The sequence below is a fragment of the Squalius cephalus genome (genome assembly GCF_949319135.1).
Source record: "Squalius cephalus genome assembly, chromosome: 15".
NCBI lineage: Eukaryota > Metazoa > Chordata > Actinopteri > Cypriniformes > Leuciscidae > Squalius > Squalius cephalus.
In genome coordinates, this window is record NC_137136.1 from 5,551,451 (window position 1) to 5,695,629 (window position 144,179).

General features: G+C 36.8%; 7 protein-coding genes and 1 long non-coding RNA gene across 14 annotated transcripts in view; 1 reads left to right on the forward strand and 7 right to left on the reverse strand.

Moving 5' to 3' along the window:
* Positions 1–2,007: 2,007 nt before the first annotated feature.
* LOC307171828 (protein rapunzel-like) lies at positions 2,008–22,446 on the reverse strand. Of its 2 annotated transcripts, none has more exons than XM_079893700.1 (2): positions 22,380–22,446; positions 2,008–3,270 (listed from the first exon to the last, which is right to left on the reverse strand). In XM_079893700.1, exon 2 carries the CDS (start codon positions 3,266–3,268, stop codon positions 2,087–2,089), a length of 1,182 nt encoding a protein of 393 aa, XP_079749826.1. In that variant the 5' UTR covers positions 3,269–3,270; positions 22,380–22,446; the 3' UTR covers positions 2,008–2,086. The 2 variants fall into 2 exon arrangements, with proteins under 2 accessions (XP_079749826.1, XP_079749827.1); XM_079893701.1 differs by lacking the exon at positions 22,380–22,446 and adding an exon at positions 4,233–4,339.
* On the reverse strand, positions 8,272–11,072 carry LOC307171830 (protein rapunzel). 2 transcript variants are annotated; one of them, XM_079893708.1, is made up of 3 exons: positions 10,953–11,072; positions 10,047–10,101; positions 8,272–9,044 (listed from the first exon to the last, which is right to left on the reverse strand). In XM_079893708.1, exon 3 carries the CDS (start codon positions 8,993–8,995, stop codon positions 8,315–8,317), a length of 681 nt encoding a protein of 226 aa, XP_079749834.1. In that variant the 5' UTR covers positions 8,996–9,044; positions 10,047–10,101; positions 10,953–11,072; the 3' UTR covers positions 8,272–8,314. The 2 variants fall into 2 exon arrangements, with proteins under 2 accessions (XP_079749834.1, XP_079749833.1); XM_079893707.1 differs by lacking the exon at positions 10,047–10,101.
* rpz6 (rapunzel 6) lies at positions 19,005–22,491 on the reverse strand. The gene is made up of 2 exons (XM_079893699.1): positions 22,380–22,491; positions 19,005–21,539 (listed from the first exon to the last, which is right to left on the reverse strand). Exon 2 carries the CDS (start codon positions 21,535–21,537, stop codon positions 20,350–20,352), a length of 1,188 nt encoding a protein of 395 aa, XP_079749825.1. The 5' UTR covers positions 21,538–21,539; positions 22,380–22,491; the 3' UTR covers positions 19,005–20,349.
* Positions 22,492–22,717: 226 nt separating this feature from the next.
* On the forward strand, positions 22,718–34,815 carry LOC307171831. Its single transcript, XR_013823605.1, has 5 exons — positions 22,718–22,798; positions 23,686–23,766; positions 34,176–34,307; positions 34,422–34,552; positions 34,694–34,815. It is a non-coding gene; the product is annotated as an uncharacterized lncRNA (long non-coding RNA).
* On the reverse strand, positions 25,014–34,871 carry rpz (rapunzel). Of its 5 annotated transcripts, XM_079893702.1 has the most exons (4): positions 34,812–34,871; positions 31,338–31,402; positions 30,441–30,591; positions 28,119–29,248 (listed from the first exon to the last, which is right to left on the reverse strand). In XM_079893702.1, the coding sequence occupies exon 4, from the start codon at positions 29,191–29,193 to the stop codon at positions 28,513–28,515; it is 681 nt and encodes a 226-aa protein (XP_079749828.1). In that variant the 5' UTR covers positions 29,194–29,248; positions 30,441–30,591; positions 31,338–31,402; positions 34,812–34,871; the 3' UTR covers positions 28,119–28,512. The 5 variants fall into 5 exon arrangements, with proteins under 5 accessions (XP_079749832.1, XP_079749831.1, XP_079749828.1 ...); XM_079893706.1 differs by lacking the exons at positions 28,119–29,248; positions 30,441–30,591; positions 34,812–34,871 and adding exons at positions 25,014–26,751; positions 32,858–32,937; XM_079893705.1 differs by lacking the exons at positions 28,119–29,248; positions 30,441–30,591 and adding an exon at positions 25,020–26,751.
* Positions 34,872–62,338: 27,467 nt separating this feature from the next.
* On the reverse strand, positions 62,339–74,937 carry nr2f5 (nuclear receptor subfamily 2, group F, member 5). The gene is made up of 4 exons (XM_079895547.1): positions 73,920–74,937; positions 65,856–66,136; positions 65,420–65,666; positions 62,339–63,921 (listed from the first exon to the last, which is right to left on the reverse strand). Exons 1-4 carry the CDS (start codon positions 74,284–74,286, stop codon positions 63,605–63,607), a joined length of 1,212 nt encoding a protein of 403 aa, XP_079751673.1. The 5' UTR covers positions 74,287–74,937; the 3' UTR covers positions 62,339–63,604.
* Positions 74,938–106,959: 32,022 nt separating this feature from the next.
* Positions 106,960–110,100, reverse strand: bola1 (bolA family member 1). Its single transcript, XM_079894874.1, has 2 exons — positions 109,296–110,100; positions 106,960–108,108 (listed from the first exon to the last, which is right to left on the reverse strand). Exons 1-2 carry the CDS (start codon positions 109,327–109,329, stop codon positions 107,639–107,641), a joined length of 504 nt encoding a protein of 167 aa, XP_079751000.1. The 5' UTR covers positions 109,330–110,100; the 3' UTR covers positions 106,960–107,638.
* Positions 110,101–114,977: 4,877 nt separating this feature from the next.
* sv2a (synaptic vesicle glycoprotein 2A) overlaps positions 114,978–144,179 on the reverse strand; it is a 35,433-nt gene continuing 6,231 nt past the window's right edge. The window contains exons 2-13 of the mRNA XM_079894866.1: positions 134,435–135,175; positions 129,639–129,819; positions 127,432–127,583; positions 124,117–124,250; positions 123,922–124,011; positions 122,499–122,609; positions 121,379–121,467; positions 121,132–121,296; positions 119,261–119,394; positions 117,282–117,485; positions 117,000–117,159; positions 114,978–115,426 (exon numbers count right to left, since the gene is read on the reverse strand). Of these exons, the coding sequence (XP_079750992.1) occupies positions 115,243–115,426; positions 117,000–117,159; positions 117,282–117,485; positions 119,261–119,394; positions 121,132–121,296; positions 121,379–121,467; positions 122,499–122,609; positions 123,922–124,011; positions 124,117–124,250; positions 127,432–127,583; positions 129,639–129,819; positions 134,435–135,032 (2,202 nt within the window). The 5' untranslated portion in view covers positions 135,033–135,175 and the 3' untranslated portion in view covers positions 114,978–115,242. The remainder of the gene's footprint in view (positions 115,427–116,999; positions 117,160–117,281; positions 117,486–119,260; positions 119,395–121,131; positions 121,297–121,378; positions 121,468–122,498; positions 122,610–123,921; positions 124,012–124,116; positions 124,251–127,431; positions 127,584–129,638; positions 129,820–134,434; positions 135,176–144,179) is intronic.

Sequence of the window (144,179 nt, forward strand, 5' to 3'; positions counted from 1 at the left end):
AGTGGTTTAACCTCAATTTTATGAAGCGACGCAAGTGCTTTGTTTGCGCAAAAAAACAATTTACCACTTTATTTGCAAAATATTAATCTCCAGCGCGCATTCAGCACCACGACACATGTGTGTGAACTAACCTTTAATGCTTAAACCTTTTTTTTTTTTTGGCCCAGACAACAAGTCAGCAGTCTTTATGTAAAAACACAAACAGCAGATCCGTATGTTTTAAGAGCATCATTTCATGTAGCAGTAGAGTAACTGTAGCTTAAGGCCCTCCTGAGTGTAAAATGATGGATTGCTCCCTCACTCCGCACTTCAGTGATCTTAATGAGTGGATCTGGAGAGCTGAACACAGCACTCTGAGCTCGTTGTCCTTATATTACCAGTGAAAGGTTACTCACCCTCTGTGTCTGCAGCCCATGGCCAGAATCTGCTGACTTATGTACAAAAGCAGTTATTTAATTAGAAGTGGCTTTGAGTGCTATATGTGTCCACTTCAGAGAGTTAATAGCAATGAATGTCAACAATCGCTTATAAGTCATGTTAATGTGAAACAGGCCATACAAAACAGGACACTGAAATTAGATTTATTATTGGCCATCACAAAAATATATAGGCCTAAAGTTAAAATGTATGTGTTTGAATTGCATATCAAATTTCCATTCATGTGGATTACAGTTTTAACACAAACTTAACATGATGCATATTTGTCAGTCATGTCTGTAATAGTACTAATAAACTAAATGTGTTTTAAATGCACAATAACTACGTTTAGATATTTATCATCAATAAATCCAATCTGTTTCAATCTCATATTTTAACTGTTGAATATTACTTGTTCCACAGCTGGCCATATATTAACCATGTTCGTACTTTTTAACTGAATTTAATTGTTTATACTGATTCAAGCAATTTGAATAAGTGTATTTTTAAAATATGATTATTTAAATAAAATAAAATGGATGCAAGTAGTTAATAGTAAAATGTGCCAGGAAACATACCTGGTTCATAACAGTTTCATTTATTATGACTGACATATGCATCACGTATAGTTTGTTTATGTTGTTTATAGCGATGGATGAAAATTGTATATGCAATTCAAAAACATAAATCTTACTTTTATGTCTAAATATTTTTTGGAGTGTATAATCTTGAAAAAAGCTAAACCAGCAAACATTCAAACCCAAGTTGTTTCTTGGATATGTATAAATTCAACTTTGAACTGACATGAATTTTTAAAGGGCATATTTTAGTCTAAAATCCTGATGAGCTCAGCTGTGCATGTGCATTAGTTTCCCGAGACGTCCTGCCATGGGCTGTTTTATGGCTGATGAGGAACAGATACTGTCAGTTCAGGTTATTATCTTGCAGGCTAAATGGGGAAGCACTTTTCTTAGCCAGTACCGTCCAGTCTCGTTGCTTAAGTCTTTATTACCACAAAGCATTTGTTTACATATAACATCACAATATTTAACATGTTTGCTGCCTATTGCGTTTAAAGGGAATGTTTTCAGATAGACATTCAGTTATATTATGACATTATGATGTGTAAATATGCCAAGTAATACAGCACAAATAGCCAACCTATTTTGTTTGAAAATATGGCAGTTATTCAGTAAATCAGATAAGTCCTATTTGTGTACATATTACATAAATTTTATATATAACTATATATAATATACTGTATATATATATATTTATATATAACTCTTGAACTGTCAATAAAATATCTTGACCAGAAATTGACACATCTCTTGATGGAAATAACATCACAACATCATTTTTTTCCATCAAGAGGTGCATCAGCTTTTGGCCAAGAATCTTGTATTGACAATGCAAGAGTCCAGCACTCTGTAAAGTCTCCTCCAGCACATCCCAAAGACTCTCAATGAATTTAAGCTCTGGACTCAGAGATGATTCTTCATGCTCCATCCCAACCATTCTTTCACAATTTGAGCCTGATGAATCTTGACATTGTCATCTAGAATATGCATGATTTGTTACATGTTTTTTTAAGAAATGAAATCTACACACTCAATCAGGGCTAGAAGAACTCTTGCCAAACATATAACATGCTAGTTAATGTCTATATCTACTCTGCATGCACACAGACATTCACGTTCTTGTGTTTGTCCCAGTAGTGACATTCTTCAGGAAAACTCGACACAGCGAAGCTCTCCTTGTGACGACTGACGGCATGAACCAGAAAGCCTGCTAACTGCTTCTCCAGAAGCTCCACGACAGCTTTAGCATCTCCCTTCCTCGCAGGACCTTCCATCATCTGTTTGATGCTCTCATTGGGCACAGGCTGAGGGGCGCTGCAGAACGAGACCACCAGGTTTATGTCATTTCCTTCAGATACTTCAAAATAACTCTGTCCGGCCACACTCTGAAAGTTTTGTCCAGCTCGAAAGTTCCTAATTTTGCCCAAGTCACTAACGCCTCTGATGGACCAGCTCACCCAGTCGTACTTCTTCACCAGGAAGTCCAGCAGTTCCTTGGCCGTTTCCTGGAGGTTCCCATCCTCTCTTTCCTTCACGAGCCTCTTGATGTCCAGTTCAGCTTGCTCTGGAAACGAATGCACACACTTCTCAATCGCTTCCTTCATTTTCATCTCAATTTCTTGGATCTTTGCGCTCCACTCTTGAATCTTCTCCTGCTCTGCTTCTTCTCCCTGAGTAAGGAAACAATATCCCAGCAGAGCGATTATTCCCAGGCAGAGCAGCTCCTTCAGCCTGACGCAGAAATCTTCCAGGACCCTTCTGTTTCTGGCCTCGTATTGTTCCACAACATCCAGGATTGGCTCCCCAAATGTGCTGTTCCCCAACACAGCATCATAAAGCACACAGAGGTTTTTTTCCCCACCTGTTATGAAAAAATGCTCCAAGAACAAGCGTTTTTTTACCTCCTTATACTCAGGTTTGGCCTCCAGAATGTCAATGTATTTTCTAAACTGGTTCCGCAAATTTTCCTCCACAGAGAAGAACTGGGTATCCAAACGTCTCCTCCTAATCTCAGAGTCAATGTCTTGTAGCTGAGATGAGAGGACATCTAACTTGCTCCTCACAACTAGAAACTGATCTTTGACATATGTGATCTCCTTGCTTTCCACATTGTTGAGGACGAGCTTGAGGACTGGAGCTGCAGCCTCGAAGAGCGGCGACATCTCTCCAACAGCGCTGGCCAGCACCTCGGCTCCTCTCTCAAACATCTCCATCACTGCTTCAATGGCCTCCTTCTTCTGGGCTACAACCCTCTCCAGTGGACTGGACATTTCTTTAAAAGCAAAACCACAACACACACAAAGAAACACCACAGGTATTAAGGTACATATGTAAATTATTTAAGCAAACTGCTATTTGCATAATTAACTCTTTCCCATCCATTGCCGGAATTTTCCGGCAATCCATGGGTGCGTCTCATTCAGCTCCATTCAGTAGTCAGGGCACTGATCAGGGAGTCTGCCATTTTAAGGGCTGTCTCAATCGCAAAATCCTTTCAGTGCAAATATTTACATTACAAATAGAGATACTATGATTTATATTGGTTTATGTTCACATATGTGAAGAAAAAAAAAATCATGTGTTTAATTGAAGTGTATAGCCATGTAGTTCTGCAAAGTAAAGAGTGCATTGTTAATTGCCAAGATAAATTACTGTTTTGTTCAGCTTTCTATAAGGTACAGTAAATGAGGCATCATAAGACATGGATCCTTTGCTGTATTAATTGTTATATATATATATATATATATATAAATTATTATTCTTTTTTTTTAGTTAAATAATGCATCTGCCCACTGCAACAGTAGGCTATAATAGGTATTTAAAATGTGCAATCACCACTTTTATCAGATATTTGTAATATATCATATATCATAAATTAAAACCACAGTGACATACAGAGGAGAGTCATATAGAATTATGAGAAAAGGTTCATGGTTTGAATCTGACATAACCCCTGAATAGTTAAAGTGGCTTTAAAAATCAACCATGCATCAGAGATAAATAACTGTTCAACTAAAAAAAAAAATTATAGATTACTTTAAAATAATGTTGTTCAATAAAATACACAATGGATCATTTAGGTTACATTTGTGAATCCAGAGTTCAAGACACACCTTTCTAATCTCTCTAAAGCTCTAATGCAGTCTGCCTCGTGGATGTGTCTTAATTATGCGCATCCTTGAGATAACATCATCATCATCATCATAGCAAAAAATATTTAAACAGGTTTCTCACGCCTCTCAGGATGAAGAGCTGATGGAAAGACCTCCAAGTTTCCAAATTATTCCCACAGTTTCAGGTTCGATTTCAAAGCAAAATGTCGTGATCAAATGCTCACTGTGGAAAAGATGTGCGTGCGTGTGCGTGTGTGTGAGTGTGTGTGTGTGAGAGAGAGAGAGAGACAGAGAGAGACAGAGAGAGAGAGTTGTGCGCGCACTGATAGGTTTGGGGTCGTTTTGGAAAGCAGTTGGTAACTGTCGGATCAATGGCTCATATTTGACAGCAGTGTATTTTTATAGTTTGTTTGCAGATGGATCTCTGATGTCCTATTCAGACATCAATTTTACACGATCTGTTTAATTGCAGATTATTTGTGCGTCGTGCACAACATCTCACGCGCTGCTGGACATGAACGTGCGCAGATTTGGGATTTTGGCATCTCAATATCCAAAACAAGGTATTTTACAGACTATTTAATAGCATATAATGTAAAGTATTTATATAGGTATACTATTGTACTGTGTTACATTTTCTTATAGCCATACTCGAGTGTTTAATAAATTGTGCCTCAGTCAGTGATAATGGACTGCTCACGGACTATATAGGCTATGCATGCTCTTTTCGAAGCTAATTTTTAATGAAATGTTTTAAATATATACTTAAATTATTTATTACGTTAATAGGCAATCATATAATTTACGTACGGTATTAGCTGTCACACTTTCCTTTAGGGAATATTTTTTAGGGTAAATAGTTGTTTTTGAAAATAATGTTTTTAGAGAAATACTTTGACGTTTCCACTAGGCTATATAAAATTACAATGTATAAAGCAGCAACATATAAGTTTGTGAGTGAGTGAGTATAAGCAATTGTGAGTGAGTATAAGCAAGAGAGAATTAGAGCATCGGTGTGACAACTTGCCCCAACAGTGGGCCTATGCATTTAAAATGTGACCTTGAGAAGAGCTATTTGAAGTCTACCTTGGATCTTTTTCCGAATGTATTTCAGTGTGGTTTTTATGTTTGGCAGCTTGTTTATCCAACAGCTATAATAAAATAGAATATGTTGATACTGTAATTTTTGGTTTAACAACAGAATTAATTACAATTAGAATTAATTAATTACAAAAATGTCTTAATTTCAGACCGGTTTGTACTTGGTATTTGAAAATGACATAGAAAACCACTGCTAGAGAAAATCATGCAATTGTTTTTTGAAATGTAGAAATTGACAAAGAAATTTAGACTTTTTGACAACTTGCCCTGGTCTCTGAGATTAAGGACAATGACGGTGAATATTATTCTTATATTGCATTTGGCACATTGTCCAAGAATTATTTCCTTTTTCTTATTTCAGCTTGAGGGCTCTGTGGCTATTTATTTATTTATTGTCATTAGTTGTCTAGAACTTTTCCTGGTGAGCTCATCAACAATAATAACATACACTAAGAGACAATACACACATAAATAAAAATGAAAAACAACACGTATACAAAAAAAAAAAGAGTCTCTGATTGGATTTAAATAGACAAATGCTTAAGAGTCTATGACTGGATCATCATTGCAGTGATTATTATGTTTGGCAACAGTTCTTCTAACTCTAATCGATGGAGTGTGTAGCTTTTCATTTCTTAAACAACCATGTAGGAAGACACATCATGGCAATATTCTAGATGACAATGTCAAGATTCATCAGGCTCAAATTGTGAAAGAATGGTTGGGATGGAGCATGAAGAATCATCTCTGAGTCCAGAGCTTAAATTAATTGAGAGTCTTTGGGATGTACTGGAGGAGACTTTACACAGTGCTGGACTCTTGCATTGTCAATACAACATCTTGGACAAAAACTGATGCACCTCTTGATGGAAATAAATGCTGTGATGTTATTTCCATCAAGATATGCACACACTCCATCAATTATAGGGTTAGAAGAACTGTTGCTAAACATTTAACATGCCAGAAACAATAATCACTGCTGATCCAATCTTAAACATTTACATTTAAATCCAAACAGCGATTTATTTATTTATTTATTTTTGGCCGGGCAGTGTATATTCCATCAATTACAAGGAATGAAATACAGATGCATAAATACCAGAAGAATTTGAGCATGAACAATAAGTGCTGTTCAAAAATGTTTAGGTTTTAGTTTTAAGTGCTTTAGTGCTTTAATTGTAGATGATTTGTTAATAGTCTGCCTGAAGAGGGGTTAAGAGCTGTCCAGACGGATATTAAGCGTTGTGTCAGTTTTGGCAGGTCACGTTAGTCAAGCTCGCATCAGCTGATCCACGTCTACCTATAGGAATATGACACCTATCACTGTATTCATATATAAGCTCCTTCAGTATTATCAGCAGCTATCGCGTTTCTCAGGAGCTAATTACCCTCCTCCATCCCCAGCTCCTCCTCTTGTCCAGTCAGTTTGGCATTCTGATTTCCCTTGAATCAGAATAAATTCTCGAATCATGTTGTACTTTAAAATCTTGAATTAATGATATCTGCAATACATTCATGTTGGTTCTGTTCTGTTTAGCCTAAGGGGGGTTATTGCTGCTCTTATTCATGCTAGGCTGCATGGATGCGCAGGGAGTTTTTGCCCAGAACAGAACTACCGCCAATCCTAACAGTATGCTAATTGTCAATCGTATTTGACGATATAGTGGTCCTGACAGAAACTGTAGGATATTTCAGAATTGTTAGACCTTTTCTAAAATGATAAATGTCTTCAAAAGATCACAACCTACCAATTCTGAGGCAGACCGCACTATATTACGGATCTGACTTCTCTGCTTCTCTTATTAATCAGGATTTGGCTGAAGAGTTGTCTGAAGGAAAGTCACACTGGGTGAAGTGAATCTTGAAATTTCTTAGCGATAGGACTATAGGACTTGCATGCATATTTAAAACAATTTTTTTGTTTTGTTTTAGTGAACATTTTATCATGTTTGACTTTCAATAATCTAGCTATAATTCATAGTCTTGTTCTTTAGCATGAAGCTGCTATTATTATTATTATTATCTCAATCATAATGTGTAATGACTGTGTTTACAGTGAAGAATAACTAGATTAGCTAAATCGTATATGTAATTTGGGTCATCTAGTGCATGTCAGGATAAGTTACATATACATATAAAATATATATGTATATAGTATAACTTTTTTCAAGACAATTTATTTTTATAGAAGGATATATTTATATAATTGCATTTCATTGTTTATGTAATAAAGTAAATTTACCTAAATAATGTACACAACCTGCTTAATTTAAATTTCCCTGCTGTCACATATATTGGACAAAAACCTCAAAATACTATTTAAAGCACGATCACAGTGCCCTTCACTTTGACACTATTGCTCATTGTGGCTGACTGAAATGAAAGGAAGAGTGTGTGTATTTCTCACATCTTTATTCACAATTCTGCATAGTACTTGAGACAATGCCAGAAGAATATAGCAATATAATGTAATTCTAGAGAGATAGAGATCTACAGAATTTTTTTTAAAGGCTATACAAGTTATTAGGATTACAGATTTGTTAATTGGCATTAAAGAAAAAAAATATTTTGACTTTGGCTTGGGCAGATTCAGTTTGAGTGCGTGTAGTAAACTGTACAGAAAGATGAAAACATCATTGGCAGAAAATAATATTGCTGTATGACAGTATCATAACTTTTGTTTCACAAGTGCAAATATTTGCAGGAACACGTTAGAAATGGGGTGACAGGTTGATAGGTGGTTGCTAGGGAGTTACTAGGTGTTCTGTGTGGATGCTAGGGTGTTGCTAGGTGCCTAAATAGATAGATAGATAGATAGATAGATAGATAGATAGATAGATAGATAGATAGATAGATAGATAGATAGATAGATAGATAGATAGATAGATAGATAGATAGATCTTACTAAGGTTTTCTGAGTTGTTGCTTGGCCATTGCTAGGGGTTTCTGAGTGGTTCCTAGGATGTTGTTAGAGGGTAACTAAGGTTTTGAGAGGTTGTGAGAGCATTAGTTGGGATGTTCCAAGTAGTTGCTAAGACATTGACTGAAAAATAGACAGAGAAGATAGAAAGACAGATGAAAGAAAAGTCACATGGGTTAAAATCACTCATAAGTGTTCAGCACTTCTGACATTTTTTTGGCCACATCTTTCATTTTTTCTTCCCACTCGATGCTCAGAGCTTCTTCATCATCTCCGACGATGGCAGCGTAGCTCATGAGAGCAATGAGGCCGATGCAGAACAGGTATGTGAGTCGCGTGCAGAGGTTTTCCATGACGCGCTGGTCACCATGTGAATGAGTCATGTACACCTCCAGAATGGGCTGGCTGAAGATCTTTGATTCGCCCATCACCGCACCATAAAGTGTGTACAGGTTCTGGTCACACTGATTGATCACAAAGCTCCTTTCAAACTCCTTCTTGCGCTGTTCGTGTGCTGCAGACGCCTCCACAGTGTCCATGAACTTGTAGAACTGATTACGAATGTTTTCTTCTAAACGACAGTACAGACCATCCACCGTCTCCTTTCTGATCTGAAGTAATACATTCTGATTCTGCTGTGAAATTTCATCCAGGGCTCGATTCACGCTGCCAAACTCACGTTTGAGTTTCTGAATGTCTTCATCGTCCACATGGTGCAGCACCACCCGGATGAGAGAGCCGGCCACGCCGAAGATGGGATTGACCACCGCTGCTGCTGACGAGATGGTGGCCACACATTCTAGAACCTTCACAAGGCCCCTCTTCAGCTTCTCTGGGTCCTCGAAGATCTCACTTTCAGCCATTGAGTCTGGAGGAAGAGCCCTTCTCAGTGATGTTTACCTGAAGAAGAAACTGGTGATACAAAGACACACACTATTTAGTTTGAATCTTTACACTGCTCCTTTCTAGAACAAGCTCATGATCACACTTGTATAGAAAGCAGCTGAGTGAAGTTTCTTCTAGCGATGTAACTGACGCTGGTAGATCACATGATAATGACAACATGGTGAATATTAGTACGACCAGACATTCACACTACACCCACTCATACTATATAGAACATACTTTTTTAGCGGTCATTACTTATTCAAAATAAGTGACTACTCAAGAGAGTATGCGATTTTGGATGCAGCCAGTCGCTAGTTTCGTTCCAGAATGAATCAGCTTGTGTTTTCGGCGAAATGACTCAGTGACTCTCCCACAGACAGTAGGGCTGCGTCTGAAAAATTAGGCAGCTGATTTGTTGCCTCGCTGCCCTATCAGGCAATGGCATTGCAGGCAGTGTTCGTACATGAAAGTATCTTACGAAACTGATTTCGGACAGACTTCTGAGGCAGGGTAACGATTTAATGTTCTACAGCAAAAAAAGAGAGAGCTTTGGAGATAACTAATCAAATATTTAATTAGTACAATAGTAATTTCTCAATAGAAAGTGGAAAACACCTAGTCGCTTCTTTCATTGCTAAATAAGCTTATTTTATATGAATTGTTTGAATAAAGGATTCATTGACTCATCATTTGTTGCCACCTACTGGTGTATATAACTTGTAAAATAAGTCAGTGAAATTTTCCATCACTAATGCACAGACTGACAGCCTGTCTGGAACACATAAAACATATAAAACATATGGACTTCTTATGGATTACTTTTATATAGCTTTTTTGGTCACTATGAGCTGTTGTTGTATGGAAAAGAGCTGAAGAGTTCTAAAATTCTTCTTTTGTGTTCCACAGAAAAAAAAACGAAAAACAAAAAACTGCAGAAACCAGATTTGGAATTGATACGAGGGTGAGTAAATAACGACAGGGTATTTTTTTTATTTTTTTTTTATTGAAATATGTGTTTAATATCACCTTATATATGCTACAACGGGCTCTTTGAAGTGTCTTCTGGGATGAAGGTAGTTTGCTGAGATGAAGCACAATAATAAACACTCATTTAAAATAATGATATAGATCATGTGGTGTCCTAATGTACAATTTTGATCTGAATCATTAAAAAACAATTCAAAATGTGAATGATACACATGATTTATAACCATGCTTATGTACATAACATAGAAATTGTTAAAATACTGTAAATGGTTGAAAATAAACCAAAAATTTAAACATTGAACTTGAATAACTAACAGACCTTGCATCACTTTACAGACTGCACTGCAAAAAAATATTTTCTTCTGTTTACCAGTACAAATATCTAAACATTCCTAAATCAAGTACAGTATATATACACTATTTTATATAAACTATAGATATTTATTATATATAAAATATTATATATTCTACTATATATATATATACACACTTTTTTGCAGTGTGTGAACTGTAAACAATTTTAAGTGAGAATTAGGACTGAAATCATTATTTAGTTCGAATATCTCTCCTGTGTTCTGGGTAAATCTTTCTTATACAAAGCTTTTTATTTTATAGGGAGCTGGGTGTTTGTTGCAGCTCTGGGATCATGATAGAACATTTACAACTTTTTCAAGCAAAATCACAACAATTTAACATCCCTCGTCTTTGTAAACAACGTGAGTATTTTAAAGGGGCTTCATCCCATCAACTTCACTCGGCTGCTGTCTGTCCTGTTATAGCTCCCTCTAGCTGCTGCTCCATGTTTCCTTGTGCATGCTGAGGACTGTTTTCTCTTTCTGCCATTTTCAAACTTTAACAAACAATACCTAAAAAAAATCTACACATTTTCATGTATTTTAATAACACTATCTAGTTGCCTGCTGTGACGGATATTGCAATTCTTACCTCTTCAGTTTGCTTTCTCCCTCGTCTGTATGTCTTCCCAGCAGTCACTGCAGGATGGGCAGTTTCATATCAGCTCAGTGTGGAGGGGTGTACAGATGGACTATACCATTATCTTACAGGGTTCTGGTAAATGAAATATGATCATAATTACACAAGCTCCTCTGATGTTATTTGAAACTGTCATTGTTTTGCTCTTTCATTGACCTTTACATTAATGAAATCTATATATCTATCTATCTATCTATCTATCTATCTATCTATCTATCTATCTATCTATCTATCTATCTATCTATCTATCTATCTATCTATCTATCTATCTATCTATCTATCTGTCTGTCTGTCTGTCTGTCTGTCTGTCTGTCTCTATCTGTCTATCTATCTATATCTATCTTTCTGTCTGTCTGTCTGTCTGTCTGTCTGTCTGTCTGTCTGTCTTTCTGTCTATCTATCTATCTATCTATCTATCTATCTATCTATCTATCTATCTATCTATCTATCTATCTATCTATCTATCTGTCTGTCTGTCTGTCTGTCTGTCTGTCTGTCTCTATCTGTCTGTCTGTCTATCTATCTATCTATCTATCTATCTGTCTGTCTGTCTGTCTGTCTGTCTGTCTGTCTGTCTGTCTGTCTATCTATCTATCTATCTATCTATCTATCTATCTATCTATCTGTCTGTCTGTCTGTCTGTCTGTCTGTCTGTCTGTCTGTCTGTCTGTCTGTCTGTCTGTCTGTCTGTCTGTCTGTCTGTCTGTCTGTCTATCTATCTGTCTGTCTGTCTGTCTGTCCATCCTTCAAGTGTTGGTGCTGTCCGTGGTACTGTATGACTCCAGATGTGTCATGTGACCTGTCATGCTTCCTTAAGATCATTCACACTGTGAAAGGGCATAGACCTGCTTTAGTCTTCATGCAGTGACATGGGTGGTATTGTATGTACATGGTTGTTTCTCTAAAATGAAGTGATGTAAATTGTATGTAACTTCATGTAGCTAGTTCCTACCACTCATAGTTCCTGTTTTCCATCTTGTGCACTAAAACTCACACATGAGGAAGTGGTTGGCTACACACACCATTTAGTCACACTGACAGACATATTCTTCTTCCTTTTATTTCGAGGGGCAAAACTGTGTATAAGATGACTTGATTCTCTGCTCTCATTGCTAGAGTGATTATTTTCCCACTGTGTGAGATTACTCCTAAAACTGAGGACATCAAATGTACATGGACATTGGGAAGTGGATGTAGGCCCGACTATCAGAGCGAAGACACAGACAAGGATTAAACAAGTAATTTATTTATTAATTAATCTATCTATCTATCTATCTATCTATCTATCTATCTATCTATGTATCTATCTATCTATCTATCTATCTATCTATCTATCTATCTATCTATCTATCTATCTATCTATCTATCTATCTATCTATCTATCTATCTATCTATCTATCTTTGACAAAGTCATTCTTATAATAAGAAACTTTGTAGAGTATTTTAGTATGATCTGGTGCAGGGATGGGCAACTTCGGTCCTGGAGGGCCACTGTCCTACAGAGTTTAGCTCCAACCCTAATCAAACACACCTGAACAAGCTAATCAAGGTCCTCAGGATTACTAGAAAGTTACAGGCAGGTGATTTTTTCAGGGTTGGAGCTAAACTCTGTAGGACAGTGGCCCTCCAGGACCGAAGTTGCCCATCCCTGATCTGGACTTATGTATCCCTATGACTTATGTATTCTTGTTGCCACAAGATGTCACTTTAGTGCATCATTAATGCTGTGGTGTTAATAAATAAATATACTTACAATGATCAGCATGTTTTGGAATATGTGTGATTAAGCTACATGTTAAGGATGGTGTCAGTAAAAAGCAGACTGGTTTGTCTTGTTAACTGAAACAAAAACACAGATGAGTTTGTTCTGTGTTCATGGCAGATCGGTTGTAGTAGCATCTGGTAGATTTCGGGAGAAGTAGGCTCATCAGAAGGGTATATTCCAGAAACAGGTTACATGACATACCCGGGTAAGTTTACTCAGAGTAAGCGGATAACCTCCACTTTCAGTTCCAAAACCTGAGGTAACTTTCAGGGTATGTAAGTAGCATAGCAACTTACTCTGAGTTTCATACTCAGGGATGACTGAACTTACTCCAGATTGCGGTTTTGGAACCTGCAAAGGTTTGAGTTAGCAAAGGTCTGGATTAAACAACGGTATATGTGATGGTAAGTTAAACTTGCTTTCTGGAATACCCCCAGCTGAAGAGAGAGCTTTCATTTCAATTACTTGAGTGAAAATAAGGACAAATTCCTTGTTTGTTCTGGCTTTTCTAAACCGAACATGTCAAATAAAATGTACTGCAATGGAGCAGCATCCAGTAGTAAAAATGATAATACTAATAATTTCCATTACTTTATATAGCACTTTTAGTGCTCAGTGCATTTTACAAAGCATAAACAAGTACATTTAAAGAGTCCACTCTTACACATTCACTAGCTGATTTTTGTGCCGTGATGCAGTTGTTTCCAGTCCTGATCAGTCTAATCTGAGTACTAAAACCAGTTTACAGGCAACCTGCCCCTCTGCACATTAAGTCCATCATTCAGACTCAAGAGATCGATAGACGTCTAGATCACAGGAAGCTGGAAAATGTTCAGTGGCTTGTTGGAGGCTGTATATGGATTGCAGTCCATTTCACCTAAGCGTGTCTTTTGATGCTCTTAAAAAACGACAGATGAAACCTCAATCCTCAAACCCTGCACCACAAGACTCTGATTAACACAGAACACCAGTGCTTTCCAGTTCTTAATATAAATCTGCTTTATGTGCTGTGAGGGTGCTTGGAGTTTATGTATGATTCATCATGTTTTGTGGATTTTGTCATGTCAGCTCATTTCTTCTCGCCCTCAGAACTATGAACATTCAGCACTACAGTGAGTAGAGAATCTAGACCAGGGATATTATTAACTAAAACGGAATATCAATAACTTGATATCAATAACTAAAACTATTAAAAGCTTTTTAATTGAAATAAAGCTGAAATAAAATATTAGATGAAAAAATGAAAAACAAATAAAAACTAAAACAAAAAATAAATGTATGTATGTATGTGTATATATGTATATATGTATATACAGGTGCTGGTCATAAAATTAGAATATCATCAAAAAGTTGATTTATTTGAATAATTCAACTTAACAGGTGAAACTAATATATTGTATAGACTCATTACGTGCAAAGTGAGATATTTCAAGCCTTTATTTGTTATAATTTTGATGATTATGACTTACAGCTTATGAAACCCACGAAATCAAAATCCCAGAAAATTAGAATATTACATGAAATCACACAGTAATTACACAGTGATACCATGGTCATTGAACCAGGTTTTGGTTCTTTTGGCAGTGTGGGCCGGTGCAAATCCTGCTGGAAAATGAAGTCAGCATCTCCATAAAGCTTGTCTGCTGAAGGAAGCATGAAGTGCTCTGGACATGTCCTGGTAGACGGCAGCGTTGAGTGGACAGCACAGTGGACCAACACCAGCCGATGACATGGCTCCCCAAACCAACACAGACTGTGGAAACTTCACACTGGACTTCAAGCATCTTGGATTGTGTGCCTCTCCATTCTTCCTCCAGACTCTGGGACCTTGGTTTCCAAATGAGATGCAAAATTTGCTCTCATCAGAAAAGAGGACTTTGGTCCACTGTGCTTTATTAAATCCAGAGTCAACGCAGCCGTCTACCAGGACATTTTCAGAGCACTTCATGCTTCCTTCATTTTCCAGCAGGATTTGCACCAGCCCACACTGCCAAAAGAACCAACACCTGGTTCAATAGTATACAAATAATAATCGCCCAATTTTGAAATTGCCATTTATATCTAAAATATTAGAGAAGGTTGTTTTACTTCATATTACTTCAGTTTTATATGAGAATGATACCCTGGATAATTTCCAGTCTGGATTCAGAGCTGGGCACAGTACAGAGACAGCTCTGGTAAAAGTGCTGAATGACCTGTTAATAGCAACTGATTCTGGGCTGGCAGTTGTTTTAATTACATTGGATCTCTTGATCATTTGATTCTTTTAGACCGGTTGGAGTGTGAGGTTGGCATTCGTGGAAGAGGGTTAAAATGGTTTCACTCACATCTACAGGACAGAATATTCTCCGTTAATTTTGCAAATGCTTCATCCTCTGCGGCCACCTTAAAATATGGACTCCCTCAAGGCTCTATTTTAAGTCCTATAGTTTTCTTTGTACATGTGTTCTTTGGGTTGTATTTGTCGTCACTATGACATTTCTTATCATATGTATGCAGACAACACACAGATTTATCTACCTCTCAAAGTCGGGAACGAACAGTCCCACTCTCTTCAACTTAATGCAAAAAAGTCTGAAATTATAATATTTGGTCCACCAAAATTCAAAGAGAAGATAGCCAGTACTCTTGCTCCATTAGAAATGACGGTGAAAGATAGTGTGAGAAATCTTGCTGTAATAATCGACTCATCCCTAAGCTTTGATAAACAGATCAATTATGTTGTAAAAAATAGTTTTTATCAGCTTAGATTGAATTCTAAGATAAAACCCTTTCTTAGTTTTGAAGATTTTGAGGTCGTCGTCCATGCTTTTATTACATCAAGACTGGACTACTGCAACTCTCTCTATGCACTTATTTTTATTTAGTTTTATTTCTCTCTACACTGATCTCATTATACAGTTGTGTGAGGGGTATGTCTAAGAGTGTGTAGCCATGCCTTCATCTGCTAAATGTTTTTATACATGTATGTTTTATTGTTTTTAGTTAACTGTGAAGCACTTTGGGCAAGTTGCTATTAAATGTGCTATATAAATAAATAAAAGTTGAAGTAATACTACACTGTTCTGGACTAGGATTGATATTAAGTAGAAATTTAGAAAATGTAAAAATATAATTTTATATTCTATGTAAAAATATATTTTAAAATAGTCAGTAAGTCTGCATATGAACCTGCATATAAGAAAGACATTTCTTATTCTGCATATAAGGTCTCCGTTTTTTTTTGGGTGACATGTAAAAAAATTAAAAAACACAAAGATTATAAATAGAATAGTAAGCCTTTATTGTCATTATACTCGCATACAATGCAATTGGGAAATGCTTCCCTTGGTGCCAAAGAAATTATACAACAAACACAAACAATATCATACAACACAAAAAACACATATAATACAAAACTGAACAATTATGTAGTCAACTATTATAAATATTGCACTAATAAGAGAGCTATTGATTGAAAACTTGAAAACTGTTCATTGCAAAGTAAAAAAATAAATAAAAATAATTTTTGGACAAGTTTAAACTGTACTTTTGTTGAGGGGCCTGAACTCTGCTTTTTAAAATGTTTGTTTGCCTGTTCCAGTATGGAAACGAAGGTCATGTGAGAATTTAGGGATACGTTCTGTAGTACAGTCCACTCATTTATTGCTGAAACATGCTGTTATTCTGTATTGGTGATATTTGCATATGTGCACAAACAAATGCTGTTGACCTTCAGAAAGGTCAGAAGAGAGAGAACCGCATTACACTCTGAGGCTCCAACACATTGTGTGAAATGAGAGCGAGGCGCAGATGGAGCCAAAACGAGATCAATATACCGATTAGAACTGTAATACGCTAATGGTTTGGCGAACGAGCGGACAGAAATAAACCCATGAGTATAATCAGAGTGTCATTTACCTCCTGCTCCCAAAGACTCCAACCGACACTTTATTTTCTTTTCATCTTCTCTTTATTGAAACGAGGTTTCCATGAATCCCCAACGAATATAAAGAATAATCATTTAAAATTGAACTTCAATTAATAATAATTATAATAATTGCTTTGTGAACATAATCTCAAAATACATGTTGTTTTTTACTGTTTTTGAAAAGAAAAAAGGGCCTTAAGAAAATAAATTCTGTATAATTTTAACGAATTTTAATTATAGTTTCTAATTTTCAAAAATAAATAAATAAACAGCTTTAATGTATGCTCACTGCGATTCGAACAAACCTTTCAATTAATTAAAGGCAATGTGAAAAAAGGAGGTTCTGCCTTTGCATTGTGTTTGAGGGGTGTGGCCATAAGCTCATGAATATTTAATTATGGTGTCCTGGGCAAGATGCTGACTATTAAGAACCTTTAATTGTTGTTGCTGATCATTAATAATGGTTATAGCTTAGTTTACAGATCTGTTTGATGCTCTTCTTAATACAGTTGTGTTATGCTATTTTATTTTAAAGGAATAGTTCACACAAAAATGTAAATTTCCATACACAAAAAATAGCTATACACACAAAACAAGTAATAAAAACTCAGTGAGTGTTTTAGCGCAATTTTCTGACGTCATGGGATCACAACACTAAGAGATAGTAAATCTTTTTATGTTTTTTTTTTATTTTTTTTTATTTTGTGTGCGTTCCCGAGATTAGACCTTCCTTAACATAATGCCGAAAACCCGAAGTCTCTAGGTGGTCTGGTTGAGGAGGAGATAGAAGTGCAAGATTGGTGCGCACAGACAGAACAGAAATCATGAGTTAACAATCGCAATTTTGTCCGTAGGAAAATTGCGCTAAAAAGACATTTTGAAGAATGTGGATAACCAAACAGTTGATGGACCCCACTGACTTCCATCAACTTTCTTCAAAATATATTCTTTTGTGTTCAGCAAAAGAAAGAAATTCATGCAGGTTTGGAACACTTTGAGTGTGAGTAAATAATGACAACATTTTCATTTTTGGGCGAACTATCCCTTTAAGGCAACATGATTGAGAGGATTTTTATTTTTTATTTTTTTTGCACTTAGCTTACTCGAAAAGTTTATTTGGAGCATCATATACTCATTTTGTGAAGAAAACCAATAAGATAAAATATATTTTCGCAAACTACATATTCATAGACTTTATATAGGCACAACCAGACGCATCGGAAGGATAAATCCAGTGCGGAGGCTGAGGGTGAGCTGGTGTGTGTCACAGTACAAATGTTTTAATGCTTTTTATCAGATCTGGCCACTTAAAGGCAGGAAGCGGGTCGATGGTCCACTCTGACAGAAAGGTAATGCTATTAGCTCTGGCTGTGATTGGCAGATGCTCCTGGAATGAGGGATCATGGGATTGATTGACCGCCTCCGCACTACTATTATGTTGAGATTCATAAGATCACTCATTTATTTATTAAATATTGATATTGACTGATGCCCTTTCCTGGAGATGATTGTGGTTTCATATGCCTTTATTTAAAAAGTTTTAGTAAGTGTTCCAGCACAACATCTGGCTGTGTCCTGCTGGAATCTGTCATGTTTGTTTTGGTCTAGTAACAGACGGGTTTAAGGTCTTAAGGTTTAAGGTTTCAGAGATGGACGCCACATGGATCAATTACTCCAACCAGGACAGAAGCCTCAACCGCTAATGAATACAGGCTGAGCCATGCGTTTGCATTCAGACTCGGAAGCAGGAGAAAAAACAACTGCTTTATCTGTATGGATGCACCATGTATGTTTTCAATAAGAAAGCGGAAAGATTTAATGGAAAACAACGAATGAATCAGTATTCACAAATATGGCGGAAATTATGTTTCTTTTTACTTCAAAACAAGAAAAGAATTAGTCTTTCTTTATTCATATATCAAAATGGTGTATTTTGAGAGAGGATCGCATTTAGGGTTGTAATGTCAATCACAATTTGTAAGCAAGAAAATGCCATTTTTTAAACCATTAACTTTCAACAAATGGAATTTTTGTGAACTTATGAAAGAACATACCATATAATGAATTATGGTGTATGTTCACTTATGGAGTTTCAGTTAAGTTAACAACAAATGCATTAGTGTAAATGCGGGTAAAATCTTGGGTAAGAGGAAAAATTTCATTCATGAGTTATTACTGTAAATGAATGTATAATAAATATATAATATATATATCCTTTAAAGTTTAAAATAAGGTTACAATAAAAGGAGGTTTAAGTTGTCATAAATAAAAAAACGTATTGGCATATAAAGAGGACAGTCATATTGGATTATGTGTGTAGGGGTCAAAGGTCATCACCCATGGTGGTTTGGGTGTAAGGTCACAACTTGTATAAATGGTTTTTAAAGATCTGGTTCCAGAGGGTCAAATAACATTGTTTATGTTCTGTATTATTTTGATTCCTTGTGATTTTGAGTACAGAATGCATTTACAATCATAACTTGCAATAGAAACACACAGAATAGAATAGAAGAACAATGGAAATAGATTATCCCTCCGAGTGTTAAATGATGGATTGATCCTTCACTCAGCACCTCAGTGATTTTAATGACTGCATCCGGAGAGCTGATCACAGCACTTTGAGCTCGTCGGCTCTATATTAACAAAGTGAAACGTCACTTGCCATGTTTCTGCAGACGCTGGCCAGAAAATGCTGACTTGGGTACAAAACCAGGCATTTAATTAAATGTGGCGGGTGGTATATCATAGCAATGGATTTTAGAGATTAATTCCAAAATATTTCTTGGAAACGTATTCATTTTGCAAAGGTTCTCATTTTACTTTTGCACAGTGCTGGCTCAGTTTGCTGAGACAAGACAACTGTCTTTACTGCTTGTTTTCATGGTTGATGGGACATTTTTATTCTGCCGGCTCTAAGTAGGTCATTCTCACAAAGACCAAACCGCCAGTCCTGGCACCATTTAAATACCATTTCCCCAACCTTTTCACACAACTGTGCACAACACTGTTTTTATCATGATATTGTTTAAATGCATGATTTCAGACATAGATACATACATATTTAAAGCATCAAATAATACAAACTTGATATAATTGCTTATAAAAGTGCATACACAGATGGGCTGGTTAGTAGTTAGTCTGAAAAATCACTTTGGTTTCTTTTTAGAACCATGAAAATGGAGTGAAGAATTACAATAAATGCAATATTTGTTAGACACAGTGAGCTGAAAATGAACAATGCCAAATAATATTTTTATAGATATATAAAGTGCAGTAGATTTGTATATTTAGTATGATTTTAAATACTGTGAAATACTGTATACCCAGCTAACAAAAATGTGTTCTGAGAAAATTTTGCTAACGTTCCCATTTCTGAATGGTTTTAAAAACGTTTTTTTTCTTGGTTATGCGAACATTATGGGAATGTTACTGAAACAAGCAATATTAGATGAACATCCAGCTAAAACGTTTCAATATAAAATAAACATTCCATGAATGATGAATTTTTTAATTAACATTTTGAGAAAGACCAGTTAACTTTAAACAAATGCTCTATTAGCATTCATGGAAGAACATTTGTTCATAACTTTGAGAGAACATTGCTAGAACGTTAGCTTAAGTTTCGAGAACGTTCCCTGTTAGCTGGGAATGACTAATAATCCTGTCTAACCTTTCTAAACCTCCTCTGCATGCACACAGACATTCACGTTCTTGTGTTTGTCCCAGTAGTGACATTCTTCAGGAAAACTCGACACAGCGAAGCTCTCCTTGTGACGGCTGACGGCATGAACCAGAAAGCCTGCTAACTGCTTCTCCAAAAGCTCCACGACAGCTTTGGCATCTCCCTTCCTCGCAGGACCTTCCATCATCTGTTTGATGCTCTCATTGGGCACAGGCTGAGGGGCGCTGCAGAACGAGACCACCAGGTTTATGTCATTTCCTTCAGATACTTCAAAATAACTCTGTCCGGCCACACTCTGAAAGTTTTGTCCAGCTCGAAAGTTCCTAATTTTGCCCAAGTCACTAACGCCTCTGATGGACCAGCTCACCCAGTCGTACTTCTTCACCAGGAAGTCCAGCAGTTCCTTGGCCATTTCCTGGAGGTTCCCATCCTCTCTTTCCTTCACGAGCCTCTTGATGTCCAGTTCAGCTTGCTCTGGAAACGAATGCACACACTTCTCAATCGCTTCCTTCATTTTCATCTCAATTTCTTGGATCTTTGCGCTCCACTCTTGAATCTTCTCCTGCTCTGCTTCTTCTCCCTGAGTAAGGAAACAATATCCCAGCAGAGCGATTATTCCCAGGCAGAGCAGCTCCTTCAGCCTGACGCAGAAATCTTCCAGGACCCTTCTGTTTCTGGCCTCGTATTGTTCCACAACATCCAGGATTGGCTCCCCAAAAATGCTGTTCCCCATCACAGCATCATAAAGCATGTAGAGGTTCTTCTCTCCTCCTGTTTTGGGAAAATGCTGCAAGAACACGCGTTTTCTGACCTCCTTATACTCAGGTTTGGCCTCCAGAATGTCAATGTATTTTCTAAACTGGTTGCATAGATTTTCCTCCACAGCGAAGAACTCAGAATCCAAGCGTCCCTTTTTAATCTCGCAGTTGATGTCTTCTATTTGAGCTGAGAGGACATCCAATTTGCTCCTCACAACTAGAAACTGATCTTTGACATATGTGATCTCTTTGCTTTCCACATTGTCCAAGACCAGCCTCAAAACTGGTGCAGAAGCTTCAAACAGAGGACACATCTCTCCAACAGCGCTGGCCAGCACCTCGGCTCCTCTCTCAAACATCTCCATCACTGCTTCAATGGCCTCCTTCTTCTGGGCTACAACCCTCTCTAGTGGACTGGACATTTCTAAAAAGAAACAAAAGCTTTCTTTTACTATTCAAATCTCGTTTATTTCATAGCTCAGAACACTTTTTTAATTCTTATTGTTTAAGAAAAATAAAAAATAGACTTAAATGAAGTCTCTCTCATTCTTGTCTGGGAGAAGACGTTGCAAATGAATATTAGAAAAGCTGTCCTACTTTTCTCAGACAGAGAGAAAAGTGCATGAAACCAGTGAAAGTGAAAACCAAGTGCATTGGTTCAGCTATGTCATAATTATATTTTATATAATTATACAGTGTCCTTGTTACACATACATGTACTTACTACAGTAATAACAGTAAATTATGCAATTACATGCAACTAACCCTAAACCAAACCTTAACCCTATAATTAATATTACTTACATATATAATCACACTGTAACAAGGACACATCAAAATAAAGTGTAACCTACTTTTGTTCTCATAAATCATCATTTTAAAATCGAAATGATTACAAGTGTTTTCCATCACTGCAAAAAGCATTAAGTATAGGCATGAAACCCTCATCACGTTACTAATTTTACAAGGATAGCCAATTGTGCCATCAGCATTTTTTTCTGTTTTAAATCTGCTTGCATGTTAATAAGCAAATCGTGTTAAATCAAGTCCAGACACATTTTAAACCTCAAAATGATCATATTCAGAGCAAAATAATACGACTTAGAATCATGTAGCATCTATGGCACTACTGAATGTGCCATCTTCTGTTCCGTAAAGGACACACCTCGAAAAAGCGTTTTAAAGCGCAGTCTGTCTCATAAGTGTCCTGTACGCGCATCGCAGCATTAACACGCGCAGAAAAGATTTCAAACAGGTTTCTCACGTCTGGCAGGTTGAAGAGCTTCTGTCCGAATTACGTGTCCGAAATTCAGGTTTCCCTCAGGTATTGGCTTGAGGAGGATATTTGTGATGATCTGAGTGACTGTGAAATGAACAGAGAGACAGCGCGAGGGCGCGCGCGAGAGAGAGAGAGTTGCGCGCGCTGAGGATGCGTTAGGATGATTTTGGTTTGGAAAGCCCTTGGCAACAGTCGGGTAAATGTCTCATTTTTGACGTGGTTGGCTGTACTTTGCGTTTTATTCATAGTTTGACAAAAGATAGAAGAGTTGTGTGTTGTTTCTAGAGAGAACTAGCGCGTAATGGTTGTTCATCAAGAGGAATATTGCGCGCAATGCGCAACATGGAGCAGCTCAAGTGGACAACAAGAAACATGCGCAGATATTTTCCACACAAGGATGGCAGGTATTTCACACACATTAATAATATATTTGAGCTTAACTAGCTTTATATTGTATGATGTTATAGGCTATATAATATAAAATTATATTATATGGGAAAATCCAGGGGAAAATCTTGATAATAGCTGCTCTGTGCTTAAATGTGCTCTTCTCTGAGCGTGTGCTGATGAAGGAGGGTCCATATGCATATATTATGAATCAAACGAAGATAAAAGGAACGAAAAGACGGAAATCACATTCGTCTGTATAGCCATATATTTAGGTAAATCAAGTGGTGGATGTACATTTATTTTCTAACAATCCACTAATAAACGTTTGGAAATAAGTCAGGTACGTGTGACCTTGTGTCTGAATGCGTCATACATGGATGCATGCTGAACATGATGACATATTCCCATGAGACCCAACAGAGAAGGTGTTATAGGTGTTATGAAGGTGTTATGAATATGGTGATTCTGATTATAGTACAGGGAGACCAGAATGTGTGACATGGGGAAGTTATACAAGGTTTTACATCTAAAGTCTAAGCTTTTTTTCCCCTTTTCTCTCTTTTTTTTTCAAAGCTTTCAACGACACCATTCACATTTATTAGTATCACGATATTTTTTACGTGATTTAAGTACACCAAACAAAAATAGTTGCTAGGTAAACAACACAATAAAACAAAACTGACACATTTATTTGCTCTGAAAGCGTAATGTAAGACTGGCTTAGTTGCACGATTCATCCATTCATTGCAGTTTCCTTTTTCCCCAAGTAAAATGCCAAATCATTGCTGCTTCCTTTTACATTTTGACCGTTTTTTAATTGATTTTTCTTTCTTTCTTTCTTTCTTTCTTTCTTTCTTTCTTTCTTTCTTTCTTTCTTTCTTTCTTTCTTTCTTTCCTTTAGAATCACGAGTCCATATGATTGCCTGTCGACTTGATGATGACGTGAATGACTAAAGAGCTGTCTTCTGTGACGTAACACGGGGTAAAGTTAATCTTATTAACGTTTATGGACTATTAAATGAAATTAAGGACAACGCACTAATTTTTTTTTGGGCTGTGAAACGATTAATCGCAATTAATCGCATCCTTTTTTATATAAATAACATATTTTCTTGATTACGTATGCGTGTGCGTGTGTGTGTATTTATACAAAATAATTATACACAGAACACACATTTATTATGTTAAAAACAAACTTGTATTTGTTTTAATCGCTATTTATATGATTAATCACAATTAATCGTTTCACAGCCCTACTTTATTTCATAACCATTATTACCTGTAGCTACTAGATTAGATTAGTTAATTTTAACATGATTCCACCATTCACTGAGTAGAACAAGGGATCAAGATTTGGCAAGTTAGTTTGCAAAGTCCAGCTGCTGCTGGTACATGTTATTATTAACTACAACATTGTGTGGGCAAAAAGTATTTTTGTTATGATCATTAAAAATGTTAATATTCTTCTGATTAAAAAAAAAAATCCCTTCAATGTAGATACATTTTTTATTTTAGTATAGATAAAAGTCTGAAATGGAAAAATATTTAATGTCTGCTGCATTTGACGTATGTATACGAAAACGTACAGTACATTTATTTATTTATTTATTTATTTATTTATTTAACATTTATACACAAAATGAATGAAATAACAATGCAAATCAAGCTGATTTATTTATAACAACGTAGTGAGAACATGTGAGTGTTCAAACGTGCTACAATTTGAAATGTTTATAACTGCATATCGCATGCTGTTTTTATATACATTAAAAATGTGTAGATTCTAAACACACAGTATGCTAATAGGCTATTCATATTTTGAGGCCTAAAGCTCAGATTGTGCTCTTTTACTGCCATCTAGTGGCGGAAGATCATAGCATACACTTAGTGTTCAACATGGGTTCCCAACTTCCGGAAATTTTAATTGTTTATAAATTGGACTATTTCAGCATTGCTTTATAATGAAATGCAGGAAAAATAAATTAGTAGATGTAACAAGTAAAAACAGTCCACTATAGAAGTCCCCTCATCTACTGTAATTTCCTTTAGTTCAATAACATAAACATTTTATGTGTATTTCTCATGGATATATCTTTAAATTAAATGTATATAGATTAACTAATTAATTCACAGGAATATACCCACTTAAAAAGTTCATACATATATATATATATATATATATATATATATATATATACTGTATGTAATGAATTTGAGTCAAAACAACTTGGAATATTTCCTTGTATCTTTATTGAAAAATGTAACAATATTGTACAGCGTTACAAGTGCAACAGCATTCCAAAGACTGAATTACAAGAAAATGTATTTTAATAATGATTGGGAAGGTAACGCTCCAATCCTTGAGACATTCAAAAAGAACATGAAACAGAATTATAGTGGCATTTATATGCCAGTGCTTTACGGATACATTTAAAAGATACGTGATTATAGATGAACTTCAGTCGTGTCAGACTAAACGTGCAGCACTGTACATCGGGTTGCAGTATAGCAAGCACATCAGGTGCTTTATTTATCCCAAATAAAAGGGTCAAAGGAATGCAAAAAGAGATCTTCAGTTTAGATGTCACTTCTTATATTAAAATATATGCTCTGATAATCTGTTCTAATGACACACGATACAATTAAATGCATACTCGAATCTACTACTAAATAGATTTAAGTATGCCAAAAAATGCATAAACATGAACATTTCAGACAGAAATTTTGATCTTAGTATGCAGACAGAAAATTGTATACTCTTTATTTTGCAACATTTGTATAGATAGACGATAGAAAGACTGACAGATAGATAGTTTCAGATAGAAAGACAGATAGACGATAGATAGACTGACAGAGAGATAGATAGTTTCAGTGTACATACTTTATATTTATTTATATTTATGTAGTGTTGAAGCTTTTTAAAGACAATTTTCAAGGTGACACTGCTTTTGAACTTTAATAATATTTTTAGAAGCACAGTCAGCATTCTGTAGATTAGTGTGAATTATGTTCGTCATGTAGTGTTAAACTGAGGCAAGGCATGAAGAAATGTGATCATGTGATTAAAAAACGAAAACAAGAAGCAGAGATTACAGGAAATGAGATGGCATCACTGTGTGACCGTCAGCATAACCTGTTGACCAGGAGGATAACGATGCATTAGATGCTGCAGGTCGATGAAGTCCATTACAGGACAAAGCACGAGTGCAATAGAGAGCGTTGGTTGTGCAGAAAGGCATCACGATCACTTGCATCTCCTCAGCACCTCCTGCATTTTCACCTGCACGTTCTTCATATTCTCTTCCCACTCCTCGTTCCGAGATTCCAAGTCATCCCCAATGATGCCGTAGTAGCCCATCAGAGCGATGAACCCGATGCAGAACAGGTATGCGAGTCGCGTGCAGAGGTTTTCCATGACGCGCTGGTCACCCTGCGAATGCTTCATGTACACCTCCAGAATGGGCTGGCTGAAGAGTTTGCGCTTCCCCATCACGCCTTCATAAAGCGTGTACATGTTCTGGTCATCTTTGTCGTTGATGAAGCTCTCGACGAAATCTTCCCTCTTGCGTTGCATGTTCTCCGGCTTGGCCTCCACGATCTCCATGAATTTGCGGAACTGATTGCGGATGTTTTCCTCCACCTCGTGGTACTGTCTGTCCAACGTCTCCTTCTTGATTTGCAGCAGGGCTTGACGGTTCTGCTGCGAAATATCATCCAGGGCTCGATTCACGCTGCCGAACTCCCGTCTGAGTTTCTGAATGTCTTCATCGTCCACGTGGTGCAGCACCACCCGGATGAGAGAGCCGGCCACGCCGAAGATGGGATTGACCACCGCTGCTGCTGACGAGATGGTGGCCACACATTCTAGAACCTTCACAAGGCCCCTCTTCAGCTTCTCTGGGTCCTCGAAGATCTCAGCCATTGTGTCTGGAGGAGGACTGTATTAAGCTCTTATCTTAGAGTTGACCTGAAGAAGGAAACAGATCACAATCTAAGAGTTAAACAAATTCTATTCAAAATACTTATCTACAAGGAATCAATGGCTCAATCAGCATTTGTGGCTTAATGTTGATTATTGCAAGAATAAGTTTGTTCCTTATTTTCTTTTAAAAAATTAGCAAAGGAACTTTTAATGGGGGTAAATTTGGAGGATTTACAAGCAGAAATGTAAAGCTTATTTTAAAAGCTCTTACATTAATTCTGTTACAATGTGCACTTTATTTGAGCTGTAAAGCTGTTGAAATCATAATTTGTAGTTTTTTTTAGGGGTTACACTGTCAAATCGATTAATCAAATCAAAGTGCTGTCAAATCAATTAATCACAATTAATCGCACCAAACAAGTTTGTTAATATACATGTGTGTGTATACATATATACACACATATATATTAGTGCTGTCAAATTGATTAATTGCAATTCATCGATTCTAACATAAAACTTTGTTTATATAATATATGCATGTGTATATAATATATATATATATATATATATATATATATATATATATACACACACACACACACACACAAATGTTTATATTAGATGTGATTTATCAATTTGACAGCACTAAACTACACAGAATAAGAGATTTTTCACATTAAATCATGTTAACATGCATACTTTTAAGTCTGGCGAGTATACTTGCAACAGTGAGTGCATAAACGTCTTTACTTCCTTTATGAGTGCCCCTTTATAACCCAGAAAGAAGTGGATGTTGTAAGCAATATTATGCCATAAATGCTGTTGATTAAACTTAACTTGAACTCAGAATCCTCCTTTAAAATGTTTTTTTTTTTTTTAGATTAGACTCAGCAACCACAGCAATCTGCCTTTGAAACTTTGACAACTTTGCATTTAATGCAAATCAAAGCAATTTCCATATTCACCTGCATTCTGCAGTCATTGTCCTTAGTGATCACATCATGAATTGACATGGCAGAAATCACATTTGGTCATATAACATGACAAATACAAAGACTAACTGCCATATGAGAGAGAGAAAAAATATATCCATTTATTGTGCAAAGAATAATCAAACATAAGCAAATAATTATATAATAACTCGTAATGTGTAACTCACATCAAAGACTCACATCATTAGAAATATATATTTTTACAATATATTCAGTCACAATAATGACCAAAACATGCTTAATATTCTTTAAAAACATTTGTAGCTGTGATATACAGTATTAAAGGGATAGTTTTTGAAAATTATCCCATAATTTACTCACCCTCAAGCCATCCTACTGTATGTGTATATGACTTTGTTCTTTCAGCCAAACACAATCTAAGTTATATTACAAAACATCCTGTCTTTGCTTCAGAAGGCCTTTATTAACCCCCTGGAGTGGTATGGATTACTTTTATGATGGATGGATGCACTTTTTTTGGAGCTTCAAAAACTCAGGCTCTATTTCCTCCCATTATAAAGCTTGGAAGAGCCAGGATATTTTGTAATATAACTGTATTTGTAATGTGTTTAGTTGAAAGATGAAAGTCATATACACTTGAGGTTGAGCAGATTATGTGATCATTTTCATTTTTGGGTGAACTATCCCTTCAAGAAGAGATTGCATCATAAAGTCCATTGGCAAGCAGAGAAAGAATGACCTATTTTACACCCCACATGATTTATTGAAACTTCCTTATTCAAGATTGCTTGTGACATTAAAACTTTAAGCGTATTATGAAACGGATTTGTCTCAGCAGTTGTTCAATGTGACTTCAGTTTTCCTCAGTGCATTGGTTCAGAACTTCTAGCATCTTGTCTTGAATCTCAATGACCCTCGGGCCCCATTTGTCTCTCACTTCATCCTCGTCATCCTCACTGACGGCGTAGTAGGCCATCAGCCCCATAAGACCGATGTAAAACAGGTGGGCCAGGTGAGAGCAGCGGGCCTCCATCACCTTTTTGTTCCTTTGACAGTTCTCCAGGTACACTTGTAGGATGGGTCTCCCAAATAGAGCGGATCCCTTCACACCACGATAAAACACATCTAAGCTCATGTCGCTCCCATCCTTCTCGTAGATCTTCACAAACTCCTTCATGTGATGATCTGAGTTCTCAGGGTCCAGTTTTACTCTTTCCAACATGGTGTTGAAAGCACCGTACTGATGCTTGATGACTTCCTCATGTTTACCGAAATTCTCATTGATCTCATCGATGCGGATCTGTCGGAGCACCTTCTTGTTCTTCTCTGAGATGGTTTCCAGCTTTTCGTGGATCTCCCTGAAGTCCTTGCCCATCTCATGGTCTTCCTCTTCCGTGAGGCCTTTCCTGACGACCCCGACCACTGAAGTCACAATCCCAAAGAGAGGATCTATGGAGGAGGCGAAGGAGGAGATTTTCTCCACATAGCACAGCACTTTGACCGCAGTCGCTTTGATCTCCTGTTTGTCTGCCATAGATGGGTCTGAATCTTGGACTTTGGCTCTTCTAGTCTTTCAGTCTTGTCTGATTCTGAAATGAAAGGAAAACATATTCTTATATATTTTACTTTATCTTAAATAAAAACAGAAAAGACCATAATTCCATTTCAACACTTCCTGTTCCTGAACATGCAACAACTGGCATGCTTCCTTGGACATTTTTATTTTATTTTAAATATTTAAATTTTGAACTGAGTATAAATCTATATTTTAAATGTAAACTTTCATTTCATTCAATACTGAAAACTATCAAATAGTTCAATGCAAAATTTCAAAATGGAGAATTTGACTAATTTGTGTGAGTTTTGTATTTTTACGCATATTAGAGTTTTGTATTTTTACGCATATTAGAGTATCAACTGTTAGAATAGCAACATGCTAACATTAATCTCTATTGGAAATAACTTTGAATTGTCTCTTGTGGTTGTTATTTGAGTTGCTGCCTGTGTAGAGTGTCCCAAATTGATCTCTTTTAAGGTTCAATGACCATTAGATTCTACATTAAAAGGCAGCTGTTCATGTAGGCCGTAGGTTTTGGAATAATTTTCTCTTTCTATGACCGTAAAAGGTTGCTGTCCAGTTCTGAATCTGCCGTGTCCAGAATGATAATAAAAATTCCTAATAAGTAACTAAAATTTAACTTTCACACCAGGGACATACCTGTAGAAAATATCTAAACTTAAAAAAAAAAATAAAAAAAAAATTAAAAATTGTATATAACATGACATTTTTATTTACAGGTTTTTGTGCTTTCAGAAAGGAAGTTCACATTAAGTGTTGACTCTTATTCACAAAGTAAGGGGTTATTCAATATACAGTAGTAATCAAAAACCGGTTTGCACAGAAACAAACACACAAACAAACTAGTAATTCAAAACTAAAACAATACAGTTGATAAGCACGTTAGGTTTGACATTCCCATCAAACCACATGGCATAATGAATGATGTCATGCTTATGGCTTTACTCATGTTTTCTTTATTATAAACAAAAAGATTTTAGAAATGGAGTTTTTTGTATAACATGCAGTTTATCTTTGTCAGTCACTAAAATAGGTTTCTAGACTGAATGAATGGCTTGTAAACAGGCTAACACAATTAGCTTAAGAGGGAGGTTAGATGAACAGCTAAACATATTCGGTTAGATGAAGCAGCAATATTATTCCACACTCATGTCACAGGATACACGTTTAAGCAGGAGAATGTTCTAAACTATGAATCTTACCTTTAAATGCGTCTGTAGCTGTCAGTTCCTAATGGTGCTGCTGCTGTTTTTGTACAAGCAGCCACCATTTCACTGTCCGGTCTGAGAAACAGCACCTCCCTCTTTGTCAAAAAAAGGGCAGGGTGTGGGAGTGACTCATACCACAGCAATGCTGATTGGTTTAGAAGGGGGAAAAAAAAAGCATGCAGCTTTTCCGCAATCCCCTTTCTGAAGAACACGCACACACCCTGCATGGAAAATGGCTGCAATGCGCTCTGCCAAGTTCAGTATTGAATCTTGTCACTTACAGACACGAATGAATAACTAGTAGGAGCAGATGAGTAAATTAGAGAACATTTAGATTGCCTATATAAAAAAAAAAGAAAAAGAGGAAATTCTGACGTTGACTAGTCTAATACTAATGCATGAGTCAAAAAGTATGTGGAAAAACAGTTTATGGGCTGTGCAGTAGATCATTAAAAAATTCTTGCATTTATTTAAATGCAACAAATACATAAGAATGTTTTCTTCATTCTGCTCGTGTTTCATGAATGAGGCCGTGTGTAAAAATTCAGGAAGCAGGTACGTCCTGTTGTGGCTAATCTGGTTAAGTGAGAAGAAAACCACTAAAGCATAAACAAAGGATGAATATACGCAGAAAGGAGAGGCGGTCGGGCAACTGTGCGTGTCAGCTGCCATTTGAACAGCTGTAAGAGAGTCAAGTTCATGACAGATGCGTGGTGTGAACTGGGCTTTGTGTGGGCTCATTTTGTAAACAGAGTGCCGGCAGATTACACTGAATAGCTAAGAAAATAATATGCACTGTATGCTTGGAGGAAAAGGTCACATTTTCACTGTGTTTAACTTTGTGAATGAGTGTCACCTGTAACCAGTTAAGACAGGAAAATGAACTCTTACGTTGCAGTGAGAAAGACTGGATGTCCCAAATGGAGATCTTGTTTTTCTTTCTTTCTTCCAAGTACCTGTGACAGAACAGAGGGGGGAAAAAAGCATAGAACTTTTAGCAAAGTATATTCATAGAGTTTCAGGTCAGTTATCTGTTGCAATTGCAATAATGACTAGTGATAATCTTGATAGCATCAATTAGAATGTTATCAGATATTTCACACAGTATGGTATTGGTTTCCAGCAAAGGTGTGTGGCAATTAACAGCAACCGTTGCAAACTAAAAACCTGGTCTTTTTTTGTAAATATACAGTATATTCCATTTGACACTTTTGCAGCTAACAGGAAACATTCTCCGAACTTAAGCTAACGTTCTGGCAAGTTTCACTCAGAGTTATGAATGAACGTTCTTCCAGCAACGTTAATAGAACATTCGTTCAAAGTCATCTGGTCTTTAATGATGTTAATAAATAAAATTAACACAAAAACATCATTCATGGATCTTTTTTCCTGAAACATTTTAGATGGATGGTCATCTTTTTTTAAATGTTACTATTTCTGAGAACATTCAAAAGTAACATTCCAATCATGTTTGCAAAATGTTCAAATGGAATGCTTCCTTAGTATTCGCATAAAGAAAAACATTTGTAAAACATTCTTCGAACACATTTTTGTTAGCTGGGCGCTGCTGAGCCCTGTTATTAATGCAATTAAACAGTGACACATAAACAAGCTATCAGTGTTTTGATGTCAAAGTACATTAGAACTCATTGAACAAAATAACTTCACAGGAATATTATATGGCATACTTTTATGAATGCTAAACTATATGGCCCTAAAAACATAAAAGTTCATTTTTGTTAAAACTCAAATCACTTTTAAAGGCTAACACAGTAATATGGAAGCTCCATTTCTGTCTCTGTAATACCAAAATACCATATTTTGTGTTCAACAGAAGAAACAAACTCATACAGGTTTGGAACAACTTGAGGGTGAGTAAATGATGAAAATTTGGGTGAACTAAACCCTTTAAGCAATTTTACAGTGACATATCCACAATTTACTAATGTTCTTTGATGTCAAATTAAATAATATAACTTTTCAAAAGAATATTGTGGCATAATTGTAAAGTAGTATGGCTGTAGTATAGCGAGCTATAAAATATAAAAGTTATTTTTTGTTAAAAAGCACTTTTAGGAGGGCAACCGACCATCACAATACAGACACTGCATGCTGCTGTCAAATTCAAGTTAAACAACTATCCTCAAACAGGGAACTTTAACATTTACACTTGCAGGATTTAGTGTATGGGACAAAAATTAGTAGTAGTTCAGTAGTCTATGAGAGAAGAGAGCTTATGAAACTTCACAGCAGAATTATAGTATGTGATAGTAGATGATGTGCAGCTGCCTTTAGGGGTTAAAACTCATTTAGTGTCTGATGACTGTAATGGTATTGTACTGAGAGCTTAGGGGACCTATTTATTAAGCAAAAAAGGGGATGCATGCAACTCTAAATGAAAGCATATTTACTGTTCATATTTTCCATTTGAGACACAGACCCTTGTTCCTGATCCATCCAGAGGGGGCAGTAATTTACATTTTGAGATTTCTGATTTAAAAAAAGACACCAGACAATGACAAAGTGAAATTGACTGTGAATGCCCCCAGGAGGACTAAATTTTAACCCTTTAAATGCTGGATGGTTTTAGGATATGAATAACAAAGTTGCACCTACATCCTCCATCCTTTCTATTTTTTCTGTATTTAACCCTTTCAGTTCATCTTTATGCTTGATCTTGTGTAAACAAATATAATTAGGTTCATTTATATGAACTAACTCACTTATTTAAATATAACTCCCCTCCATTTCCAACAGGAAAGACACAAATGATATCAAAAGATAAATTATCATTCATTAATATATCATCACTTTTGAGTATTTAACCCTTTCAGTTTATCTTTATGCCTTATCTTGTGTAAACAAATATTAGGTTCATTTATATGAACTAAATAACTCACTCATTTAAATATAACACAACTTCCCTCTATTGATCAATCATTGATTAATATGACCATCCCTTTTGCGTATTTAACCCTTTCAGTGCGTATTTAACCCTTTCAGTTCATCTTTATGCCATATCTTGTGTAAAAAAATATGATTAGGTTTATTTATATTAACTGAATAACTCACTTATTCAAAAATAAAACAACTTCCCTCCATTTCCATCAGGAAAGACACAAATCAAATCAAAAGATGAATGATTATTGATTAATATTAACCTTTTCAGTTCCTCTATGCCTTATTCTATGTAAGCAAATATGATTAGGTTAATATATAAACATACAACATTTTAGTTTATAATATATTATTCACTTATTTTAATTTAACACAACTTTCCTCCATTCCAACAGAAAAGACACATATATTTATTATTGATTAATATGATCAACACTGAAAGGGTTAATAGGTAATTTGCACCAACACCAGCCCAATCACAAAATGTTGTAAGCTTTATATTGATAGATAAATAATAAAAAGCTGGGCTGCCTTAATTAGTCCATTACAGAACTTAGACAAGGGCCCTGATGACTCTCTGGCAAGACTAATCTGAGACTAGTCCATACTGTGTGCTTAACTATTCCCATACTCCAGTCTTAACTAGAAAAGCAGTTGATGTTAGAGTGTTTACACTCCACACTCACTTAGTTAAGACTGGAACATGATCTCCTAAAGGTTTCTTCAAGTCAGCAATACTAGTAACCATAACTCTGATTATTACTTAATTGTAAAAGATGACTCTTTTTCTTGCAGTTTAACTTGAAAACAGTTTTATATGCTTGAGCACAGAGATAAAAATTCCAGAGTGTCGAGCAAGTCAGGAAGTAAGCCGTCCCAACAGCATTCACCACTCCAAGGAGCGGCCATCTTTAAAGCTCTCTATCAGTTCACTCAGAGAAGCTAATATGTCAAAATGACCTGGTAAAATCACATAAATACACAATAATATATATGATTTACATCCTTTTTGTACATTTAAGTACGTTTTAGTCTCCAGGGACCATCCTGAACATGTTTCCTCTTTCTTTTGTACAGCATTGACTGCATGTCAAATTGGACACTTCCCTTGGACAAGCAGCCAAGGGATCAAGACAGAACAATTGCAGACCATCTTTAGCAAGCCAAAGCACAACAAATCAACATCTTCCTTTGTTTTCCCAACCAATGTGAGTATTTGAAAAAGTCTACAGCCCATTTGGAGTAGATCACTTTCAGCCAGCTGTCTGCCCTGTTATAGCTCCCCCTAGCAGCTCCCTCCATATTTCCTTGTTCATGCTAACCATGATATCTATTCTCACCCTATACAGACACCATGCAAGACTTGTAAAAATCCATATACAGGCATGCATTAGGGCCAATGTACATCCCTATGAACCCATCCATCCATTAGTGGCCTGGGCCATTGGAGAACACAGCTCCTCTTACCTTTTCAGATTGCTTTCTTCAAAGTCCCAATCCCGACTGTACTTCTTCTTCCCAGCAAACACTGCAAAAGAGGCACTTCCATTTTAGCTCAATATGGAGGGGTGTTCAAATTGGACTATACCATTTAAACTGGTGTACAGATGGCCCTGGTGCCTCAAAAAGGGCCCTTTGGCCACCAATATTAATGCAAGTCTCCACTTGCTCCATTGCAGAGGCATGTATTAACCCCAATTGACCAGCCCCCTCCTCAAGCCACAGCTGACCTCCCCCAGTGACATTCAAATATTCCAGCCTTCCAACAGTCAGATAGTCTATACAGAGAACCGACTGTCACTTCTGGAGGCAGCTGAGGGCACACAGAGTCTCCAAACAGGCCAGCTGCCAAGCTCTGCCATTGGTGACACTGGGTGGAAGCTATTCATGGGGGGGCTTTTTATTAAAATTAAGCTTTAAGTAATAAATTAAGAGTTAGAATATACCAAATTTAGTTAAATAGGCTACTGAAATATGAGCTATCTATTGCATATGCTGGCACAGAGTTAAAAAGCACACCCTTCTAGTGGTGTCAGTGTGTCTCCAAATAGGACACCTGGTTCTAGCATTAATAAAAGAGCTTAGCAGCCTTAGCTTTGGAGTTTAAAATATATTTTTAAGGTATACCAAGCAACATGTATAAGTTCTGATCTGAGACCAACCAGTGTTGAATCACTGTTTCGTATCTATATGAAATGCCTCAATATCATCATTACACAGGCTTTATGAGGGCACACACATTTCCAAGCAGCTGTTCCTTTAAAGACAACAATCATGCTCTAAAATGTGATCTTCATTTGTCTCGTTAATAATGCATGAATCAGCGTACAAGAACAATATTCACCCAATAAAACAAGAAATTATTATAAACAACTCAATGGGGATCAGTGCATCATTCTGTGATGCTGTAAGTACTTTGCACATGTTCTGAACATACAGACAAACGGATCATTTTGTCTGCAAAATGGTGCAAACACAGGATATATGTTTAAAATGTGATCACTAGCATATTTAGATGTCTTGAAACATAATGTATGCTAAAACTAAAACTAACTCCCAATGCACAAAAGCAAACATCTATCCAAATGCACAGAGGTGTGAAGTCACAGGATGAGTATGTAAGGTCACAGCTGTTAGAAACAACGAGATATGGGTATTGAAAGGCGAACAGATCTACACAAGATGTTTTGTTCTGTGTCACAGTCTCAAACATTTATTATAACATTAGCATATGTAGGCTATCTGCTACAAGTTAATGTAGTTTAGAAATCTACAATTTGAATTATAAGGTACAAACTAAAGATTGGTGAGCTATAATCTAACCCAATACCTAGGTTTGTAACAAATTTGAAAACAAAAGGATTTTGAAGAATTTTGTTTATATTTATTGTGCTGTTCACTCGTAGGCTACTGGTTTAAAATCATTATTATTCCATCACCATTTCTTTTAAAACATTTTAGTTCAAAATGTTAAAAATATAAAAAAACATTTCAGTTCAAGAGCAAATAAAACGGCTGTGGCTATTCTGTAGTCACATTTTGCATGGTCTCATTATTTAGTGTGAATCCAAGCTACATTGGTAAGCCTTGCACTCCTCCTAGTCCGCTCAGCCATGCTATTTCTAGTTTTTTAGTATGTAAATTAAAAGATTGTGTGGCTGTTCGTGAATGATGTTAAGGCCTTTTATATGTGGTCCAGACTATAGTGATTTCATCCTGTTACTGTTTTTTAAAACCGACGGTGTTGCAACAACACTCATCATCGGTAGCAGTATGTACTTAAGCATGCTTAGATACACAAACTGACTGAAATAAAATCACAAAAACGCTTACCGGGCGAAATCGTGCAAAATCTGAAGGGAGAGTGCGCCAAACCGCTGCGTGTGGGATGTTTTGATGAAACAGAAATAAGTGGAAAAATTACAATGCATTAAACTACCTGAATCTTAGGGCGAACACAATCTAACATTCGAGTGCAGGATTATTTTCAGACAGGCATCCGTTAACTGCTCGACGCTGTGTGCTTTTATCACTGACAGGTGTAGGCTACGCGGCCTACGAAACGGCTCTAACGTGAAACATCGCCTGACAAATGATTATTGATTCTCAATGACGCCAGTAAGTATAAGGTAGGCTACGATACAAAAAAAAAAAAAAAATATATATATATATAAATAAATAAATAAATTATATATATATATATATATATATATATATATATATATATATATATATATATATATATATATATATATATATATATATCAAACGTATACTCACAGACAGTCTTGATGTTCATGGATTGCTTTCATAGATTTTGTTTTGGCTGAGCATCGCGTCAGTCAGTCATTTTGATGGATCTCAGCAGTCGTATTCTATAATATTTATAGCCTATAATGAATTGGGTGTAGGCCTATGTGTATACTAAATGCAGACATTTGTGTACTAATGTCAGACATTAATTAATAAATATTAAACATTAAAGTCCCCTTGAGATGAAAATCAAGGTTTTAATATTGTTTATGTCAGTGGTGTTTTTAAATTCTTTAAGACAAACCATGTGTAAATTTATAAGTCAACACCATTGCTGAGTATTTTCTCCTTAAAACTGCAGTGAAAAACACAATCTACCTTGTAACCAATCAGGTGTGATCATCTCTGAGCTGCTGTGAGTGAGTGGAGGCGGGGCTAATAGCATATTCACAGAACCGCATACTAAATGAGGCAAGGGTGTAGAGTAAATAGTAAAATAAAGAGTAAATTCAAGCTATTTTAAAGCCTGAAGTTTTTTTTTTCCAAGGAAAAAACACTTAAAAATGCAATTTTGGTGATCAAATATGAGTTTTAAGGGATAAAATTATTGACTACAGGGGGACTTTAATTTAATAAAACATCTGACCCCAAGTCCAGACAAGTCTGTTGATTTAAAAGAGTCTTCCATGAAATATTATTTTACTATTTTATCTTAGGTCTACATTTTAAATTGGGAGTAAATTTGTTTCAAGATTTTGTTTTGTGTTTTCATTTAATGGAACTCATGAAGTTTTCTTCAAGGTATTTTTTTTTTCGTAACACAGCTTCCCTTTTTTTTTTAACAACTTCAAAACTTGCCTTTGACTCGTCTTTGTTCTGCCAGATATGCAGATTACCAGATAAACAAGATCTGTACTATATTATCAGTCCCAGTGCCTGACATTTAAGTTTCTTCTGTGAAGTTTAAGTCCAACAATTTATTAAGGCTTTATCTTGGTTTTGAAAACAAGCGGAATGTGTCAAATGGAACTTAAATTCAACAACATATTACAATAATAATCATAGAGATGTGTAAAAATTATTTTTTGTGTACTGTCAACATAATTCTGAGTTAAAATGTATTTTTTTATAATAAAGATTATAGAAATGACACGATGTACTGTTCTATGAAATGCCTAATAAAGTATTGTCCACTGTATGTGCAGTTATTGTCTCAATTGCATGTGTCTAAGTTATTGTAGGTTGTGATTGCAAAATATATTTTGATAGCTGTAAATTAAATTAAATTAAATTGCCAGAGGGCTGGTTATGTAAGTACAATACTTAGGAACTGGAGTAATAGTATGCTTTACTATAAAAAAGCATATTCTTCTTCTTCATTATGCACCAAAACTTTAATGGAAAAAGATCAAGGAAAATGTGAGTGATAACCCATTGAGTGCTTTGAGGCTGAATGTAAAGATTATTATTCAAACAGAGTAGGAGCCATTTTAAGACATCTTTAGCACTAACTAATACAGTATAAATACTTTCAGGCATGTGACAAAGGGAAATGGCTGACGGATCATGGATTTGTGGGTACTGTCCATGGTGCTGTAGGATTTCTGTGACTTCCTTCTTTTCATCTTGGATTTAGATAGGATAGCAAAGATCATGTGTTTTGTATTCTTTTTTGTTAGATTACTTAAAGATGAGCTGTTTGATTATCGTTGTCCTCACATGCTTCCACAGTCACTGAAAAATAAAATCAACCGACCTGCAGTAGAAATCCATCTTTGTCAAATACTTCCCGACACAAGTGCAGAGCACATGTATATCTACAGTTTTTATTTTATTTTCCAGCGTTAAATTTTGGCTTAAGTGGACAGGACAGATATTACCATGCCAAGTAACAAAGGAAAAGTAAAGAACAAAACTTATTCTTAAGGTTACACCGTCACTTTAACGAACCCTGAACGAACGGAAGAGTCTATTTTTATGACGCTGTTCCAGTCTATGGTTCCATGTAGTTCTCTTTACGTTTCTTAATGTTCTTCATGTTCATGTAAATCTTAAACTTTGTCTTTAAGTTTCGTCATTTGTTTTTCCGGGACCTGAAGAAGAAAACGTGAACCATTGAATGTTATCTTTAGCAGAACAAGGGATTCCAACACGATCAAAGAGTTGTCTTAGGCAATGCCGCATATTTCTAACTCCACACCGAGTGTTGTAATGGTTAAAGACGACAACTTTACAGTACACCAGAAGTAGCCTAGCCTAGCCTGTGTGGTTTAGTCTAGTCACGAGCTCTTTGTTTATGTCCAACAGCTCTGTTTTGTTCCACCTGTCGCTTCTTTAACAGCAGTATTCAAACAAATGAACGGAATCTTATATTTCTACGACTTCGTCGTTTCTATGGTGTATTGGCAAGTCGTTTGGAATTTTATTCATTAAAAAAATTAAATGTTTAGTATTAGCCTAGCAATTCAATTGTTGATATCAAGAACAGACATTTGCCCTAGTAACCACGTAATTATTGATATAAAAACATTATGATATTTACTAGTAATAGGCCTAATTGTATTTCTGATTTGTGAAACTGGAATTTCAACTATCAATTCTTGGTATCAACAACTGAATTTGGATTTCAGCTTTTTAAAAAAAAAATTAACTAGTTAAAATAGAAATCGAATTCCTGATATAAAGAATTAACATTTTATCGTTATCGAGTGAAAATTGTATAATTTGTTGTGTATAACTGATCTCTTCTTCCATTGGTCAGAGGCATTTAGAAGTGTTGTGTCGTCATCACCACAGCGCCTCCCAGTCCCAACGGCAGCTCGGTAAACTTCTGCTTTAAATGAAATGAATTGCATAAAAGCACAAAGGAGAAAGTTAAAAATTGATTTTATTTACGTCATAAATCTTCAAATACAGTAAAAACCTTTGGGCGTCTAGATGTTTTCCCGTTTCGTGAGGAAAAGAGTAGAGTTCAAAAACACAATCAATGAGGAATACAGTGAGTTTAACGGTCAAGACGCGAATCAGAGCACATAAATCTCTTTAAACCAGCCTACAATGGTACCCTGGTGTTCTTCTACACAGTCTTTAAGAAAAAATCCTAAAAATGATTGAAACCTGAAAGCTACAGACATTCTTCTACTCAAATTTTTTGCAAGTTGAGATTGTAGTATCAGCAATCCACCACAAGAGGGAAGTATACATCTGACTAAACATCAGTGGACACAAAGCTGGCCAGCTCGTGGACATGCAACTGTTTCAGGTTTGATCTCTTCATCCATCCACCTTCGCAAAAATGTATTATGCCGTGTGTGTGCTTGTGGACAAAAATGTCCCCACAAAGATGGCAATATCCAAAATCCTTGTCCTTGTGGGGACGTTTCCATGAGGAAAACCGCTTATAAATCATACTAAGTGGTTTTTTGAAAATGTAAAAATGCAGAACATTTTCGTGATGGGTAGGTTTAGGGGTAGAGTTAGTGTAAGGGGATATAATTAACAGTTTTTACAGTATACAAATCATTATCAGTGGAAAGTCCCCATAAAACATAACACACACACACAACATGCGTGCGTGTGTGTGTGCGGATAATACCGTCCAACATAGCTGTCAAAGCAGATTACTTTCAAAATGTTTACCAGACACACACCCAAACAGACAAAATATGCAAATACTTTGCAAATACATTGCAAGTGCGTGGTTCTATACCAACATACATTGTTGTGGCAGTTTCTAAGGAAATCTAATTAACTAATACTATATAGTATACTATAGTATGTTTCAATATGGCAGTCTCACATGAACACTAAAGCACGTTTTGGAAGATGTTGTGGTCAAAGTACTTCTGCTAAATATGAAATTCATCCTCATGTCATTTCAAAACTATACTAATTTATTTTTTTCTGGAGAAAAGTTCAGCAGAATTTCTGACATGATCCTTTCCAAATGCTTGATTAGAAAGGAAATGAGAAAGGGCCCTGTCAAGCTCCAAAATGTATTTTTATTGAATTTATTTGAATTATTATTATTTTTTATTATTCTTTATTAAGTATGCTTCATGTCATTTTTGGAGCGCAGCAGCGTCATTTCACTTCCATTGTTTATATTAGAAATTCTTTTCTCATTTTGTGTTCAAAATGAACATCATATGCGTTTGGAACAACATGAGTGAGTAAATAATGTCAGATTTGATTGATAAATAGTTTCAAAACACAGATGCCTCATTATTTACAATTGTTTAGCCAAACATTGGACTGAAACATCACACTTTCACCAGTGTTAGTGCTAGTGACACTTGTGTATTGTAGTAGGTGAAAGTGTTAGTTTTATCAGAGGATGCAATAGCATGTCGGAAGGTTTTATCACTCTCGAGGCCTCGCGTGGTTGTTCAGTGAAGTGACCCGGATTCTGAAGCAAAGTGGTGGCGGTGTTGTCGAGTGGGAATTGGGGGGGGTGCTTGTATGATGAGAGTGGATTAGAGATTGGGGGGGGGGGGGGGTATGGGTGATGCAGTTTTGCAGCTGTGCGTGTGCTTCTGTGTCTGTGTGTGATTACAGGGGGGCAGGAAAGGTTCAGAAGTGTTGGAGCAGAAAATCTCTCCTCTCTCCTCCTCCTCTTTCTCTTTCTGTCACCGGGCCAGACGTAAAGCAACAGCAATTTGTGCGATTTCACAGCTCACTGGATCCCAAAAAACTCTGACAACCTTATACTGAGAAAGGAAGAGAAGCGAGGAGAAATGGAAGAGTGGAACGATGTTATGAACTGAACAAGGAGAATTTGAAGGTCCAGGGGAAATATAAATATGTGGAATGATGAGGAAATCGAACTATTACAGTGTCTTGTTGACTTGTTTTGCTTTAGAACCAAAGTGGCAAACTTATACAGCACTGATATTTTAAGATATTCTTAAAATTAAACATTGAAATGTGTTAAACAGGGATAGTTCATTCATCCACAAATGACTGTTGATGGCACCCATTGACTGCCATAGTAGGAAATAAAAATACTATGGAAGTCAATGGCTTCAGTCAACTGTCTAGTTACCAACATTCTTTAAAATTTCATCTTTTGTGTTCAGCAGAAGAAAAAACTCATACAGGTTTGGAACAACTTGAGGGTGAGTAAATGATGACAGAATTTTCATTTTTGGGTGAACTATCCCTTTAAAATTAACTGTGTAACTACAAGAACATTTAAATATTAAAATAAAGCAAAATATTAACATGACAAACTGAACAGTAAAACAGACAGTTTTGAAAAAGAAAACTTGTGGTCAGCATCAATCATGTTTATATAACCTCACTGCAATCGGACCCTTATTTAATGTAGTCTGGGTTGTGTTTTCTTTTCCCTTGAGTAGTTTTTTATGGTTTTCAAGGACAAGGGCACATCACACAACCTGTCCATGTTAATATCATGCATTTAAGAGTTTAATTGAACATATGGCATTTGATGGTTCCAAGAAAAATATGGTTAGATGCATTTCATTATTTGCTTTTAGCATATTTAAGTGTGTCAGTCGAGAACCACTGAGGTAATAACCTCAAAACAATTTTTTTTTTTTTGTGTGTAGATTTTTTTACATGATTTAGTTAGCAAATTCAGAAGCTTGGGGTCAGTGAGATTTTTTGTTTTTAAAGGAATGAATACTTTTGTTCAGCAATGACAGATCAAATTGATCAAAAGTGACATACAGTAAAGACTTTTACTTTGTTATACAAAACTTCTATTTCAAATAAATCCCTTAAACTTTCTTTTCACCAAAGCATCCTGAAAAAATGCATCCCAAACAGCACAACTGTTTTCAACATTGATAATAATAAGAAATGTTTCTTGAGCAGCAAATCAGCATATTAGAATGATTTCTGAAGGATCATGTGACACTGAAGACTGGAGTAATAATGCTGAAAATTCAGCTTTGCATCACAGAAATAAAGTATTTTAAATTGTAATGATATTTCACAATATTACAGTTTTGACTGTATTTTTAATCAAACAAATGCAGCCTTGGTGAGCATAAGAGACTTCAAAAACATTTAAAAAATCGTAAATTTTTGAGCAGTTGTGTATCAGTTGTCTAAAAAGATTCTGCAGATTTGTTCCTACATACTGGTCTTTTGTGCCCTCCATTCGTGAGTCTTCTGCTGGCTTAAGAACTATACTATGAGCTCAGCACAAAATCTGGCCCTGAGGACCACCTAATCCTCCAATCTCTTCACGAGCATTAACCGCTCTTTGAGGTTCCATTTGTGTGGCCTTTTCCTTTATCTAATATTCAGAGATGTGTCACTTTTAACCCCAGAAAAACCTCTGAAGCTGTCCTGAATGCATAATGCTCTCTCCTGAACAATTACGGTGTTTGCAGACAAGCGAGGGAGAAACTCGTGCAATAATTGAAAAGGCATTTGCCAGGATGACGGAGCACTTAAAAGAACCGCCTTTTCAGAAGAGGAGCTTCAAGTGCCCTCAAGATAAGATATGTCACCTGAGTTCTTTGTCTCGAGGGCTGTGGGACATCTGGATTGGCTTTTAAGGTCAGTCATGGGACAGGAAGCCCCTTTAATCCCACCAGCTGTAAAATGAGGAGGATATTCCTTGGGTTGCGGAACAGTAGCTGCCCACACGTCTAATCGCACCACATCACCTTAAAGACTTGGAAGAGTTCACTAAAAATTAAGATTATTTACTCTCCCTCGTGTCGATCCAACACAGTGTGAATTTCTTTCTTCCATGGAACACCAATGGTGACTTAAACAATGAATAAGGGAAGCTTGGGGTGTCAAGCTTCAAAAGTGACTCAAAAATAGCCATAAAATGATGAATATTAGTTCATGTACTATATTACTAATTTTCTGAAACCAATCGATGGCTTAGTCAACAGACAAACAGAAATTGAATTAAGAATTTGATAGCTAAAGATCCTAAACACAAGTGCATTTACGCATTGTTGTAAATAATGCTCTGATAAAGAAATAATGCAAATGAAATGGAGATAAAGGGCAATTTTATAACAATTTTAACGGTTAAAGACTGTAAAAATGCTGTGGTAAAAATTGGTTAATGGTTAGTTCCCTTTCTAGATAAGGTGCAAAACTATGACATTTCATGTAATTTTACAGTAGAATACTTTTTTGGAAGTGAAAAAGAACAAGTCATCTTATAATTTACAGTGAAAAAGCGAGTTTACATCTCACAATTCTGAGAAAAGAAGCCAGAATTGTGACGATGAAAACTCGCAATTTCAAGAAAAATGTCAGAATTGTGAGAAGTCGCAATCACCTTTAAAAAAAAAAAAGTTTTATTCTAAATTTAAGTTAAACCTGTAAAGCCTAAAATGCTGTTACTGTATTTTTAAAGGTAAAGTTCTGGCAATCACCGCTGCCGTATTTTTACCATAAATTTCACAGATTTGCTGTTTAAAAAAATGGTTAGTTTGAAGATTCATTCTCTCTAAACCCCTCCTTTCTGAGAGCCTACTGTGCTTTGATTGGTCAGATGGGCTAGTCTGTTGTAATTGGTCTAATGCTTGCAGCGTGTACAGCTACAACTACAGTGTTTGAGGATGGGTCAAAGTAGACGTTGTTCGTTGGCATTATGCACATTTGTTACAAACCTACATAGGTTCATGCAGGAAGTGAGACTGGAATTGCTGACGGCTCATTTCGGGAGTTAAAGGTTGTATCAGCGATTTCAGGCCCAAACATAAATGATCACATTCATCTAATCTTTCCTAACGATCCGCTAGCTGCCGGCCCCATAAGCATGCCGTCAAAAAACTGCGTCTCTGTAGGCAGCCTAGGTTCTGAGATCTGCACACAAAAACAATTGGTTTCACCAACCACTCAAAACCAAAATAAATAGTGTTCCAACCAATCACAGACAGGGGTGGGTGTTGTGAGGTTTTCGCGTGCAAATTTTATTTGACAAGTTTTATTTGTCGTGGACTTTGATCTTTCAAATTTTTAACAAATCTTTTCAAATTGTTCAAAACAGCTATATTACACACTGGCTGAAAGGTAATTATCTTATATATATATTTTTAAAAAGCATAACAGCGGCACTTTAAAGAATAGAAGCAGGTATGTAGATAAACACGGACTCTTTTAGACATGCTGTGTGGGCCCTGTTTTCTCACATGATCAAGGAATGACTGTGTAGGGTGAGGGGTCAAGTGAAGGTGGCATCCCCAAGCAGCCAACTGGAAAGCTTTGAGTTCAAAGGTCATTGAAAATATGCTCGATTGGTTGACTTGTCATACAAATCAGATCAGTTGCTAGCTGTACTAAAATGACCTGGCCTATTAACAGAGCAGAGACAGCAAACCTCTGCTTGTAGAATATGTGTTTCTTCATTTTTTTTACCTTCAGATATGGAGAAAATGTTATAATGCTACACTGATTCTAGCTTAATTTTATATTCCCTCTGTGACTTTGACCTTGTCTTCCTCGCCACAAGCATTTGTAAGAGTGTGATTTATCTGTCAGATTAATTTTGTTGGCTGCATTGAAATGTTTTTAAGATAGGGGTCACTCTTCGGGTCAAAGATGGCAGCCAATAAATTGAAGGGGAAGGGAGAGGGTGTTTAAAGCAAATTGTCAGAGGACAGAATAATTGAAAGTATTGCATTTGCACAAACATAATAGCATCTCTGAATTATTCAAAAGTTTATGGGATTATAGGGTCTATAATAGAGTTTACAATTAAATGTGTGTTAAATACAACAATCAATAACTTTGTTTCAATAGTAAACATGCATTGCAGATATGCATTTACTTAGGACTGCTGTCGCAGAGGGAATGTGTCTTTTAGAATAGTGTGAATTTCAATAAAATCAATAACGTGTTTTCTTAAAGCTCTTAGCTGGCATTCAGTTTTGCATGCCTTGCAACAGCTATATGAGAGAGCTATCAGCACATATTTATACTCAAAAGTAAGCACATCTTTCATCAGGGCGACATCAGAAGTATCATGCATGCATATCAACACTTGACATTAGGTGCAATGAACACATGTATGTTGTACATTTGTACATGACCAAACCAACATTATTGCTGTTAATGCAAACTAAAATATGTAAAAATGCTAAATAATCAAGGCATTGTTTCCATTGGCTGTTTTCCATTAAATAGTCACTAGAAGTTCATATATACATACATACACACTCACACACACACAAATATATATATATATATGTATATGTGTATATATATATATATACACATATACATATACATATATATATATATATATATATATATATATATATATATATATATATATATGTGTGTGTGTGTGTGTGTGTGTGTGTACCAGTCAGTAGTCGATCGACATTGGAATATAATGTTGTTATATGCAATGCATTATGTAATTTAATGTTGAGACACAAAATTGCTGAAAATCAAAGAAAAGTTCAAATTGACTTAAAATTCACTAAATTCACTTCAACTTTTATTCTTATATTACATTTTATTATATTATACTTTTGTTAATTGATCAAACTGACAATTATTAAAGGCCAAAAATAGGCTGTTTAATTATTTATCATAGTGATAAACCAATACATAATCATAAAAAACAATATTAAGTTCCTTAATTAAACCCTCTTAAATCACATTAAGATCTGCACAATTTAAAATTGCATAATTTTTTATTTCCAACAAAATCATTATGAAATTATCATTAAAAATGTTCTATATATTGCCTAGTAAATAACAGTAATTTTAAAACAAAGGATCATGGAAAAAAGGATTACAATATGAAGAATTATACATTTATGTTTTTTTTTCTTTCTTTAGTAAAACTGTATAGCTTATCCAAGAGACTGTAAGAGGTCGATGGGCAAAAGAAAAACTCTAGATGGAGGCCCACGTGGACGGACGATCTTATAAGGCAGATGTTTATGACTCATTATTTACAAGCTCTTTAATCTGGCCAATTTCCTTGCCCTTGGCAGTGGACGGGTCTATGGGTCGCTCCGGCTGAACCCGCGCGCCGCTGGTCATTCATCTCCTCGCGGGCAGCTAATGTGGGGCAGTCGCTGGAGCGAAAAGCTGTCAGGGCTGTTTTTCATTCATCGCCCGTTTTCCCGCATACATTTCAATTAGAGGAGCTTCGGGATGCTACCGGTCCGTCAAAGGAAGGTCTGGCAAAGCCCTTGTTTAATACTCCCATCTGTAAGATAAATATTAGCCCCGTCGCTACCCGTATCGATTTTCGCTAAGGTTAAAAGCTTTGAGGACCTTGGCTTGAATATGGGCTGCTCGACAGCTTCCCTTCACCCCCACGGTCAGATCGCACCGAGGTCTGACCCAGACAGTTGAATCCTGATCCTTGATTTCTTCCCCCATTTGTGATTAAATGCTGCCTCTCTCCCTGTCACCCCAACCTTAACCCTGGACCTCTCCGCTCCCAGGTCACTTAACCTTGAACCCAATTACAAGATAAGGTTACTTAAAGGTGACCCCCGCTTTGCTTTACTCAGCTAATAGGACGGTCGAGAAAAAGGCCGGCGCAGCTGATACGCTTCTAGCTAATTCACAGGGGTTGACAAAGGTCGCACTCAAGCCATAAAGAAGAGCTTCGATCTCGCACGCAAAATAAAACTCAGCAATACACGAAGACAGTCAGGCAGAGGGCCAGCAGCGCAGTCTGCTTTTCAAATAAGACATTTTTGATGCATTACAGTCAACTTGATGCGTTAACATTCATATACTGCCACAGTATTTACACTGTCAACCAATTTTGGTTAGATTTCTTTGCAGCCAATTTGGTGCCGATTCAAAATAAGACAATAACCCCCCACTTATTTTCAGTGTATAAATATCTTACTAATAGTGCTGTCAAATCAATGAATCACATCTAACATAAGTTTGTGTTTACATAATATATGTGTGTGTATATATGTATTTTATATATATATATAAAGTATGTCAGTATGTCTGTCTGTCTGTTTGTATATACTGTGTGTGTGTATATATATATATATATATATATATATATATATATATATATATATATATATATATATATATATATATATATATATAAAGAGTTCCTCAAATGTAAAAAAAAAGGGGCGTCTTATATTGGGTAATTCCAATATAGCAATTACTACAGTAATTATATCTAGTATAGACCTACTGTACAAAGACATTGGTAGATGTAGACATCTGTTACATTGGTAGACATTGTAGGAGTCACAATTATGAATGTGGGACTACTGATATAAACTTCTTGTATTTTATATGTACAACAACCAGAATACTGGATATAAAGTTAGAAAGCATGAAGCTCGCTGTGTCAGAATGCCAGTCTGTCAGTCAAGTCCGAAGCAAGACACAACCCATAGCAACGCGTTATGGCAAAGACATCTCAGATAGTCTGACAGCAGATAAAAAAAGAGTAAATAAATCACTGCGTATGAAATCGTATACTTCCATGCTATATATGACTTTCGAGTGATTCCTTACTTAATCGGCCCGATACCGATGAGATCGGCCGATGACATCCCTAAAAATAACTGTGATGCAAAGCTGAATTTTCAGCATCATGCGTCACATGATCCTTCACAAATCATTCTAATATGCTGATTTGCTGCTTAAGAAATATTTCTTATGTTGATAACAGTTGTGCTTCTTAATAGATTTCTGGCACAGATTGGATCTTGTTTGGGTGAGCGAAAACAGAAAAACACTACTGAAATTTCTTTGCATCTGATTTGTGCAATTTTTTATAACATTCATGTCTCTTTATTTGGGAGTTTTCATCATTGTTACACAACTGATAAGCTCAGGTAAAGTTACTGAATGCAAAGGAAAGTGTGTATGGGGTTGGGTTGCCTAGACTTGGACTCGGACTGCAATTATGAAGGAACTCGGACGCACTCGGGTGGACTTGTACTCGAACTTGACACAGATTCTGACATTTGTACAGTCGAATCCGCCATGTGTAACATGAAAGAAAAGAAAAAAGTACAAACATAACATTAAGATTAGACATTAATAAAAGTCTCCAACTCAAACTCAGTTGGTTAAGGACTTGGACTTGATAAGGTGGACTCAGACCCAACACTAGCTATTAGTTTTTTATCATGGCTGTCAAATGCTCAAAAATTGGATGGGTGCTCAATTTTTGGGTGGCTAGCACAAGCAAAGCCACTCCTCCTTCAAAACACATGAACACGTACAGCAGGGAGCAAACAAAAGCATCACGAGAAACGACGTTTAACTACCTCATGGTTCAAAGCACATAACATTACAATAATAATGAACAAAAATAAACTTCTTACTTGTAGCACCTGACTGCTGCAGGTCATTTCGCTGTTGATTAGTGTTGCCATTGCAACACACAAATTTGATTCACAAACCGCTCTGGGTAACATCACGGGTTTCCATCTCTTCCAAATTACAGTAGCTATGGCGTGAACGCAGCATAAGCTTGTTGTTTTGGTTCAGGAGGAACTGTTAAAAGTGGCTGCTGTTTCGGTTGCGTTGCTCGTTGACTGACGTCTGTCTAACTCTCCATAGCATGAAACGCTCTGATGACGTGTGATGTCTGCGCCAGCAGGTGCGTGGAGGTATGGAAATACATACATTAGCCCTATTCGGACGGGATTACCTTAAGGGTAGATGGAGTAATGTCATTTTACCACAGGACGCCTGTAATATTAATGGCCAATTCGCACGGGATAAGATATCTCAGTAAAACTAGCAGAAGTGGGAGGGGTAACTCGATTTGCGCATCGCCGTCACCCTCATGTCGCCATGTGCGTATTACGTTGCTTCCTGATATCACGTGCACAAACACATATAACCTATATTTATATATACAGTATAAAACAGTTATGTCTGGTCGATCGATGTATTAATTAACTTCAGATTGGATTGTGTTGGTAATAGGCACTTACCTAACGCTAAAAGATGTTTCGTGCCTCTAGCAAGTGCTTTCGAATTCGATCTTCTTTCTGATCTGAATGGTATGTGGAAAACACTTGAGTTTTGCCAGAGACTTCTCCCAGCGTCTAGAACGCAACTGAATGCTTTAAGCGTCTCCATACTTGAAAAACTGTGGCAAACTACTTTTAAACATGAAATGACTAAATATTTACATACATATTTACAGCGGGTCTATTCGCACGGAATTAGTATTACCTGAGGTAATTTTTCCGGACCTTTTTACTGAAGGTAAAAGTCGCCGTAATCTTTACTGACATTGTCCGTGATGATTACTGAGATGGCACAATCAGACGGGACTAAAATCACAGAGAAGCTCTGGTAATATCTACTTCACCCCACCTCTCCATGTTAAACTAGTCCTGTCCGAATAGGGCTATTGACAGGCAAATAAGACATCGTATCATTGCATTCGGACCGAATTCAATGATTGGACAAACGTTTTATGGTCCTATGCCATCCACAGAATATATATACATATAAATACATTTAGACCACTTAACTTAGTGAACAAATCACCTCCCCTGCCTTTATTTGCATGCCGTTTAATACACCAGTTAAAAGTACTTCAGCTTTGAAAAGCACATCTCAAGAGTTGCAAAAACATTTAAATTATATATTAATATAATAATATATATTTACTTGTCACTTGACATCTAGCAGATACTCTACATTCAAAGCAATCCGCAGTGCACTAATTGCAGAGACACTCCCCTCGAGCAGCCCGAGGTTAAGTGCTGTGCTAAAGGCCAGTGCTGGGAGAGCAAGACTGTGATCGTGATAAGCCTCTGGTTGCTGGCTCACACTTGTTTGGGACAGAACCTTCAGCCTTTGTGTCAGCAGTCCAGATTATATCTTTGTTTAGCCATAAAGAATTATTTGCCTTTGAAGTCAAAATAGTCATCTGAATAGTAAGAAATCTGAATGAAAGGTATATTTCATGAAAGTTCTATCATTATCTACTCACCCTCATGTCTTTCCATTCCTGTAAGAACACATAAGAAAAGTCCAAATAATGTTAATATTCTCTTAATCGCGATTAATCGCATCCAAAATAAAAGTTTGTGTTTACATAATATATGTGTGTGCACTGTATAATTATTTTGTATATATAAATAGACACACATGCATGTATATATTTAAGAAATATTTGCATACATATACTGTATATATTTATATATAATTTATATTATATATAAATATAAAAAAATTATATATAAATTACACATTTTTCTTAAATATATACAAGCGTGTGTGTGTATTGATATATACAAAATAATTATACACAGTACACACACATATATTATGTAAACACAAACTTTTATTTTGGATGCGATTAATCGCGATTAATCTTTTGACAGCCCTAGTTAATATATAGCCTATAAATAGTAAAATAGTATATTATATACATATGATTTTTAATAAATTATTAATGATAACAGCAACAAACAATAATAATATTTTTTATAATATTTCTTGGCCAATACATTTTCTCAGTTCACTGGCCATTCACTCAGGTTTGTGTGTTCCAGTTTCAGTTCCAAGATTGAAATGAGGACTAATGTGATTTTCTAATTTGTTGTTCATCGCATCAAGAGTTTTATTCACCCTTTTCATCATGAAAGAAAGGGGGTGGAGCTGACGTGCTTAAACGTTTCAGTTCATTGTTTGTAAGTCAAGCCTTTGGAATAGGTCATTGCATTTTGGTGAGAGACAAAGGGACTGTAAAAATTGCACAGCAATGCCAGACCAATATGCTCAAAAGGTCTGTCATTTAAATGATACATATAACACATCATTGAAAGCAAACATTCAGCTCAAGCAGAACAAAGCACCTGAAACAAGCCGTTTTATTGGTATTTTGACAATGAATGTATAAAAAAAACCAGATTCAGTATTTAATACACACAGTATTTAGTGTTGCCTGATTGCTTACTGTTAGAAAAGAGGGAGAAAAGGGCCAGAGAGGGAGGGAGAGATGGAGTGAGAAAGAGCGAGAGTGCCCTGGTATGGAGAATAGCCTGTTGACCGCTGGGTGAACCTTTCTGTGAACTGAGGATGAACCTTCAACTTGAAGAGCGTCGGTCACAGATCTCCCTGGGAGCTACAAACAGGGGCAGCCAACCCTGAGACCGACACACCAGCACTTAATACGCACATCTTGCACTATTCACCCCTGTGTACACACATTTTTCGCTTTCTCACACCTTCGACACAGCCATACGCAAAACGGCAGAGCTGAAAATCAACAATAGCCGCTTATTTTAGGTGTGTAAATGTGCGGCATCCGGATAGATGCATTGCTTTGAATTTCCTTGACACACTATACAATAGTGTATGCGCACACCAGCAACTAGCGCTGTAATAAGCACATACGCAACAGCGCTATAACTATCATAACACGACACGCCCAGCGGGGCGATTGCAAAATGCGGTGCAGGGGTCATGGACGGGTCAGTGTCGAACATACCATTCCTGTCTCTGTTTGGCATTCTGTTGCAAATGTCACAAGGGAGGGGATACAGCGACGCTAGGCAGTGCAAACTCGACTTTCCGAGATGAAAGCTGAATTACTTTTAAGAGTCCCATTAACAACAGCATTGTGTTGTGAAGTGGGGCAAATGTGAGCCGGAGGGTGTCAAACAGGGGTGAATGGAGATCAGAACCTATAGGAAATGTATATGTACTGGACTACGAGAGAACTGACAGCGTGCTAGACGTAGAAAGCGCATAACCTTACCTTGCCTCATTCAAAAAATGAGATAAAAAAAATGATTCATTGATTATTTTTCAATTATTTTCATAGTATAAATATGAATATCAACAAAACAAAGCAATTTTAAAATATATACACTACTGGTCAAAAGTTTGGGGTCAGTAATATTTTTAATGTTTTTAATATGCTGATTTGATGCTCAAGAAGCATTTCTTATTATTGTAAATGTTGAAAACTGTTGTGCTGCTTAATATTTTTTTAGAAACATGATACTTTTTTTCAGGATTCTTTGATGAATTGAAAGTTTAAAAGAACAGCATTTGAGTGATTTGAAATAGGAATCTTTTGTAACATTATAAAAGTCTTTACTCTCACTTTTGATCAGTTTAATGCATCCTTGCTGAATAAAAGTATTAATTTTTTACAAAAAAACTTAAACGCCCCAAACTTTCAAATTGTTTTGAATAAATGTAATCACTATTTAATAATATAATGATCATCCAACACAAATTATTGATTTGACAAATTATCCCATTTTATTGAAGTTAGAACAAAATATACAAAAACTAGAAAAATAACTACTTTAGATTTTTTTTTTCTTCTAAAAATGGCTATAGCAATTTCGGTAGCACTTTATTTCACAGTCCTGTTTCACATGTACCTATGTAATAATTGTAATACCTTACATTACTTTCATGAGTAAGTACATTGTAAGTACATGTACTGTATTTCCATGAGCTTTTAAGATTTACAGGCTTTTGAAATTCCCTGATATTTACATGTTTGTTTGTTTTTTCAAGACTGTACATTAGACAATACCATGCATTGATGTTATTCATACAATGTGTAACTGCACAATTCAAAATATATTACTGTAAAATGGCTGGTGAAGTTCCAGTAGTGAAATAAATAGTGGTAATAAAATTGCTTCGCCTGTTTTGCAACTAAATTTAGAAAAAAAAAAAGAAGTACCAAATGTACTAACGGCCAGGGGTGTTGACCTGTGCAAAACTCACCACTACAATGGTGTGCCTGTGGTTGCCTGGGCATTGCTATGCAATTTCATTTCCATACTATGCATAGAAATATATAACATTATATAGAAATAAAATTGGTTAAGAATGCTGTTTAGTGTTGAATAAAGTAAATATCTGAATAGTTTATTGAAAGCCATGGCATGTGCATATGAGAAAACACATTACGCAGATCATATTGGCCATAAAAATCATTATGTTCTTACTGTATTGCAGGGCAGCTAAGAGCCAAGGACACCTTGCCATAGCAAAAAACAAATCAAATGGAGAGACAACTGTCCCTCTAGACAGAACAGGTGCGTGCTGCGGGACCGGTCAGAGTCCTCCGGGACAGCTGTTCTATTCCTGTCCGGAACAGAGCCGGCTGACTGCAGATCCACTGAGAGTAATGACAGATGGACAGGTGGGGGAGCCCTCGAATGGCCCGGAGGTCTGCGTTTTACACTCCAAGAGGATGATGGAGAATCCTTTCACTCAACATAGATACAACTGATGCCGCTATCAAAAAGTAATTGCTCATAAATATTTTTTAAATGTGTTAAATCAGCATGTGTTTGTTTCTAATAGTGTTTTGCTGTCCTTTGAAAACAGATTTATTCACTCCGATGAGCAATTTCCACACACACAGAATCATGGAAAAACACGGCGAATCATGCAGCTGCAACACCCCGCGCCAATTAACATGACTGCGACCTCACACATCCGGGTCAGTGCATCCGACCAGGGGAACAAAGGCAGAGCTGGTCCCAGAATGCGAGGTCCCAATTACCCTTGAGTGAGATCCACAGAGCATAATGCTGCAGGTGAGAAGTTGGATGGGGCTTCTGTGAGAGGCTGGCAGAGACACAATGACCCTCTGTGGCACCGGCTTGGAATCGCTGCTTGTCTGCGATGAAAAATGCTGAGGGCACAAGACAAAACAGTACACAGACTAATGAATTCAGTGCATGTGTAATTTATGACGAGCAGACGGGCCCCTCGATTCTCTTTGGTGTTAAACTGCATGCTACAAATGTGCAGAACACATCAAATTAATAACGGATTTGAGAGCGAGTTATCAAGACGGAGTGCTTACAATGTCATGTGAGGTCATTCTATGTGACATTTTAAAACAAGTTATATACGAATAATAGTATCTTAATAGAAAAGTTCACATAAAAATGTACTTATTTAGTCATTACTAGTCACCCTAATGTCATTTCAAACACATGCAATAGGTTCACATGCCTCCAAGGTCAAAAAGCACTTTAATTTACTCATAATATACATTGCACATCACCTCATTTCTCAAAGGCCCTGTTTACACTTGGCATTAATGCGTTTTGGTTGATCGGATTACAAGTAGAAGAGGGAGACACATTCCTGTCTCTTTTGTCCACTTTCAACCACTTCTGTCCTAATTTCTTTGAGGGCAGGTAAAAAAAGATTTTTTTCCAGATATTTCAATCTAATTGAAAAAATAACCTTGCGCAATTTACATATGAACGCACCCGGAGACGACGAAAGCAACAGCTTCCGTTTCTGCTGACAGCCAGAAGACAACTTAAGTGCGTGTTCATCTTCAAACCAAACTTGGGTCTTAAGCTGACAAAGTTGAAATCCCGTCTGGCTTGCGTGCTTCCCATAATGTTTACGCATTACGTCAGTAGCCAGAGAGAAGGCATCTTTTGAGGCAGTTGGAACGTTTTCGACCACATGAGCGTTTACAATACGAAAGCAATCCAGTCGAATTTGTTTTCGATTACCTCTGGAAGTGGTCAAAAGTGGACAAGATCAAAACGTTTTAGATCCTTTTACACCTGTATTTAGCGTCGTCCACTTTTGATCCGATCAACCAAAACACATCTTAATACCAGGTGTACACAGGACCAAAGAGTCTGAAAACGGTTTGTTCGAAGATTCAGTCTCTCTAAACCCCTCCTTTCCTAGAGCTACTCTGCTCTGATTGGTCAGATGGCCCAGTCTGTTGTGATTGGTCGACTGCTTACAGCGCATGTAAGAAACGGAATGGCCATTACTTTATCTGTATTTTAGCTCTGGAGTCTTCCTCAGCACTTGATACACAGCGATACAAACAGTAACAGTGGTGTCGGTTTTCAATTCGGATCAATTCTAGCCAGAGTCCTCATCCTCAGAGTCTTCTTGACATGTCGACAACATGAACCAAACTCTTCCAGGCTTCAGCTACAACTACAGTGTCAAAGTAAACATTGTTTACGGGCAGCCAATGAAGACCATAGGCTGACATTATGCAAATTTGTTACAAAACTACATAGTCTACATAGACTCCTTTCGGAGTCGACTACTCCTTTCAGCAGTTCAGAATTGATACTTTTTTTTGGGAGACAATAACTTGTATTTGTTGTGCACTTTGATCTTAAAAACTTTGCAGACCTTTAACATTCACAAACAGCTATTACACATTGCATGAAAGGTAATATTCGAAAAAGTATTATAGAGGCACTTTAAAGAATGTTTATGACAGTTCATATTGAATATTATCATAAATCTCCCAGAAAAAAGACCATAAAAGTTGTCAGAATGTTGTATAAAAGTAGTTTTGAAGTCGTACAATAACTAAGGAGTAGATCAAAATTTGAGTTGTTATACACCAAACCTCTAAAATTTCATTTGTGTTTGCATCAGATTAAAAAATGGTTCATCGGTACATCAAAATAGTGATTACCACCAAACGTTATTGGTTTCTCTGTGTTGTAGCTGACTGAAAATAGTCATATGGACTGTTGGGTTCTGAGGTTTTTTTTATATCCCCTAATCCTCTTGCTTTGGGTGAACTATTCCTTTAAAAATCGGTTAAGCAAATATATTAAGATACTAACTGCTCAGGCAAACACAGCATACAGTGGCAGATGTGATCAATTGTCAGAGTGAAGTGTGGAGACCACATGATAGGAAATTTGCCTAAAGGCCAAGAGGACTGAACGCTGTATCTCATCTCAACTTGTAACCCTTTCTGTTAACAGTTCAATGGCATGTTATCCCTGCAACAATTAGCCTGCCCTTACTGTACCGAATGACTCGATAGAATTTTACTGTGATCTAATGTAGTAGATCCATCAGTGCTGGTGTCACTGCAGAGGAGTTCATACAGAGATCAGGAATCAATGTGCAGCTCTGCAAAGGGCATATACAGTTTGTCAGTGGAGTACAAGTCTGTACACAATCTGTGCATGCAAAACTCAGCAAAGGTTAAGTAAAACAACCATCATTTACTAAGTTCTTTACATTGCCTGCCATTTAAGTCCATTGAAAATCTGATTCAAAACCTAATTTAAGTAGAAAAATGTAAGATTTTGAAAAATAAACAAAGAAATATTTTGACATAAAATAAGGATTACAAATATTTAGATCCATTTATTTAAAATAGAATTATTCAATAATATTTCAAACAAAGAAACTAGTTGGCCACTAGTTATATGAATTAGTATTACTAGTAGTACTAACTTAGTATTATTATTATTATTATTATTATGTTTAAATAAATACTAATTTAGTACTAAATTATTTAGATTTAGTATTAAAACATTCTGGCATAAAATAAATAAGAAATAAAAATAATTATTATAAAATGTAATAATAATTTTGATAATTGTTAATCTAAATTTAAAACAAGGAAACCAGTAGGCTATTAGTATTTTTATTAATTGATTTTACTATTAGCACTACATTTATTTAAAAATAAATACTAATTTATTACTAAATTGTTTTATTTACTAAACCTAAATTTAATAATAATTTATATCATCTTTTTAATATAAATTTGAAACAAAGGAACTAATATTAGTATTTATTTTAATTAGTATATAGTAAAACTAAACTATTTTAAAATAATTTATTTAATTTGTTTGAAAATAATAATAAAAATGTTATTTATATTTACGATATTTATTTAATATGAAATTCAATAATAATTTAGATACTTTATTTTATATAAATTTAATACAATGAAACAAGTTGCCTTTTAGTATTACTAGTATAATAATTCAATTTAAAATAATTCAGTAATCATTTATTAATTTATATTTACTATATTTATTTCATATAAAATTGAATAATAATTTAGCTAATTTCTGTAACATACATATTTAAATGTATTAATGTATAATTAATGTATAATATTAAAGGTGCAAAAGGTGATCTGGGAAATGCTAACTTTAGCCTGCTAGCATTGAAAGCATACGATCCCACCCTCCCTGCAAATCGCTGTCCAAAGCCACGCCTCCTCCAAAACACATGACCACGCACAGACCAGAAGCTTTTTATGGTATGCCTTCCACAGATGATAAATAAGAAAACATTTAGACGGCTTAACATAGTGATTGCTATCGGGATACCAGCATAACAAAACATTTTTCTGTAGAGAATCACCTATTGCACCTTTAATATAATATCATTTTATGCAATGTTTTTATGTTACTAATCAAAAATAAGAAAATATGTGTGGTCATGTTAACGCTTTGTACACGGATCATCAGCTTTTGTTCATGTCAACTCGAGTGCTGCTGTCATCAAAGCAAAAAGGGGACACGTCAAATATTAATAAATTATGAAATTCATGAATTTTTCAGTTCAACTTCTTTATTTAAATTATGCTAATAATGTGTTATGTAATAAAAAAAAAACGTATTAAAAAAGACAAATAGAAGCATTTCAATGCACAAATGAGGACTTTTGGACTAAGATGAAAATGCTTATAACTTCACCACACCACTCAGCTTTCTGCTAATGGCACACACCGATTCTGGGTAACATTGACAGGCCTTTAGGCCATGTGAGGATGACTTTCTAGGTCAAATGCTGCCCAAAGCCAAGACAGCCAGAAAGGAGGGGTGGAGAGAGAGACTGAGGGGAAGCAAAACAGGGGGAGAGCACGCACAAAGTGGAAACAGACGTGCCTAAAAATAAACCATCTGAAATATTTAACTTACTGACCCAGAAACTGCATCACTGTAATCATATCTGTGCTCCAGCAGAGGGGTCGGCAACAGTGAGAGTATGATATCATTAATGTGGAGTATGGAAATCATAATGAAACAGGAAGAAGAAACCCCCGGGGAAATTCGCCTGCAAACATGCAGCCAAGAAAAATCCTGTGAATCCGGGACGCTTTAATCGCTCTGTCCACTCTTATAGAATTGTCTAGAATCAGTGAACTTTTAACGCAATGTGTGTCACTGGGCATCATTTCAGTACGTGACTCATAGAGCCCTCATGAACTAGAGAAATAAACAACTGAGCTAATGGATGAACAGAAAATGGTGCCTTTTAAGAAACTCTATTTTTTTATTTTCAGTGAATAAATGTTCTTATTCATCAAAGAATCCTGAAAATAAAATCCACAAACATATTAAACAGCTAAACTCTTTTCAACATTAATACTAATAATATAAATAAGAAATGTTTCTTGAGCACCAGATTAGCATATTATAATGATTTCTGAAGGATCATGTGACACTGAAGACTGGAGTAATGATGCTGAAAATTCAGCTTTGCATCACAGGAATAAATTACATTTTAAAATATATTCAAACAAGAAGCAGATATTTTAATTTGTAATAATATTTCATGATATTACTGTATTTTTGATCAAATAAATGTAGTCTTGGTGAGCATAAGATTTCTAAAATCTTACTGGTATATATAAAAAATATGTATTTTGTATTTTATGGCATATAACCTTAAAACATGTGCAACTTAAAATAATAACATTTTACCAAAAACGAGAAGTAATTTACTTACTCTCATGTCGTTCCAAACTATGACTTACTTTCTTCTGTGGAACACAAAATGAGAAGTTAAGAAATGTAAATTCAATCTTATAAAGCCATACAATAGCTGTGTGAAGAACAGACATCATTGATGTCAAATCACTGATATGAACTGATAATTCACAGACAGGGATTTAGATTAAACCAGGATTAGACTTTAGTTAAATAGTAACTTTTTTAAAATGTGCCTTAGAAAGACATTGGTGTGCGTCTTGAGATGGCACTGACATATTTTAAGATATGTCACTGCAAGTTCCTGTCAGTTAAGACAGCTCAAACATGCATTTTAGTCTGGGACTAGACTTAAGCCTTGTCTGTGAATTTTTGGGTGAACTGTTCCTTTAAGAGCTGCCTAGTTCTCACAGCCTAATAGAAATCTATAATACAGGCTTTCATAGTTTTGAATAATTCACATATTACATAAATAAGAGAATGAGAAACATACCGATCACTCTTGTATCCCCATTTGAGAATCTAAAAATGTTCAAAAAGTTCGGAGGGAGATTTACAAGTCTCTAAATAGAAGATATTTTTAGGGTGTGAGATATTTATAATGAAACTCTTGCACTCTGGTAATCACTATTTGAGAGTTGCCCTGGGGCAGTTGGGAGGCAATGCAACGCCATTAATATTGATGCCCTGTGGCTTAACTGGGTTTTTGGAGGACTTTCTCCCACATCAATATTGATGCCATTGCCATATATCCTCGTCAGGTCCTCTTTAAGGATTTATAACAGCTACAGAAAGGGTAGACGACTTTGTTAAAATGCTGAGGAAGTTTTGGTCCCAGTGACTGTGCTGGAAGAATTTCTTTTAGTCACAGTCATTAGTTTTATGGGATTGGGATTGCTTCCAGGAAGGGTGCTTTGGAAAACGAAATTGATTTCATTTTCAAATGAAAAACTCCTAAGTAAATGGGGTTTTGATTTCAGCACTGCACTCCTGATAAGCAATTGTCCCAAATTTCTCCAGTATGGCTTTGTGTGCTCCCTAAAACAGCCACAGGGCAGGAGCTCCGCTTCAGCAGCTGCCTTCCTGACAGTGAGCCAAAAATGAGAGACCTCGTATGCACAAAGACTGACCTCAATTCAGTTTGACGTCTCAACTATTGATTTGGCTGGCCAAACCTCCCAGAGTCAGACCGTTTGCCCTTGTGGCCAATGTTCAAGTTTAAGCGCTATAGCTGCGGGCGACTTCATTCTTAACATTCGAAATGTGTATTGCTATAGTTCATCCAGGCCTCTTGTTAAATTGAGATTGTCACATCAGTTAGAGGTTAAACGTGTGTGACTCAAGCACTTCTCAACAGCACCCCATTTGTTTGCTATAGTAGAGTTTGGAACAATCACTGCCACGTCTGAATGATTTATGGGGCATGACTCCAGATTTGTCATTTAAACCACAAGCTGAGACATCACATGACTATTAAAACATGTCACGGTCTAAACAATGGTAAAATTGAAACTGAATTTTTATCAATCCGTAGATGTAAAATACATTAAGAATCCTTATAGCTGCTTGAAATATGTATGAGATGATAAAAACCAACATGCATCTACATTCAGACATTTATCTTACCCCCCGGGGCACATGGAGCTGCAAATATATTTTATATTCACAGTGAGGTCATATTGCATGATGTAGAGGTGAGGAGGTCACTGTTGAGCTGGAGTGACAGGTATGAAATGAAGGTACAAGTCATTTTCATGCTAGCTGCTCTAATGCTGGAAGGGGTCTGGAGGCCACAAGCATGACTTATAACCCTGCCAACAGAGCTCTAAACATAATGCATTACTGAATATTTTCTAAAAGAATTGTATGAAAAAAAAAAATGTTAAAAGTATATTCTATCATCTTAAAAACAGGTGTTTAGTTGCCTTAAAAATTATATAATACTGTATAGTTAAATAATATAAATAATGAATTAAATTATCTTTATTTACAATATAATTATATAATATAAATAATCTTTAAATTATTTAGTTCATATTTATTGCCCCCAAACTAAATTGATTTAACGTATTCAGTGATCTTAAAAGATCACAATGGCGTTAGTTTCAATCACGCCCTATCAATTCCCATAATGCACCATTGAAAAAAACAAACAAACAACACACAGCTGCTCACTATATTCACTTACTGAAAATGAAATCACCAGTGTCCCCATGTTAATGGATCAAGGCTCTTGTGCCTGAATTCATTTTTTAGATACAAAGATTCACATCATAGGGAACCCATAGTGAAATGAGACAGAGAAAATAGCTGAAGAACATTTTGGGAAAAACATTAAAAAAATAAAAAGCTGAAGAACATTTTGCATATAAGCTTTGACTGAAATGACATAAAGAATCAAACACTTCAAAATAAGTAAATATTTTAGCATTTTTGAAAAATCCACTAAAAAGAATGACCAACATAAAGTAATGCATTATGATGGCATAGAAGTCATGGGACAAAACCTGAAACATTTTGTGGTTTGATCAGATTAAAGTTGACCTATTTGAGCTGATACAACCAAACATCCTGGTAAAATAGTCCTTACCATCCATTATGGTGGTGGGAACATCATGAGGAAAACCTATTTTAGTCAGCCAGATACATCTGCATTTTGGGTTCAAATCCATTTATACTTGCAAAAATGGCTCAAAACACATGCCTACAGTAAATCTATAAAGGAGTGGTTTAAAAGGTTATGGCCCAAACCAGAATAAAAGAAAAAAAAACAGGAACAAAATGCCAACAGCAGCAATTCTGTGAATGACAGATTTTATTTCATTGATTCATTTCTCCAAACCTAAAATACAGAAAAACATACTTTGATAGAAATATTCTGTGAACTAATACAACAGGTCCTGCTTTTAAAGGTCCCAATGGCTTTTATATCCAAATGCTGCCTTAAAAGCTGTAGTGCCATGTTAAAAAAAAATGTGACAGCGGGGTTTAAACATATTCAGACGAGTGAGAAAGTAACAAAAAACTTGATGAAACCAACAGTATGCTACACAAAATACCTGGTCATCAAAGGCAGACTATTGGCATAATTGAGGTCTTGAGTTTATCGAGTGAAGTAGGGTAATCGGTGTCATTTTGTGTGGTTGCCTGTCACCTCAACACTCTCCATGATCAAATGAGACTAAATGAGACTAGAATATGGTAAAGTTAGCATAGACTTGGTTGGGTTGGACACATCAGAGCTTTCCTGACATTCCCTAATGTTTCAGAATACCTTATTTTACCCTAGTGTTTTTCTTGATGCTACAGGAGATTTTAAATACACCTGTATTAAACAAGACGCATGTGCTCGATACGGCAACATTCTGTCTGGATGTGCTGAATATTTGGATGTAGCTGAGAAAAGCACGGAAAGTGAGGGTTATCTGGCTGGTTTCAAGTGCCTCTTTCAAGTCCTTCCACTTCATCAGAGACCTAAATGCAAAAATCAACTAGACAAACGAAATTTCACCTCAGTCATCGGTTCCACAAAATACTCCCGAGAGTTCAGATGCCGGTCCTACTTTGGCAATGGCTTTCTCTCCAATGAGTCCTGCAAGAGTCACACCTTTCTCTCGGTTTTACTGGGGATGGAATACAAACTTCCACCACCTCATATTCAGCTGCTGGGATCTTAGTTTCAGTTTTTACTTCACCACACACATACGGACAGAATCTTGACTCTCCCGTTAATACAAGTGGTGTAGTTTCCAAGGTCCCTCTACAGTTAATAGCTTTTCTGGTAAAGTTTTGGCATCAGCTTTAATGGCTTCTGGTTGAGTCAAAATCAGGAATGGACACTGCACTTTGGGCCAAACAGTCCTTGTTCATAGAAAACCTCTGTGGGAAACAGTTCGTGTCTGTTTGAACGCTGTGGTCCATTCCCATTGACTGAACAAACGGCTGGTGCTTCAGATAAGTGAGCGGTGATGATGTGGCAGAAAGGGGCGTGGCTTGCGGACAGATTCCCTGTATCGGCCATGACCCCATGGAGGTGGGGGTGTGATATGGATTATGAGGGCGGGATCAGGGCCCGTTCTCGTTGTAATGGATTGAGATGGGCCGGTCTCTCTGGACGGGCATGTAAGGCCAGTTGTAGCTGGAGCCGGAAAGCAGCATGTCCCGCAGCAGGGTCTCGATGGGTGTTTTACCAACCAGCCGCACAAAGAACAGCTGTTCGATAACAGGAGAAGAAACTATGCGCAGGGAGGGTAGCCGTAACAACAGGCGGCCGAATCGGTTGGGTTGATTGGGGTATTGGTTTCGCACGTACTCTTCAAGAGCACACTGGGACTTCTCCTGGATGCTCTCCACATGGGCCACATCAGACAGACCCATGGCATCTAAAGTAAAAGCAGATGGGAAAATTAAGGAATACTGTACTTCCAATGTGTGTTTCTTAGGTACTTGTTTCATTGAAATGAATTGGCCACACCCTACAACTGGAATTTGAATTGAAATGACAGGAAGAGGAATTTTCAAAATTGCAATTCAAATAAATTCAACACAGGTAATGCATTCTGTCCATCCATCCACCCATCCATCCATATTTAAATGAAGCACAGCGGTAAGTGCATTAACTCCTGCTTAAACTGGATTGTGGGTGCTTACTGAAAAAGACACAGCTGAAATACTCAAGTGTGTAAAATATCAGGGTTTTAACCAATGACCTCCTTTGCCTTTCTCTCTGTTATGCTACCCATCATTGGTGTACGTGTACACTTGATCCTGCTGAGCTTCAGTTCTGATAACAAAAGATTAATTGCTTCATATTTCTATGCGGGCGAGGATACCCGCTGAGCAGGACACAACCGCCACTTCTGTCTATGTCCCATGAGTCCAGATAAAGACATCTATAGTTACTGTAGGCAGCGTTTTGTAAGGGGGGCACTGATGTGTCAGTCCCTGGCGTAATGTCAGCGCTGACAAGCCTTGCGTGCTTCTGCGCCAGTCCCCCTTACGCTGGCGTTACATGGCAAAAGCATCCCCCTCTCTCTTTGTGTTTCACAGTGTGAACACACGCTGGGAGCTGCCACCGCACCGCGTCGGGCAATCGGGGCGACTGGCTGACATTAGAGGCCTGTCGAGCGATGTGAGGTGATAGGAGGTTTGGGCTGAGGTTACGGGCCACAAGAGTTTGTCTGTCCCTGTTAGCTCATGCCGGCAGGTCTCGGCAGGGGGTGGAGGGGGCTTTGGCTGGAATTGCAGGATGGATCACATTGATGCCCTGGGCTACAGAGGTTATGTAGGTCACAGCCAGACTGAAGCGAATCCTTCTTTCCACAACTCAGCATGCATAATTCAGCCATGTTGGTGGAAGTTGAGTTGGGGCGGGGGCCTGCTTGCCTGGTTTCAATAATAGATGGAAGCATGAAGGATTGAGTGATTAAAAAAAAAAGAATCGAGAGCGGTGGGTTCAGCCATCCATTTGGAAAAGTGTAGGTCTGGGCAGGAAAAGGATTTCTGACAGGTAGAGCAGGGAATCAGAAATAATCTAAGCCAGTGGGCAAGACATCTCCGAATCTGAAGCTCTGTGCCAAAGCGATTGGTGTTTAGCCACTTTTTTGTTTTTAATGTTTTGGGTGTAACACTTTATATATATAACCAGGTAACTTTTCTATTTATTCATTAATTTACCAACAAACACAATTTAAAGCCTCACGAAAAACCTCCAAATAGTCAATACTGACAACTAGACATAAAAAGATCAACAAAACAGCCCAGATGTTGTCATTTTAAATGGTATTATTTAGGTTAACTCTGTGCTCCTAAAATGGACTCATAATTGACATGTAGTAAATACTAATCAAACCAAGTAGTCTAAAGGTAAGTTATTCTTACCAGAGGTGAAGAGTACGATGGACTTCAGGCAGGAGTACTCAGCCGTGTCTACCTGAAGGGCTTTTAGTTTCTCCACCTGCTCTTGGAAGACGCGTATGTGGTCCATGAAGGCCACCACCCGCTCGGCTGACATGGGCGAGGCGTGTAGACCAGCAGCGGCCAGCAGGGGCGCAACGTGCAGCGGCATAGAGCACTGAGCAGCATTCAGAACAAACAGCTCACTCCACGACATGCGTAAGAGCGCCACCTACACAAAAATATAATACAATTATTAATTATTTGATTACATTTTAATTTGAACATTGCTGTCTTTTATTACATTGCTCTCACCATTGTTATAGCAATAAATCAGTCCAGCCCCCCGGAACGTGATTTCAACCTGTATATATGAACCAAGCTTGAATATGCTAAGAGAGTCCTGACAAATTTGCTTTACCTGGTCCATGAGCTGTAGGTCAGGAAAGAAAGGGATGTTCTTCGCCCACTCCACGGCACTGAAGAGCAAACGGGCGGCCAATTCACAGATGTTCTCGATGCCCATTAGGTTGTTGGATTGCATACACTGGGCTCCATAGCGTGAGGTGGGGTACGGCTCGGCCCGTAGAAGCAGAGAGATGAACCCCGAAAGGTACGGCTGCCCGTTGTATGGGTCACTCCCGTTGCTCAGGTACTGTCCTGGACTGGACTGCGAGTTGGACATACGACCCCTTTGGACAGCTGAGGAAGTGGAAATAAAAAGCATAATAAAAGAGCCATTAGAAGTGGATATTAATGTGTTTACTTGCAAACACAACCAGATCCATTCACCAGAATAGATCAAGCCAAGTCTCCTGCTTTCTAATGTCTAAGTGAATGAAGTCATTGCATCTGTGAAACCCATCAGAGAGATGCCGACCCCTTTGCTATACATCAGTGAGTAATGAGTGAGTGAACACTATGGGTGAAATTAGGTTTTTCACACTTCCTCAAACAAATGGTTCAGCCAGAGGCGAAGGGCAAAACAGAGGCCATTCCTGCAACGGTGCCGCTCACTGCCCATTTGGGAAACACCTGTTTAACTATCCTGCTGTCTGGCCAATAACTCCATTTACTATAAACCAGAGGAAGCATGAAATGAACACCGAATGAAAGAGAGAGAGAGAGAGAGTGACAAAAACCCAGAGGAAAATGTTATTGCTTTATGTTTCTTAGACATAATAGAGTTTCATGTAAGTATCAACTTTATCTTAGTTGTTTCTCATAAATGACAGATCTGGACCTGGATGTATCATTGTAGTTGTATTATCATAATTTGAGTAGTATATATATATTTCTGATATATTTTGAAATGCTTTAAAGGGGTCATAGCATATATGTAAAATTATAATTGTTATTAGTTATTAGTTATTTAGTGTGTATATATATATATATATATATATATATACATACACACATATACATATATATATATATATATATATATATACATATACACACACATACATACACACACACACACACATATATATGTGTGTGTGTGTGTGTGTGTATGTATGTGTGTGTGTACATATATATATATATATATATATATATATATATATATATATATCACAATAGACATAAAAGGAAGGAACATAGCAAACAATGCTCTCATTATGATATGAAATACAATCAGAGTTTCCTTTAGGAAGGAAGGAAGAGAAAGTGGAGAAACAGGGGTAAAAATTTGGGGTATAGGTAAGATTTTATTTATGTTTTTGAAAGAAGTCTCTTATGCTCACCGAGGCTGCATTTATTTGATCAACAATACTGTAAAAACAGTAATAAAATATGCTGAATTGCTGCTCAAGAAACATTTCTAATTATTATCAGTCTTATTCAATATTTTTGTGGAAACCCTAATACCATGATTTCTTTTAGGATTCTATGATGAATAGAAAGTTCAAAAGAACAGCATTTATTTGAAATAGATTTTTTATTAAAAAAAATATATAAATGTCTTTAGTCACTTTTGATCAATTTAATGCATTCTTGCTAAATAAACATATTAATGTCTTTCTGACCCCAGAATTTTAAACAGTAGTGTAAACATAGTATCTGAAGGAGAATTAAAATTTCTTTATCAATTCCAGTTCAGATAAAAGCCAAACACTGGCATGTTAAATTAAAGGTGAGGTGGGTCATTTCTACACCACTATTTGCACCAAACAGAATTGCAATCAGTTTGTTTGAGCAGCCAGACTGAGTTTGATATAAGAACTTTGAGTTTGGGGACAGGACTACCTACTAGTCCAAAACAAATCAAGGACAGCTGATTTTGGAGATTTGGGAATTTAAAATGGACCCTTTTCTCACATTATTTCTCTCTGCACAAAACAGGAAAACAAATGTTTTTTTTTTTTTTGTTTTTTTAAAGAGCAAACTCAGGCCTTCTAGCAGCATTATTTAGTCAGAGCCACAGTTGAACTGCATTCTTATGAGGCTCTGAAAAATCTAAATCGTGAACGTGCTTCACGTGTGTCATGGAATTAACACACACTTACACTCAGAGGTCAAAGTTAACAAAGCTGGACTTTCCAGTTCCTCGTTTGCGTTCTTTCCTGAAACTGGTTGTGATGGAGCTCCGGCATGCCATACGACGAGGAAGGCGGGGGCAGGTGCACAATATTTGCTGAGCAAAAATGTGTGACATCGAGGTGTTTGACCACATTTCTGCACAAACATTTAACGTCACTCAGGTGTGCAAACCCATTGCCTGAATCATTTTGAATTAGGAGCAAGTCACACTTGAACAAATAAAACAGAGGCGCATGATGTGACAGAATATGAAAAGTGAATCTGAACAGTCTGAATTTTACACTTACATTTCAGTAATGTTATCAGCAGTGTAATTTTCATGTTTCATTAAGTTTGAGTTTTTCATCTAATATTTTTATTTCATTTCAGCTTTATTTCAATCAATGCATTTTTTTTATATATAGTTTTAGTTCATAACAACACTGATTATCAGCAGAACAATAGAATAAAACTTTTTGTTATGCCTCCGTTTTTTGAGTTGGATATGATGCAAAATCTTAAGCTTCGTAACATTTCCTTGTTTTACAGTTTTTCAAAACCCTAAAACTTGAAATCCATTAAAAAATAAAATAAAAATCTTGGCCTCTCAGACTTTTTGACACTGCTGTATTTGAAGAATCATAAAGCATTATGTTACACGGCAAATCAGAGTCTCCTCTGGCGGAGGTCACCTGTTCAAATGGGTTGAACAGCAGGATTAGCCAATCGACCAGGTGGCAGGGTGATATTTACCCAAACCCCACAGAGAGCCGTCACATTTGGACTTTGCTATGATCCTGTCTATTATTAATGTTTACTTTCCATTGACCTATATTTCACCCTGCACATGGGAAGCGAGTGACTTACAGGTCATGGGATGAAGTCACAGTTTCAGCACGCTCGGCAACGGCAGCACATGGCGGACATGAACTGTTAACTACTGTACATCTGCATGCATGCTGCCAACATCCAATCCTCTTACAATGTGACATTTTCAAATCTCAGGCTATTCTGCATGAAATTGGTTACTAGGTGGCTGCTTACAAGTGTTATTTTAGTGTCTATAATCGTTTTTATTATTTATTATATTTCATTTTAATTTTAGTTAAGTTTTTGTAATTGTGTCGTGTTTTTGTCAGTTTTATTTTAAAGTACCCCTATTATGCTATTTTAAAAGTTCCTAATTTGGTTTTGGAGGACTCCTACAACAGGTTAACATGCATCCAAGGTCAAAAAGCACTTTCATTTTCTCATAATATACATTGCAGTTCATTAAATGATTCTCTCTCTCTAAACCCCTCCTTTCTGAGAGCCTACTGTGCTCTGATTGGTCAGATGGCTCAGTTTATTGTGATTGGTCGACCACTTAGATACATTTATTTGTCATGCACTCTGATCTTCAAAACTTTGCCATCATTTTTCACAAACAACTATATTACACGCTACATGAAAGGTTATATTCGAATATGTCGCTCAAATTCCTCACTTAATGTAAGTCTGTGAGATTTTGTATGCTAGCCCTTTTGCATGTGAATGTCAGACTTTCTTAAGTCAGTGGCCGTTTTCTAGTTTTGACAAAGGTCACGGCCTTGCACGAGGAACATTCCAGAAGATGCACGTACTTGCAGAAGCCTGTGGAACTGACAAGGCAATCAAGCTGCTTTCTTTCAATCAGAGGCGCCCTTTGTCAGGCTGGAATGTCAGTCATCATGTCAAGAGCAGCCGTAAGGTGTAAACACAGGTAGAGCGATCGAAGATGAAGAGTGCTAGGAGGAAGATCATCTATGAACGCGCTGGCTGAATCCTTCTGGTCTTGAGTTGCTACATTACAGGTTCTTCAGATTTATGTTTGGGTGCAAGGTAAAATGATTCTGTTATTCACATTTACGCTCCATGAAGGTTTTTCAGAAATTTTCCCTTGTGTTACAAGAAATGGGTTTGGAACAACCTGAAGGTGAGTAAATGATGACAGATGTTTCACATCAAAATTGATGCACTTCTGGGTTTTTCGAAGTTTCTACAGAACATCCCCAGAAGGTTATCTCATGTGTAATCAGGCTGCAAAACCAGAGAGAGAGAAGGACACATTCTGTTGTTTGAAATCTCCACTAAAAAGTACATGTGTATGTGAGGGTCTCAGTGGAAACAGCAGCGTGATTCTGTCCCATTCATTACTAAACGCATGTGATGAACTCGTAGGAGGAGAGAGTGGGATTTCTGAGTGCTGCGGAACACAAAGGACCTTAGAACGAAATGCGTATGACCTCATCCATAACAAGCATTAGTTATGCAAAAGTTCAAGAGTTTCAAGGCTAACGATCTATACTATCAAAGGCATTATCTGACTGATACCTGAACCATTTACTTTTTTTGAAGAATGATGATTAAAAATGTCTAAACATAAGTTCAGTCTGGCTTGTTCATCTAATCCTTTCAATCATATTCCAAGGATACATAAGCATCTGCTTACCTCAATCCTATTACAATTCTTTCTTCTCGTTTCCCAAGTCCACCTTTATTCCTATTCCTAATAATCTGTTAACCTCGCTATGCATTAATACTACTATCTTTCTTTAATCAAGTAGTGCAGGGAGGTACTGTATCTTAGGATGTGTTCACACTTATAGCTCACACTTGTAAAATAAACTTAGTCCTGACACATTTTATCACAGAATCTCAAGTCATATGGATATGTTCACAACCTGATTGGTTGGCTTTTATAACATATATTTTGCAATGGAACTTACCGAACATCCAAAACAATGCTGTGTGCTGAGCTAAATGCACTCGTTGTATGTGCATAGCCGACATATGATGGTATTTTGACCAGCTGAGAACTCGTGAAGAACTTATAAAATGTGTAAAGGAGTCAAAACAGCGTCAGGAATCCCTCTGTCACACACAAACAAAGATCTGCTGCGAGGAGACGCGGTTCTGATGCTGTACCGAAATATGATGGGAAACATTGCGACTATGTGCTTGAGCTTTCTGTCCTTTTTAGGGTTGCATCTCAAGCCATGTCCCGTTTTTGGTTTGTTTACACGTCTTTGGTCCGTGTTGCGTTCATATTTCAGTCGAACCGCACCAGAGTTCGTTTGGAAGTGGACGAGACCCATCTTTTCAGCCTCTCGTTCCGCTTGTCACCAGGGTTCAGATGGCAGAGTTCACACGTATTCAAATGAACCGCACTAACAGAGCAATCGCACCAGGGTTTGTTTTAATCAAACCAAACATACAAAGTGTGAACATACTCTAAGAGCTCAAGTCCTGTGCTGTCTATATCACACTCATAGATTACATGAACTAGTGAATTTGTGAGAGACAAATTATTAGCAGGATTCAACCAATAGAAGAAAAGCCGGTTCTACAGAATCTGAACTGCTAGTTTCATGTAAGTTTCATGTAAAATACAATCTTGAGAACCCAAGAGGCGACACTAAAGTGCAAGTTGTATCACAAATCATGAATATATCATATTTATATAGTTTATTCATTTATCTACATACGTATTTAACAAAAACTGAGCGCCTTAAAGATCTAGTTTGAATCTGGAATGGAATCTGTAATGTGTGAATGTTAATCATAAATCTCATGAACAAGGACCAAAGTATCTGAGCCAAGTGTTTTGTTTGTTTGGCTCAAATTGTGTTATGAATGCCGAATATCTGTAATGGCTCAGTACAAGGTGCTTCTCTTCACGAGTGACTGAATTGCATAATTCAGAGGAGATATAATTTATGAATGAAAAGAAGCAGCGAGGCTGCATGTGTTCCTGTCTACATCTATTTTGTCTGTACAAATGCAACACACACTGTATAAAGTATCTTTCAAAGTTGTAAATAAACCAAAGATTATTAGAGTACAAGAAAATACCATTTCAGTTTTTCTACTACTAGAAATTTTTTAGGTTTGCAAAAGTGCAACCTAACGGGCCTAAAGAGTGAAGAAAAAAAAGCATATTATTGATAAGTGAATGCATGCAGACAGGTAAAACAAGCCAATGTCTTAACATGTTTTAACTGTTGAGGCGGCTGATGTTTTCACAGCTACACAAAGGCATTGTCACTCCAATGATTTCAATGCTTTCATGTTTTAGTTTCAAATAGATTCATCACACTCTAGGGGGTAAGTTGTCACTGTGGAATCTGCTATCAGTTCATTAACATTAAAGAGTAAAACAATTATGAGAGACAATAAAACAATAAATTATTATTAATGCATTATACAAATACTTAAACCAACAAACAAAACCACTGGGTATTTTGACAACTTTCCTTTGTGACAAATATCCCCAGTCTCCTCTATGCGTTAGAAAACTCAACAGAATGATTGGAAAATCCATGAAAGAGCCAATACAATAATGACTGAGTTGAGGTGTTAGAGATGGTTCGTGTCTACTTTGACAGAAATGCAATATTATAACAGGCTACAGAATAATTCGGGGCCATATTCCTCATTGAGACTGTCTTCTTATACACAGATAGCTCATATTCACATCAAAGGTCAACAGACAAGAGAATCAGGAGACTGAATGTTCTTTCAGTCTGAACTCTGAAAACATGACTAGATGAATTTTCCCTGCAGTGATTTTCATAAACCCAAACGAATTAGGATCTTTGCTGAGGTTTCACAATAATCTGCAGAGAGAGTGGACGACTTATCCACCACAATTATATATAGACATTATTTTAAACTACATTTGAATTAAACCTGACTTTGCAAACTGATCATGCCACAAATTACTATTTAGACTCCAAATGTCTCATCTTAATCCGTAAACGAGGACATTTGTTTGATTTGTAAAAAATGCATTTTTTCTCTTGCAGTTGAATGTTGTTTGCACAATTAAACAACCAAATAGTCAAGATTAGTCTGAATTATATTTTCAAACAAACATATTATTAAATATATAATTCAATTAAATTGGTGCTGCAGTGAGCTTTTAAACAAATCCATCCATTACTACTAAATTCTACACTTATATTCATCATTCTTATGAAGATCCTTTTCTTCAGCTGCTACTTTGTTGTTTGGAGATTAAAAAAGTTTTTGGCGTTACATTGCAGGTTATTCAGATTATACTATGTTTTTTGGGTTCTTAAAGCAACAGTAGATATTTACTGTAGAATAAAAAGTTATTTGAGGAACTTATTTGTGTAATTTCTGCAAGATTTTAGTGAGTTTTGATCAGATTTCAGAGTTTCAAATAAAATGTCTTCCTCAGTAGTATGTTGAAAAGGTGCAATGAAGTCATCACCACTTTGATTTCACAAGCAGCAATTCCATTTAAACTTTAAAATATTTTTTTCAATTCTAGTAGGAATTCTACTGTATAGAAAATTACAGCGCATTTAAAAAAGGGGTCACTTATAAAAAATGTTCCCCAAAAATATCATAGTTAAACCAAAAAACTCTGGTAACTTGATATCTGTCACCTCAGACATCAAGATATGTTTAAGAAAGAAATAGCCTATTCTGTTTAATATACATCTCTTTGATTTAGTCTATATAATTTTACAATAGTAACAATAAATTTTATGATTACAATAACATTTCCAATTAGAGCCAAAATATCTAATATGATGGTGTTTTTTTTTGTTTTTTTTTTTTGGAAAACCACTGGTGCTTAATTAACCCAGATAACAAAACTGATTGGAAGAACCTGTAATGTCAACTTTCTGCAATCAAGAACTTTTTTTTAAATCTCCAAAGAACCATATCAACAACTCAAGAACCCTATACAACCAAAATGGTCTTGATTAGAAGAGCTGAACATAAGAACCACTATAACCATTATTTCGAAGTAGCCTACAATGGATTGGTTTGATACCATTTTTTGTAAAGTCTCCCAGTTTCAACTATAGCATTTGAATCATTTCACATTTCTGATCAGATTTGTCTTACTACAGCTTTTAAATGTGTATTTGTCAATTGCACGCAGCAGTTAAACACTGTGAGATCTTACCCTCTCTCCTCATTCCGACTTTCAAGCACTTCTTCAGCCGGCAATACTGGCACTGGTTCCGATGGTGCTGGTCAATAGGACAGTCGCGGTTCCCCCGGCAGGTGTAACTCAGGTTCCGTCTCACCGAGCGCTTGAAGAAGCTCTTGCACCCCTCGCACGTAAACTGGCCGTAGTGTTTGCCGCTGGACTTGTCCCCGCACACCATGCAGTCCACATTGGGAATTTTGTCCCCGGAGAGCGCGTCGTTGCCCGGGGTTGAACCTGAGGGAGTTCCCGGTGTCCCGCCGGGCTCCTGACTGCACATTTGCAGCTGGGACCCGGGATCAGTCGAAATGTTCTCTTGCCACTGATTTACTACCATTGCCATGCTATCCCGCAACACTTTCTGTGGTAACGACCGATACAATGCGACTCCTTTCAAGCGGGGAGGAGGAGATCTAGACGAGGCGCGCGGCGCTTCCCACCTCAGAGATCTTTCTACGACGAAAACTTTACTTCTCTACTCACAACAGTTCTTAGAATATTTACAAAGTAAACGAGAGGGTGGCATAATTATTGCGTGAGAAATCCCCAAAACATGTTCAAGTTTCAGTCGCTCCGAATACGGTCAGTTTTGCGCGAGAATGTCCGAGCGCGTACGTCGCGTCACGAGAGGACCATCCGTGTTTGAAACTTCACGATCTTCTCGAAATCCCACGTGTGAAGTTTAATGTGAGATTGTGAGACGTATTATTATTAGGTATTTAACGGAAACTATAAAAGAAAGCTTTTTCCAATACTCATACTGACACCATACCTAGTCGTAATCTTCGTCTGAACAAGACAGCATGCGAAATATTATTGTGAAAAAACGTGTAAATAAAATGAAAATGAATAAACGCTATGAGTTCTTTCCATATGACACAATTCTTTGTACCAGGAAAGTCCCTAAATAATCCGTCAAGACTTGTAGGTTGTTTAGAAGAGGAGATTCACTGCGTTTCACCCGCCAGCTGTCCGATTCATCTCTGAGAAGCGTAGTTAAGAATTCGGTGAAAGTGACACTAAACAGCCGTGGTTCCTGAAGCTCCGCCCACCACATTGCATATAAGGACATAGTGACCATATTAGTGTATGACGCCTTCACATGGGGCGGGGCTTGGATACGCTAAGCTCCTCAACTGGTCAGTGGAGGTGCTAGAAAAAAAGTCTTTGTCCAATTGGACAAAGGCGCTGCTCTTGCACAATTAATGTGAATTGTTTAACAATCTCAAGAGATCTTGACAAAAAGACATTAACACTGATTATTTTTCATTATCATAATTTGCTGGGACAAAACTGAAAGTGGCAAAAAAAAAATTGTTCCCTAGACTAGAGAATTCCTGAATCTTAATCTGTTATCTAATCATTTTGTTTTGATTAAATGATTCATTTAGATAGGCCTATATGTAGGCTACAGAAACTGTGTTTTGAGGTTTTCAAAAACTATGCACATTTGCACAATTACTTTCATCAGAACAGTTCATCACCCAAAAATATTGTTAGAAAACAAGTATCGTTTACTGTGTTACATTTCATCATAACAGATTTCAGATTTTAATTCAATCCAATACATGTTTGCTTTGTGCACTTTTAATTTCAGTGCATAAAACAGAAATATATAATGCTAAATAAGCAAAATAAACGAGCAAAAATAATTGTACATTGATGTCTAACAAGAGAGGAAAAAAAATGATGGGATTATTTGTTAGCTACCTTGTTTTTATAAGCGTGTCGTTGAGGTGTTGGAGTTTACACCATTTGACAAAGGCTCCTCGCAGGAGACTTCACGTCTGTTAGTTTAGTCTGTAATGAGCATATTGGGAATCTGTTAAAGCACAAAAGGCCACAGTGTAAATTACAGTGACATGCACTGGGTTTTACCATTTTACCATTAGGCTGTGAGGAAGTGTAAACGTTAAAGACATTGAACTAACTGATGCCATAATTTACTATTTTAAGCCTTGTTTATGCACTTAAATGTGCATCTGTTGTAAATGATTCAGCGTTACTTCAACAAGAATAAATTAGGATTGTCTAAAAAATTAGATTGTGTAAAATCATGTAGTAAATGTGGACTGGATTTATTGTAGAATTATTTTAGGAATCTGTAATTCCTCCTTATTGTAATGCACTTCGGATCAGCTGCAGTGGATGTGTTAAATGTGCTCTATAAATAACGTTTGGCTTGACTTTACTGCTTAATTAAAACACAGCATTTGCTTTTTACAACGTTCAACCTTTTTATTAGTGTTTGTAATGAATCCAACTATTTTCAGACAGAGAAGTTTAAATGCTCTTCTTTTTGCCAGCACTTTTCATATCATGGAAATTATATTTATGAGGAAACTCATACACTCTTATACAAATAAGGTTCCAAAAGAGAACCTTCACAGTGATGTCATAGAAGAACCATTTCAGGTTCCCCAAAGAAACGTCCAGTTCTTAACACAACCTTTTTTTTTTCTTAGTGTGAAGAACATTTTAATAATATAAAAAATATTTTGTGCAATGGAAAGGTTTCATGGATTTTAAAGGTTCTTCATGGAACCATAGATGCCAATAAATAACCTTTCTTTTTTATAAGTATAAGTAGCTAGGAAAAACATTTAACTGTAACTAGGATAACACATTCCTAATACAGTGGACATGATTTGGATAAGCAAATAGAGGTCAAATAGAGGTAATGGAAATGTTTGAAGTAATCACAATGCAATAAGATACTTATTTAGCAAGATATATTGTTTTAACATGTCCATGGTTGGTTAATGCATTACAAGTAACGAAAGATAAGTAATCAGATTACTTTTTCAAGTAACTAAAGTAATGCATTACTTTTACATTTACATCAAAATACAGTATCTGAGTTATTTTTTCAAATAAGTAACGCACGTTACTTTGTTTCCCCATTTATTGGCTGACAGCTCTTCTGTCCCCATGTTGAGAGAAGTCGTGAGTAAGTGCAGAGGTGTTGGTATGGTTATGGTTATTAACTATAGTTATAGCACAGGGGTGTTCAATCCTGCTCCTGAAAGGCCACTATCCTGCAGATTCAGCTTCAACCCCAAATAAACACACCTGAAGCAGATAATCAAGGTCTTAGGTACACTATAAACGTCCAGGCAGGAGTGTTGAGAAGAGCTGGAGCTGAACTCTGCAGGACAGTGGCTCTCCAGGACCAAGTTTGGACACCCCTGTTCTAGACTAAATGTGAGCAGGCATTTACTCATCTCACTTGCACAAAAACAGATTCAGTATTCCTCAAAATGAATAAAAACAATGAAATGCAAACTCAGAATATCACGCAAACCTGCAATAATTAAATATGTCAAATAACACAAAATATATTTTATGTATTTAATCTCACTTTATTAACCAATGTCTTTGCTGCTGACCTTCGATGATCCATGTTCAACTGTAAAAATAAGTAAACATTACTTTAGATAAACATCACATTGGTGTATAATTTTTTATTTTTGCTTAAGTGAGAGTGTTGAACTTCTCCTGTGTCGTATTCTTCTAAAGTCCAGAATGGCAGCACAGCTGAAAGGTTATACGCATTATGCAATGCATTACTTTCCATAAAAAGTAACAAAGTAATGCAATTTTTAGGAAGTAACGCAATATTGTAGCACATTATAACTTTCCCCAACACTGAATATATCTAAGACGACCTCAATAGCATTGAGAAACATTTATATTTTCCCACCTCCGTCAAAATCTTCCAAAGTCACTGTGGGACGTTTCCTCCATTGAGTAAGTGCAGTATTCCATTAACCAGTTTAAACAGTTATGCCTCCCTCCCTCTCTGTCCAACTTTACATGCAAAGTAAACATTCATCTTTGTGTTGATGCCTTGGCAAAACAAGAGCAATAAAACAATCAAAACACTGCCAGCATTATTTACAATGAATTAAAACATGTTTAAATATGAAGCGTATAGTAAATAAATGTAAATGAAAGAAAATGAATTATTTAGATATGCTCACGAAACATATGGTCCCCAATTTAGCAGCATGCAAATAAAAAAGCTCAATGTTATTGTTGTCCCTGTTTAGCACAGCACTTCTAGCGCTAGAGGCCATAAAGTTGGCCTTTAGCTTAGCTTAATTGTTGTCACATGTAACCCTACCTGTCCCCCAATTAGCCTTTTGACTGGCTATTAGATCATTCTGTGGCATACTGACCAAGGGCGTTATTCGGAGGGGGTGGTGATTATGTGTAATTCAATACAGTGATGGCATTTAAAAATGAATGGTTTTCTAATATCATTCAATTCAATTAGAGGTTCAGTTAAAGAACTCACCCTCATGTTGTTTCAAACTGTTATTTTTTCGGAGGATTTTTGAAGGATCATCATGCTGCTCTTTTCCATAAAGGACATCATTTCTGTCAAGCTCCAAAAGAACATAAAACACCACAAACGTAGTCCATACAACTTAATCAACTTGTGTCTTTAGTGGTCATAAAATCACTTTGTATGAGTAACATACCAAAAGTTACAAATGACGTGATCTTGACATGACATAAGTGAGAACTTGAATCTGAATGTGAATAAATAACAACATATGGGTTTGGAACAGAGTAAATAGTGAAAAAAAATCCCTTTATTGAGCAATACTCAATCTGTAAAAATGCCACCAGATATGTCTTGTATTGAATGGAGCTATATAGAATTGTATGATCATCCCGAGAACAATCATCCGTGTGTCAGATGCATCTCTGGCCCTGACGGATTGTGAAGATGAATGCACTGGTATGAGGTGACTGATGACTGCAGCAACTGGCACAGTGACTCCCGGTTTGAGGTCAGGGAGTAAACATGACCACATAGCATGGCCTAGGAAATGCAAAGGCCACTGGTTTGCAGGTTAATTTATGGAAGCTCTGACAGTTTGTGACCCATGATTCAATGCCTCCGTTTCTGACGTGAAAGACAGCCCAGTCCAAAAATGTACCCATGAACAATCACTTGGGTAACCCGAGTGTGAAGCAAAATATGGTCTGAAGGTCCGCTTTCCGAAGCAGTGAATGATCAGTTGTCATCTATTCACCTATTCATAGATCAATTTAAACCTCAGAACAAAGACAAAAATAAATGTTTTGAAACTTGAAAGTATCAACCATAATCTTAAAATCATACCAACCATGATCTTAAAATTTAGATGATAGATAGATAGATAGATAGATAGATAGATAGATAGATAGATAGATAGATAGATATGTCTGTATGCATAATTCCCATATTAGTTCCCATAGTTTTATATATATATATATATATATATATATATATATATATATATATATATATATATATATATTCCTTTTTGAAAGAAGTCTCTGATGCTTATCAATCCTGCATTTATTTGATCAAAAATGCAAAAAAACCCCAGTAATATTGTGAAATATTATTAAAAATTTAAATAATATTTTTATATTTTAATATACATAAAATATCATTGATTTATTTGATGCAAATCTGAATTTTCATCAACCATTACTTTAGTTTTCAGAGTCACATGATCCTTTAGAAATCATTCTAATACGCTGATTAATTATCAATGTTGGAAACAGTTGTGCTGCTTCATATTGCTTTTTGAACCTGTGATACTTTTTTCAGGATTCATTGATGGATAGAAATCTTTTCTAACAGTATAAATATTTACAATCACTTTTTATCAAATTAACACATAAAAGTATTCATTTCTTTAAAAAAAAGAAAGAAAAAAAATAACTGACCCCAAACTTTTGAACGGTGGTGTATAGTGTTACAAAAGATTTCTGTTCATATATTTTAAGCATATAGGCATTTGTCTATAAAAATCTGAAAGTATTGTCTATGAAAACAGCCAATTTATAATATGACACTCTTATAAGGACAGATTTAAATTTTGGATGAGTGCCTTTACATTTGTGCTTCATATTGCGTTTTGTTCGGACAGTGCCCTCCTTCCTCTGTCCGATTAGAGTTGATTAAGAGGTTAGACGTTGTGAAGCATGGCGTCTTTAACTGAGATTTATCTGTTCCTGTACTGACCCTTTTGGGGTTGCCTGCCCTCACCCCAATGTCCTCTAGATTTATTTGGTTATTTGTTTATCTATTCTGAGGAGTCTTGCATGTCTCCCTAATTTTTTTTCCTGTTTATGCATCCAAGTCTCATTTTTCACAGTGGAAGCAATATGAAGCTTTTGCCATGTGCTGATACAGTCAAAATACGGGCAAAGGCACTGATGACCCCCATGACCCGGACACCCGCCTGAAGCACAACCTTCTGCATTGTACCGACTCAACCGACATCTACTAAGACATAACCTCCACCTTTTAAACCAAAATATTTGAGCTATTTTCCTTTAAGCATGATACCACACTATATTTCCATTCAAGAAGGTCTTGAGAACAAAATTAAAGTTTATTAGTTCTTAATTTCTGGGTTTAATGAGCAAAAACTGGTTCTGTCTTTCAAAAAATTCATTTTAGCAACACCAGAACAGGCACTTGTCTACTCACACATTTCTTGTTGGAGTTTTCTGGGCTAAACGGGGAGAGCAACAGTATGTGGCTAGCATGACCTGACATGCCTCTGAAGCTGGAGGGGGTCTTGACCTTTGCTCCCAGGCTTCAAACCTAGGAAGATGAAAAAAAAAAAAAAAAAAAGGGATTGGTTAGGAGGGTGACTCCTTAAACAAGAGCTTCTGTTTTAGACTGGAATGTCAGTTCCATAAAAAGATGCCTATAGAGAAGGAAAAAGCGACCAAAAATGAACAGAGAGATAATGGAGATATAAAAGAGTGTGTGTGTGGACTGTGTGGACGGGAGACCGGGGCTAGTTGTCACACAGGGAGATTGTCATAAGTGCTCAGTTTCAGTAATGAGGGATTGTTCAGCAGTGGTTTTTAGTTGTTTTGAATTCTGTCTTCCAAACTAACATTTCAATAGATCATACTACCTTTGTAATAGTTGTTGGAGTGAACAAGATAACACAACAAAGGTAATATATAGCCTAGAAAGAAATACATTTTAATTAAAGGGTTAAACTGTTCTCAAGACAAGGGTATTTTTTATATGTTCATAGGTCAGGTCAAGTTTTATACTATTTCTATAAAAAAATAAATTACTTTGAATGAACAACACTTATGTAATCTTGGTAATGTTTTACATTTACTAATACATTTTAACATTAAAAGTGGAAACAATATTAGTGGTATCACTTTACAATAAGGTTTCATTTGTTAACATTAGTTAACTACATTACTAAAGTACTAACAATGCAAATTTTTTCTGTAACATTTATTAATCTTAGTTAATATTAATCTCAACATTTAATCATATTAGTTGAACTAACATGGACAAAAGTATCAACCAAGAATAATCAATGCTGTAAATTTCTTTTATTTCATGATACCTTAATGCGTTAACTAAGTGTTACCATTGTTTTTTGTGTTACTTTTCCAATTTTGCTGCTTTATGAATTGTTTTGTGTAGCAGAATTGTTGTGAATACATGTAAATGAACTGGAATGGTGAATATGTTTAATGGCTTTTTTGTAGTTTTGTTGTTTTAATGGTGTAAAAAAAAAAAAAAAAGTGTGGCATCTAGCCTTGGCCTCCTCTGTAAAGTCTAGATAAAAGTATTGAGAGTCTAGAGAAACTGAATTCACTGCCTGCAGAGGGAGATGAGAATATGCATGGTGGGAAATTCATTGCACTTTGTTTTGAACTTTCAGACTTTACCTCTCACTGAAACACTAAACTTGGCGCTCATGTGCAGCGCGTCACCGGAGAAAGATATTTGATTATAAATTATCAGGCTGGAAGACTGTGACCAATGATCTTAACAAGGCAGAATACTGGGCTGTAGCAGATTTGCTGAACACCCCCACCAACCTCTCTGCCATAATGTGATGTTTATGGCCATTTTTACCCCCGGACTTCAGTCATGCGATGGAGCAATAAATTACTCAAGCAGGCCCGCTGGAGGGAAAGTCCTTGTGACTCTGTGCTGCGGCTCTAGCGGAGAGAGCGTGACATAGAGGGTCACATCTGCAGATAACCTTGTGTTTTCTCAATGTTTTTCTCCGACATGGCGGCCGCCTGGAAAGCACACATTACCCACCCATGGAGGTTGGAAATCTGCTCTGGGTGGAACAGTGCTGACACGTAGCATCAATACATCTTTAGCGGAGCATTTTTGCTCGTGTCATTTTTGTGTCCAGCAGCAGATAAAGAGCCCGAAAACAGGATATATGCGGGAGTGTGCGGAATCCTGAAAAATTACACTGTTGATCGTGGAGCAGATTAAAAGTTCAAACTCAGTTGGTCTAGCTTATTATAGTCAAAGATTGAAGTGGAAGAGAGTTAGAGGTGTGATTCATCTTCAGTATATAGCAGTAATCATTCAATAATTTTGCATTTATATTTAACAATTCGCGTTAGCAATGGGTTTGGTTCTAAGGGAATGAATTGGAATGCATCAAATGTATATTGCAAGATGAATGCATAAATGTAAATCTATTGTAGCTCAACATGCAAAACATGGCGGTAGCAACGGCAAAGTCATGAGTTCTGTTCCCAGGGAATGCATCAAATGTATACCTTAAATGCAATGTAAGTTGCTTTGGATAAAGTGTCTTCCAAATGCATAACTGTTGCTCAACGTGGTATACTAGCAATGCCAAGGTCATGGGTTTGATTCAGGGAAAATTCATACTGGTTAAATGCATAGCTTTAATTTATGTCATGTAAATGCAATCCCAGATTCTTTTCAAAACCAAAAGGTGTGTGAAGAATCCGCGCTTGCATCAGACACGGTGTCCAAGCAGCCTGGTTTTCACGTAGAAGGGAGGCCAAATTCCCCGCAGTTAAAATCTCAGACGGTGGTCTTTAACACATTCTCTCTCCCTCTCCCTCTGCCTCCCAATCCCAATAAAAACCTTCTGACCACCGGTTGACCTTTCGCCGTTCTTCCCCCATCCAATGCTCTCCGTTCGCTCCACCACTGCAGTCCAGCGGAGGCCAATGGGGGCCAGCAGCTGTGGGGAGGGGGATATGAGGTCACGAAGGTCACGGTACTGGTAAAGTCATCGGCGAGGCTCCAATGTGGGGCATCATTTCCCCCCTTCAAAGGCAGTCCTGACGTCCACGGGGGCCGCCCCGATGGCCCCGCTGTTCCTGAGCTTTCAAGACCTGAGACGGACAAGGGTAAATAAAGTGATACCAGGTGTTAGCAAGCCCCCTCCAAAAAAAAAAAAAAAATACACCAAATTTGGGCCTCATTTCACACTAAGAAACCCCGTCCGGGTGCATGAGGTATGGCAGTGCAGCGACCAGAGCCAAAACAACAGTTTGGTACTGCCTAATCCGTTGAGGATTGAGTATGCAAATTTAGGCATTTTAGCTCAGATTTGGATTTGGAATGGGGGGCATCAAAGCTCACGATCACCACCACCAAAAAAAAGCTGACCCCTTGAATAACTGTGAAGATCAAGCCCAGTGAATGGGATTCATTGTGGCGAAAACAAATCGTCTCTGACAACGAGTGAAGAACAAACAGAGAGACGCCGTCAGCGCACAAGTGCTCCTGCCCTGGTGTTAGAAGCGAAAGGGGCGGCTTTGAAAGCTCCACCATGTGCAGGACGGCCCCTCTTCTCTTTCCGAAACCCTCTAAAAGCGCCCAATTAACGCTAATTAACATCAACGACAGGCAAGGGGTCATTAGTCCAGCTAATCCATGGTTTACATTTTCCTCCTGGAACCCTGCTGGCCAATTCTCACCCCAATCATAGAAAGGACATGTTGTTAAAAAGGCTAGCATCAAAGCTTTTCCACTCCACAAACTGCCCCATTAGTCCAAGATCGGACTTCGAAGGGATGGAACTCAAAGCCCTCGAGGGCTGGGTGTCAAGCCAAGTCTCTGTTGTTTGGACCTCAATCTGAATCGTCAACAACTTGTTTGCGTCCTTCATGATCCACGGCCATTTGCAGAGCAGGTGGTCCATGAAAGAGGTTAAATATGTGATACTGTAAAACGCCCCATTATAGGCGATTCATTCTGGCAGTTTGTTCTAGTAGTGGAGGATGCAATGCTCTGAGGGGTGGAGAGGATGGCCCTGTTCCAAAACCTAGTGAGCTCCCTATGTAGGCAGCATTTTGAGGCAACATAAGTATGCTTTTGCCCTGAAACCTGTTATGTAAAAATAATAATAGTTAAATCTAATTAAAACTACTATTTTACCTAAGATTATTTTACCTTATATTTGTGCATTTTGGAGCTTAGCAACATACTACTGCCAAACTAAAAATCAAATCCAAAAATCTACCTTAATCAGTCACTTATAAGGTTCCACTTGAGTTAGGATGCTGCCTTAGAAGGTATATAGACAGTAGACAGCAAGGCAGCTCACTCGTTTTTGGAACACAGCCGATGTCACTCTACGATAGCATTACACTCTCTAGAGGGGTTGAGAAAAAGATTATACAGGGCAATGACTCACAGCAGTGGGGTTCAGAACAGTCAAAGATGATGAAATGGTTCATGACTAATTATTCTGGGAATATTATGGTCAATTTTCTTCTAAATTCTGATAAGACTGAGGTATTACTTATTGGACCAACATACACAGAATCTCATGTACTGATGTACTGTTACTTCATCTTCTACAGTTAAAGACCTGGATGTTATATTAGACAGCAACTTGTCTTTCGAAAATCATATTTCATATGTTAAAAAAAAACAGCCACCGCCCACTTCAGAAACATCACTAAGCTACAGAACATGCTATCCGTTTCTGATGCAGAAAAGTCATGACCCTCTAGACTATTACTGTAATGCATTACTAGCTGGTTGTCCTGCATCCTCAATAAACAAGCTACAATTAGTCCAAAATGCAGCTGCTAGAGTTCTTAATAGGTCAAGAAAATATAATATAACACAAATTTTATCATCTCTACACTGGATACCTATTAAGTTCCGTATCAATTAAGTCAATCAATCAAGTATTGCTACTGACCTATAAGCCCTAAATGGTTTAGGTGCTTATGAAGACTTCAGATGACCAACACCTGTGAAGAGAGAACACAAACTCCTGCAAGGACTTCAGATGAAGCAAACTCTGAATCAACATGCATCAATGCAAAATTTTCTATATATCCTAATCATTTGTTAACATCATGTATTCATTCCGTCAATGAGCTCATTGTTTCTGCCTTCAATTAATACATTGTTTAAAATAATACATTGTTAGCTAACTGCGTGATTTGTATATGTACATTTCTGAAATACTTGGACACAGTCACCTCAGATAAAAGATCACTCTAAATTGTAACGTAGAAACATGCATTTTCTGTAAAGCTGCTTTGAAACAATATGTAATGTGAAAAGCGCCATACAAATAAATGTGAATTTAATTGAAAATATATATATATATATATATATTATTGTTAAACAATTTAAATTAAATAAAACAATAATTGTCAATAAATAAATAGTCATAAGTAGTCTGACTGAAAATTATTTGTACAGATGCACACACACACACACACATACATAGATGCATAAAATATATTGCACAGAAATATATAGCAAATATGTATAAAAAAACTCGTATTCTGGCATATGAGTCATTCCTGAGACACAGAGCACATGTTGGATGATGATCATTTACAGAGTTCACAATAGAGAGACTAGTAAAGAAGACTGAAGCTGTTTATCCTTTATAGAGCCCAAGACTAAGCTTTCTGACAAACAAAAAGACAGGTTGAGTTACAAGATTGATTTTGTTTGCCTCTGTTTGATGTTTTAAAGCAGAAAGGTAAAAATTAACCCACTAAACCAGAAACTTAATTTGAAGAAAGAAAAAATTTGAATTATTTGGAATTAAAATGTAGAATTTTAGTCTAATCTTTAGAAAAAGATTAGAATTTAAATGTCTTCAACTTTTTCATTGAGAAAATAATCACATTGTTTGCTCAGAGTAATTGATCAGTGCGGAATCATAAAAATAAGTTTGGCTTCCTTTTGGTTCAGTATTCTTTCTGAATATAATAAAAACGCATTTACTTTAACTTCTAAATCTATTTTTAGCCCTCAATGAAACGCTAAACTGAAACATGCATTTAAACTAATTACTTCTGCTGTTTTAACAGAGTTCGCCACGTAACATAGCGGTCAGTGGTTATTGGGAAATCATGCGTTCAGAGGCAAAAATGTTCTTGTCTGGAGAAAATATGTGCAACTCTGAGTGAAACCTCATAAAGCCTCAGAGCTAAAGGGCGGTTTGGAGATGTTTTAAATAAAAGTTGCTCAGAAAAGTTCACACATATACTGGCACCTATTGCTCTAGGGCTGTTCCCTACCCTCCCCCGGCCCTGAAACCCGATCTGTCGGCATGCAGCTCGGAATTCTTCATTCACCCTGACATTTGACCTCTGGCCTTTTTGGCAGCGCACAGAAGAGAAGATGAAGTGTCCAAGGCTCTTTTTCTCCAACACAAAAAATCTCCTGTTCTTGCAACCCTCCCACACACTCGCACACACACACATAAACACTTTCGGGAGGACTTCTACCAATGTATACCCCTTGTTCCTGTGATCCACAGAGCACAATTACGTATAATATCTGGCTAATAGTCTGTGACTTCAAGGGAGCGTTTTAAAAGTGTGATTCCCCCTCTCCTGTTCAACTACCCACAGACTAGTGCAACTTAAAAGCTTTACACAATGCTTTCTGGGCCATCTGACCATTATGAGTGGTGTATTATGGAGCTCCTCTGTCATTTTCCTCTTTGATTGCACCATTACAATGTAATCAGTGTTTGAGCCTGACTGAAAAGGCTTCTTGTACTGCGTCTGAGTAATTCTTGCCTTGCGAGTGTGTGCGCACAGCTTTAGTTCCATTCATGTGCACGACAACAAACTGACTGTTGAGTGAGTGTCGTGCCATTTGATATACTGCCTCACTTTGTCAAGCGGTTATCTCGCTTTGTTACTTTTCCCTTTTACTTGAAATTTGGGCGGTCGATACCTAACAGACAAACACATACACTCTTAGAAGAGCAGGTTCTATATGGGCCATTCTACAGAATTGGTGCAAAGTCAGAGTTGGAAACATCTTGAAATTTTTTTGTTTTTTCCCACAAATTTTGCATGTATGCAAATTGTATAATATCCAAGGTATGCTTTTCTAGTAATTGTGCAGTTAATTCTCATATTGTATTTTCAGAAAATGCTGGAATATTTTCCTTCTCCCCAAATTTGTCACTACCGAAACACAATATTAAATAATTTATTAAGAAGGCTTATAATGACCTATTAAGATTTTGTTTACATCTACCTTATAAATATATATTTTTTCTATTTTTAAAAAATATTTTTACTGGTTAAATCAATAAAGATTATAATTTTAATAATATTTTAAGTGTGATTTATGAGATTTGTTGTATTTTGAACCCAATCTTTCTTTGTAGAAGGCATAAAGTTTATCGTACTGATTTCAAAGTTAAGGATTCATTAGTATTAATATGCATTGAACCAAACACTATCATAACATCTTAGTTGATAATTCAATATACTTTATTTTTGACAAAACATCCCATGTTACGGTAGTGACTGCACATTTTTGGTAGTGACAGTAATGTTTTGGTAGTGAAAATTAGTTTGCCATGGCTGAATCAGACTGTCCACATTTTATGTTAATATAAATAAATAACTATGATGCACATATGCAGTCAGTACATATAGCAGACACACATCTGACAGTAAATATCTTATAAGAACACCTAGAGCTATTCTATATTTTGGGTCTTGAGGTGCAAGTGAGAAGAGGTATGCTCATAGATTTTTCTTCCTAAAAAAACAACAACTTACAATGTAGACTCAGAACCACTTTGTTTTATTTTCACATTTTCAACATTTTGTTTATGAGTCATTCAGATAAATCTCCAGAACCACTGAACTCTCTGTCTGTGTGTGTGTGTGTGTGTGTGTGTGTGTGTGTGTGTGTGTGTACTGGTGTCTGATCACCCTCACTGGAAGTGCTAGGTGGTGTGGAAGCCCTGCAAAATGTCTCCATCTCTTTTTGTCTTTTCACCATCATCCTGTGTCTTTTCTGTCTTTTCCTCCATGCTTTTCTGACATGTCTTTGCTCCCTGTCAGATAATTCACTGATACTCTTCAACTTTCCTTCTTCCCTTCGTTTCTTATTTCTTTCATTTTCTTTCCTTAAGTATTCCTCGTACTTCACTGGGTCTTCCCTCAACCTTTGTTTGTATTCTCTCTGTCTCTCTGTTGTAGTTTTTCTATTTTTTTTAGGCATGTTGGTGTTTTATGTCATTCTCCTTGCCAAGTTAATCATAGAAATTAACATTACTGACAACAACCTTACACCTAAGCTAGTATCATGGACTGCAACCTTAAGTAATTGTAACCTCATCACATTACAGAATTTTAACAGAATATTGCATACTAAAACACTACTAAAACATACTACAGTAGTAATTATTTGCATAACTGTACTAAAATGTAGTTTATTCCTCCAAATAAAGGATTATGTGTTCCCTTTTGTCACTACCAAAACAATGTCACAACCGAAACTTCAAGAAAATGTTTCGGTTGTGACTGTTTTGGTAGTGACAATTTTAGATAACTTTTGAGCCTAGCTCGAAGATGCTAATCAGCACATGGTTAGCCATCACTGGTCAGAACAGTTGAACACATATAACAACTAAATTTTATGGAATAACATCCCAAAAAAATTTCTCAATAGCAGAAAAAATGAGTTTGGTAGTGACATTCCTTAAAGTTACACACAGATTTTTAGACTTTAGAACACATTTACCTCAAAATGATGGGATCAATCTACTCACCATATAGCACATGAGAGAGAGGGACACAGGAATATTTCCTGATCAAAAATGTAGGAGTGTGGTTAAAATCAGTCTCAGCCAATGGACTACAACATTCACTGTTTTGGTAGTGACATGAAAATGCGGGACATGTTTTTTTAGATAAAGTTTCATGATTTAAAAATAAAATATAAAATAAATATTTTTTTAACTTCATTTAAAAAAAAATATATATATATTTTTTTTTTAAAACAAGAATGGAAAAATTTGCAAAAAATTATTCAATATCATTTTCACAAGTTGAAATTTAGGGGTTAGGGTTTGGGACAGCCACCTCCTAATTGAAAGTAGCCCATAAATTATGATTTTATATATATAAAGCTTACTGATATCTTAAATATTATTGTGGGTTTCAATAGATAATTGAAGGATCTTAGTAAACATCTAAGATTTTAATAATTAAATGCTTTTCAAATGTGTTTTTTGGATGAGGGACAGCAGTTTGCACCAATTCTGTAGAATGGCCCATATAGAACCTTGAAGGGTTCTGTGAGGTGCTTATTATTGAGAATCTTTTAAGGGATCCCATCATAGGGCCATTTTATGAATTTATTTGTAATGAATTTTGTTTAAATGTTTTATTTTGATTACATTTTATGTGTTAAGCAGCTCGCAAACATACTTTAAAACTATGAAATAACCCGTTAAACATGAAAGTATAATGCAATCATTTAAGACATATCTTCTTATATAGAACCTTTTTGGGCTCAAACGTGCTGCGTAACACGAGAATGAACCTCATTGGTTCTTGCTGAAGCTCAAACGTGATGCGTAACACGAGAATGAACCTCATTGGTTCTTGCTGAAGCTCAAACGTGATGCGTAACACGAGAATGAACCTCATTGGTTCTTGCTGAAGCTCAAACGTGATGCGTAACACGAGAATGAACCTCATTGGTTCTTGCTGAAGCTCAAACGTGAAGCGTAACACGAGACTGAACCTCATTGGTTCTTGCTGAAGCTCAATCGTGATGCGTAACACGAGAATGAACCTCATTGGTTCTTGCAGAAGCTCAAACGTGAAGCATAAAACGAGACTGAACCTCATTGGTTCTTGCAGAAGCTCAAACGTGCTGCGTAACACGAGACTGAACCTCATTGGTTCTTGCTGAAGCTCAAACATGAAGCGTAACACGAGACTGAACCTCATTGGTTCTTGCAGAAGCTCAAACGTGCTGCGTAAAACGAGACTGAACCTCATTGGTTCTTGCTGAAGCTCAAACATGAAGCGTAACACGAGACTGAACCTCATTGGTTCTTGCAGAAGCTCAAACGTGCTGCATAAAACGAGACTGAACCTCATTGGTTCTTGCTGAAGCTCAAACGTGATGCGTAACACGAGAATGAACCTCATTGGTTCTTGCTGAAGCTCAAACGTGATGCGTAAAACGAGACTGAACCTCATTGGTTCTTGCTGAAGCTCAAACGTGATGCGTAACACGAGAATGAACCTCATTGGTTCTTGCTGAAGCTCAAACGTGATGCGTAAAACGAGACTGAACCTCATTGGTTCTTGCAGAAGCTCAAACGTGAAGCGTAACACGAGAATGAACCTCATTGGCTCTTGCTGAAGCTCAAACGTGATGCGTAACACGAGAATGAACCTCATTGGTTCTTGCTGAAGCTCAAACGTGATGCGTAACAAGAGAATTAACCTCATTGGTTCTCGCACGTGAAGTGAACATGCTTGAGCTTCCGTTTACCACAACTGATGTGTGAGTTGATGAACGTTATATGTGAATAAAAGACTTAAATTCAATCTGTTCATCATATAAAGCAATCGTGTCTCTTCAGAAAATTGTAGCTCTCTACAAAACAATTTGTATTCATATGGATTAGTTTTAAGATCTCTTCATGAACTTTTTGAAGTGTCAAAGTGGTAGTTGCGTAGCTGTCAATGGAGGGACAGAAAGCTCTCAGATTTCATCAAAAAGATCTTCATTTGTGTTCCGAAGACGAATGAAAGTCTTACGGGTTTGGAATGAAATGAGGGTGAGTAATTAAGGGACAGAATTACTCCTTGTAATCTCCTCCATATTGCTTTAAAATATAGCATTTTGTGCAGAATTAAAATGGGTTCGATATGTTTTCTGGTCTGCACCGACTAGCACTTATGAACCGCTCTGTGTTATTATGTCTCACCAGAGCAGACTGTGTGCGCGCTGCGCACTAACGTGAAACCAGACTTTAATTTGCCTCAGTGGAAAGCATATTTACACTGTCTGAATTGTTCCATATCCCCTATATAGTGCACTAAGTGCCATTCACCATGTAGAAAATAATAAATGTGTGAACAAATGACCAATTTTAGCCACAGCTTCAGCGGCCATTTATTTATAGTGTAGGGGGTGGGGCTTTAGATTCTAGAGAGCATTTGATTGGACAGAAAATCTAATGAGAAGCTGAAGTGCAGAGTGATGTCATCAAAATCATTGATCCATATTGTCGGAAGTGAGAGACTTTAAGTTTTTAATGCTTACATCTTCTAAATGCAAATTTTTAATTTTTTTTGGAGCACACTAGATTTTAGATAACAGTAAGACTAACATATCCATACTAAAAGCCAAAAAACGTAAATTTTGATTTCACGGGGACTTTAAAATTGTGAAACCATCACCAGTCACTCAAGTGTTTTTTGGAATTCTACGAGAAACATGATGAACAAGATGATAGCTAAATAAAACATAACTGAGAACTCCATTTAGTCTTCTGCTATGAAAGAGCAACCGCTGAGAAATAAAATGTACCATTAATTATGCTGTTTGGATTAATAAAAGTAGAACATCTGTAAAGACAGCATGTGGTTTCATTTATTCTGTTATTTGAGGAATCCTTTCAACCCCTGTAACCAAGTGTGGTGGATCCTTAACTGTGGAAAATCAATGAAGGAAAAGCTCTCCTGATCCTCCACACCGTGTCTGATTAAATGTAGCCGATTTCTACGCCTGTTGTTAGAGAGCCACAGCCTGAATGGAGAGCCAGAGGGAAACCAGTGTGTGGCGTCGGCCCAAAAGCCCCAGAGGCAGAAAGAGAAGGATCCCGCAAAATGGTTATTATGGTCATCCCTGATCACAGAGGGCATTTCCCCTCGAGCCACCCCCCCTCGCCATCTTTTCCATAGCCGGAATCAAAACGACACATGGCTACACTCGCCTGTGCATCATAAGCACACAGAAACAAACACTACGACTCACAATAGGAGCATCAGAACCTGTCCTAACGCTCTCCCCAGGGAATCATGGGAAAGCAGCTCAGCCGCCGCATCTGTCTCCTGCCTAAAGGGAGAGTGGGATGACATTCCTTCACGACAGTCCCACCCGCGACAGGCTGCCTTATGAAGCCATCATTCACCCGATCAATAGCTCAGCGGCCTCAACCAGCCTCCCCAGGAGCCAGAGAATAGGGCGAGGAGGAGCTGTGGGCTTCAGTGGGCCGGACGGCCCGCTAGCGCTGTGATCTTTCACTCCAGCCACTGAAGAGGCAGAAGGGAAAGTGATTAGCTACCCTCCTCTCACAGCCAGCCACAAACAACAACCTCCACCGAGGAAAGGTACAAGCTTTTTAATGGAGATACGACACTCAATGCACAACTTACAATACGCAAGTGTGGTATTTTATACTGTGTTGCATGTGTTATGTAGCCTATGAGTGTTTCAATGAACTCCTCAGTTAAACTGCTTACACTGAAACAAAACAATTTTCACTCAGAAACTGATTGTAAATTTCACAATTAATTACAAAGAAACAGATTTCAACACATTGAAATTTTGACTTAAATTTGTTTATTTTGACCAAGAAATACTGAAATAGCGTTTTCTTGTAAAACATACTCCCATAGAATTTGTTTAATTTACAACTTTTTTTACAGTGTAGGCGTGGGTGATATGATTGAATTTTTTTCCCTGTCATTAATAGGCATTATTTGACTATGTTAGTGATACACATTGCCAAATGGTAATTAGGTTTATCACTATACATCAAATTGTTTCATAATTTTTAATATCACATAACAAATTAATCTCAAATTAATTAAATAAATAAACTACTAAAAGTATATCCAACCTTAACTGGACACACACAGTACACTCATTTTAAGTGGTAAGTAATTTATAGCAAAAGTTCAACTGCTTGATTTTTATACTGAAAACTATAAACCATATTATAACCAAGAGATATAATAAAGGTTGGATATATAGAACATCCTTCTTTACCTACAAATAGTATACTCACATAAAGCAATATATACTATACATAGTGTGATATGTAAACTGTATTATCGCATAGCTCTATAAAGTTCAACTTTATCCACATACAGTACACTCATGAAAAGCCATATATAATATATAGCAAATCTCAACTACCTGATTTTTAGTATCAAAATGTAACTATTATCGCCCATCTCTTTATATAAAGTTGGATATATAAGTATTTCCAACTTTATACAGTATACTTGTGTAGGACAATATATATTTACTATATAGTATCTCTCAATAGTTTGTTTGCTTGTATCGTCATAAAATGAAAACTATACTATCAAACACATTTGACTTGACATTTCAACATTTTTGGCGTGTCGACAAACTAGGAAAGCACCATAGTCTTGCAGTGAGTATTCATTAACCAACATCCACTTGATCCTCAATTTGTCTCTGGTAATTCATCTACAGAGCACAAAGGTTGCCATTAACAAGAAACATCTTAGCGTTGCAAGACTCGGCTGTCTTTATTTTGCATGATGAGAATGCTGGCACTGCATGATGGTTTAAATGGGCTTTTGATGACCTCAGCTTCTGCTCTCTGTAGGAGCAAATCCTGATCAAGCTAAACTGGGCTTTTATTGAGCTACTAAAGCACTGATTGCGCTAGCACTGAATGAGCGCCATTCAATGGAGTCACTAATTGGCCAAATAGGTTTATAAGGCAAGTAGGTACAGAGGGAGGATAAGCAAGTGTGACCCTAGATGTTAAACCAAAGCCTTTTTCGGACGGGACTAGTTAAGGAAGGTTAAGTAAGTTTGTTTCAGTCCGAATCACTCTCTTTTTCTTTAAATTACCTTCGGCTAACTCGCGCATTCTCTGAGAAATCTCTACTCGAATGAAATATCAGTGATTGCAGATTAGTACAAATTTTCAACAGCACTTATCTTTGTTAATTTTTTGGATCTTACCGTACTAAAGATGCATTTCTTGTTGCGCTATATAATATATTTGGACTCATTTCTGGGTAAAATAAGGATGAGGAGAGTCCGATCGCAAAAACTATTTATAATGACCACTTAACACGTAACTCAAACGTCGTTTAGAACAATAAAACTCGTCCAAGCGAGTAAACAGGCATGTTTTACCTTAGTTTTACTTCTAAATGCAAGTTTCAGGCATTGCAAATTAAAGTTTGGACAGAACTATTCATCTAATCCTGCCAATTGATGTGTGACACTCACATTCCATTATCCTTTACAACTCCTCATTAGATTTGGAGGGAAAAAAGCCTGTTGTGGCAAACACACTTGTGTTTACCCTTATCACTCTTATAGATTATGTGAAACACTTTTTTTTCAGAAAGAGGATCAAGTTAAAGCGGATATGCCAAAATATCATGGAGTAAGGCTTTCAAAAGGGGGTGTGAATCAAATCTTTGTGAAGCTGAGGGAAAACTAAAAGAAGCCTTGTAAAGTAAAGGCTTGCATTTACATTTACTCATTTAGCAGGAACAAAGCAAAAGTGTGTGAAGAAATGTATGCAAAATGAATAAAAAAACATGAATGTTTCGGTCGCATTTTCTGAAGAAAAAAAAAAAGCAGATTCTGTGTGGGCCTACTAATAAAAAAAATGAATAGCTACAGTAATAGCAATACTAGGTTAAGATTCAGATAGATTTCATGGTTCATTTTCCACTGCTAAAACTGTAGATTTTTTGACATGATCAATAATTAGCCTATTTCTGCTAAAATGGACAGCCACCTCCTCCTTTTAACCTCTGAAATCAGTCCACTTGTTAATCGCATAATTACACCAACACTCAAGAACAACACTACAATGGACCCGTGGCACACCAAACCCCATGGAATTGCATGTGTGCATATTTATTTTTACGTTCGTTAGCTCAGTCTGATTTTCAGCAGTTTGTGAAGGAGGTCATTATGATGCCACTCTACAATCCAACAGATTTTTGACCCCAACCAGCATTTAACACAGGGATGAGCAAATCTCTAAGCCGTGCATTGAAGGAAGGCTTAAATGCGAACTATGCATTCATTCACGCCGCGTTTTTTTCAACACAAGGGAGCGGAATCTCCCGAGAATGAACCATCTCAGGGAGTTTCTAAAACGGCAGGTTCTGGATGAGCTGCTAAGAAAGAAAGAAAAACAAGAGATGAAAAAATCCCCAAAGGTCCCTGTCCTCCCCGTCAACCCCCACTGTGGCCCGGCCTACAGGGCTTTTCTCTAGCGCCGGGGCCTCCGTTTGGCCCCCCTCTGTCTCTTTCAGCCCTCCACAAAGCAGCAAGCCACGTTATTTGAGGCACTAAAGAGTTAACCCTCCTCACTGCTCCAACACAATGGCCTCCCCATTGAGGGCTTTCTTCATTTAACCTTCCTAATGACAGGTTTCATCCTCTTTCCCCTGACAAAAAGGAGGAGCAGGAGCTAACCCACCACCTTTCTCTTTTACCTCCTTTCACATCTCCTCCCCTTTCCACACCTCCCAAAAGTGCTGGCTCTCACTTTAGGGTCTGATGTGACAGCTCTTTACAGTAAATGACACTGTCATCGCTTTGGGTGACAGTTTTGGGCTATCGAGGCATTTCAAGCTTTCACTAGAGGTACTGTAAATGCAATGGCCAAACTCAGAGCAGTACTTGTGAACTTTCCCCTATCTCAGTGTAATATGTAGACACAACTATAAATGAACAATTCGTAGGTTGCTTCACCTGAAAAGTCTGTTTGTTTGGGTAGAGAAAAATGGCAACATACCTTAACCGGTGTTTTGGGTTTCTGTCTGTCCGACCAATAGGGGGAGTGTCCGGGAAACCTGTTTGAAAACATTTATTTGCACATAAATTACACACTTTACTACAGGTGCACCAATATTAAATTATGGCTGGTAAAAAGCCAACTTTCATGTTATGGCCAATAATCAATAAATGGCCGATATAAAAATTCTATTTTGTTTTTCCTCAATTAAAAATAAAATCAATCAATTTAAATGCCACATTTGATTTTAAGCATCACAACATTATAACTTGAATATGAAAAAATTACATTTAACAATGTTATTAAATTCTTAGTGTTTTTAAATATTCTTAAACTTTAAGAAAGCTTTAGATTACAGGCAGGTAATCTAAAAGTAAAAATAGAAGAAATAGTATGCAAGTTATATTAATATTATATTTATCCATTATATAAAATTAAATAGTACATAAAAATAGTTTTATCATTCACTGCACTTTGTTATTCTTCTAGTTATTTCCCTATAGCAGTTCATGTATCGGAAGTCTCACACATTCACAGAAAATAGCTTACTTCCACAATGCAAAATAAGGTGTGCATATACACACATATACATACACTGTTGACATTTTTTGTGTGAAATTACAGTATATTCCAGGTTAATAATTGCATTACTTTCACAGTAATTCCACAGTAGGACTCTTGTATATGTATTGTGTATATATAGGTGCAGTGTGGCATGATGCTGTGGAGTTTCTTGATTCTTGTTGTTTTTTTCCTGTGCCACTGAACTCTTTTTGGTTCACTTTTAGCAGTTTGTGTTGTTTGTTTAGTAATTTTGTAATGTTCAGAATTGATCTTTTTTACTATTATTATTTGTTGAGCATCACCATTGTTGTGTTACGTATGTCGAGTATTAATGTCTGTGCATCATTAGGTGATGAAAGAAAAAAAATCCTTGTGTTGCAAGATGATGTCACACTTTTCAAAGATAAATCTCAGCTGCTTTACTGTTGTGAAATATCCATCTACAAACAATTGTGAATTTGAAATAAGATGTTGGCAAATCTTTATGCTGAAATAACCTCATAATAGTATAGTTTGACTAACTTAAATTCAGCCAATTAGCTTATTTTATATTCTAGCTTGTCATTGTTTTAACAAATGTTTTTCATTTGTCATGCTTCTGACATGGCTAGATCAGAAATTTGAATATGAATATACAAGCTCCAAGATCCCAAGCTAATGGAACACTAATCACCATTAACAATTACAGTACTAAACAAAATAATTTCTTACAGTGGCATGGTTAAAGACAACTTTATAATGTGACTTCACAGTAAATTACTGTGATGTTAGCATTATTTTGTTGTTGATTAACAGTAATTCGTAAGAAAATGACCCAGCATGCATTGATTTCACTGTAAATTTCAGACTACGGTAATTTATTGTAAAATAATACTCTTTAATCCTGTAAATTCCAACCGTTGATATTTGACATTAAGCATGGGTCAGTTCTTCCCACTGTTCTGCTGGGATGAGAAGACACGCTTCCTGTTGTTTGGGCTCACAGTTACTCGCTCTGAAAGCTGGTGCAGACGCGAGTAAAGTGCGAGAAAGCTGCCCACTGCTGCCAGCGCTGAGCAGGGGTGCGACAGGGGTGAGTAGTTTTGACTGGGGGTCGACAGAGAACATTGACAAGAGTGTTCGCTCTAACTCAGCCTCCATGTCTCCTGTCTCTCTGTCCCACCCTTTTCCACACCAAAGTGGGGGGGATTTTTTACGGTTGACCTTCTCCTCACGCTTTTGTGAACTCCTTCACCTCATGTCAATTCTCTTGACCTACTTGGTCGCCCCGGAGCAAGCCACTTAAAAGAGCGAGATGAAATTCTGTAGGACACGCTCACATATGTTTCTTGTTGTCAGCGAATACGAACACTTTATATTCTGATTCTTGCTATTGAAAAAGTTTGAGCGAAAAAACAGAAGCAACTGTTTGTTATTGCGCTCGTAAAAGTGCAGGAGGGATGGAGAAGAACATTCACTTCAGAAATACATACAACTTTCATTATCACTCTTTTTGTTTAATTTCACATTTTAATTTTCAAACAGTAATTTCAGAATGTTAACATGGCAAAGAGTTCATAAATTCCAAAAATAACTATATATCATAAAAGTAGACTGAGATATAAAATAATAAATAAAAAAAAATTGTGAACATTCCACTTAATTATCTGTATGTTTTCCAAACAGCTTAATTTTCATTCATGCCAAATATGGTATCTAAACTGACTAAGGGCCGTAACAATAAATACCTCCAAACGTACAACTCCACATCTGTCTCATCTTCCTCTTAACCGTCATCACTGACCTGGAATAAACAACTCAAGCGCTCCTAGACCTGACTGCTGAGCTGTTGAGCCTCAGGTATAAGACCAGAAGATTGCTGGCTGTCAGAAAGCTGCACAGATAATGCACTTAAGAGCAAGTCAAAGAGCAAGATGCATTTCTGCTGGTAGATGCAGGATATTTTATGGTCAAACGAGTCCAAACAAAAAGCCATGAATGTGGGGAGGTTGTGTGAAGGGTGAGGTGGAGGGTTTCCAAGAAGGGCTGTTTTGCAAACGGTCAATAACCTTTACAGTCATGTCTTAAAGTTTGTGCGAAATGTGTTCTGAACACACAAAAGCAACAGATAACTAAACTATATTACATTTTCTGATGTTCTTGCTCATGCAACTTTTACTAATATATTGCACTCTAAAAAATAAAGATTATTTTTTGGCTATAATTCCATGAAGAACCTTTAACATCCATGAAACATTTCCAATGCACAAAAGGTTCTTCATAGTGGAAAAAAATTCTTCACACTATAAGAAAAATGGTTATTTTAAGAACTGTTCACTGTAAGGTTCTTTGGGGGACCTAAAATGGTTCTTTTACACTCTTAAAAATAAATGTTAAAAAGGGGGATTTCCACAGTGATGCCATAGAAGGACCATTTTGGGTCCCCAAAGAACAGTTCCTAAAAGAACCATGTTTTCTCAGTTCACTCTTACAAATAAAGATTCTTTATTGGCATCTATGGTTCCACGAAGATGCTTTAACATCCATGGAACCTTTCCATTGCACAAAAGGTTCTTTATAGTGGAAAAATGTTCCTTGCACACCAAGAAAAAGATCTTTTAATAAATGTCCACTGAAAGGTCCCAAAAATGGTTCTTCTATGGCATTGTTGCGAAAAACCCCTTTTGGAACCTTTATTTTTAAGAGTGTTGGAATAACATAAAAAACAAAACAACTAAAGAACCTTTTTTTCCACTAAAGAACATTTTGTTTCATGGATGTTAATGGTTCTTCATATAACCAGATGCCAGTAAAGAACCTTTATTTTTAAGAATGTATGGCATCCCTTTTGGAACTCTTATTTTTAACCATAGAGGTTGTTCTGGTTGCATGACATTGCTATGTGGTTGTTAAGATGTTTTAGATAGTTGTACTTGACAAAAGAGCTCACCCTCAAATCTCTACGATATCAGGATCTCTTTGTCTTTAGATATGGTTCAGGTACCTACTTCAACAAGTATGATATTATGGTGAAGATTTTACAAATACACTTATCCTCAATTGGCTACATGATTTGAGGCATCATTCGCAAATGTTGCGGAGTGAATTACGTGGCAAAGTTTAATGCTTAGGGTCAGGGGTTGTAGCGTGGCGTGAACCACCTCAGGGCTGTAACCAGAGCGGACCTCTTCCCAACCAAACCAGCACTAATGTATGGCAAGTTAGAAACAGGAGATGTGTGTGTGTGCTGTACTTCTCTATTCACCTTCACAAACTCATTGAACACTTTGGCAATCTCTACATCAGATCAGCTGCCAGCACGGAGAAGCAGATCATGTGTTAAACTTAAAGGGTTGAGAGGAAATGCAGTAAACCCTCGGCCAACCTCAAGGTTTGTTTGCTCAAATGTTTTATTTAACCCCTAATCACCACATTAAGGCTTTCTTTCATTTGGCCTTTTACGCTCTCAAAGGCCTCGTTTTAGAGCACTAATGAAAATAAACCGCAGGGCCCCCGTCTCTTTATTTTGAGAGGGAACACTGGAGCCTTGGGTTCAGAGCGGGGTGAAAAACAGAGGGCATCTGGAACAAAGACCAGAAGACCCAGAGGTCAAATGGCCTGGTGTCCAGAACTTCTTCAGCGGACGCTGTCGAGGAAGAGAACGCGCCGCTTGTATAATCACAGATCCGTTTTCTACATCCATGCGTGTAGGATAAAATATATCACGCGGGACTGACACGCCAACAATAGATCACGTTTTTTTGTCTGAGCTGGTGCGAGGCGCTTTTGACTCTTTTCAGCGGGCCACGCATCTGGACAACCACAGATTAACCCTCCATTCACTGGCCTGTTTTCGGCAGATGACCTCGGCGTCCGTCATTTGCTGACTGCGTCCACACAATTAGACCCTGAGTGGGAGATTTCCAGGTGAAGAACGTTATCCTGGGCTCTTTAGGGTCAAAGTTAATGAGGGGAATTAGAAACCATCACTAACGTGTTGCAATTTTTTGCCTCACGATTCTGGACAGTCACGGTTTGTGTGCTCTTTATTCAAACAGGGGTCATCGCTTAGCTTTTGTGCTCTTATGGAGTGTGCTTGTATAACGGGATTTCAGGGCATTTGACTAGGCCGTGTTACTTTGACCCAGAGTTCAAATAGATGTATCTGGAGAGTTCTAACTAACTAAACTAATAAACTATTTCTCATACTTCAGGTTAGTGAATAAACAAGTAACCCCTACTGATGTGGCTTTTGCATGGGAAGCAAGCACCACTCACATATATAAAATAAGTCAAGTTTGTAGTAGTGCATTTTTAATGCAGAGCTACTTTTCCAGACATATTCACATTTTTATGAACTCTTCCTATGGATTGTGTAGGCTTTAAAAGAGGTATTGTATTTTAACTACATTTTAGGGAAAGACTTTACAAGTCTTTTGTTGTTTTTATTAGTGTGGTATGCTTCAGATTGAGTTTCACCATGAGCCATGTCATTAAATAACACTCAAATATCATCCTGTCTTACTCGCTAATGTCCCAAACGAGGTAATGTCCTGTCATGTGACCCCCATCACCCACCTGTGTAGACTTTGTCTTAATCCCTGCTGATCTCCTCTCTGCTTTGAATACTTGGACTACTGAGTGTAACTAATTCTCCCACACAAGGATATTGTCCTCCCCATTTCAGCTTTGTCTTTCCTCTCTTTCACTAGTCTCATTCGTTTGCCGAGCAGCCGGACAAAAAAAAATCCTCCAAATTAAAAAGACTTAATGAGCTATTACCCTCATCTTAAATCTAATTGTCTACTTTGCCTCCAAAACGGATAAACAATCAGCGCAGAGAATATCCTCTCTGAATGCAGTGTTTCAACTCTTTGTTTGAAAGCTGAAAACAATGCAAGCTTTGCTTTGAGCAAAGATACACATGATTATGATTGGAAAATGTGATCCAAGCATCTACAATCTTTTTAAAGGAATATTTCACCCAAACATGAAAATTGTCATGATTTACTCACCCTCATGTCGTTCCATTTCTTTCTTCAGTAAATCACAAAATTATATGTTATGCAGATGTCCAAACTGTTCTTTGCCATGCAATGAAGGTGGATGATGATTTAAACAGTCCAGCTCTAAAATGAAGAAAAAAAAAGAAAAAAAAAAAAACTTCATAAAAAATTGTACATATCACTCGTGTGTGTATACACAACCGTTAAAAATTTGAGGTTGGTAATATATTTAATCAAAAAACAGTAATGCTGTGAAATAATAGGCCTATTACAATTTAAAACAACTGTTTTCTATTGTAATATTTTTTTTAAATGTAATTTATTCCTGTAAAGCTGAATTTTCAGCATCATTACTCCAGTCTTCAGTGTCACATGATCCTTCAGAAATCATTCTAATATGCTGATTTGATGCTCAAGAAACATTTCTTACTATTAATATAATGTTGAAAACAGTTGTGCTGCTTCATACTTTTTGTGGGCATTTTTTTCAGGATACAGAAAGTTCAAAAGAAAAGCATTTATTTGAAACATTCAAAATATTAGAAATGTCTTTACTGTCACTTTTTATTCATTTATTGTGTCTTTTACATTTTCAGGTCAGTAAGACGTGTGTATATATACAAAAAGATGTATAAGAAATTTGCTGTATTATGCATGCTGAGATTTGAGAGATAAGATTAAGGTGAAGATTATCAGCAAACAACAAAATGTATATAATTTCCGAGTTCTTGGAATATAGCACAAAAGTAGTATGGACTACTTTTAAAATTGTTTTATAGTGCTTTTATTTTTATTTTATTTTCATTTCAGGGTTGGAACTACATAAGCATGAGATTTTGAATTTTTGGGTGATCTATACCTCTGAGCACCACAGAGTTTTCCTCACATTAAATGTGAACATTTCCCAGCAAATGGTGTACGTGTCACCCCCCACAGTACACAAACAGTGCATCAGACGGAGGAATGGTACAGACGACTATTCCACAGAGACGGCCAGCCCCTATAGGAGCTTTTTCAGACGACCATTTGGTGCTCCCATCCCTAACCTATTGACCCTCAACCTAGAGAGGTCAGCTGTGTCAGGGAGCCCAGATCCAGCACAAGCCTGTAAATCAAGCGCTGGCGGGAACGGCGCACCGTCCCGGGTCCCAGCCAGGCCTGGCACCATCACTCTCCCCGCTGTGACGCACTACCAGGCCGGTTCCCACTGAACCATGCCACCCTGGCAGGCCTCGTGACCCCGTTCGGGATACATCAGCCTTCGGCCATTCTGTGGGTGGAAAACGTTTGGCCATATAACCCTCCCAGGCCCCACCTGCGTTTCAGGGCTTCCTGTTCTGGCTTGCATCACAATCATGTATCTTTCAGGCACCGCCGCACCTGGAACTCAAGCACACAAATCACACTTTCAGGAACGTCCGTGCACTCCTGAGACGGCGAACGTTAAACACGCTTTGGTTTGACCTGTGTGAGATCACCCCAGGGCTAATGGACAGAGCCATAAAATGATCATGTTGCAGTTGCAGTTTTTTTCCAGGCAAACGACGACACCAGTTGTTGTGATTCCTCACTGGCTTTGTGATCTGTTTCGCATGGAGGAACTCGGGAGGGAAACCTGTTTTACCTTCCGTTGACTCCATACTCCAGTGATGAAGCACAGATCTGTCCATCCTCCTCCACTGTAAGCAGGAGCGACTGACAGCAAACCCTCTACATGTCCCAGGAAGCCATAATGTCAATAATACAATAACACAGAATAAATTCAGCGAATAGTGCAGGGTAGTAACTGTAATAGATAGTAATAGGTAGGTAGGTTAGTAATAGTAATCTGGATTACATATAATTGTAATTAGATTTTATTACATTTTTAAATGCTCGTAATCACACTACAGTTACTTTTTACTGATTACATGATTACTTAAAGGGATAGTTGCCCAAAAAAATCATTATTACTCACCCTCATGTCATTCAAACCCGTAAGAATTTCCTTCATCTTCAGAACACAAATGAAGATCTTTTTAATGAAATCTGAGTTTTCTGTCCCTCCATTGACAGCTACGCAACTACCACTTTGACACTTCAAAAAGTTCATAAAGAGATGGTAAACATAATCCATACGAATCGAGCGGTTTAGTCCAAATTTTCTGAAGAGACACGATCGATTTATATGATGAACAGACTGAATTGTATTAGTTTTATTAATTCTTTTATTCACGTTTAAACATTGATCAGTAAACATAAACAGAAGCTCAACCGAAACTGCTTGACACGCGAGAACAAACCACTTGCAGAAACTCAAATGTGCTGCGTAACACGAGAATGAATCTCATTGGTTCTTGCAGAAACTCAAATGTGATGCGTAACACGAGAATGAATCTCATTGGTTCTTGCAGAAACTCAAATGTGATGCGTAACACGAGAATGAACCTCATTGGCTCTTGCAGAAACTCAAATGTGATGCGTAACACGAGAATGAACCTCATTGGCTCTTGCTGAAGCTCAAATGTGATGCGTAACAAGAATGAACCTCATTGGTTCTTGCTGAAGCTCAAAAGTGATGCGTAACACGAGAATGAATCTCATTGGTTCTTGCTGTAGCTCAAACATGATGCGTAACACGAGAATGAATCTCATTGGTTCTTGCTGTAGCTCAAACATGATGCGTAACAAGAATGAACCTCATTGGTTCTCACACATCAAGTGAACATGCTTGAGCTTCTGTTTACCACAACTGAGTTCATGAATGTTTATATGTGAATAAAAACCTAAATTCAATCTGTTCATCATATACACTGATCATGTCTCTTTAGAAAATTTGGCCTAAACTGCTCAGTTAACCCTTTAATATTCACAAAATGGCAATTATTCATAATTCACTGAGTCACCCTAATTATGATAATTAGAATTTAATTATTATTCTCTAATTTGAATCTTTTAAATGTTCCTTTCTAAAAAAGCCTAATGTTTATAATTTTTCTGAAAGTCTTGTCTAATTGCACACACAAGTTTGAGAGGCCACACAGCATAAACAAGTAAAATATTTTTTAGTAAGTGTTTTATTTTCATTGCTTTATTTTAAACTACAATCCGAACAGTTTCTGTTTGAGAAAGCCTGACGTATGTTTAATACACTTTGTGTTGTTGATAACAAAAAGTGGAATTAATTTTCTTTCTCTTTGCATTTTTATATCAATATGTTACAAGATCATTCTATTCAAATCAATGTGATAAATGAGTCAAAAGTAATCAAAAAGTAATCAGATTATACCAAAAATGAGTAATTACGTTGCAATTTTCATGTAATTTGTATTCAGTAGTGTCAGCGAACAAGTACATACAGTGCTAAAGTTTGGGTTTTAATTAAAACAAAATTTTAAATATTATAATTTTAAAATATTTGTATTCAGCAAGGATGCATCAAATTGATCAAAAGTGACAGTCAAGACCTTTAATATAATACGAATTATTTGTATTTCAAATGAAATGCAGTTCTTCTGAACTTCCTATTCATCAAAAAAATCTTTTTAAAAAAAGTGTCATGCTTTTCACAAAAATATGAAGCAGTACAACCGCTTTCAACAATGATAATAATCATCAGAAATGTTTCTTGAGCAGCAAATCAGCATATTATACTGATTTCTGAAGGATCATGTGACACTGAAGACTGGAGTAATGATGCTGAAAATTCAGCTTTACATTACAGGAATAAATTATATTTTTAAATATATTTAAATAGAAAACTGTTATTTTAAAATGTAAAATTTCACTATATATTTATATATATTTTTATTGTATTGTTGCTCAAATATAATCAGCCTTGACAAGCATAAGAAACTTTCAAAAACTCAACAAAAATTTTACCGACAATATTTTGAAAAGCAGTGTAAAATGAATACTAAACTGGTTCCCCAACATGTACTGTAGATTATTCTGTAGGTGTTGCTTTATGCACGTTCATGACAAAATCCCCTCATCGTCAGAATTTACAGAGTATCACTAAGAGAACTTAAGCAAGGGATGCACAGTTAGCCCATTATTATTTCACACCAAGCAGTCATTTTTGACATAATGAATGACCGGGTGAGTGTACTTAAATGTATACTTACCAAATAAAATAAAAAAACAACACAGGAATGAAATATTGATTAAGACAGTATACAGTCGTGTGACATAAGAGACATGAAACTAGCACAGCTATGTAGGAGATCGCTTTCCAGTGGCAACAGTCGGGTTATACAGTTCAGTGGAAATTATACAAATATATTTGACTGTAAAATGCCACAAGTGACCAACAGGAATTTTCTAGAGAGTTGTGTAATAATTAAAGTTGACATGTATAACAAAGAATGATAACTTCTGTGCCCAATTATATATATATATATATATATATATATATATATATATATATATATATATATATATATATATATATATACACATGCAGCAAATTGTCAGATGCGTTGATTAAAAAAACAACAAGCATTTTGATTTTGTGTGATTTTAAAGGATTAAAGGAAAGGATTCTGTACTTTAATATATAAAAATATATAGCCATTAGATATCTAATTATTTATTTTTTCCTGTTACAGACAGATTAGTGTCTAACACATTTCCATCACCTCCATAACTAGTTGATATTTGTATTAAGTATTAGATTATGAAAGTTGACGTAAGTATGGTGAGCCTACACAGTATATTTGTTGCTATAATGAATCATTTTAACACTGCTTACCTAAAGAAATAAACTTCTTCTTTGATGTGTTTCAGGTGGCGTGGGGGATCCACAAAAATAGATGCCAGATCCAATTCTGGAGGTGTCAGACAGCGATCGAGCTTGTTTTGCTTCCAATTAAGCTCTGCTTATATTCAATTACATAACCAGAAATCATTTTCAAGTGGAAGAGGCACCACTGACTCCACAGATATCATGTTATACGTTTACTGCTGCTCTCTGATCTTCTGTTGCCCTCTGCTGGTACAATTTCTGCCAGCTACTGTATGGATTTCAGATCATTCAGTCCAGTTTTAGAAGCCAGAAGGACAAAATGACCTGCTCTTGTTAGGCGACTCTCTAGTATACTGGATTCTGATTGGTCAATAGCAGCGTTCAGCAGTCAAATATGTCTAATAATGACCGTTGTCCATTGCAAGACTGTATAACTGGCCGCTCATCCAGGCAATCGGTTTCCTTCACAGCTGTGCCCGTCTTCTGTTGTGTTCTCTAGAAGATAATAAAAGTTTCAGTAGGTTTGGAATCATTAAACATCTTAATGTTTTTGAAAGAAGGCTTCATTTATTTGATCAAAATACAGTAAAACAGTAAATACAAATAAAAAGAACTGTTTTCTATTTTAAAATATAATTTATTCCTGTGATGTCAAAGCTGTATTTTCAGCATCATTACTCCAGTCTTCAGCGTCACATGATCCTTCAGAAATTAATATATTTTTTGTTAAAAAGAACCGCATTTATTTGAAATCAAAATTATATATATATATATATATACACACATTTTATAAAATAAGTCTTTACTGTCACTTTTGATCAATTTAATGCATCCATGCTAAATAAAGGTATTAATATATTTTCCCTTTTTTAAAATCTTTCTCATCCCAAACTTTTGAATGGTGCTATATCACGGTTTCCACAAAAATATTAAGCAGCATAACTGTTTTCAATATTGATAATAAGAAATGTTTCCTGAGCAGCAAATCAGCATATTATACTAATTTCTGAAGGATCATGTGACGCTGAAGGTTGGAGTAATGATGCTGAAAAGTAAGTTTTACCATTACAGGAATAAACTATATTTTTAAAACACATTCAAATAGAAAACTGTTATTTTAAAATGTAATATTTCACCGTTTTGATCAAATAAATGCAGACTTCTTTCAAAAACATAAATAAAAAAAATATTCCAAACTTTTGACTTAACTCAAATGGTTATAACAAGTTGGAAATAATTGTCACATCATTCCTTACTAAGAGTTTCTTTATTTTTCAAATTAAAAACACTGCTAATTTGAATTCTAAGTGATAAAACGAAATAAGCATTTGATGTAAATTATAAATGATCTTTTATCATAATACTTAACCAGTCCAAGCCAATAAGAACAAATTTTATTTATGAATATTTGTATTGAAGTCATTGAAATATTGAGTATTAGTGTCGGTCAGCTCCACATGAAAGATATGCATGAAGCAAGTGTGTGACAAATCACTTCATATCGGATTATTATAATACCCCATAAACAGTTTTTGTTTCTGAAATGCAATGTCACAGTCAGTCTCTCCCTGCCTTCAGTTTCTCAGTCATTGTGTCATCATGCTTGGATCCTCCCATGCACGGGGGGCTTTTGGCCAGGCTGGGGTTGCTGCTCCACTGCTGGGGCGTTTTAGCCTGGATGGCGAGGGCATGAACGCATGTGCTGAGCTCCTCCCGCAGGGACTCGTTCACAAGCCGATGACGCTGCAACAGGGAAAGACCCTCAAACTGAGGACTCACCACCAGAACTCTGAAGTGGGACTCTGAACCAGGGGGCACAGCATGCATGTGACTCTCATTTATAACCTCTAGGTGCTCGGGTTTGAGGTCCTGGGTCAGTTTGGTCCGTATGGTGGTCTCTACAGGACGGGGACAACTGGGATCCATGTGGGGCCGGTGATGGGCCAGCTGTCTGGATAAGGCAAGGGTGCAGGATGAGGGACGCAGGCAGCGGAGAGCACAGGACAGCATCAGGCACAGGAGATCACCTGCAAGAAAACATGAAGGATCAATGACACATTTTAATTTGTTAAACCCAGATTCTCATTTGGCACCACAAGCACAATTTGCCTTCTTAAAGTCCCCATCAACCTATCTGACAAATCGCATTTTTTATGAAATATTGCGGGAATGTATAAATGTTTTATTCTTGCACTTTTTTATTTTTTATTTATGTGCCCTCATAATTTTTAAATCAAGATAATCTCTTCTCTGGTGTCATGTTTACTGCGTGAGGGCGGGGCAACCTGTCACTCACATGAGATTGACCAATAGCAAGGCAAAAGGCAAGGCAAGGCAAGGCAAGGCAAGGCAATCTAATCAATTCCCCATAAGCATGTACATGATCGGAATAGGGAAGAAAAGATGGTCGCAACTTTCATTTCATGCGACTTTAAGGACTTAAAAATTACAAATAGACACTTAAGCATTCTGTAACATACTTGTGATATGTAAGCTTATAATAAAGAGATATTTGATGTAAAGAAAAATGAGCAGGAATAAAATAAAGAGCTAAAGTTAGCCATTTCTCAGTGAGGAGATGATATTTTTAGAATGATTTTCATAATTTTATCAAAAAGGTTGGATGCTTTAGACAAACCAAGTAGTTTAGAGATCATTGACTTTTTCAGCTTTTGTAAGGGATTTTACTAAATATGGTATTGAGGATGGTGACAAATGAATATCATTTCACCAATATTTCAACCCTGCTGTGTTTGAAACTTTTTGAAAATGGAAAAGAAAACAAAGAAGAAACTCTTGAATAATAATTAATAAAATGACAGTTTTGTCATTTATCACTCCAGCTGTTGCTATGGTAACCTAATCTTGCACGTGCCTGAACGAACTAACTTGCTGAAACGCTGTCGACATATGTACAAAAGGGAACTGAAACACCGTAAATACCTGTAATTATAACAGCAGAACTGAGAAACACTGCATGTTTATGTGGTTGAAATCTCTTGCTCGTTTCAATCTCATATATAAATGTCATGCTCTATAAAAAGTATAACGTTACTGATTACGCATTTTCATATGACACCCAGCCGAAAAGGTTCAAATTTATGTTCTAGATTTACCGACACGGTTGTTCTTTAAAATTAATTTTCTAGCTCAGGTTTATTTAAGCAAATGACAAGTGGCCGAGAAAATACATGGTCAAAATCATTTCACTCACCTTTCGTGTTCGGCGTGTTGTTTTTGCAGAACATCCACAGGAAGCGCTTGATGCGGATCCTCCTTCACTGTTTAGAATGCGGGCGGCAGAAATGACTCTACTGCCGCCTAGCGGCTCTAGAGAGAGTTGCGTCAAATACATGCGATTGATGGCACTGTTCTACGTTTGTTTTTAGATATACTAAAATCCAGTCTTTGGTTATACTAAAAGATTTGGTGTAATATATGTTACATAAATAACACCGGCGTTTTCATAAACGCTTCAGTTACATGTAGATCGGACGATTACAATCAAAACTTAATGCATGTAGGACGGCTACTGTTGTTGTTAAGCGCGACTAGCCTAACTTACAATACAAGTATACAAAAATACGCCATTGTTTTGTTGTTAAAAAAATCCATTTACTGTGTATACACTAAACCGTTTTAATTCTCTGTTTATATTATATACAGTACAAAGTTGCCGTAACGTAACGTTAACCACAAAAGCTGACACTAGGTAAAATAAATAGCCTAATTACTTATCACTGTATTGTAGATTTACCATTCAGAAGTTGGCCTACATTTACAAAAACGTAATCGCTTTGTTTGAAAATTATTTTTTAATAATAAAAAATAGGTATAACATTTTGACTTAGCCTAACACCTAAATATAGACCTAGCTAGGCTATATACATGTCTGATCTTCACACAGATTATTTTGTTTATAGTCTTTAGAGGACAGACATGTCATACTTTTATGCGGATTTCCCACCTTTTGGTTGAGCATGGCAATAAAGTATTGACCCTTTTCACATTTCCATGTTTCTCCAAAGCGGAAGTTGACATAGTTGGGTAAACCTATGGTGAATGAGAGACTATACACTGATTTTTTTTTTTCTTTTCTTTCAGATAGCAAAAGAAAAACTCCACAATAGTGTTTTCACAACTTTCAAAAAGAGGAAAAAAGAAAGATAGATTGATAATGGCAGTCAGAAAAGAGAAAGATGTTAATTTTACCATAGACACATATTAGAAACACCCTAACAGCAGCGTTAACTAGTTTTTTCAAATTTGATGCATAATACTATATAATACAAAGTATAGTGTTATAAATGAAGAGTTCAGATGCAAAAGCCTCTAAGTGCCATCTGAAATTTTCTTCTAGAATGATCATTTTTATCAAGCTTGTATATTTAAGTTCAGTAAATTCACTCAAATGACAATTAATTGGTTACTGAATTTAAGTTACTGAACTTAAATATACGAGCTTGATAAAAATGATCATTCTAGAAGAAAATTTCAGATGGCACTTAGAGGCTTTTGCATCTGAACTCTTCAAATGTACATGCATTTTTAAAACTTTTCAGGATTTGCGATGCTGATGACTATTATCATCAGTCTGTGAAAAGGGTCCATTTTCATTCATATGGAAACAGGGCTTTGAAAGAAAAAAAGCCCTGTGTTTCTTTGCGTTTCACGAAAGAAAAAGTCATACTGTACGAGGTCGGAGTGACATGAGGGCGAGTAAAACAGATTTCTTGTTTAGTATGCAAATAAAGTTTGTCTATGTGGTGCATCAAGAACTCAAATCATCTATTCAAGCAATATACCATTTGTTTATTATTCGTATGTACGTTTTAAATCCACTGAGGGACAGTTTTAACTGCACAAGCGCAGTCCAACCCCCCGAATTACGAGTCAAAAAACCAAAAGTAAATCTCTCACAAACTGTAATACAGAACCATTTTGGTAAGGATGGAATCTATATTCAGCGATAATGTCAACATTTCCATTCTTATGTACAAAAAAACAAATCACAAAAAAATGAACAACATACAGTAGTACTCTATTTCTCATGTTCAACATTTTTATCTTTTTTGTTTTTATTATTCCACATATTTATTCATTTACATACAAACATCTACAATCTCTACAGCACAGTACAATGATAAGGTGATAAACTCTCTGTCACATTTAAATTATGGTAATACACTGAAACTGACAAAAGCATCAGAAGACCTATGGTATATTTGTAGAGTACACGGATGTTGGCCTGGTTTCTTTCGGCTGCTGTTTCATCAAATATGGCCAGCGGACATTTTAGGCCCGGTTTCACAGACAGGGCTTAGATTAAGCCAGATATATTTGAAGTTGCTTTCAGTTAAAACAACTCAAACATGCATTTTAGTCTGTCTGTGAGACCGGGGGTTAGTGTGCTTTCTTGCCCGGTAGTTTGGGGGCAGAGCGAACATGTTTACCACTTATTGCTTTGATTTCTTTTTGCACACAAGATCGGTTGTTGCTAATTGAGCACGTTTAGAAATACAAAAGACCCTGTAACAAAACCCATATGTCTTGCAACCAGTACACAATCTTAAATGATGATGTGCACCAAATCCAGGACTGCTTGTGCACAGAGATAAGTCACTGCTTCACTGAGATTAGTTACTGTAATTCACAGCATACGACAGCAAATATGACGGAATTCGATGAAGGGAACAACAGCGACACATTAAGAGATGTGACCATATGAAGGGTTACAAACTGCAGGACTGTTTGGAAATGGTGACATCAAATAAGTTTTATATTTAACGAACGGTTGGTTGTGCGTACAAACAGTTCACTGACAAACCAAATATTTATATTTTTCAAGCATTCTCTAATCGTATCCAGCTTTCGGCTTATTTTAACCGTTTGCACGAGCATCAATTGCGTAAAACACCTGATTGAGAGATATGTCTATAAGCCTTGTTAGGGGTGGGCGATATATACGGTAGAAATTTGTCAACCGGAGATTTTGGACTATCATCTCTATCGCGCTTACACTCGTGTGATGTTGCTGTGCTATGCAGTCATTTGCATGCATTTTTAAGTATTGCTGTTTATAAACTAGTGACGTTAAACCGTTAAAGCGCAGTAAGCAGCGAAAGACAACTCATTTCGCTATATGCGCTGTCTGAGAGACGCGTGTGAGAAATGAACAGTGATTTTTGCCGACTTACTGGGCTAGAATGGTTAAATACACATACTTATGTGTCAAAGTAAACACAGTCACTTATACGTTGTCTTAAGTGAACGTGAACAGTTGAGAACGAAAACACACGAGTAATATATTGGATCCGTGGAGTCGTTCTTAAAGAGACAGCATCCCAATCTACCTGCTGTCGTTATTAACGTTAATCAAACAACAAAAAGGAGAAAACTACTCTTGGCTGAATAACTTTTGTAAGTTTAATAAGAAAAAAATGATATATAATTTACACAGTGAAGACTATGCACCGTTTTTTATACAATTTATATAGTATTTTTTTATTTCTAGTGCTTGAAGTTTTTCCGCTAGGTCTATTTAATTTATATCTATTGTAGTTTCTTTGTCACTGTTAACTTGTCTTCAGTAAGCTTGAGAGTTGTTTTTTTTACTAAGGCTAGTATACATTTTTTGTGAATGATGACAAGAATTATGAAATTTAAATGGTATCAAAAAATGTGATATATTTTAAAGCAAAAATATCTAAATTGTGATATCGTTATCGTGAAATAAAATGACTCATAACATAAGATTTTGGTCATATCGCCCACCTCTAAGCCTTGTTTTGTTTTTCATATTCTATTTCTTCATTCGCTTGCGTAGATCACCACACCCTGCTAGAACGTCAATTTATTACAAATCATGCTTTTGTCTGCCTTGATGAGAGATCTGCCAGTACAAACCGAGGAAGTAGAAAATATTTGGCAATTAAAGATGCGCACGGTCACACATGGCACACATACAGATTGTCACTACAGCATCTGTGACACTACTGGTGACGGAAGGTCACGGCAGGGATGGCAGTTTCTACGACAGTTCATTTTAAAACTATGTGAATGCCAATTTCTCCAATTGAAATAATAATATGTAAGGCTGTTATAAACATTGTAAGCGCTTAAAAGTTACATTTGTGGCTAAAATGAATAGTTTGTGTTTGGTAACCACTTTGGTTAAAAGTATTTTTAAATCTAAAAATTGGTTGGTTATCTACTCTGAGCACATAATATGGCTGCTATCCTACAAAATGGCAGTAAAGAATGTTGAATGACACTAAAAAGCGCTGGCTGTGTTTAAAAGGAACAGGGCTGAAATATAGCTTCCAGCCGGGTGGGGTTTTGTCTTTTCAATTTTTTTTTTTTGCTTCAGTATCTGGTCATTAAACCAGTTTCCCATGATCCTAGAACTAGTATTAATTGTGCTTGGTAAAATGTAGCACGGTTTAGTGCTTGTCCGAATGGGATATCCATGGTTTTTGTTTCCCATCAAACGTTACAACACATCGTTTTTAAAATCCATTGAGTTTTGACTTTCGCCTCTTTTTGATGCTATATTCAGTTACTGCTACCAAGTCACCAAAAATTGAACATCAGGTCAACAATGATACAGCAAAAAAATCACCCTGCATGTGGCACTACATCTGCTTCTACAGATACTCAAAGTAAAAAATACTATAAAATCAAACTCTCATAAACAGTTATATAAATAAATACAAATATTCAACATTTCACATGCAAGCACACGTACTTCCATACTTTACACACACACACCCACATACAGACGGATACCTCTGTTTCTTTACAAGAACACAAGAGAAAACATGAAGGAGGGCGTTTGTGTGTGCTGCAAATCAGTGGACTTATTCAGACATTTTTTTATATATTTGCTTTGATAAAAAAAATTAAATTCCTTAATGAACAGAAAACCTGTATATACATACATCAAATGGAATCTATCTAAGACATTATGTTGATACTAGTTCAACATCTGAACATGTAAATATTTTTCTTATATATATATATATATATATATATATGTTTGTATATTTAATAATAGTTTTTGAGTGTTCAAACAGACAGACTTGAATTACAGCTAATTTTTATATATTTATATTCAATACATCATTTACATAATCATCAAAATAAACCTATTGTTTTTAATCAAATCACTTTGTGCTTCATTTTATTTTTTCTGTTTTTTCACGTGTTCAGTGGATTTTTTGAATGAGAACAGGGCGAATGTAAGGTTCGTCTCAACGTTTGCGCACATTCAAAAGGGACGCAACTGAAACTGCTCTGGAAAACAGTATAAAACAATAATGCAAAATATGAATAATGGCTTACTAAACCAAACTAATGACAACCTGTCATGTCACTCTCATATTTTACATCATGTCCAAAGAATCATGGGTAAAATAGTGTAATACAGAGCACTGTCATCAGTTATGTTCACCATCTTCAAGCATATGTCGCGCTTCATTGCATGCACAACACTGTCAATGTCAGACATTTTGAACGAACAACCGAATTCGGCAGATGAGTGAACCAATGATACACTGTCTATAGTTATGTAATGTTAGCATTTATGCTGTAAAACATCTAAAAAGTGAGGAGTGCTTGAGCCGATATAGCAGACAATTGCGGCATCACACACTTCTCGGGACACAAAGGACTAGAGTAAAGCAACAACAACCATCACCAGCACCACTAGATCAACACTGTCCATTCAAATATATCTATCTACTGATTTCACGGGTCCTCAGTGATGGTTTTCAAACCGCATGATGGCTTGGATGAAGATTAAAGGGAAAGTCAAAATGAACATGTTAAATTTCACATTCGTACCATAACGCAAAATTGGAATGTGTTTAACATGGCAGTTTTTCTACACACACACACACACACACACACGCACAATATTCCTGTGAGACAATGAGATATCAGCAGGGAACATATTTATACATGTAGATTTGAATGAAATGAAATTAAAATGAAATAACAATGCAATTGCACATATTGGAGGAATGAAGATATCTGTAAATGTGGGATTTGTTAGGGCTGCTTCCAGCATTGCTCACTCACGGACTGGGTTTGGGATTTGGGGGCGACAAAGTCGGGCATTCCCAACTCAAACGCTGCCAGCTGCTGGCTGGAAAACCGCACTATTGAAGCACCTGACCGCGAGTCTCGGGGAGCTTGAGAGCCAAGAAGCTTCCGACCGCCAAAGCCCCCGACGCGAAGAGGATGGGCACCGCTTTAGTGATGCCCACGAACGACTGGAAGATGCTGATGCCCAGAACTGCTGCTAACTTACACAAGGCATTCAGAAACCCGAAGGCTGTAGTTCTGAAAAAAGGGAGAAAAAGATGAAAAATTACATCAATCTTTTTTTTTTTTTTTGTTCTTGAGATGAAATTTCTTTCCACCGTAGATGCATACATAACACAAACACAAATAACATGTTAAATTATCACATAATACAATAAAAAATAGTTGCTTACGTCACAAAAAAACAACAACAAAGAGAGTATAAGTGGCGTATCAATGGCTGATTTCCTATGTCTTTAGGGCTCGTATAGATACAAGAACAAAACTCTTACTTTACCTGTCCTTTCTACACATCAGTAACCTATACCTACGACCAGAGGGCAGGGGGATGAAATATTTATAGAGCGGGGTGGTAAATTAGGGGTAGGGATACCAATAATTTTACTTGCTAAATAAGTTAAGAATTTGTTCTTGTTGGTAACTGTTAGCATATGAAAAAAACAAATGGCACCATAAGTAAGGACTGGCTCAATAATACTGCGATACAAAAGAAAAAGAAGATGAGGCTGAAGTGTGCGAATAGCTGTCAGTCTTTGTTGACAGCACTTGTAAACCCCTAGAGTGTGCTGGCTGAAGTTGAGATTTTGATCCAAAGTAATGCCGAGATATTTGAAATACTCTACCCTTTTCAACTATCTCTCCGTTAATGGTAATGCTAGAAGCATGAATCTGGGTTTTTGGGGAGCTAAAGACCTTAGTCTTTGAAATATTGAGGTGCAAAAAGTTATCCTCACACCACATACTAAAATGTGCTAAAAGAGTCATTGTCCTTATTAAGCAGATCAAGAATGACTGTATCATCTGCATATTTAAAGTAATGAGTAGTGGTAAAAGGACTCTGACAGTCATTTGTGTATAGAATATAAAGAAATGGGCTAAGTACGCACCCCTGGGGGGCGCCGGTATTAAGAACAATGGTTGGTGATAATGCACTGTCCACCTTTACCACTTTCAGTCTATTAGAAAGACAATTATGGATCCAATATATTAAATCTATCCATCAATTCGTCCTTCTATCTATCTATATAGTATCCACACTACCATTTGGGGACGATTTGTCTGTCTGTCTGTCTGTCAATCAATCAATCAATCAATCAATCAACCAATCATCTATCTATCTCAAACATTTCTGAAATCAAATGTTTGTTCAGTAAATTACCTCTTAGAGGTGCTCAAGAGCACACATTGTTGAGCAGGCACTGTCAACATATTTTCTTAGAAATAATGCATAAGGACTCTGTGGCAGAACCACTGAGACATCATTCATTTTGACTGAGAATTTTTAGATATCCCCTAAATTATAATGTATTTGATCTGCACTGCAGTGGCAATGCAGCACAAAATTACTGACTTACGTTTGATCTGTTAATGTTTCTAATCATTTTCATTTAGTATAGTAATAAAAAAAAATGTATTAAAAGAAGAAGAGAATCGTGTTTTTATCTAATTCCATGACAATTATTCATTTTAAAGTGTGGCGTAACATGCAAGTGTCCAAATACTTACTGAGGTCATTGTATTAATACAATGCAGAGAGAAAAGTGGCAATTGTGGTAGATGCAGTAATCACAGAAATATGAACTTGGCCCACCTCTTGTCCGAGGGGTACAGCTCCACCGTTAGTACATCCAGGGCATTCCATGATGCAATGCTGATGCCCCCAAATAGACAGAGCAAGGCGATCATAGCGGATTCGCTGTTTCCAAATGACAGGAAGAAGCAGCTGACGCAGGAAATCACACTGGAACCCGCTGCACCAGAGGAGGAGAGTGAGAACAAATGTTTATTATTTTTTAAAAGCTCAATTGCCTCATTTTCAAAGCTCTAAAATGTGTTCAGCTTTGAGGCAACTTGTTTTTTTGTGTTTTTTTACCCAGCATTCTTAGACGTCCGATCTTGTCCATAAGCAAAGCAGACACAATGTTCCCAGGCAGGACAGCAAGTGTGCCAAGGAAGCTGACGAAATAGATCATGTAGGCGTTGTTCTCGTCGCTGAAATCCAGCATACAACCCTCTTTGTTATGCAGAAAGGTGCTGTTGATGAGTTTGCTGTTGATCAGCCGGTACTTGAACAAGTCTAAAAACAGATGAGGGCTCTTGTTAACCAACACAGCAGCTATTCCTCCACAACAGTTTACGTAAACACTTCTAGGCCAGATAGATGACATCTTTATGCATGTGTTCTAAACCACTGAGCTACTTAGAAGGCTTAGAAGACAACAGCATTTCTGGCCCTGTTTACACCTGGTATTAAGAAGCGTTTTGGTCGATCGGATCACAAGTGGACCAGGGAGACACATACCCAGTATATACACCTAGTATTTTAATCCATCCGCTTTGGACCACTTCTGTCCTGATTTCTTCGAGGAGAGGGTCTATGGGAGGGTAAATGTATGGGCTTTTTCAGATCTTTCGATATAATGGACAAAAAAGCTTGCATATTTTACATATGAACGCAAAATAAGATGATGGAAAAACATACGGAGAGCAGCAGCTTTCATTTCTCTGACAGCTGCAAGACCACACCAGACACTGTGAGTGTTTGTTAGAAATCAGGAATGGTGAGAGAACATTGTGCTTTGTGCATTGTGCTTCCCGTCTGGCTAGTGCGCTTCCCATAATGTTTACACATTAAGTCAGTAGGCAGAAAGTAGAAGGTCTTTTGTGGCTGTTCTAACGCATTTGACCACATGAGCGTTCACACTACAAAAACAATCCAGTCAAATGCATTTTCCACTACCTCTGGAAGTGGTCGAAAGTGGACAAGCTCAAAATGTTTTAGACCCCGTTTACCACTGTATTTAGCGTTGTCCACTTGTGATCCAATCTACCAATACAAAATGCATCTTAATACCAGGTGTAAACAGGGCCTCTGACATTTTGGCTCTGTACTAAAACCTTGTGAGCTGCTTTCAAAGGCCCATTCACACAAGATATGGTTATTATATGCCCGGTTTCACAGACAAAGCTTAAAGGGATAGTTCATCCAAAAATGAAAATTAGCCCTTGATATACTCACCCTTAAGTCATTTTTGGGTGAACTATCCCTTTAAGTCTAGTCACAGACTAAAATGCATATTTGAGCTGTCTTAACTGAAAGCAACTTGCACTGAAATATCTTAAAATATGTCTTAAGATGCACACCAGTAATGTGTTTTTCTAAGACATGTATATAAAAAGTACTTGAGTATCCTTATTTAACTAAGGCCTAATCCTGGCTTAATCCAAGCCCTGTCTGTGAAACCAGGACATAGTCTCTCACTTCATTGCCATCTTGAATTAATGTATTCATTAAGCTCATTGCAATACATTCTGGGATTTGCCTACCTTTTGGAACAGCAAAATGATGCATGTCAGGGAATGCATGGACTGATAAAATACACCTCAAATGCAATGAAAATTGCTTTAAGTAAAAGTGTCTGCAAATGCATAAATGTAAAAGTTAAAATGCTGTCTAGGTAGGCAGATAACTAGATTTTAGAACAGACTCAAAGCTTTTGTTTTCAAGTTTCATCATTCATCTGCAAGCTGCTCAGAGAAACAATCATAAACGCCCAGTACGACTGATTTAGGAAAAGCAGATTGTCATTCCCTCACAGACAGTCAGAGGAAGAATCTGAGCTGGTGTTGCTAGGATACCTGAAATGCGTTCAATAGCTCTAAAACCTGAGGCCATTTTAACCATAGCAAAACATGTCACATGAGTGTCTTCTTATAAAGGATCATAGCTTTGAATGCCCACGGCTTGAATCCAAATATTTTATACGTCTGAATGTGTCGATCACATTCAAAAACATTCAGCAGTGCTATATTTGTTTATAGCCAGGAGGGTGAAACCTGTGTTCTTCTCACCAGTGTTGTAGAAAAGGGTGGCAATAAAGGTGCAGTTTCTGAAGAAGGTGTTGCTTGATGTGATATCCTCAAAGTAGCATTCCTCAAACATGGAGTCTTCAAACACCATAGACTTCATTTTCAGATTCAAAAACCTTTAATGGCAAAGACAAAAGTAATTTGGTAAGACATTAGTTTAGGTAACCCATTCTTATTATTAACTAGTTGCTTATTAGCATGCATATTACTGAGATATTGGCTGTTTATTAGTACTTATAAAGCACATATTAATGCCTTATTCTGCATGACCATTTTCTACATTTCTTAATCCTACCCAATACCTAAACTTAACACCTAACTAACTATTATAAAGCAGTAATTAGGAGTTTGAGGCAAAAGTCGTAGTTAAGAGTGAGAATTGGACCCTAATCTAAAGTGTAACCGGACATTTTTTATTACTTAGCGGTATTCAGATTTCATTTAGCTTTCACAAAGTGCTCCAAATAAAAAGGCAGCTGTGATTGCCAGAAATGTACCATAAAAAATATGGTAATAACATTTTACGTTTTACAGATTCAACAAATTACAGTAAAGAAAAAAACTGATGCGGTGGTAACGCATTCATGTAACATGTGGGTGGCGCTGCCAATAAAGCACATAAAAGCTGTCACAAAGAACCGGCAAAAGTAATGATTATGAATATGTCAAATAAAGCAAGGAGACATTTTTATTGTTTATTAATAAACAAGTGTTTTCTGTGTCAGTGTCGGCTGCAAAGATGAAGGTGACGATGCTGACTCGCGATCTTCGCAGTAGTGAACGCGCATTTCATACGGATTACATAAGCAGAGAACAGTGAGTTTTCTTTCATTTTGAATTGTTCTGTTTAAAAGTAGACATTTCAAGCTCATATGTCTCAGGTCTGTGAGGCAAGTAGGCTACCTTATCACTGAGTTTCGGTTCATTTATGAGACGAGCTCCAGGTCACGCACCGGCCCCTTCGTGTTGTGATTATCTATTGTCTGCTATATTTACTTCTTATTTATCAAATCCAGGCAATTGGTTCATGAAACATTGATTAAAATTAAGATACAATTAATACAAAACGAAAATCACTTTAAAGTAAGGCAGCTGTTCTGTTTGAGGTCTCTGTGAAAGTTTTAAAGCAGTCTTTTAGTGCCGCTTTCAGAGCGGTCACATCCGTAACCAAGAACTGACACGTTGTTTTTTCCCTCATAAATGCAAACACGAAAAATAAAAATAAAGTGAATATTATAATGGATTTTTTTTGGGTCAGACAATGATTACCAAATTTCTCTCTCATATTGCTCCTCATAAGAACCACTGAAAACGGTAAAAAAATCGAACCAAAAGTCAAATTATTATGGACGGAAGTTAAAAGTGGTGGGTACAAAATGACTCATGACGAAATCTGGTGGGTACGCTTGCCCCACCGTCCCCACCTAAATCGACGCCTATGGCTGTTCATCAAGCATATGATGATTTATATTTTGGCCCAAAAGAAGTTGTCTTCACATATATGATGTTTTAAAATGCTGTCTCGGTAGTCAGCTGACTTGGAACAGAGATAATATTGTGTGAGACATTTTAAAATTTCTTTTACTATAAAACTATACAAAAGCAATCAAATTTTCACCATCCAAGTTGCATTCTTCCACAAAAACAACAACAACAAAAAAAAGAACAAAAACAGAAGCATGTTCAAAAGACACTCAAGGTTGTTAAGCCATTCTATCACACTTAAATTGCATTTAATCTGGAATATTCCTTTAAAAAGCAAGCGGAATGTCACAACACGATTTACCTTTCATAAAAAGGTCAGCTCTATTTACTGAAATATGTTTGGCATACTGCCTGTGAGCAGCCCTTACTTGTTGTTGAAGTACTCTCCATTCCGGTGGATCTGGTTCTCCAGGGTGAAGTTAAAGGTCACATGCTCCACTTTCTCTTTGATGAAGACCTTTGTGCGTGAGGAGTACTCTTGTTTCTGCAGGTATTTGATCATGTCAGGGAACCAAACGGTCAACCCGTAGTAGCTGGAGGCAGAGAGCAACAAGCCATGAAACAATGCAGATGGACAAATCAACAGATGGTCTGGAAAAGTTCTGTGTAGTTCACCTGAAGGACATGGAAAACCACACGGCCATCATCATGTAGGTGATCCTCCGGTACTCTGGATTAAACACCGTCAGGAAGTTGCTCCACACCTGGAAATCCAACATAAAAAAATTTGTTTGATGTATTAAACTATGAAAAAAATTATTCAAAATAGATTGTTGGAGTATGTTTCACAGGAAAATACTATTTCAGTCTTTCTACTTCAAAATGTCATTTTTAATCCGATGTGTTGCTTGCCTTTTCTTTGTACTTATTTGTGAAAATTGTTTATAAACAAGTAAATCCTACACATATTTTTTCACTGTATGTAGACACACTTCAACATTTACAATTTATGGAAACTAAGCTGCAAATGTGTGTCAATCAGAATCGCCACAGTAATAATATCACTATTACATATGACTATCCACATTTTATATCAATGCCTGTTCGGTATTATACAAAGTTGAATGCATAGGTGTCACATGATTCTTCTTTAGTCATTTCATTATGTGCTTTTGTCATTTTTATTAGTTTTGTTCTTTTCAAATAATACTATTTACGTTTAATTTAATTTATTTAATTAATAAATTGTTTATTTTGTTGGTTTTATTATTAGTTCAGTTTTAGTTTTTATTTATTTCCAATTAGTAATTTTAGTGCTTCAACTTAAAACTTTTATTTCAGTTAGCTGCCAAAGCAACAACAAATATTTTTAACTTTATTTAATTTTACCTTTATTTCAATTAAAATGTTTTTAATAGTTTTAGATTTGGTTAACAATAATATCCCTGGTGCTGCTTAATATTTTTGTGGAAATATTGCGGATACATTTTCTTCAGTATCCAAAAGAACAGGATTTATTTGAAATAGAAATCTTTTTGTAACATTATGAGTGTCTTTACTGCCACTTATGATCAATTTAATGCATCCTTGAGGAATATAAATATGAATTTCATTAAAAAAACAGTTAAAAATGGTTATGTACAATGAAATGATGACTTTTTGGTGGAAGAAACCTTGACTGATATAAAATAAAATGGTACAAAAGTGTAGAATATGTCCCCTGTAGACCATTTCAAACTAAACTTTCATATGGTGGTAATCTTTTTTATCTTTGTCTGTGTTTGTCGTACTCTACCTGGTGAAAGAGGTTGGTCAGCTTGATCCTCCAGCGCTTGTGCCAGGCTGTGGCCTCTCCACCCATGTCAACCAACTCATCCATCTGTTTCACCGTCTTAATGGTGGTGACCTGGGGATTTCACAACATGCTTGAAAAAGTGCCTTGATACTTTACTGATAGGTTTGTGTCGTTAAGTGATAGGAATCTACTAATGAATAGCCTATATATATATATATATATATATATATATATATATATATATATATGTATGTATATGTTTATGTTGCATTCCTGACCTAGACCAGGGATCGTAACAATATATATACATATATACACTCCTGGGCAAAAATGGCTAAACACTATACTTTTGTCTTATCCACAAATAATTGGTCAGGAAATTAGCTAAATGTAAGCAAATGCATTTCATAAAAACTGTCTCAGAAAATAAAGACTGAATGAAATTCTTGGCAGAATATGGGTTGTGTGTTGAGTGATGAATCACAATGAAAAACGAGTTGCATGGTGATGCTCCAGAGCAGTGTCTTCGAAAATATGCTGAAAAACATAATAATAAATGCATCTCTTCCACAGTGAAGCATGGAGGAAGAGTGTCATTATGTGAGGAACCTTTTAGCTGCTGGTATTGGTGAGATGAGAATGTCTTGCTTCCCACAAATGAGGAATGATCAGATGTTATTGTTCAGCAAGACAGTGCTCCTGCCCAAATTGCAAAGACAACCAAGAAGTGGCTTGAGAACAAGTTCATCAGGCTGGTGTTTTGGCCTGGTCAGAGTCCAGATTTGAGCCCTATAGTGAATATTTGGCCTCACATTAAACTCAAACGAACTGGGAGACATTTTTTCAACTACTCATGAACGGTTTGAAGCAACACTGACTCTTCTTCCTGTAAAAAGCTGTCTGCAAGTCGGGAAGGATATTCTGTGCTAAATTACTTTATCAATAGTATTTGTGCAATTCTTGCTAATTTTCTGACCAGTGATTTGTAAACAAAATGGTTAAACCATTAAAAGACCACTAAATATTTTGCCATTTTTTGCTTGGCCCGTTCCTTGGCCCCATCCTTTGCCCAGGATATTTCTATAAAACTACTTGTCAGTAAGAGTCTAATTAACTAATATGATTAAGATTTACAATGCTAATTATTGTGAACTATGAAACTATAATAGTTATAGAATATCCCAAAATATCAAATGAAACATGTGTGCATAATTTACATGTAAATAATAACTTTATTGACCCTGATTAAATGAGCATGAAAGCCAATTTGACTCCCAGCTCGGCCATTTAATGGAAACCTATTAGCGTGACTGCATAATTCATTTCCAATTCATATTAAGAAAAGAAAATTCCCACAAATCACTTCTGTCCTAATGTTATTGTTCTTTCTGAAAGAATGAGGGGTGACTCTAGCTGTACTCACTGAGAAAACCCTCTCCGGGTATCCCTTAGCCCTCATGTTGGTGTCATGGACCTGCTTCAGAATCATCCAAGCTTCGTCATGTTTCCCGTTCTGGTAAAACACACACAATGCATCAAAGTCATCTTTGATTAGCAGCTTATTCTGCACGTTTTACCAACAGAATTAACCAAAGCCAAGATGTGGGACGTCACTAACCTCCAAGAAGAAGCGTGGGCTCTCTGGCATGGTGGTCAGCGCAGCGATAGCAGCGACGGCGGGAAACGCACACACCAGCACAAACACTCGCCAGCTATGAAACTGGTAGGCTGATCCCATCTGAAAGCTCCAGCCTGGTTTAAAGAAAAGGCCATATATTAGTGAACTCATTTCTGTCATGAAAACTTGGAGTGTTTGGCATGGTAGTGGATATGACAATGTTGATATGTTTGGTGATATAATAGATGTGCTTTGTTGCTGCTGCTGCAGAGCAAGTACGGGACTTGCTACTGCCAATACATAGACAACACGCTGCTGTGAACAAGTAAGACATGCTGCTGCTGTACAAAATAGCTAATTATTAATATTTACATATACTATAATTAATATTCATGACCCAAGCCAAACCTGGCACAGTTTGTGCATCAAGCCATATTAGTTGTTACAATGTTTAGGCTTAATTATGAAACTTTTATGACAAAAAAGCACAATTGAGATGCACTGTAAAAATACTTTTTCGAAGTTTTTAATAAAACAAAGACTTGAGTTAGTTTTACAATATAACACTATTTCACATGGGATGTAACAGTTCATAAAAATAATGTTCGGAAGGTTCGGTACGTAACTTGGTTTTGAAGTCACGATTTTTTTTTATTAAACAGTGGTTTACTGAACAAACTATGTCTGTCTTTAAAGGTGCCCTAGAATGTAAAATTGAATTTATCTTGGCATAGTTAAATAACAAGAGTTCAGTACATGGACATGACATACAGTGAGTCTCAAACACCATAGTTTTCTCTTTCTTATTTAAATCTCGTTTTTGAAAAACACCCCTGAAAAACAGGCGAATCTCCACATAACACCGACTGTGACGCAACAGTTGGGATCATTAATATGTACGCCTCTAAAAATTTGCATATGCCAGCCCATGCTCAGTGCCAGGCGGAACTGCACAGCCGAATCATCAGAAGTTCTGCAGGTGAAGAAACAAGCGAGGATCATAGGGAAAATGGCAGATCTATCTATAATCGGATACCGCTACAGTTTAATTCAAAGTTGTTAGTTGCTCTGCCCATTTCACCACGGACTGTTTCTCTAACCTGGAACAATATCAAGCAGCCAGGCATCTCTCGGCGTCTCAAACAGACGAAGGGGGCAATTTCAACTAACGTTATATTCCCGCAAGCGGTAAGTAGTGATTTTATTAACGATAATTTACACTGTGTTATCTAGATCCAGCGCGATATTGTTTTTTCCTCGAGAGACATCGTGGCTTGCAAACGAGCGAACGAAGCATGGCAGTTGCTCAGTGTTTGGATACGTACAAATGAACACAAAAGTATTTTTTTAGTTCCTTCATCCGAGCCTCTGGAGAACCAGTGGGTTATGTGAATTTCTGATGTGTAATTGTTCGACAGATAATCTTTCTCTCAAAGTCGTTCAACACTGTTTATGCATCAGTAAATCGCGTTGCAGTGATAAGATCTTCATTCACGCGATCAACAGGCTGTCATCTGCTCAATGCTGGAATAGATCTAAATACTTAAAAAACTTCTCATGATTCGTTAATCCCGATAGCTGTAATAGTAAAAACGTATAAAAGCTGTAATAGTAAAAGTTTTCCAGATAGTTCTACATGTAACGCCAGATATTTCATATGCAAGCATGTCAGCCAATCACAGCAGTGGGCAACAACACTGAAGTCTCTCAGCAGACACGCCCCTTCAAACAGAGTGTTCAAATCAATGGATGAAATTAGGCTAGGAAATATGCCTTTTATTTCTAAATTATAACAAATTTTGATCTAAAAAACATACTAACATTATAAGGGCACCCCAGGAAACATTATAAAATAATAAAATAATCCATTCTACGGCACCTTTAAATAAACAAAAAGTGTCAATAGGGTTTATACACAACAAACTTCCACATCCTGTAAAACAAGTCGCATCACTTCCGGTTCAGGTGTTTTGTATGTGCTTTGTTAAATACTTTGTTTTACTCAAGATGCCTTCAAAGGAGCGAGCAAAGATGAGTACATCACACATATGCAGATTGATTGAAGTTTTTATTTTCCCTCTCACTAACATTTAGATATTTGAATCGAATAAAACTCCAACAATAAAAAGGGCTAGCTAGGTTAACAGATTACCTTAAAAGTCCATAGATATCGCCGTCAGTTCATACTGCCATTAATACTTACTCAGACAAGCGGATGCAATGAGACCTGTTTTCCTGTTTGTTAATGTGACGTTCAGCATAAAGTTGAAATTGGGGGAAGAGATTGTGCTTACACTTTTGGATGCTAAATATGTTAGCAAAATGTCTTAGAACAAGGTTAGAATTATTGCGCTTCATTCTAATCTGCTCCATCTATTTGACGCACAAGCACGTGCCGGCACTCATTAATTGAAGTCTGCACATTTAAACGTAGATTTGTTTGCTGCCAGCATAATACAGGTAAGAATACAACCATAAGATGTAAGCTGAGGAAAACTCATCTCAAACACATTAAACAACACAAATATCTGACCGTAGGGAAATCCATTTAGGTTTATGGTTATAAGTGCTTATAAAACACATAAATATAATATAAATATAAAACACATATCATGTTTAGGATGACTTGGATCGTGCACTTCTCTGGAAGCAGCTTACTTTTATTTTACTTATTTTTCAGATGTGTATATATAAGTATATCGATATAAACGATATTCTCTGATTTTAAAATGACGTTTCTCACACAGAGAAGTTCCGCACATGCAGTGGTTAAAACACTGTATTCCTTCGCTCCCTGTTCAGTACCAAACATTTTCTATATGAATATGTTTACCATTACACCCCTACGATTTTTTTTTTCTTCAAAATTTCACGTTTCATTCAATGTGTTACATGCCGTTTGTTTGAAATTGTGAAATTTACTAGCAATTTATGAGTGAAAATTGTTTCTCCACCAACTTTTTTTTTTAGCGTGGCATTTCTGGTAAGTATTAATGGCACCTAGGCATTTAAAATCATGACCTACTTCTAAAGAGAAGTTGATAAGATTTATAACCTCTTTAACCTCTGGATTGTTCATACATCCCTAAAACCTTTACTGATCACCACAATACGACACGATAATTACTGGATTTACTTTCTGGGACATCTACATCTTAAGTTACCGGTTCAGTCCCCTCTGGAGTAAGCTGAGGTTAAGTGTCTTGCTCAAGGGCACAGTCTCTAATGGATCTACAACCTTTCAGCTACCAGCTGAGATCAATTAACCATTAAGCTACAGTACACCACCTAAACGATTTTAAGTGAGCTAGTTACCGTAGTGGGGAATGATGGCCCAGGCCATGGCAGCAGCGTAGATGCCTCCAATCATCCAGAACATGCAGAGCCAGCTCAAGTGCTCACCACGCTTCTCTTGAGCCAGAAACTCAGAGTAATATGAGAACACAATGGGAATAGAGCCACCAATCCTACAGCATGAAACAGAGGAACTCCAATATTAGAATATTGTACATCATTTTTAAAATGAAAATATCTCATTTAATACTAAACATCAAAAACTCAAACATCATTGTAATATTTGAATTGAGCTAGTAAAGATTTCAGTAAGTAGAATTAAAATGGAATAAACTTTTTCAAAAAATGTAACAGCTGTTTTTTTACAGTATAAATATGCTTATACACACAGTATATGCAGAATTTCCAGAATTATTAGAAGATATTTCTATAAATAATTTGTTTAAAACGCCACCTATAAAATTTGTAAATATAAGAAATTCTAGAAACATATAAATTAATTTAAACAACTATATATATAAAGTATGTACGTTTAAGTCCATTTATATGTTTATAATATATAAATATATATTATAGTTGTTACTGGTAACAAAAACTAACTATTAAAAATATTTTTTTGTTTACTGAAATAAGCTGAAAAAAATGTATAAACTAGCGAAAATTTGAAATAGTATTAACTGAAATAAAACAAGTTTAAGTACAAATACTAATATTACTAAAACTTAAAAATAAATTAAAGCTAAACAGAAATGAAAATATTAAATAAAAAAAAACTAAAAAAAAAGATATATACAGTATATATACACTCACCTAAAGGATTATTAGGAACACCATACTAATACTGTGTTTGACCCCCTTTCACCTTCAGAACTGCCTTTATTCTACGTGGCATTGATTCAACAAGGTGCTGAAAGCATTCTTTAGAAATGTTGGCCCATATTGATAGGATAGCATCTTGCAGTTGATGGAGATTTGTGGGATGCACATCCAGGGCACGAAGCTCCCGTTCCACCACATTCCAAAGATGCTCTATTGGGTTGAGATCTGGTGACTGTGGGGGCCATTTTAGTACAGTGAACTCATTGTCATGTTCAAGAAACCAATTTGAAATGATTCGAGCTTTGTGACATGGTGCATTATCCTGCTGGAAGTAGCCATCAGAGGATGGGTACATGGTGGTCATAAAGGGATGGACATGGTCAGAAACAATGCTCAGGTAGGCCGTGGCATTTAAACGATGCCCAATTGGCACTAAGGGGCCTAAAGTGTGCCAAGAAAACATCCCCCACACCATTACACCACCACCACCAGCCTGCACAGTGGTAACAAGGCATGATGGATCCATGTTCTCATTCTGTTTACGCCAAATTCTGACTCTACCATCTGAATGTCTCAACAGAAATCGAGACTCATCAGACCAGGCAACATTTTTCCAGTCTTCAACTGTCCAATTTTGGTGAGCTCGTGCAAATTGTAGCCTCTTTTTCCTATTTGTAGTGGAGATGAGTGGTACCCGGTGGGGTCTTCTGCTGTTGTAGCCCATCCGCCTCAAGGTTGTGTGTGTTGTGGCTTCACAAATGCTTTGCTGCATACCTCGGTTGTAACGAGTGGTTATTTCAGTCAAAGTTGCTCTTCTATCAGCTTGAATCAGTCGGCCCATTCTCCTCTGACCTCTAGCATCAACAAGGCATTTTCGCCCACAGGACTGCCACATACTGGATGTTTTTCCCTTTTCACACCATTCTTTGTAAACCCTAGAAATGGTTGTGCGTGAAAATCCCAGTAACTGAGCAGATTGTGAAATACTCAGACCGGCCCGTCTGGCACCAACAACCATGCCACGCTCAAAATTGCTTAAATCACCTTTCTTTCCCATTCTGACATTCAGTTTGGAGTTCAGGAGATTGTCTTGACCAGGACCACACCCCTAAATGCATTGAAGCAACTGCCATGTGATTGGTTGATTAGATAATTGCATTAATGAGAAATTGAACAGGTGTTCCTAATAATCCTTTAGGTGAGTGTATATAGCCTATGTGGAAGAACATGTATTTTAGAATGCACTTTATCTATTTGATAATTATTTTAAACTATTTTTACGTCATATTTATTTTTATAAAGTTATCTGAAAGAGACCCAAATTTAAATTTGGTCTTACCCTCATTTCTAAACACAATTTTTTTTAATAAATATAAAAGAGACAGTGGTGGTGTGAAATGTGCATTTACCCCACACCGGAGAGCAGACGACAGAACAGGAAGGAGCTGTATCCTTGGACAAAGGAGGAGAAGAAAGCAAAGACACTGTTGATGGAGAGAGAGATCAGCAGGGTCTGTCTGCGCCCGATTCTGTCAGCCAGACCTCCCCACACAAAGGCACCCACCATCATACCCAGATACACAATTAGACCTGTGAGAGAAAGATAGACAGAGAGAGAGAGAGAGACAAGGGGGATCAATAACCATACCAGCATCCTGTCCAAATCATACCGCATCAGATCAAGATGACTAATGGTCATACTCCACACAGACAGTAAATCAAAGTGACCAACAGAGCAGTATGTTAGGTAAAATGACCATTCTGGAACTGCCGCTTGTTGCTGGAGCTACATGAGCTAAAATTCGATTAAAATGTCAAAGTTTGCTTCTTTTATAGAATGTAATGCTTTCAATGTTTTGTGTCTGAGAGCTCAAATTCATTTTGTCTTTTGTTCGTGTGAGAGGTTTTCTTTGGCTTAGAGAATTCACACTGACTGCTGAATGCCGACTCTTTCACAGCTCCACCAGCAGCTGGTCATGTGACTGGTAGTGTGAACGCAGACTGCTTGCACCGCTGGCATGGATGTGCTGCCACGACACTGATAAAGCACTGCATGAATACAATATAAATGACCCATGGAATATGATATTCCTCAGATGCTGCTCTTTCACATCTGAAGAGACTTAATTGAGATTTCAGTTATGTTTTTCACACTATATTTAACCCTGGATTAACATCTTTTTACACCTTGGGTCTTGTTGGCTAAGCTACTTAAGCACACAATCATCCGAAACACAATGGCTCTGTTACAAAACCTAGTGAGCTGTCTTACTGTTAGCAGCCTATATAGGCAGCATCCTACATGAAATGGTCTACATAGATGACTACTCTGGATCATACAAATTCCACTCCTTATGTGATTCGCATAGGAATCTCAAATCACTCCATTAAGCATAAAATATATATTTAGTATTTAAAAAAAAAAAAAAAAAATAGAAATACTTTAAAAAGAAAGTTGATAATTATAAGAAATGTTTCTTGATGAACAAATCAGCATATTAAAATGATTTCTGAAGGATCATGAGACATTGAAGATGCAGAAAATTTTGCTTTGACATCACAGGAATAAATTACATTATAAAATATATTAACATAAGAAACATTTACTCTAAGTTGTAATAATATTTCACAACATTACTGTTTTTACTATAGTCTTGTTGAGCATAAGAGACTCCTTTAAAACATAAAAGAATATGTTTGTGTATATATATATATATATATACACACAAAACAGTATATGGATTTTTCTTTTCATATATCTTAGGATAACGTCTCTTAAAAGAGAAAAACTATCTTAAAAGTTTAAAAAGTATCTTACACAATTGTCAAGTAAATATATTTGGTTCTTATGGTGTTCATGTTATTGTCTTTGTGTTGTTCTGCAATTACCCAATCTGTGATGTCATCAAATTCAACCCAGGCTGCATACACAACTTTCAGTTGTTAGTAAGAGTATGGCCTTGTCATATTTAAATCCCTTTTGTCCCATTTTAGTACATACCCCTGTCTGCCATTGCATTGCCCAATGGACTCAGCGCTTCACTGGCACAGTCAGAAGGTGTTGAGAGCTGTGGTTTGTGCAGTGTAAGCCGATGGGCCCAGGAGAGGAGGGGTTGAGATAACAGACCCCTGCGCTGCATTGCAGTGATGCCTATCAAGGCCCATCATCACGGCTGTATGCCATAGAGGCCTAATCTGAGGCCAAGGTGAGAGAGAAGCAGTGCTGACAGCTGCCACACAAACTCAAACACACTTTAACATTTGCAGCACCATCTATTAATCTGCAGTGCACAAAAGAGTTCTGTTGTGTTAAATTCCATTTTAATTTTTTTTTTAAAAACCTGTAATATTATTAAAAAATAGTATTGTTTTGTTTAGTACGGGGGGAATCCTTGGCTGCACAAATAAAATTCTCTAGAAAACGACAGGCTAGATGAAAGCATGATAATTTTCTCAATAATGTTCCATGTAAATGTGAAGAGCTTTTGCTTTCTGTGGATTCTGCTGAATTCTGCTTTCATGCAGGCCCGTTTATGACCTTCAAATCCAGTGATGCAGAGCACATTTGCTAGTGAGACCTGAACAATGGAGATGAACACGTGTTGCGCGATTTTACACAACTTACTCAGCTGAGAGCATTAATAAACACAGCTGTGTTTGTGGTTAACCACATGCCTTGAATTTAAAGGGAAGGGAAGTTTTATGCTACTCCAGTATGACCCAGCCAATGAGGGCTCAGTGATGGTTGAGTGGGCGGGGCCGTCTGCATGATGTCAGAGGGGTCTCAGAGATGCAGGAGAGGGGAGTGCCTGCAATATTTGGTTTTATTAATACGGAGAAAAAGTTTGAAAAATAATTTTACTTTATAAATCTATTACTTCTCCTAGCAAAATTTCATATTCATAAATGTACATTTTCTAATCATAAGCCATTATTCAAAGTTTTTCTCAATGAATTTCACCAATACCTTCAAACGCTTTCTGTTTCAGAGAAGACCAAAGCAAGGAAAACATTGTCTTGTTGTGCTCTCTTTAAAATGCCCCTTTAAATTTTGTTGCATTTTCTTGTCCTAACATGCTCTAATTGATTGAATCTCCTTTATTTATTTGCTTATCTTTTCTTGTATTGTATTATTATTGTACGTTTTGTCTTTTTTTTTTTCTCTCCTCTGGTGGTTGTTCTGGTTCTTGTTTTACATGTTGATACTATTTGTTGTCTATTGTATAATTATATCTAATAAAATAAAAATAAAAGAGGGGAGTGCCTGGAGACAGCTGACCTCCGCCTCCTCAGAGAGAGAGAGAGAGAGAGAGATAGAGAGAAAGAGCAGAGGGGGAAGGGAGAGAGAGGAGGCTGTGATTCTCCTGCACAGTGACAGGAAAGCACACAAGCTCCAGGGTTGAGGAAGTGAGGAAAAAAGAGACAGAAAGCGGGGGAGGGGCTGGGAAACTATTTTTAGTGCATTATTTTCTTTCTGTGAGTGTCTCTCTGCGTCACAGATGAGGGGAGCGCAATGGACTGTGGCAGGTTTGTGTATTCTGTTCTTCAGTTTCACCCAGACTAATGTGCCGTTTGGCACCCGGTGTTCTGGTGAGAAACAGACTAAACGCTCTCTTTCAAAGGGTATAGTGGCATGGCGTCACCATTCACCCTCACCGCTGTCACGGTAACAGGGCAAAAGAACTCTGACATAAAAGCTGCTGTCATCGAGAGCTCTCTCTATATATATCTACATCCATCTGTCTATCTATCTACCTGCTTATCCATCTGTCTATCAATCAATCAATCAATCAATCAATCAATCAGTCTATCTAATCTATCTATCTATCTATCTATCTCCTTTTCCATCCATCCAAACAAATGACAAATCCATCAAACCATAAAATCTCCTTGACGGCTGATTTGTCATAACATTTAATGGGGTGATTTACTTTCAGTGCTGTGATAAATAATAATAGTGTTTTCTTCATGATATTTTCATATTACACAAACAAATTGGGCTGTCTCTTCTAGGTCTCTGCATTTTAAGCCATAAAAATGTAGAGAAACATGCAGGTCGACTGCTGGGTGCAGTGAGCAGGAAAAAAAACCTCCGCGGGCCATTTCATCCCACACATCCACGCTGTTGGATTTGATTGGAGCATGTCATGTGACAGAGGCTGAAGCATTTTTGCTGCAGAGCTGCAGCTGCGCATGCATGGAAACTTTAGGCACAAGGACCCAGCAGAGATGCAAATGGCACTTCAGCATGAGTCAGGGCTGTTTTGTAACAGGGGAGAGACCAAGGGCCCTGCTCCCTAATGGCACTCCACACATACACACGCTCAAGCTGAGACCCAGGCAGAATATCTCAATGAACAAGCAATGACATGAGCACACTAGCTCACATTGTAACACAATGATGTCACAATAATCATATAAAAGATCATTTAAAAAAGAGACAATATAAAGAAACATAATGAATATGGTCTAACAGCAGCAACACTTACGTGCATTGATGAGTATAGCAGCTAAAACTACCAAAAAGTGTTTGTGGACATGATCTAATGATAATACCTTGTTTGTTTGTTTTTTTTGGGGGGGGGGGTATGTAACATGGTATTCAATGACTCTTTTCATGCAAACACACTACTAGAACATTTGTGTCATACACCACAGGAATCAGTATAAGCCATGAAAGCACACTGTGCTGTTCAGCAGTCTATTGTCAGTTAATTATAGCTCAAACTGCGTCAATGCTGCGTTGGGTTCGACCAGGATGGGCGAGTGTCCTTGCTGGATGGACTGACAGATGGTGAATTGGGCACAAAATGGCAGTAGAAACTAGCCTTGAGATGAATATTGTTTATATGTCACAGAAAGCCATTTTTGTAAGCAAAATTAACCATTGGACATGGTCTTATACATCCCTACTGAAAAAACATCTTACATCTTGTCTTAGTAGGCTCCCAACCTGGCCAGCCTGTTGGCTGGTGGTTTTTAATCTAAAATTACTTACAAAAGAGAACTAAAGCAATTTATCAAAGAGCAAATGATAACTGTAATACAGTAAAATTTCCCTCATTAAAGCTGTTAAGTTTTTTGTCTGATTAAAATCCCTATTGGATAAATGAATGGAAAAAACATTTCCAGAAAAGGTGATGGGCACTGTTGCGCTCCATAGCAAAAACCACAAATAAAAGCTAATAAGCTGTTCTTGACTTACCCAGCATCCCTTTGTTGGGCTCAGACAAACACATGTCCTTCTCAGCACTGGGCAGGACGAAACCCACCACGAAGATCTCCACGCCATCAGCCATCAGAGCCAGACCCAGTACAAAGTAGAGGGTCCACTGGAAGCGGCCGTGGCCACACTCCTGAAGGATGGTCTCATACTGCTGTGCCAGCTCCTCCTGGTCCTTCCTCCTCTCGCCCTCATACTGCGCTACGTCCCGGAACTGAGATTGTCCCACTCCGTCCCCCTGTCTGTCAGCCTTTTCCACTGAGTCGTTTCTGGGGATGCCCTGGTACTCGCCCTCATAGATCTCATCATCCTCATCGTGGCCTTCTGTAGAGTCGCTGTGAGCCCCTTCGTCGTCATTGGCCCTGCTATTGCTGCGGTAGTAGCTTCCGTCCTGGGCCTGTACGGGGTAGTCGTCGTCATCGTCTTCCTCTTCGAAGCGAGTATAAGAGCGTTTGGTGTACTCATCAGCCACCTTGTCCACGTGGCGGCCCACCTTTTTACCTGCATGCCTTTTGACTTCTTTGGCAATGTCCTTAGCGCCTTTAATAAAGGCCGAACGATCTCTGTAACCCTCATCCATGGTTGAAAGTTGTGTGTTGATGTAAAGAGTGCTGGAGCCGGGTGTCAGGAGCTGCTTGTTAGCATGTAGTAGAGTGAAGCTGGGCTAGAGAAGTTCAGGACCTTGGACAGCACCTACTAGAGCACAGAGCTCTAAACGACAGCCTGAAATTATAGAAGAACACATGCTGTTATTCAAGATGACACATGTACAGAAATACTGGAATTTACAAATATATGCATCATATGTAACATAAGGTGCATTGTTATCATTTATGGTGCATTGATGGTGCAATAGTCAATAATGTGAAATTATTGGACAAATCGTCATAATCATGTCCAGTTCAAGATAATAAATAAAAAAAAAATTTATTTCAAATTAATTTATAAAATTATAAATATGAAGTTTAACATTTTAAAGTATTTTTATAATAATGGTTGTAAAGGTTTGGTTGTGCTGCATTTATGCTTATTTACAAAAAAAAGAAATCATTGTCATTATCATCAATTGTATTACAGTTGGATAATTATTATGAAAAATGTCACAGTGTAAAACTCTGAAAATGCAAAACTTAATAAAAATGCAAAAACTCCAAAAGGGCTTCATTGTCTTTATACTGAATGTAATTTCTGCAATTAAAATGTTGTATTATTTGTGACATGGGCATGTTTTTATGAGATTTGCTCTTTTAGATCTTACTCTTTGCTGAATCATACAGGTAGTCTGTATATTCTGATGATATACAAAGAAGGCAAACAGCATACCAATATTGGCTGACTTATTTTTTCACATTGACTTCCAAAATACATTATTTGTATTCTTGAATTATGGATGACTAGTTTGTACACATTTTACAATGTCAAATAAATAATGCTAGAAGAAACACAGCTGCCAGTTGTTAAGACTGTGTCTTAAGAACTGGTTTGACCAACTAGCAGTTAGACAAGAGGTTATCAGTCTTACTTTTACAATTCAAATTAAACAAATCTACCTTTTTATATAACTGACTTTAAAAAGTTAGGACATGTCTTGAAGAAAAGTTTCTTTAAAGAATAGTCTAAGCAGTTTATGCAACCAGCCATACCAACTTAACCCAAACTAGTTTTAAAAATGGTCAGTCAGGTAAAAGACAGGCACCCTGGAAATCCAGAGTTCTCGCAAGAGCACAAATTGAATTTTCTCAGCGAGTTTACTCTGGCGTCGAGTAATGATGCTCATTAAATATGCCCTTGTATCCGAGCTGCACCAATCACATCGGGTTATCTGATATAGGCAGGCCAGAGGCGAGCTAAACAGATTACGACAGCGCTGTGACGTCGAAGTCATTAGTAAACATTGCAAGATGGCTATGGATGAACACCAGTTGTTTGAAATGGCTTTGGCCGCTACAATGAATGAGTTAGACTTGGCTTTTTATCTAAAAGAGGAACAGAAGACGGCGCTTGAATCCTTTTTTGCTGTTTTGCCGACCAGATACGGCAAGAGTCTAATCTACCAGTTACTCCGCTGGTAGCTAAGCGTATGGGGCTTATTGTTGTGATTGGTCGTAGTGTTATCCAATTGCGTGCAGTGAGATTTTCAAATGCATGCTTGGCGCCGCCCCTCGAGCTGGGTGATTTTCATTAGTCGATGCCAGACCCTTAATCTTTCAGATTTGGGTCTGGATTTCCAGGCTAAAAAACAGGTCCAACGGCTGCTCCTCTAGCTAATCAACCATCTAAACCAACTTGGATCCGCTAATGACCTGCTTGGACCAAATAGAAATCATGTAAAACAAGCTATACACTGAGCTTGGCTTCAGCAGGATTTTCCAGCAGAAACATTACCTGTATACTCTTGATTTTCATAAATTACTTTTGTGATAACAGCAAAAAAAAAAAAAAAAAAAAAGTATTATACATAGAATTAAAATTCTTGTAAGCTTACAAATGAATCCATGGATATCACTGACAGCATGTAAATAAGTGCAGCAGTTCTCGCAGTGACCTTGTTTCCTCCACTTTACATTCTGGGGGAAAACACTTTAAGAAACCAATTGAGCCTCCCTGAAAAACGGCTGATTAAAATGTTCCCGAGGGAAATTCATGAAACCATCAGTTTGTGTTGCCTCGTACAATCTGTTGAAATTGGTCTGGATCCAGTTATTGCATTAATAATCAAATATTCATAATTGAGCCACATTAATAATATCTCAGAGGGTATTTAGGAGCTCTACAACACTGATAAAGATCTGTACAGAAATCTTTCACTGCGCAAACCTGAAAAGGATCATATTTAAGGTTAGGAATCAAAAACCGGAACTGACAATGACGACACCTCTTTCACCCCGAGTTGTCCTCACTTCAGCATGAGTACTGCAGTATGAATTTTGAATGATTTTGGTACAAATTTTTTGGGATTCACAGAATCCTTCAGAGTGGGTATTGAATCACTCACTAAACCACAAGTTTTTACTTTTCATCATATATATATATATATATATATATACAGAGCCACAATCATTAAATTCATTACAATTCCTATTCCTAATGACATTGCTCTTCTTTTTTGTCAGTCTTTTTCACACTCATCTAATTTAGTAATTTGCCTGTTCTTTTCTATCTCTCTGGCTGTGTTTTCCTCTCTGAATAGAACTCATCAGCCGACGGTCATCTCTCAGCAACCACATCACCCTGTGTCTGTGAAGATAATGAGCCGGTCAGTCTGACATTCGGCCTTCTCTGTGACAGACAAAAAAAATAGCAATCTCGGATATCTGTCAGCAGCCCTGCTCTGAACACCTCGGCACAAGTCCTATTACGTTATCGTGGCACTGATAAGTGAATACACAGAAACTGAACAGCCATGTGGATCGTAGAGCTGTAAATGCCAATAAAACAAATTGACGTGCTTCCCTTGTTACTCAAAGTAAACACTGTGCAATAGAGGAGACGGTTGTAAAACAATAAATGTCTGTAAAGGTGGATCTGGGGCGCTATATGAGCTCATCAGCAGTTGCGATTGGTCCAAGGGAGAAATGGCCCAGTTGGCGGCAACAGACAGGGATCTGCGGTATACTGTCCTCTGTGGTCGTTCAACTATCACTAATATAATACTTGCATGTTCTCTGGATGTCTTCCAATACAGAGGCATGCATGCACTGCCATTGGGAAAATCATTTCTAATATTGATTGCTTTCAGGGCTGGTTAGAAAGTGTTTGGTATAGAAAAATCCATGCATAAGTGGGTTCTGATGAGTATTTGATGTATAAAGTGCTGACACATGATGAAAATGCATCAGCAACTTTGTGGCTAAGCTCAAGAAAGCGTGATTTCATTCAAAACAACACAAATATCAATGTTGCTTTCATTACTATACTGAAACAATCAAAGGCATTCTGACCCAGGGCCTAAAAAAATCAATCCGTTCACTCCGAGCAGAATCAGTATTTTAACTCATAGCTACAATAATCTTTGTAATCTGTGTAAGTTGATATAAATGCAATGCGATGCACTTACTGCCTCAGATGCGGCCATTCTAATGACTGACAAAACACACATTGCTGACATTCGCTGGAGAAAAACCTAACTTCATTTGAGCTTGATTTTGGCAAAATGTTAATAATATAATGACACGTTTTTTTTTTGTTTGTTTTTTTCAAATACAGACCTATGGTAATTATAGCTAAAAACCAACCCCAGTCCTAAAAATGACCCTAATCCTACCCCTTCAATAAAATTAAAATGTACTGTAGAAGAAGTGCAGCACTAGTGATGACATCAATGGTTCTACAGGGAGGTGCTAATTGGCTGTCTCATTGTAGGGGCGTGGTTTGTAGTACTGCAGGATGCAGTCGGAAAAATGTGGGCATTTTTCTCACAATGGATGTGTCAATGTCACATTTGCATAGGCCAAATTATTTGAATTAATTGGTTGACTGCCAAACAGAACGATAAAATAACATTATAAACCGGTTAGAGGTAATTTCAAATAAGCATTTGTTTTCAGAACAATTAAACTTGTATAAATAATACTAAAATAACACTGTCGTGTACTCACCTTCATATATAATTTAGTGGAACACAAAACATTTCATACAATGAAACTGTCTTCCACACAATGAAAGTGCACTGCTAATGTGGTTGCCAAAAAAAAGACCACTAAAGCAGTCAACACAACTCTTTTCAAGTTGTCTGAATCCATATGATAGCTTTATGTGAAACAAACTGATATTTAATAATTCGCTCCAAAGAGATTTGAGAGTAATAGGTTAATTCTTTAAATTTCAGTGTGATCCTCTCACAAATCTATTATAAACATTCTTTAAAACAGGCAGGTTAGTGAATGACGACTATCCCTTTAAGAGCTCTCAGTGACATTCAGTGTGAAAGCATTACACCTGTAAATAACCCATGTAACTAGTCCTGCACAGGCAGAGCACAGAGACTGCAGTACGGTGCAATGGTAACAACCGTATCCCCCACAGTTCCCAAATACAGCTCTATTCATGTCTGCAGACAGGACAGCAATAGTGGCGTGTAGGAGCAACAGCATGTGTGAGATGGCTCTGCTGGGAAAAACACTCAATCGACTCTTGGAGGAACACTTGCGTTTCAATTAGACTCGTACAGGAACATATGTCAGCGCTAAAGAACAGGGCCTAAAAGCTCTGTGAACCAAAGCCTATCCCAGAGCTGTCACATTCTCTGATACACTGCTCTAATAGCAAAATGAGATTATAGGCCATTTAGATGTGACTTAGTACTGCAGTAGATCAGTGCCATTCTTAAACACAATAAAAATTAGATTTCTTCTAGATCTGCTATGAATCAAGAGAGATGATGCACTGCAAAATACTTATTTGTTTATAAATAAGATTTAATATAAATAAAACTGTATATTGACACTGAAGACTGGAGTAATGGCTGCTGAAAATTCACAGGAAAAAATTGCATTTTAAAATACATTTAAATAGAACAAGGTTTTTTAAATTCGTAATAATATTTCACAATTTTACTGTTTTTATTGCATTTTTATTAAAATAAATGCAGCCTTGGTGAGCATAAGTGACTAATCTCAAAGACACTAACTGACCCCCTTTGAACGGTATATATAGATATATATATATTATATATATATAACCAAACAAACTCTAATGAGTCTCATCTGACATTTTTTCTCATAAAAATATTGTTGCACTTGGAAATATATCAGATAATGAAAGTAAAATGGGCTGTGAAACACGTTTCATGTTGTAGCTCTTAATTTGTAATTTCTCAGAAGTTGCAACATAACAGTAAAAGATCTGGCACCTTTATTCGTAACATCTCTTTAGGATCAAGCTGATTGTGAATTAACTCTGAAATAAGGGGTGGGCAATGTCTTTGCCTCTTGTTCACCAGTGATGAAAGACCCAATTATGTAATTCAGTTTTTGAAGCAGAGACTACGCCAGTGGGAGTGTAGATCATCATTTTCAACGAGAGACGACAGGAAAGCAGCGCATCAGCTAGAGTGTGAAGAGGCTCATGGGACTCCAGTGAATCTCAGTGTTAGCGAATACAAACTGCCAATGAAAACACAAACCTATGATGACAGCCCTGAGGGGCTCATTTCTGTTTTGGAATACATTTTCATGTCCCCATCATATATATCTTAAAGGCATAGTTCACCTAAAAACTTTCATTCTGTCATAATTTACTCACCCTCATATTGTTCCAAACCTGTATGAGTTTCTTTCTTATGTTCAACATAAAAGAAGATATTTTGAAGAATATGGGTAACCAAACAGTTGATAGACCCCATTGACTTCCATAGTATTTTATATATTTTTTCATATGTATGGAAGTCAATGGGGTCCATCAACTTTTTGGTTACCAACATTCTTCAAAATATCTTCTTTTATGTTCAACAGAAGAAAGAAACAACTTCAGGGTGAGTAAATGATGACAAAAAATGGTGAAGTATCCCTTTAAGCTGTTTGTATGCAGAAACACCACCAGGGATTATAAAGTCATCTTGTTTGGGTGTGTATTCTGGTGATCTGATATCATGTTACAATAATTCCATCAAGAGGCTAATGCCAATGAAAATCCCTGAAGCAGATGTCCAGGATCATAGCGCTGTTGGTTTGCCGGGTCACATCAAATGGCTTTGACAGAATGTTGACATTCATTGAGATGAACACGGTTTGTCAAACTAATGTGAAGGCTGAATTTTTCTCTTTCTTTACAAAGAAACATGCAAATAAATAGTCGCATTAAGGATAATCTGCACCCGTGACTACATTCCCAAAAAACACCAACCCACAGCATGTTCCTCTCAGCAAAATACACACACACACACACACAGGTGCCCATTTAGCATTTAGAGAAAATGTTAATGCTGCTTTCTAAAACACCTTATTTTGACCAAATTCTAAAGCATCTAAAGCAAATGTCTTATATCTTATGATATGTCTCTGTGAACATATGGTGGTACTCGCCATGCTGACTCTGAGCCTGAATGGTTTTGTGAACCCAGACAGACTGGCGCTTGATAAATAGCAGCGATGGTAAAGAGCACACGCTGTTTCTCATTCATCTTCAATATTAAGCATTTTATGTACTGATTCCATTTATATTCAGTATTTTCCTTCAAAAATGTTTCTTTGCAGTGGCAAGAAACCTAATTAGTTGTTTACAACATCTGTGAATGTCATTAACAAACGTTACTAGGCAACCAGTAGTGGGAACGCCCAGTAGCGACCTAACCGCCGGTCACTGACCACATGCAACACATTGGTCCAGCTGACCAATCAAGATGGTCCTCACTGCAGAACACGAAATCCAGGGGGAGGAGTTGGATCCAGATCCAACTCCTCCCACCTTACATATACCTAAACCTACCCATCTCCAACCCCTGATCCCTAAACCCACCCCTAAACCTACCAATCTCCACCCCTTAGATCTGGATCCAACTCCGCCCCCTGGATCTTGTGTACTGCAGTGAGGTGCTACTGGACCAATCAGAGCACATTGTGCTTTTCAGAAGGAGGGGCTTCATAGAGACAGGAACTAAACAGGGTGTTACTGACAGACTGGGAAGAGAGGAGCTGCAACAATGGAGAATATGTAAAAAATAATGTGTTTTGAACATTCAAGCATGAAACCTATTTTAGAAGATCTGAAAAACAAAATCAAGACTTTGTAAAAGGGCATAATATGGCCTCTTTAAAGGGTCACTTTGGCAGAAGATTCAAGCCAGTTAAATGTCAGCGGTCAAAGATTGGCGAAGAGAGGAGAAACCTGCTCAACAACAGTGACCAACAGAGCGGCAGCACATGTCGAGAGAGAGGACGAGTCTGTACTGAGAGCCATCATGACTAATGACAACCATGCAAATGCACCCAAGACAAAAAAAAAAAACTTGTGAATGATAAACTAAGACCACCTAATATGGATCATTTCCACCATTTCCTTGGTTCACATTCATATTTTGAAGAAAGGTGGGGTCCAAATAACGCTGGACCCAATTGACTTTCATTGCATGGGCAAAAAAACGAACAAACAAACAATAAGACTTTCACTAAAAAATAAAAGTCGTATGCTTGGATCCGTGTGTAATGAGGAAATAAAGAGGGGCAAATAATTATCATTATGCAAAAGCACTATGTACAAACACAGAGATTTGAGAAGAGAGGAAACACTCAAAACTAATTTGAATAATGAAATATTCAAACGAATGCATACATTATTCCTACAATAGCAATGCCATTAACCATTAACCAATACTTGTATGATATGTTGTTAGTCATTTTAAGTTAAAAGGCATTATAAATCCTTTACATGTCATCCCACATAATAACCCTATTAATACACCTAACAGGCTTATTAATTATTCATGTGAATGATTTGAAAAGCAATTTAAGCCTTAACTGTGCGCCCTTCAGGAACAATACATGCTGAGTCACTTTTCTTAACAGGGTATTGAAGCCATTTTCAACATTGTGAATGATTATTTGTACAAAATTTAAAACTAAGCTATCCATTATCCAGCAGGCAGATGGAATATGTGTATGGTGGTCACACAGACAGCCCAGGGGCTTCCCAGAGGACAAACCACGAGAATACCAATATCCCCCGCATAACAAGGACTATAACGAGATGAAGCAGTTAGCTTGATAGAAACAGAAGTTAATTTAACAGTAAATGGGTGAATCTCAACCAAACCTGTTCAAAGCATAATTCGGCCAATGGAGTGAGTTTGGGGAGTGACTATCTGTTTGTTCAACCAATGTAAAACAGGGGGAGTGTTCGGGAAACCAGTCTGAAAACAAGCATTATTTTTTCTATTTCATTAAGAGGTATCAAGGTTGTTTTCGTAAACGAAAACTGAAACTAAGACTAAAACTATTAACATTTTCGTAACCGGGAATAAAATAGAAATTTCAACATAAATGAAAACTAAAACTAAACTAAACTAACAACAGTTACTGAAAAACTAACTGAATTAAAATAATAATTAGCAAAAATAAATAATCGTTTTCGTAATTAATAAGCTTTCATCCTGTAATCAAGTTTTCCATTGCACTGCGCTACTTTATTTTTCAGTGACTGTTGCGGTCGAGTCTCACGTCTTTTGCAGTGTCTGGTGCATGACACAACGTTCTAAAAACGCAGCACTCGAGTTAAAATAAGTTCAACTTTTAAAAGACGTGTCTCGAGACCTTGCAAAACCGCTTTCTGTGTGAACCAGCCCTAAGAATCATGTCTAGACCACATGCAAATAGAGCTATACCTTAATTCAAAGTAAGATAACCATTTCATGTGAAACTAAACAAAATACCACACATATTAGAAAAGATACCACACTGAGCAGAAAACGGAAAAAACAAATAGCATGTCTAGCCCACAAATAGATGTACATTTGTACGAGTAAACTAAATGTCTGGTCTGAATAGAATATATGAATATGAGTTTATGATATTTAAAGATGCAATAGACAAAAAGCATTAATGGATCAATACAAGAATAATGTTTGAAAGCATTAATCATAGATAACCATAAAAGTATACGCATATTTTTTTAATTTCTCTTATATGCCACGTTTAACGAGATTTCATCTTTAATATGAACTATAGTTACTAAAACTAAAACTTAAACCTTAAAACTGCAGTGAATCAAAGAGAGTCTCAAAAACACGGTTGAA

Excerpts from the sequence above, each read along its gene's own strand:
- nr2f5 (XM_079895547.1), bottom strand. The coding sequence starts at position 74,286 with ATGGCAATGGTAGTAAATCAGTGGCAAGAGAACATTTCGACTGATCCC. Across the intron at positions 66,137-73,919 it reads AGTCGGAATGAGGAGAGAGG|CTGTCCAAAGGGGTCGTATG; the intron begins GTAAGATCTCAC and ends CCACTTCCTCAG. Across the intron at positions 65,667-65,855 it reads ACCTACAGCTCATGGACCAG|GTGGCGCTCTTACGCATGTC; the intron begins GTAAAGCAAATT and ends ATTTTTGTGTAG.
- rpz (XM_079893703.1), bottom strand. The coding sequence starts at position 29,193 with ATGGCAGACAAACAGGAGATCAAAGCGACTGCGGTCAAAGTGCTGTGC.
- rpz6 (XM_079893699.1), bottom strand. The coding sequence starts at position 21,537 with ATGTCCAGTCCACTAGAGAGGGTTGTAGCCCAGAAGAAGGAGGCCATT.
- bola1 (XM_079894874.1), bottom strand. The coding sequence starts at position 109,329 with ATGTTCTGCAAAAACAACACGCCGAACACGAAAG. Across the intron at positions 108,109-109,295 it reads CAACACGCCGAACACGAAAG|GTGATCTCCTGTGCCTGATG; the intron begins GTGAGTGAAATG and ends GTTTTCTTGCAG.
- LOC307171830 (XM_079893707.1), bottom strand. The coding sequence starts at position 8,995 with ATGGCTGAAAGTGAGATCTTCGAGGACCCAGAGAAGCTGAAGAGGGGC.
- LOC307171828 (XM_079893700.1), bottom strand. The coding sequence starts at position 3,268 with ATGTCCAGTCCACTGGAGAGGGTTGTAGCCCAGAAGAAGGAGGCCATT.